The 136,761-nt window shown below is 41.3% G+C and overlaps 1 protein-coding gene, 3 long non-coding RNA genes and 1 other non-coding gene across 7 annotated transcripts; 2 read left to right on the top strand and 3 right to left on the bottom strand.

Annotated features, from left to right (window-relative positions):
- Positions 1–17,769: 17,769 nt before the first annotated feature.
- On the top strand, positions 17,770–72,787 carry Ap1s3 (adaptor related protein complex 1 subunit sigma 3). 2 transcript variants are annotated; one of them, XM_078018090.1, is made up of 5 exons: positions 17,770–18,066; positions 55,303–55,481; positions 56,804–56,912; positions 64,962–65,099; positions 71,990–72,787. In XM_078018090.1, the coding sequence occupies exons 1-5, from the start codon at positions 17,836–17,838 to the stop codon at positions 72,188–72,190; spliced, it is 858 nt and encodes a 285-aa protein (XP_077874216.1). In that variant the 5' UTR covers positions 17,770–17,835; the 3' UTR covers positions 72,191–72,787. The 2 variants fall into 2 exon arrangements, with proteins under 2 accessions (XP_077874216.1, XP_005330600.2); XM_005330543.5 differs by lacking the exon at positions 71,990–72,787 and adding an exon at positions 69,642–71,901.
- Trnaa-agc (transfer RNA alanine (anticodon AGC)) lies at positions 38,569–38,639 on the bottom strand. Its single transcript has one exon. It is a non-coding gene; the product is annotated as a tRNA-Ala (tRNA).
- Positions 72,788–83,385: 10,598 nt separating the features above from the next.
- LOC144365643 (uncharacterized) lies at positions 83,386–84,920 on the bottom strand. Of its 2 annotated transcripts, XR_013424336.1 has the most exons (4): positions 84,422–84,920; positions 84,185–84,293; positions 83,824–84,104; positions 83,386–83,635 (listed from the first exon to the last, which is right to left on the bottom strand). It is a non-coding gene; the product is annotated as an uncharacterized LOC144365643 (long non-coding RNA). The 2 variants fall into 2 exon arrangements; XR_013424335.1 differs by having other exon boundaries at positions 84,185–84,919.
- Positions 84,921–86,993: 2,073 nt separating this feature from the next.
- On the bottom strand, positions 86,994–92,142 carry LOC144365644 (uncharacterized). The gene is made up of 2 exons (XR_013424337.1): positions 91,938–92,142; positions 86,994–87,617 (listed from the first exon to the last, which is right to left on the bottom strand). It is a non-coding gene; the product is annotated as an uncharacterized LOC144365644 (long non-coding RNA).
- LOC120883699 (uncharacterized) lies at positions 91,786–111,401 on the top strand. Its single transcript, XR_005725884.2, has 2 exons — positions 91,786–92,395; positions 107,805–111,401. It is a non-coding gene; the product is annotated as an uncharacterized LOC120883699 (long non-coding RNA).
- The last annotated feature ends 25,360 nt before the right edge of the window (positions 111,402–136,761 follow it).

The raw sequence follows: 136,761 nt of genomic DNA, 5'->3' as shown, positions 1-136,761 counted from the left end.
ATATATCTCAACATATTCTTCATAGGCATCACTGGTGAAGGAAAATAGATTATTAAAAGCCAATTGGTAATTTCAACAAAGTCAAAGCAAAAGGGCATTGAAGACATAGAGCATCAAAGAGGGTAACTGCTGATTCAATTGTTCACTTAAATACATATTTTTTTTTGCATTCTTTGGTGTTGGCATTAGTTTAAATAAAATGCGAGCGATATGGCAGTGAAGAGATGAATCCTTGTTCCTCCTGAACTTTTGCATTATGCTGGGAAGGGATGAAACAGAAACGATTAGCTGAAGTTTTGGGTGTCTATCAGTTATCTGGACTTCAATAAAAATACTGGGGTCTTTTGAGCAATTCACAGGGTTCCATAGGAAGGAAAAGTCCATCTTCCTGGGAAGCTTCAGTTAGCCGGATATGACCACACGTCAGGTGGAGTGGGAGCCCTGAATACTGGATAGGATGTGAAGACAGTGGAAACCAGGTGGACTGGCAAGGAGGCCCTAGGGACTGTGTCCACAGTTCTAAGGGTTATTCAAGCCAAAAAATGGTGGAATGAGCTGCTGTTGAGGTAGGGTCCACGTGGTTTATGCAGGAGGTTAGATGTCTGGAGAGAAGGAGAGGGAACTTTCTCAAGTAGTCATGGTGGAGAAGGATAGTGAGACCAACTCACAGGGGTTGGGTTGTCTGTTTCCTGGGTACCCTCCATCCCTCCCTCCCTCCCTCTTTTTTTACACCTCCTTTCTTCCTTCCCTGTCAGAATAGCTGTCTGCCAAGAGGGCACCTTGGTCAGATTGAGTCACCCCAGTCCTCAGCTGCAACCAGGCTGGGAGGGGCCTCCCTTCAAGTGTCTTTTTCTTTCCTAATGTTTGAATGATTGGTTGAGTATATAATTTTAGAATGGATATTTCTTTTTCAAAATGCTGAAGGGATTTCTACATTGCTTCCTAGGTTCTCCTGTGACAGGAAATTTAATCCATTCCCATATACACATATTGACTTGTTTTATTCTCAGAGTTCAGAATCTCCTCTCTATCCTCAGTGTTCCGAAGCTTCCAAATGCACTGCCTCGAGTGGGTCCTGTACTCATTAGGCAGAACGCTCAGTGGCCCCTTTGATCTGACAGCATGTGTCTTTCTATTCTGGGAATTTTTCCTGCAGCATTTCCTTCATAACCACTTCCGGAACTCTTCTCTGTTCTTTCTGGCTCTTCTGACATTTGGATGTAGGACGTTTTTGGCAAAAACCTCTAGTTTTTCTACCCTTTCCTGTTTTCCATCTCTTCATCATCGCCCCTACTTTCTGGATAATTCGTTCAATTTTAACTTACATTTCCTTTCTTCTCTTAGATGCATGATTTCCGGGAGCACTGTGTTGTTCTCTGAATTTTTAAAATGCCTCCTGTTCCAGTTTTTTTTAATTATTAATTTTTTAAATTTATATATGACAGCGGAATGCATTACAATTCATATTAGACACATAGAGCACAAATTTTTCATATCTCTAGTTGTACACAAAGTATATTCACACCAATTCATGTCTTCATACCCACACTTAGGGTAATGATGTCCATTTCATTCCACCCTCATTTCTACCCCCATTCCCCCTCCATTCCCCTTCTACCCCTCTGCCCTATCTAAATGGATAGAGTTAGAGAAGATAATCCTAAGTCAAGTTAGCCAATCCCCCAAAACCAAATTCTGAATGTTTTTTCTGATATAAGGAGGCTGATTCATAGTGGGGTAGGGAGGAGGAGTATGGGAGGAATAGAGAACCTTATTCCAGTTTAATGAGTGCACAATCCTCTGTTGTCTTTCTGCTAGTTTTGCTGCTAGTTCCCCACTGTCTTGTCTTTCCTGAGCCTTAGTCCTGTTTATTCCAGTTTGCTTCCGTCTCTCCTTCCTGGCAGAAGCTTTCCTGGATTATCTGGGGATCCCTGGCAGGCTGCTCATATTCAAAAACAAAGCACCAAGAGATGATGTCACTGGCTGAGAGCACAGGTGGCCTCTCTGGAAATCCCAGTGGGCTGTCTCCCTGGGGAACACAGTGGTCATGATGGGTGGGTCATTACTCTTGGGTTTCCCTGTCCCTTTTGGAGGTATAAGACCCAGCTTTCTGGGTGCTGAGTTAGGGAGGATGACATCTCACCTTTTAAGATGTAGAATTACACTATTTCCAGCATCCTGAGGCAGGGGAGGGAGTTGGAAGGGGCCAACTGCTTTTTGTCTGTACTCCTGATCAATGCCATTGTAGTTTGTCTCACCCGTCCCCTACCTTCCCTTCAGGGTTACCCATGCCTTGAATTCCCGGATCCTTGAGGGGTTCTGTGGTGCTGATGGAGTGGGCTTTGTCTTCCCCCACTAACAGCTTAGGTTTCCGCCTTCCCTGGTCCACAGAGTCAGATATTCCAGGGCTAACAAATTTTTCTGAGGTAATTGACTATCCTTTTCATACTTTTAGATTGAAGCCTATTTATATATTTTTGGTACTGGGGATTAAACCCAGGGGCACTTAACCACTGAGCCACATCCCCAACACTTTTTATATTTTATTTTGAGACATTGTCTTGTGAAGTTGCTTAAGGCCTCGCTAAGTTGCTGAGGCTGGCTTTGAAATTGTGATCCTCCTGCTTCAGCCTCCTGAGCAGCTGGAATTATAGGGCTGTGCCACCGACCGATCCAGCAAATCTAATTTTTTTTTTAAGTCCCCCTTCTGTAATTTTAGAAGAATTTCCAAGGAGTAAGAGAAGCAAAATGAGTGATTATTACATTGTATTCAGCTGGGAGACTCCAGTTCTTTACATTTTCATACATACACATTCATCTGCATTTACACAGAAGCAGATGTGTGAACCACTTTATTAAAGATGTACAGATAGAACAGTGTGAGCAGGAAGCTAGGCACATGATATTTCATCTCTTTATCTTTGATTTGTAACTCCCCCACATTGGTTCCCTCTGTCATGTTACAAAACCTCAATAAGAATGTTCCTTTCCAATTTACCATATTTTTATAAAAGTAAACTTGAAAATGTCTACCTTCATAAAATAGACTACTGCATCCTGAGAAAAGGCACAGAAGAAGAAAAAGGCAGAGAATAAATATCTTACTGCATTTTGCCTTTTGATCTAATGCGGCATTTCGGCCTGAGAAGAGTCAGGCCCTTCACTTGGGCTCATGGCGTCTATAGTGCTCTATACTCTGGCTATTTACTGCTTCTCCTTTGCTGTGCAATTTCTCTGTTTGATTTTAGGCACTTCATTTAAAAATCTGAGAGCTGAACAAATCTCTGTTCAAAAAATATTTGCTATCAGCTTATACTTTTAGGTTGTATTCACTTGAGGTCAGCCTGTCTGGATGACACAGACACCTTTGACCTAGATTATTTAATCTGATACTTTTAAGAACGCTCTGTAGTAGAAATTGTTTTTATTCCCATTTTACAGATGAAGAAGTGGTCATCAGATTCCACTCTTTCTTCTTGCAAAATTCACCCTCTTGCTCTGCCCAGTTTCTGGGATCCCAGAGGAGGACAAGAGGAGGTGCTATGGAACCCGTCCTGGACTTGGGCCCCAGCCTTCCCTGGGGATAATTCTTTCAATTTTAATTTACAGTTTGAATTCCAGTGCTGCTTCTCACTGGCTGTGTTAACATCTGCATGTTATGCAAGTACTGGGTGCACTGGCTAGTTTCATCACCTGCAAACTGTGTAGAGCGATATGCATTGAAGATTAAGGCATATAAAGAAGCCAGTCTAGACCCCACAGCAGATAATAAATTATCTGTTCCTCCCCTCTCCCTTCCTTCACTTGGGGTGATGGGGGTGACATGGAGCTGGAGCCTGCTTTGGGGAGGGAGATGGAGAAGAGAGCACTGGGGGAACCCTCTGTGGGGGAGGGTTGAGATGTGAGACCTGGTCCCATCCCGAGTTCCTGGTTAATGGCCTAGAAAGAACACATCAGGGTACTTTTCCACAAGGCCCGTACTGGGCAGTGCTGCTCAAGAGCTCCTCTCCCAGCCCCTGGGGTGCTTGTGACCTAGCTTTTTGAAAGAGGGAACCTATTAGGAACTAAGTGGAGCTGGGGTGTTGGTGAGGCCTAGGGAGAAACCCTCTGAGGACAGGAAATAGAGGTGTAGGGTTGAGCACTGTCAGGGCCCAGAAAGGAAGGAGAGGTGCTGGGGGGGGGGGGCATGGAGCCCAGGAATTTTCCTCAGCGGGGCCTTGAGTGATTTCCAGTTTGGCTTATGCAACAGGTACTCGTCCACTGAGCGCACAGTCTGAGGCAGCCGTGGGCCTGGGAGGAAGGGGTGGAAGGTGCCCAGGTACTGGGCTGCGGGTTGACTCCCTCCAGTGGGATCCCCCTTAGGAGCAGCACAGTGAGCTCCTGGGCCAGTGTTTGACCTTGGGCCTCTGATCTCCTTGTCTGTCCGCGGGAGAAGAATCACCTTCAGAGTTAAGTGATTTAGAGTTGTGAGGTTCAGAGTTGAGGCCTGCAGGGGTTCTCACAGCCCGCCAGGCTCACAGTGCTCGGTGCAGGTTAGGGATTTTATGTGCCAGAGGGACCAGAAGATCAGACTTTACCATCTGATGAGTGTCACTGCAAGATGTCAGAGGCCCTGTCTCCATGGCTGGCGGGATCTTGTTGAGGGTGGATCCTCGAGTGGATCCCAGACCTGGTTCCCACTCCTGTCTTGCAGGGCTCTGTCTTCTCTGATTCCTTCTTGGCACTTGTTCTTAGGCCCCTCCTTTTGGGGACAGAGTCCACAGTGCCATGGGAGTGACCCAGGCCTGAGGGTCCAGCTTCGGCAGTGCCATGGACTTGGACACATCCCAGTGGTGACTCTCTCAAGCCTGTGAAGCTGGGGGGAAATTTTGAAGGTTACAAATTTTGAGTCACAGCAAAATTGTCCAAGAGAACACTCAAGCCCTACTTCTATCTGAGGACCCTGAGGCATGGTAAGGGCCTGTGACTTGACCATGTGGGTCCCAGTCAAGGCGAAGACAGGACTAGAGTGGAGCTCTCCTGGGATTCTAGAATCAAAACACCTCTGCATATTCCATGGTCCAAAATTTACTGATTTTACAAATGATAATACTGACTTTCTTGATTCCGAAGTTGTATATGGAGAAGTGTGGTGTGAGATTTTTGTGGCCGTGACAAAGTGCCTGAGAAAAATAAGAAGTAAATATTTATTTTGGCTTACCATTTCAGGGGTTTCAGTGCAAGGATGGCCAACTCTATTGTTTTGGGCCTAGGGTAAGGCAGAACTCATGACAGAGGGAATGCAGTGGAGAGACCCACTCACTTCATGGTGGTCCAGAAACAGAGCTCGAGAGGAGACAGATCCTCAGGGCCCAATCCTCCACCCTCTCCTCCAAGTGACCTCTTGTTCCAACTATGTTCCACTGTGTTATCACCTCCCCACAGTGCCACAGCTATGAAACCATCAATAGATTGATCCACTAATGAACCCAGAGCCCTGGGGACCAAGTGTTCAACACACGAGCTTTGGGGGAAGGTTTCAGGTCCCCACCACAGCAGCAATCAGCAAAATATACTCCCCGAGTTACTGAATGAGCAAAGCTCCTAAGAGTGGCCCTGGAGCAGGAAGGAATTTTCCCAGGTAATGACTCATTTTCTTTAGCAGAGAGGGGAACCTAAAAAGGTTCTCACTGGTAGTTGTTACTCACTACGAACACAGGAGGTCTCCACTGCCACGTCTTGGCAAGTGACCTTGGTCTTCCTTGAAAGCTGTCTGCACCTCACTCCCACAGACCGGCAGCGTCTTGTCCTTAGAGCCCAGGACAAAAATAGAATATGTTCCTTCACTGCCCTGGGAGCCTCATTTTACCACGTGTTCCACTCTGAGCTAATGTTCAGACTTCCACTTTGTCTGGAAATGCAAATTTGATACGAGAAGACCATCTAGGTTAATATTCAGTGGCTACTAAGTGGGAGATATAAAAAATATGGGAAACACCCAAGAGCAATCAACCCCCAGAGAACTGAGTTCCTGTGTTGCAACGAGAGGCTTAGGAAGCCAAGTCCCCGCTGCCCAGGGCTGTGAGGGCCCACGTCATCTAAAAAGAAATCCAAAGAGAAAGCGATAGGAGAGGGTAGAGCAAGGTTCCCTTCCTGAATTCGCTTATGGTGTGGACTAATGAGATCTGGATTCCATTTTGCACAAAAAACTTAAAGAGATTCTTTTTCTGTTTAAATCCCAGCTTTACCCAGGCCCGCCTCTCCTGGGAAACAGATCTCCTGCCACCTGCATCCTCCTGTGCTCCAGCCCCTCCTGCCTTCCTTCAGTCCTCTCCTGTCTCCCTCTTGTCCCCTTCACCTGGCAGATCCCTTCAGGCCTCAGGAAAAATGTCCCTTCCTTGGAGAGTCTCTTCCTGAGTTCCCCAACCTAGTACGTTCCCTCTCACTATCCCTGATTTATCCACCATAGAACTTAGCACAGTTTCATTAAACTGTTTTTGTTTGCATACTGCTTTACTGCCTGTCCCTGTACATAGGACAGCAGTGTCAACCATCTCCTGCACTGGTACTTCTTACATGGCACAGGGTCAGCACAGAGGACCGTCATATGGAAGTGCTGCCTTGGGCTTAATAGGGAATTAAAAAATGGTAGGAGAAGGAGAGCAGCTCCAGGAGGCTCTGATCGATCACTCACTGATTATTAACAATAGTTAACGCAAGTTTTCTAGTCATTTAGAAAAAGGGAGGCGCATCCTCTGCCTTCGACCTTGGGCTTTGTCCCTGCCGGTCTTCAGGGCTCCACTTCTTACAGAACTGAATGTGAAGCAAGTCATGGAGTAGTTGAGATGAACTGAAGAATCACTTGCTTTGGAGCCAGTGGAACATGGCTGTCACCGGCAGAGAGGGAGGGTCAGCAAGCTTCAGTGGTCCCAGGCAGACCTGGCCCAAGTGAGATCTTACATTCCCCCTGGTGGTTCACCAGATTTGGTAACAGTGAGAACAGTTAACTTTTCCTAAGTGCGTGCTAGATTCCAGACACCCTGCTAAAGGTGTTACTGTGGTTAATTCTGACAACAAAACTATGCGTTCCATGCTAACAGCATCTCCATTTACAGATGAGGAAGCTTGGCCCCAGTTCTCTGTTAGGCAACAGTTGCACAGCTAATAAGGGGTGAGGCAGAACTAAGGTAGCCTTGCAGTGGAGTCTGAGCTCACAAGCACCTCCCTGGAAGCCTCTGGGCAGACCTAAATCCTCTGGGCATTCCTCTGGGCAGGTAGGGATGGGCAGCAAAGCTGCAGCATGTCCCCTCAGTGATTCTGCACACAGCCAAGCTCGGGGTCCACCGGCTCTGGTGGGAGGGGACTGAGACCTCCTGGCTCCCCCAAAGCTTCAGCAGGACTTTCCCCAGGGGTGTTCAAGTCCTCTCTTCTGATCGGAGGGACCCTGGCCCATGTTCAAGGTGGCAACTCCCAACTTCATGATGAAGGAAGAGGACTGAACATTGTGTTCAAGATAGGCACCAAGGAACGTCCCCCACAAACTCCAAGGGTCTGTGCTGTAATTTGGGTGTTGACTTAAAAGTTCTTCCCCCTGGTGGCACTACTGGGAAGTGGTGAGACCTTTAGGTAGTGGGCCTGGGGGCGTGGCAGGTGCACCCTTGAAGGTCATTTGGGGACTCCTAGTCTCTTCCTCTTTCCTTTTTTTCCCCCTGGGACCCAAGGTGAGTTGCTCTGCCACCATAATGTGCTGCCTCAGCAGAGGCTGAAAGCAATGGGATCACTGGATCAAGGACTGGAATCTCCAAAGTAGAAAGCAAAAACAACTCTCTTATCTTTATAAGTTAATTGCCTCAGGCGTTTTGTTACAGTGAGATAACTGACTAGTACAGGTTGATCAGAATAAATGCAGCCAAATAAACAGGGAGTGAAGAGAGCAAGAATAAAGGAAAACTCAAGGTTCAAATAAAACAACCATGCTGGAGGCTGCAAGGTAACAACAGTGGAAAGATCACAGGCTTTGGAGGCAGGAGATCCCATGGGTAAATCCTAGCACTATCTGCCTTTTCTTAGTGAGACCATCTTGGCACTTTGTGTGACCATTCTGAGTCTGCCTCCTCCACTCTAGAAGAGGGTTAGTAACATACCCAGAATGTGTAAAGCAATCCCAGCACTTTCTAAAACGAGTAGCTGAGAGGGAAGGAGGGTGCAGGAAAATAGTGAGGTTTGAGGAAACAGATGAAGGGGAAGGGTCTGCAGAGAACACCCCACTGCCCCATGAATTCCTGGCAGCCTTTTACTTCACCCCAGTCTTAACAGGCTAGCTCCAAAGGACAGCATGTTTGTTTTAAAGGCAAGATGAACAGCCAGTCCTTCCTACCTGCTAACACTGCTTTTAGTTACCTGCTAGAAAAAGCCAACCTGTAACTAGATAGTTAGGATGACACCATATTGTAAGGACTGCGTCAGAAAGCAAAGTACCTGATCACTTTCTACGGGAGGGAATGTAATTATGTGAAGCCCTTCCTGACGCCTATTGAAGTCTTACCAATAGTCACTGGAATCTGCAAACAGACATGACTGACTTGGTATTATCCAATGAGGTCCATCAGGAAGGGAACAAGGCCTTTCCTTCACAATCTGGTTAAAGGCTAACTACACTGAGATAAGGGGCCTGGGATAAGGAGCAGTGCCTGAGTTAGTCTTGTTGGGTACAAGGTCCTTCAACAAACATGCTGATGGTTATCAGGGTTACACCAGCCAGGAAGAAGAAATGGCATGCAGAGACCTTAGACAGGGCTGGAAATCACAGCCACAGTGGAGAACGCAGTGCCTGTCCGGGCCTGGGCCAGGGCCAGGTGTACGGAGCATGACTTGAAGCCTGAGAAGCCTCGGAACACACCCCCTGCAAGCGCTGGCTGTCCTTTGGATGCTGTATATGGGGTCCTGGTTTGTGAGGATCAGCATCATTCCTGCTGCGGCACCCCATTCTGGTCTTTTGCTCCTGTTTCCTCCTCCCACATCCATCCTACTTTAGAATCCAAATGCTGAAACACATGCCACTCTCCAGAAAGTTCTCATGATGGCTGGGCAGATTGGTGGCATACATAATTTCACAGACAGAATGCCCTCTCTACCTTTGACCATGTAACCTTTCTCCTTTCTAAACACAATCTAGCATTTGTAATAGAATAAAATAACGTTTGCGTGGTATTAATTAGCCTATCTAGGGCAGTAGGATTAAGATAATATTAAGCCTCTGTGGCAGAGATGAAGGTAGCTGCAGGGACAGCCACCTCATTCTTTCATGATTTCACATTGTCACTGGTCTGTGGTCTGCCTGCATCCCTCAGGATGTCAAGAAGGGGTGGTAGAACACACCATTCTCAGTGGTTCGCAGGTGGCTGCATTTTTAAAAGCAAATTTGTGGTCTTAAGAGATAATGGAGAAAATTAACTTATGGAGGAACCAGCAGGGCTTAGCAGCACTTTCTCCGCAGAGGACAGTCCCACTAGGTGGAGCCACTGGAAGAACCTGCCAGGTGACCGCCAACTGGGCACGTAACTTTCTGGCTTTCTCACCTTCCTCAAGGGTCTGTCAAGGTCCTGCCACATGGCTCTGGGGCTTGCACCCTTCCATCTACACATCCAGACAGCATGAAAAGCACATTGTAAACACTCTGCTGTAGAAATGGAAACAGTTCAAGAGTTTGTATTCTGCCTTTGCTGATTTCAGTATGTGTGCAAGTCATAACCTAATTGAACTGAATCTTTACAGAGAGGGTGATCTGCGTGTGTGCGTGTGCGTGTGTGTGTGTGTGTGTGCGCACTCATGTGTACGTGTGTCTCTAGGAATTAAGCGCACACATACTATTCTGAATCTCATTGCCAGATGATTGATTTCAAATTTCAAAAATATCCGTAGAGATCTTTGAGTCATTCTCTAATAATTTCACATTTAAAGTTCCGCCCAATTGGTTACGCAGTTGTTCAAACAGTTCCTTCTAGCCTTATGTCCCTGTGCCCTGCAGCCAAATCTCTTTCAAATCAACTTCCTTCAAGTACAGCTTTGTTCCAGCTGCATACTAACCCCCCCTCCAGTCCCTCCCTCCCCCAACCCAAATCTGGACTTGAAACCTTTAACTAGATTGTCTCAATTACTGGAATGGCATAAGTGTCTTTAAAGATTGGTCCAAACTTGCACTAGCAACTCTGAAATCCCCACTATCCTAACTTAGTCCAAAGACTGAGCCTGAGTATGATATGCTTAGAGGTTTGGAAGATGGGGGTGGAGGGGGGAAGGAGTGGGAGTCATCAAACAAGAGGCAAGAACCAGGAAGTAGAGGAGAAGGGGAGAGTGGTGTTTCCTGGAGGGGGCTGGGAGCAGTCTGGTCAAATTCTGATGGACGGAGGGGAAACCCAGACAGCTGCCCCTGGAGTGGGCAGCGAGGGCTTCCTGGTGATCCTGTGAGCAGCTCAGTAGAGTGGTGGGGGCAGAGCCTCGTGGGAGTGGGTTCAAAAGGATGTGGGATGAGAGCCTGCAAAGAGGGAGGCCTGGGTGACCACCTGAGACACATGTTGATGGGAGCAGAGAAGGGGCGTGGCTGTTAGAAGGGAGTATGGAGCCAGGAAGGTTTTGCTTTGTTTCTAAAAGATGGAGAGCACCACTGCGTGTTTAGCATTGCAGGGACTGATCCCAGGGACAGAGATGCCACTGCCAAGTAAGAGCTTAGACCGTGTGGAAGAGGGTGGCCTTGTGCCCCTTGGAAGCAAGGGCCTGGACCGACCATTCATCGTAGGGACAGGAGGGAGGAGAAATGGGAGAGGTGAGAGATGGCCTGGTGCTTTAGGGAGGAGGAAGTTCTCTTTGGATGGCTTCTGTTTACTCAGTGAACAGTGGAGAGGGAGGAAAGAAGAGGAGGGGCAGGACAGTCCTTTAGCAAGGCAAGGAAGTCACTGGAGGAGTGCAGCCAGAGTGCCATTGAGGTGCAGGGGCAGGGATTTAGAGTCAGGCCAGCTGCACTGTGGAGAAGTTTCTCCAGTTAAATTCAAATGGAAACTTTTTTATGTTCAAATTTATTCTCACAGGGCACAGTGGCACATGTCTGTAATCCCAGTGACTAAGGAGGCTAAGGCAGTGTGAGGATGGCCTTAGGCCTGAGCCAAACCCATTCCATTTAAAAAACTCCAGTTTGAAACCTGCAGTCTCACCAGGCACACCTAACGGAGCCCTCCAGTATGGCCCTCAGACACAAACAAGACACTTCCCCCCACCCTGGGAAACTCAGGGTGAAGCCTCTGGCAGGCTGTCCTCATCTGGTAAGAGGGAAGGGCAAAAAGATCAGGGTGGGACCCTCAGATAGATGTTTTAACCCCAGGGTAAATGATGTCACTGAGAAATCCAGTGGTAGCCGATAAGAATTGAAAGGGGAGTTAAAAGCCCCCAAATTTAGTATAAATAATAGAGCAAATCAACAGATATTCAACCAGCCAACAATGATGCACCCAAGCTGGAGGGCCTGATGAAGATCTGACTGAGATTCCATCCTTTACCATCCTTTGTCTGATCATCTTGACCTTGGTGAGAACTGCACTTCTCCCTATGACCAGCCATCAGCTCCATCCCAGGAGAAGCCTGCCTCGGTTCCTGACCTGATCACTGTGCTCTAAGCATGCATCTGCTGGACTTCAAGCCTAAGGCTTGAGACTTCTGCTCTGACTCTTGAACTTAGCATGCAGAGGGAATGTCTGTCATTAGCCTGTCATGATTAGGTGTGTTTGCAGTGCTTAGAATTAATCTAGAATTGTTTGCTGTGGCTTGATAATGTCTATTGCAGTGCTTGGCATTAAGGATTGTCACTTTCTTGGTTAAGAACCTATAGAGTGAAATTGTATTTAGTGATGTGAGTGAGTAAAGTATTGAAAAAGACAGAAGCTTTATTCTTTATTTCTCCCCCTCCACTGCACCTTTTACCACTGCAACAGGCAGGAGGATTGTGAGTTCAAACTCAGCCTCAGCAACTTAGCAAGGCCCTAAGCAACTCAGCAAGATCCTTTCTCTAATAAAATATTTAAAAGGGCTAGGGATGTGGTGGCTTGGTGGTTAAGTGTTTCTGGGTTCAAAAAAAAATTCTTAACTCCAGTTTCACAGGTTGTTCCTTTCTGGAGGGAATTTTGGACAGATGGAGACTCTCTTATATGAGGGTAAACTGGTCAGTCCTTCTTATATTTATCTATTCAGATAGATAGATATTGAGGCCTTAAAATGGTTTAATTTTTAAACCAGTAATTTGAATTTCTTGAAGCCACCTGATGTAACCAGAAGATTGAATTCTATGCACATGAATTCTTGTTTTAGTATTTGTAAAACTGAAATGGCTTCTGTATTTATTATAAGAACTTAGACTCTGGGAATCATATTATTCCTTCAGCTATAGTATTTGCAAGACTGGCCACAATCTCTGTATTGAGTTATAAGGACAGAGACGCCAGGAATTATATTACTTATTCAGTTACAGGGAAACAGAGAACATGAATACTCCAAGAATGGAATATTTTATGTTCTTTAAATATGATTTTTTAAACTAGAATTTGATATTGAGAATTTTTCACAGTATAACATTAAGGGGAAAATCCATTACAACCATCCCAGCAGACGCCACCAGCTCATCTCCCACTTGAAATATCTTGAGCTTCTTACCAAGGCTCTCTGCATCCTGTCTCCTCTCCCCCTGAGCCATCCTGTTCTGTTCACATCTGTACCAATGGGATGTTTATGAAACATCTCTAAAATGTGACCTTGCTGCTTCTCAGCTGTGTAAGCCTCACGTGGTCTCCCATGTCTTGACCTCCTATTCTGCGTGACCTGCCCCTCCCCAACTCTTGACTTCCTTGATCCAACATTCCTGGTCTCCTGCCTGAGCCCATGCACACCCTGCTCCTCCTGCTCCTCTGGCTGTCCACTCCTCCCCTCTCACTCATCCTTCTGGCCTCAGCTCACTATCCCTGCCTTGGGGAAACCTTCCCTGACTTATGTCCAGAATCATGTTGGTCACAAAGGACAAGCCAAACTGCTTCAGGTAACCAAAAAAAATTCAGTGTCAGCTTCAGGCATGATGCAAGCCTCAAGACTTATTGTGAAGGACTTGTTTGTTTCTCTACCCAAGGCCCAATATCTTTGATGTTGGATCCAAGAGAAAAGTTCATCCTCCATGGTGCTAAAACACCTAAAGAAGCTCCAGTTTCTTTTTTCACATTCAAACCTACTAGGAAGAATGGAGGTACTTCTCTAAGACAGTTCTAAAATTATCCCCAGATTTGTTCTTCCTGGTTTGAGTTGACTCTGGGCATACACCTACTTCAGAACCCATCATTCTTGTTATTGGAAAGCAAAATATTGGTTGGCCAACACTGAGTCATGTGCCACCTGGAAATTTATAAGTTCATATGTGGATTAGGTCCTGAACTCCAAGCCAAGAGTTACAGGAAACTGGGGAAAGGGACATTGAAGAAGCAAATGACAAATGTCTGCTAGGAAGGATTTAGTATATGTTTGCACAGCATCTAATCTTTTCCTTTTTAGCATTTGCGATCATTACACATTTTTTGTATATTATTATTTGTTTAAAATTTGTCTTCCTCATAACACTGACACCCACTTTGAGAGGCACTATATCTCCTTTCTTTACTGTTCTATGGCAATGCCCAGAATGGATCTCAGCACAGAGTGGACACAATAAATGTTACTAAAAAAATAAATAAAACACTTGGATGCAAAACATTTCATATGGTAGCGGTCTCAGTCTATTTGTGTTGCTATAACGAACTACCTGAGATCAGGTACTTTACAAAGAATGGAAGTTTATTTATTATAGTTATGGAAGCTGGAAGTCCAGCATTGATCATGGCACCAGGAATTTTGGTGGCTGGGAAAAGCCCATCCTTTGTTCCAAGGTGGGGCTTTGACTGTCTCTGGAGGGAACAGACATTATGTCCTCAAATAGCAGACAGGACTAAACTGGTTCCCTCTAGCCCTTTTATTTTTTATTTATTTATTTTTAAAATATTTTTTTTAGTTGTAGATGGACATACAATATCTTTATTTATTTTATGTGGTGCTAAGGATTGAACCCAGTGCTTCACACACGCTAGGCATGCGCTTTATCACTGAGCTACAGCCCCAGCCCCCTCTAGCCTTTTTACAAGGCACTAATTCATCCAGAGAACAGAATACTCATGTATGAATTTATCCTCAAAGACCCCACCTCTGAAAACTCCCAAAGGGGAGTTAAGTTCCAACATAAATTTGGGAGGGGACACATTTAAATCTATTCAAATTCCAATTTTTCTTTTAAAAATGAAATCTTTCTCTCTTCTCTCTCTAGAGAACATGAATCCAAAGGAAATATACCAAATACAATAGTGGCTATATTTAGACCGTAAAGTTAAGAGTGAGGTTTAAACTGATGTTTTTCTGTATTTTCCAGGTCCACAATGGACCTATATTATTTTTCACTTGAAAAGTTCTTTGAAATAATCTCTAGAAATATATTGGGCAAGGTCCTTCCATCTGGAGTAAAAATGCCCCATTTTGAAAGGCAAAGGAGGCCTCCTGCTACAGGTTTCACGGGGCCCAGTGAATTCCTGGTCACATCAGAAGGCATTCCTGGAGATGTCAGGACTTGAGACATAACAGGAGGGTCCTGAAGAAGAGCAAAGCAGGTGTCAATCAAATATGTGTGTTGCCATGAAGCTGACTTTCAAAATGGTCTTTCTTTGTCTTTTATTGTTTTAAACTAATAGCTTGATCTCCCTCTGTTTCTAAAGAGTTAGTATTTTGGTTAGAATACTATTAGCCTTTTCCTTTATTACCATGTCTGTAATTTGCTATTCTCCTTTACTGTGGACTCAGGGGTGGTCTTTGCTACCTTGTCTCTGTACCTTCTGTTAACGTGTGTTTATGGAATGATCTGAGCAGGAAACTCCTAAATGAAGCTGACAAATGCCAGGGCACTGCACTGGGAGTACATCATACCCACCTAATTACAGGACCCTGCTCAGAAACAACAGCAGCTGAGACACACCATGATGTGTACTGGCTTCTGGTAGTCCAGTAGGTTCTGAATCTCAAAGCTCCTTAGGGATCTGACAGGGCACTCCTCTCTGCACTGGAACATTCTGAGCTACCGGGCCTCCTTTTCCTTTGGTCCATCCCTGAGGTTGGTCTGCATGTTAGTGGACCTGACACAGAGGCAGGAGCTCCAAAAGGAGAGAAGATGGAATGAGGAAGGCAAACTAAAATATGCAAGTAATTCTGCTGAGAATGCAGGCATCCAAATGCACACTACTTAACTCCCCCTGCTGTGTCCTGAGTGGGTCTAACCGGGCGGGCTCCTGGGGGAACCAGCTTGGGTAGAAGTGCTTTGATTTCAGGCCTATCTCTGCCTCTTATCAGCTGTCTGAGCTAGCTCTGGCCTCTCCACCTCTGAGCCTCAGGCTGTCATCTGTACCTGGAGTACAGTACATCTTTTCTTAGGGCTTTTCTTGATGGCAGATAAGATAACTTAAGTTATGTGAAGTGTCCAGCCCACTGTAGGTCTCTCTCTTAGAATGGCTTTGGGTGTGGTGTGAGAATGCGGAGGGAAGAATGCTAAACCAGGGGAGTGTCTTCTACCAATTTTAGCAAGGTCAAGAGGGAAGACAAAAGATGCTAATAGCTCCTTCTCTAATCTCACCTTCTCCAATATGGGCCAAATGGTAAAGAAATTTCTCCCGCTTTAAGTTTGGGTTTGTTTGTTTTTTTGGTACCAGGGATTGTTGAACCCAGGACTCTTAATCAATGAGCCACATGCCCAGCCCTCCCCCCGTTTTTTTCATTTTGACACAGGGTCTCACAAAGTTGCTGAGACTGACTTTGAACTTGCGATCCTCCTGCTTCAGCTTCCCAAATCGCTGGGATGCTGGGATTACAGTGTGTGCTACCATGCCTGGTTGGTTTAAGTTTTGGCTGAACAGTCATGGCAAGAACACTGAGCTTTAAAACTCATCTTTTATAATCTTTTATAATCCCATCTTTTCCCATGAGCAGTAGAACTCTCCAAAAAGAAGGCTCTGATGTTTTTCATAGGCTCTTCAAGGTGAGTGGCAGAGCTGGGCCCTGTGCTGAAGGTCAGGGAAAGCAGAGAGGCACAGAATTAGACTAGCTAGGTAAAGGCCTGGGGAGCACGAGGAATTGGAAAGTACCTCTGAGAAGAAGTTTCCTCCTCTTTTACCAGGTAAAACCATCCCATAGCCTGGGATTTAATTGTTGTTAAACAATCCTCTTCCAATGCCCTTACAAGTGCCACCACCCCAGGCTGGAAAGCTTGTCAGAGTGTACAGAAAGTGCCAATCAGGCATCTGGAGTAGGCTCTTTGGGGGGCCTGTTTCTCTCCTGGGTGTGTTTAACACAGTTGTTTCATCTTCTGTAGAGGAAATCCATTGCTCAAGGCTGCTGCCCACTAATCACATCTTCTGCCATTAACTCTGGCCACATAGGATTTCTTTGAGTACCCCCTACCACCCCCCCCATCCCCAGAAGGACAGCCTCATGGTTTTTTTTTTTTGTTTGTTTTTTTGTTTTTTTGTCGTTTTCTTCTTCCTCAGAGAACTGGCTTCTGTGTCCTGGTCTTGTATCACCTCCTCAAGTAGGCAGCCTTTGCCTTCCCCAACTGTCCAGCTAAATTACTGTGACTTCCTTGTGCCTAGCCCAGCAACAATATCTTAACACTCATTTTACTTTGTCATACTTTATTCACGTATTTATTATGTGTTGTCCCACAAGAGACCAAGCTCCAGGAGGAGTACTATCTGCTGTGCGCTCCCAGCTGAATCCCCGGGGTGCTCCTCCTAGGCCTGCCACCTGCACCTAGTACATGCGCACGAATACAGGGCTCCTCACTAATGCGTAAGCAGAAAGACCTCTCTCTTGCCTCCAGGCCACCTGAGCCGGTCCACAGCTGTGGAAAGTACTTGATAGATAACTGAGAAGGGCTTCCAGAGGTTTGGAGATCCAGAGATCACACACGGTTCTTAACCTTTTTAGGGTCGCATATTTCTTTAGGAATTTGAGTAAAACACACACACACACACACACACACACACACACACACACCCCTCTCTTTTCCCCAAAGAACATAAATAGGCACCCTTAGCTCTGCTTACAACCCGTGGGCGAGGAGATTCCCGAGGTCCCAGATAAAAATCCTAGAGTTAAGAAAAATAAAGAAGTGGAAAGAAATTAGAAAACCAAACTTCAACACCGCAACAGAGAACTTTTTAAAGAGGACCTGCTTGAAATGGTCTTGTTCCAAGGAACAAGTTCTTGGATTGCAATTTTTTGCTAAAAAATAACAGGGGAACGGGGGGGGGGGCGGGGGTAACAATCGCTACTGCTCCTGGATCTGCCAACCGTTCCCTTCCTACACGTTGTAGAACAAGACGATCTCGCACACCTTCCGCAGGTGTATCGGAAAACAGTTTTGCCGGGTCGGATAAACACCTGCCCAGTGAAGCGAGGGCACTTTTGCCCGGCCGTCAAGAAAGCAGATCCCCCAGCCTCGAGCTCCTGGCACAGGGAGGTACAGGTGGGGTTATGCGCGCTCGGGCCCCGGCGTCCCGGGGCTGAGGACTCTCTCGGCGGTAACTGGCGCGCGCGCAGGTGCATCTGCACCTGCGGCGGTCGGCGCGGCGCGGGGCGGGGAAAGTTGTGACGGGGGCGGGGCAAGAGAAGGGAAAGTGGAGAGGTGAGGGAGGCAGAAAGGAAGGAGAGAAAAAGGAGGAGCGCGAAGAGAAGGAAGGGGAAGAGGAAGAGGAGAGAGGGATGGGGGAGGAGACGACGAGGAAGAAGAATGGGAGGAGCGGGAGGGGAGGAGGGCGGCCGCGCGGGGAGGAGTCTGCAAACTTTCTGTTCAAGGGCATTGTGGGAAGCAGCCATGGTCTGAGGAGGGCGCCTCACCTGTCAGCCGCGCGGGCTCCTGCGCTCGGCTCCGGCCCTCGGGTCCTTCGCGCTCGGTGCTTTCGGGACAGGGGCGGTGGCGGCCGGGTCACCATGGTGAGTGCCAGTGCGCCGCGCCTCGGCGATGACCCGGGGCGTGCGCGCTCCCGGGAGGCACCTGCGGCTCCAGGGCCCAGCGAGCGTCTTCCGAAAGGGGGTGGGGGCCCAGCAGAGTCAAGGTCTCCTAGCAGCAGGAGCCTCGGCACTACTGTCCCGGGCAATGAGGACGCGCCTGGGACCCCTGCCCAAGATCCCCGCAGCAACCGCGCTCCGCAGCTTCATTCATTGGATTCACTTTTGCCGAGCGCTTAGTGTAAGCCGGCACCGTGCCAAGCGCTGGGGATGTCGCGGGGGACCAGGTGGATCTCCGGCTTTCAGGGAGCTTATTTTCTAGGAGGAGGATTCGAAGGGAAGGAGCCGTGTAATAAACAAGCAAAATAAAGATAACTTCCGACACTAAGGAGTGCCCAGAAGTCGCGAGCACTACCGGGTGGAGACACAACTTTTGATTCGGCAAAGTCGTCTTGGAGGAGATGGTGGTGACATTTGGGCCTCTGAGGTCCTGGAGGGGCGCTGCAGGTAGAATGATTCGCGACCTCAATCCTCGCTTGTTGCAGAAGTGGGCAGGGCCAGAAGAGGCGGGTCTTTATAAACCAAAGTTAAGTTTTGGCTTTTGTTCCAACTGAGTAGGGAAACTTTGGGAGCATTTTAGCAAGAAAAGTGATCTTATTCACTTTATGCTTGTATCTTTTAGGCCATTGGTGAAGAATGGACGTATGTTTGTGTGTGTGTATGTGTGTGTGTTGGGGAGAGGCAACTGGAAGCCAGGAAACGTGCTACAATGCTATGAGGGTTACGGTGTCCTGCACTTTATGGAGAAGTAACTAGAGCTTCTCTTGCTCCTGCCTTCTGTTAGGGACAGCATGTTGAGAGTGCAGGGGTCTGAACTGAGAAGTCCCACTTCCCCAAGTGAACTCACTTCCCAAATCTGTGGAAGAGAATTGACCTGCAGGCCCGCTGTGGTCTCAACTGGCCCATTATAGGTAGGAGTAGATGGCCATGGTGTTAAGCAAGTTGATTGATAGGGAGAGCCATGGAGTGCTGAGCATCCACGGAAAGATCAGATGCTTGTTCCTAGGGGAGGCTTGGTAGCACACACTGAAGGCACCAGTTTTGCATGTTGGGGGTTCCTTGAAGTACAACATGATATAAAAAGGAGACTGTAAATAATGAAACAGCTGTCTTGGCTTGCTCAAGTTTCCAAGGAACAAGGTGACTGTGAGCCCAGCTCATTTGCCTAATGGAGGGTGGAATCAGGCCCTGAGTTTCTGAGTTGTTAAAAATGGTTTCCATCCTGTAGGTTGGAACAGGTCTGTGAGGAAAGGACCCCAAATTCTAGACAACACTTGGTGTGAGTTTTACCTTTTCTATCTGGTGTCATATGATGAGTTGATCAAAAATATGGGAAGTTTCTCCATCTTTTCTACCACGCCTTCCCAATGGAAAACACTGTTAATGAGCCCCAAGCGGAATGTCCAGCCCCTTACATGTAGGGTCTCATTGCATCCTGGTAGTGACCAAATGAGGCTCTGCAGTTACCTGCTCTGAGCTGTTCTTGCAGTGTGACCTTACACAATTCTTTGATCTCTCTCTCTCTCTCTGTGTTTGTTCCTTTGTGCAATGAGGATAATAGTTGCTTCTAACTGATAAGGTAGGGGTACTAAAATGTGGCCTGGGAACCCCTAGAAGTGCCCAAGACTTTTTCTGGAGGTCTGCAAACTCAAAGCCATTTTATAATAATATTAAGATGTTAATTTGACTTTTTATTTTCATTCTTCCAAGACTGCAGTGAAGTTTCTAGCCTAAGTGACCTGAAATCGTTCAAAAAATTAAATACAGAGGCAGATGGGAGAGTTCTACTGTCTTTCTTAGGGCAGGCATTAGGGAGCCTTACAGAAATGAAACAAAAAATGTCATTCTTTTCACAAGTTTCTTTATTTTTATTTTTTTACTTTGGAATTTTAAAATAAATTTAAAAAAAATATTTTGTAGTTGTCAATAGACCTTTATTTTACTTATTTTTAGTGCTGAGAATTGAACCCAGTGCCTCACACGTGCTCAGCAAGTGCTCTGCCACTGCGCCACAACCCCAGCTCTGGAAAATATTTTTATTGGCTATAAAAATGTTATTTATTTAACATGTAGTATGTTTATTATTATTTTTTTAAATATTTTTTAGGTGTACTTGGACACAATACCTTTATTTTATTTTTATGTGGTGCTGAGGATCGAACCCAGGGCCTCACACGTGCAAGATGAGCGCTCTGATGCTGAGCCACAACCCCAGCCCCTATTATTATTTTTAAATGAATTAATAAGTACCTAATTTTTTTCTATCTTAATTCTAATATAGTAAATAGCAATGGATATAACCTACACACACAGAACCATCTTTGAGGTTCTCAGTTTTTTAAGAGTATCCAAGACATTTCATAATTATTGTCATGGATCTGGTACAGGAACTATGAGTAGATGCTGGTGAAAGGACTTGGAGCAGCTTTGCCCATTCTAAGTGCTTAGAGCCACTAACTCTCATGTCATTACTGTCATGGGTGGGAAAGAATCCTTCCCTAGTGCTCAGCCCTCTTTATTGACGGCCAGTTTCTGTCTCCCTGCCTGGCTCCTACTTCCTGGCTGTTTTGCTAGGAAGCTGGAAGATGGTTACAGCAGGCCACCTTGTACTTGTACATGAAGCAGTTCTTGATTCCATGTACCAGCAACCCTGGTTTCATATCTCCTGTAGTTGGGACACAGTACTGTTTGCATCTGGATCACAGAGTTTAAATCAACTGTGGACTTTATCTTGCTTTTGTTTTAGAAATCTCTACCTTGGAAAAGGATGTTAGGCCTCTTGGGCTTCAGGAATCCCTCGGGCTGTCAGCCCAGTGTGCTTAAATCTTACTGATAGGAATTTTACTATTGAATGGTCAACAATGTTGATGGATGAAGGAGGATTTTCCTTTAAGAAGATAGCTGTGGAGAATGATAGAGTGGTGATTGAAAGGCTTTGGAGACACCTTTAGTAAAAATGCAAGTGGACTTTGATTTATGCTGTGCACATACTTCTGAAAAGTTGAGGTGACTTTTTCAGCTTCCTGATGAGCATAGCAGGGGATTCACCCACTGAAAGAAACCCCAAAGGTGACCCCTTTGGAAATACACAAAATCATCTTTTTTGTGTGTGTTGCAAATCCATTTCTCAGAATGTGTGAGGTAGACTTTAATAAAATATTTGAGTATGTTTAGATTTTAAATTTGACTTGAAAGAAAGATAACTTTCCAACTGAACTGTGCAGCCATCTCTTTACCAGAATTTATATTTCTAGTACAGTAAATTACAATGGATATAACGCACACTTCTTCCAAATCAGATTAAAAAAAAACTTTGCCCTGCTAGTTGTAATCTCATTGTGTATCACAACTAGGAAAGGTTCAAGGGAGTTGCAGAGGGTGAGGGAGGAGACCCTGCCACCCCCCAACCGCCCCCCCCAGTAAATCAACTTCTTTGATGCTTAAATGAATTGTATTAAGTATGTAGTTATTTTGGCAGTTTAAATTCCAGTTTGAGGGTGAAGAAATCCACTAGAGTCATGCATGATGTCCTCCTGGGAGACTTGGACTGGGCTGCTGGCCAACAGTTAGGGTGGGGTAGAGGGCTTGGGAGTCGGGGAGAGAAATGACCTTTGTGGGTTTGGTTGTGCTGGGGGTTTCCCACACCAGGCCCTACCCACAGGTCTCCCAGCCCCATCAGACTTGAATGGACTCCTGGTCAGGACTGTTACTTCTGAGTTCCCATGGTGCTCATTCTTTGGTGTGTGTGTGTGTGTGGTTGGGGAAGAATATTGTCGACTGCTTCCATTTCTGTGCCGTGGCCTCCCCACAACAGCTGGCAGGAGACAGTTAGTGCTACTGCACTGAATCATCAAGGCCTGTTTTGGGGGGGTCCCATGAAGTTTTTCATTATGGTTTAAAACATAATTGGTAACCCCCCCGCCCCCACACAAAACTCCTTTAAGAATCCCCCAAGGTAAGCATTTCTTGACATGAATCATTTCTTCAATTTTATTTTCCTATTACTTCAACCATAATTCCTTCCAGAGTCCAGAGATTTCACTATATCTCCCCCGGGGCCAGTTCTTACGTCTCTCATAGAATCTTTCTTTCTGGAATATCTTGTTCTCTGATACCTTTTCCTGGTGGAGTTCTCAGTTTTTCCTTAAGTATACTAGCCACTGACCCAGAAAAATCTTCCTTTGAAGCCCCTGATCCCGTGATGTCAAAGAATGTACACAGATAATGTCTCTAAAATTCTCTCTAGCCAGCACCCCAACTCTCTAGAGAAATGTATGTCTTGGGAGGCTGCTAGAATTCAGTGTCAACAGTCACGGAGTACCACTGATTATTCAAGTTAGAAATTGAATGTCCTTGACCACTATGAGGAAGCTGGCCTTTGAAAAATCTCCGTCAAAGTTTGTGAACTTGCTGACAGGTGGAGCTGGGGTCTGACCCTGCTCTCTCCAAATAGTTTCTGAAAATAGCCTGGGGGAAAATAAAATGATCACTCATTATTCTTCCAGTGTGATAAGGCATGGACCTGAAGTACATTCAGTCAAGAATAAGGACATTAGTGTTCTATAGTTTACTGACCTTGTTGCGTCTTCTCCACCTGGATTTCTGCACTGGTAAGATGATTGTACACATGGAAGTTCAGTAGCCACTTACATGCTGAAAGAGGCTTCCTCCTACCCTGGGCATATCAAAGAGGAGGAACTAAGATCATGATGTGAAAACTGGACTGCCTGTTCCCTTTATGTGCTCATCCTCATAGAAGGGGGATGTCAAGGGATAAACCGGAGTTATCCTTGGAACTTTGGCTAGATTTGAAAGAAAATATCTTTATGTTAAAACACAAGTATATTTGGGTTCATGATGCAAAATTCACACACATGCTTTAAAGACCTAAGATGCAGCTTGCTTACAGGTGGCTTCTCAAGTCACCTTACAGGACTCTTGAGCCTACCTGCCTTTTCTGCTGTTATTTGGATAGAAACATTTATAAGACAGTTCTAAGGCAAGGGAAAGCAACCTTCCCAGGAAACGGCCAGTTGGTAATTTTTTAGGCTTTGAGGGTCTTACACACTGTCACCACTACTCAACTCTTCTACTGCAGAATGAAGCAGTCACGGACAAGATGCAATGGGGAAGGCCGGGTTTTAACAAAACTTTATGTACAACAGGTGGAGGGCCAGATTTGGCCTCTAGGTTGGTCCATATTCTAGGCAACTTTTACTAATTTATTTATTTGTATATTGCACAAATTGGGTTCCTGTCCCATGACAGGCAGGACTGGCTTCATTATTTGCAGTGCCCAGTATAAAATGAAAACATAAAGTTTATGAGGGGAAAAAAAAGTTTATGGGAATTTCAAGACAATGGCACTGGAGCATTAAACCAAGTGCCAGGTCCTTCTGAATGCAGGGTTCTGGGCAATGCTCCTGTGTCCACAGAACCCAACCAGAGTCGAGGCCTCAGAGATGGCACTGAAGAAGCCAAAGCACCCCACCCTCTTGGAGCTCACATTCTTGGTGGGAGGTCCTGTGAGCTCTGTGAAAATTTTAGATCACTCACACCGAAGAATTTACTCTCGAGCATTGTTTGGTCAGAGCGTTGTCTTGCTCTCACTCCATGGAAATTGCAGATGTTTCTGAGGCAGGTGGGGTGGAGAATGGGGTGGCTTTGGTGGTTACTTAAGGTCCCTGCCCCCCTTCTGGCCCAAAGAAGTGAGGCCATTCTTCCCGCTGGCTCACCTGGCCCTTGTCCACTTCCTGAGCGAGCTGTGACTGGGAAGTACTCAGAGGCTATACCTCTGTCCTGGTTTCAGATTGGCAGCTCTGCTGGAGGCCTTGCCACATCCGGACCCTGTGGGGTGCACCCTGGGTGAGGGTATCAAGGCCTCTCCAGCCCCTCATCCAGGTGTGATACCATTTGTCACTTAAGATTCTGTACATTATTTCTCTACTGGTATAAAATAAAGAGATGAAAACTTCCAGAATGATATTCAAGAAGGCAATTCTTTCTGGGAAGAGGTCTAGGTATCTAATGTGTAAAAAGATTCATTTTTAAATTGTGTATTCTTTTCAGTACTTCACTTTTTTCTGTGTACATATGATACACTAAAAAGTACATGAAAAATGATGTGTGTGTGTGTGTGTGTGTGTGTGTGTGTGTGTGTGTGTGTGTTAGAGAGAGACAGAGAGTTGGAACCCAGGGCTTTGTGCATGATAGGCAACCACCCTATCACTGAACCACACCTTAGCCTAAAAAAAAAAAATAACTTTTAAAGTAGTGTCATTTATTTTATTTCTCCAGCAAAACAGTTTCATTTTCTCCTGTGCCTTGTAACTTCTGAGGCCTTGGTGTGTCTGGAATTGAGATGGGAACAGAAGTGGCCCTTTGAAAACACAAACACACGATATACTATCTCATCTTAGTCCTAGAGCAATGGAGTTGGCCATCTATTGACTGAGATCTCTGGTACCATGAGCCAAAATAAACTGTTCCTCTTCTAAGTTATTCTTGTCAGGTATTTTGGCCACAGTGATGCAAAGGCTGACTAAAACAGAAATTTATACTGAGAAGTGGGGTTATTGCTGTGACTAACCGAAACATGTTATTCAGAAGCCTTTGGAAATGGTTTGGGGGAGGACTTTGGAAAAGTTTAGAGATGCAAGCTGGAAAAGTCTTTGAAAGGTTGCAAACAGAGCTTAACGGGCAATTATGGTGGGAGCTCAGAAGACCAGAATGTGGCAGAGAAGATGATACTAGTGAGGTTTCAGAGGGAAACAAGGATTCTATTGGGATTTGACCAATAGAGGCCACTCATGTTATATTCCAGAAAGAACTTGGCCACATTTTGCCCAGTTTTGAGACTTTGTGTGAGGCTGAATTTAAATGTGGTCAGCTAGTTTATCTGGCAGAGGAAATTCCAAGGCAGCACAGCATTTAGTCAGTGGCATGTATATTGCTGCAGCTTTTTATCATATTTACTATGAAAATTGGATGCAGAGAACAGCTAAAGGATAATAAAGACTTAGTTTGACCAGAAAAGTGCTTGTAGAACTGGGGCCAAGGAAGGTGTACTCTTGACAGAGATGCTAAGTACTTCCACCAAGTGACATGGGAAAGATGGCTGAGGGCATCTCAGGAATTTGCCAAATCAGACCCACTATAGGTTCCAGGGGTCTAAAAGAGAAAATTCCTCAGAGAAGAGATCACTGGAGCACTTTGCTTGCACAAGGGGATCTAGGAAGTTGAGCACCCCAGCTGCTCAGAGACCACGGAGCCAGGATTCCAGGGGCCCAACTAGTGCATGAACTGGCAGCAGACCCTGGCTTCCTCCATGTGCTGAGGACTCTGCAGGATGCTAGAGTTAGCGGGTCAGAGAGGTTTTCACTGAGATTTTAAAGGAAGGCCTCGGAGGCCAGGTATGGGATAGCAGGGTCAGAATGCCTGTGGGCGGTCCCTGGAGGGGCAGTTCATGAAGCTTTGGGGGGAAGCCAAAGCTGGAATGGAGACCCAAGGAATTAAGAGATGACATAAGGTGGACTGTCTGCTGAGAAAAGCTGCTGGCTGTGGAAGAGCCAGGCTAAAGGAGAGGTCATGAGGGCTGCCACCAGGAGGCAAAAGGGATTGGGCTGCTCAAACCCTTTGGAAAGCACATTGTGTGGCCACTCGTTCCAGATTCTGTATGAGGAGTAGTTGTGGGGGAGTTATGGGAGCTGTTTGCCAAACTGGATTTCAACTTGTTTGGTCTCATCTCTTCTTTCTGTGCCCCATTCCTCCCTTTTAGAATGGGAGTGTTTACTCTGTGCCACTGTATATTGGGTATATGTAACCTGCTTATGATTTTTACAGGGGCTAACACCCAAGAATTTGCCTTGAGCCTCCAAGGAGACTTTGGACTTGGACTTTTGGGCAGTGCTGAAACTGTTAAGACATGGGGCAATTGGAGATGAACTCAATGCATTTTTGCATTGCTTTTGGGCGGTTGGGGCAGAATATTATGGTTTGGATATGAAGTGTCCCCTAGAGCACCTGTGTCAACGCAGGACTGTTCAGAGGTGAAACGATTGGATTGTGAGAGCCATAACCTAATAAGCCATCCTACTTTGAATGGACTAACTGGGTGGTAACAGCAGGCAGGTGGAGTATAGCTGCAGGAGGTGGGTCACTGGAAGTACTTAGCACCCCAGTGCCCCCCAGGAGGGTGTACCTTCCCTGCAGCCCTACCCCCATCTGCTTCCTGACTGCCATAAGGTGAGCAGCTTCCCTGCACCACACCCTTCCACCATGATGTTCTGTCTTACCTTGGGCCCAGAGTCATGGAGTCAGCTGTCTGTGGGCTGAGATCTCTGAAACCATGAGCCCCAAATAAAACTTTTTATCCTCTAAATTGTTCTTGTTGTGCATTTTGATCATAGAAACACAAAATCTGACTAAAACACACACACACACACACACACACACAACTATACACACACGTACCATCTAGCTAGCTACCTGTGTACCTTGGGCTCTTGGCCAGACTTCTAGGACTCCTTTGCCATCTACATAAGAATGAAGAATATAAGGGGGAGAAAAAATATAAACATGACCCATCTTCCTACTTCGCTCTGAAAAGAGACTTTGGGTAATGAGATAAAATGATATTTCTTTTTGTTTCACAGGACTGATGCATTAAAATGCAGAGAGAGATACTTGTCAGATCACTGGGGTGCTTGGTAGACAATGACTGTGCCTGCAAAATTAAGAAGTCATGCCCTTAAAAAGTCAGGAAGGATCTGTCAGGCCTGGTAGTAGATTCAGATTATCACGGAGTTAATCTGCTTCCAATTTCAGTGTTTGCTGCTTACCCACTGCCCTTCTCTCTACCCCTCCCAGAAAATCAGTAGAGCCAATTTTTATTAGGGGACTTGAATGAAATTAGTATTTCTTCTAAGATAATGTCAGAATTTCACGTGATAGCAGAACATGCTGTCTGAAGAGGAATTTCCCTAGGTAGATGTTTTGTTAAGCATTTCCAGAAAAGTAACAGGTGCATAGCTTTTCATGACACCTGTAGCTGTTCACCTGTAAAGGAGGGTGTGGGTGCCATGTGGTGGAAAGGGAAAGGCAGTGAGGTAGGCAACCCTACCCCTGAGAGATAGGGTCTCATTAAGTTGCTTAGGGCCTTGCTAAGTTTCTGAGGCTGGCTGTGAACTTGAGAGCCTCCTGCTTTAGCCTCCTGAGTCACTAGGTTTACAGGAGTATGCCACCAAGCCTGGCTAGGAGCAATCTTCAAGAAGGTCCATAGGCACACCTTACCCTCTGAGAAATGTATTTGAGTAGATGAAAAACCTAGATATCAATTGCAAATATTAGAGTGGTGGGGAAATATAAAGGGTTACAAAAATATCACATTTTTGAAAAAAACAGTGTGATTCAAAACTCTGTGTGTAGACCTCCTCTTCTTTTTTTGTGTAACACAAATATTTACCTTCAGTTTCTTTACTAAGAAGTCACATCCTCAAGTCCAAGTTCACTGTGTTTGAGTCCTGTCTTTCAAAATCCATTCGGTCTCATTATTTCAATGCTTAAGAGTGCAGATAATCTAGTCTGCATCAACAATCTTTGCAAAAAGAGGGCGGGGTGGGGGGTCCTAGGAGGCTTGGAAACATAATGAGACCACCGTGCGTCTCTGATCCCTGAGCTTTGTTGGTGGTAAACTTGGAAAGGGCATGTGGATACACCATTGCCACCCCATAACACATCATGTTTACAACGGAAGGCTTCTTTGTCAAGGTGGAATATCCCAGGGGGAAAGTTTTTAATGAGTGCTGAGTAGGCTGAAGTAGGAAGAAAATGAAAGTTCTTAATAAACCCTGAAGTGGTCATTACCATGCAATGTTGAGCATAGTAAGCAGAGCATCTTGAATAGAGTTCAAAACATTTACATTAAGAAACATCAAATACGCATTGCTATGTAATAGGAGTAGGGTCCCAAGATCTTAATATTTTATTCAGTTTCAAAGTCATACTGAAAATTGCCCGGAACGTCTGCCTTCTATTTCCAGCATCTTTTTTCTCCATAAACGATTTGAAATCAAACAAGACTAGTCTGCCTCTCTGGGAGAAAATCCAAGCAGGGCACATTGACTATAGAGAAAAAATGAAACAACTAATAGGTATTATTGATATGTTCAAAGCTGATTATTTCTATCTAGAGGAAATGATAAATGGAGAAATACTACATCTGTCCATCTCTGTGTTCTTAACTGGGGTGGTTATTGGGAAAGAAATGCCCACAGTGTAAGATCTGTCTCTCGATTACAGAGATTCCTTGTAATATTGAGGAGAAATTTCTCACGTGCATTGCAAAGATAGACTAGTATGGGAGTGGAAATTAAGTTTGAGGTGTGTTGTTAAAAATATGTAATTGAAGGGATTCAGCGGACAAGGGAGGCACTCAAGGGAGAGATCTTGGGCTGAGCCTAAAGGGTAAGGTGGCCCTGCCTTTGGCTAAGTGTGTGTGCATGGATGTCAGATTTGTGTGTGAGTGGGGAGGGGCTAGTGGGGAGAATGTAGAGAAATGGAGTAGCTGTAAGAAAACGTAAGTCCTGGAGGAGAGCTGGGTGAAGGTCAGCCCCACTAAACTGTTTTCTAATGGATTTGCCCATCTCTGCTTCTTTCCTCTTCCTCTAACCCACCTTCCAGCCCGCCATGAAATTCTCTACCCAGTTTTATCAGGGAGTTATTAGTATTTAGTTATCTGGAAAATCTATTTGTAAAATGGATTTTCTAGATAACTAAAAAGAATATCTTTAAAATTTTCTAGAATTAAAAAAAAAATAAATATTCAGCATTTGGGAAAATGGGTTAAAAGTAGCTTGAAGCTTGCCCATGTTCATATGGGGGCTGACTTCGCTCCACTACAGGGGTTTGGGGCTGGAATTGCCTTCTGGGCAGACTGGATCTGATGCTGCGGACACAGCAGGTGTATTTAGGTGTTGGCGTGTCTGTGTGTACCCGTGCTCCTATGCATTGATTCCTAAGGCATCTCCCTCCAGCACCTGATGTGCTGTCCCTCTGTTCTCTTCCTTCACCACTTCACTATGGTCTCTGAGAAGGGGAAAATACATATTTTTAATTTACCTATTATTTACATTGACAAATAAAAATGGTTTTTATTTACAAAGTACCACATGTTGTTTTAATATAAGTACGCATTGTAGAATGGCTGAATTAAACTCAGTAACCTATGCATTACCTCACATATTTATCTTTGTGTGTGTGGTAAAAACATTTTAATCTACTCTTCTAGCAGTTTTCAAGCATATGTTGTTATTAATTGTAGTCACCCTTCTGTACAATAGACTTCTTTTTTTAAAAATAATTTATTTATTTTAATTAGGTATATATGACAGCAGAATACATTTTACATAACTGCAGCACAACTTTACATTTCTGGTTATACACGATGTAGCGCATCACACCATATGTGCAGTCATACATGTACCTAGGGTAATGATGTCCATCTAGTTACACTATTTTTCCTGCCCTCATGCCCCCTCCCTGCCCTCCCTCCCTCCCCTTTGCCCAATCAAAGTTTCTCCATTTTTCCCATGCCTCCCCGCCTCCCTGTTATGGATCAGCATCCACTTATCAGAGAGAACATTCAGCCTTTGGTGTTTGGCTTATTTCGTTTAGCATGATATTCTTCAACTCCATCCATTTACCCACAAATGCCATAAGTTTATTCTCTTTTAATGCTGACTAATATTTCATTGTGTATATATGTCACAATTTCTTTATCTATTCATCTATTGAAGGGCATCTAATTTGCTTCCACAGTTTAGCTATTGTGAATTGAGGTGCTATAAACATTGATGTGGTTGCGTTACTATAGTATGCTGATTTTTATAGACTGAGGAGTTGGAGAGCTGGGTCAAATGGTGGTTCCCTTCCAAATTTTCTAAGGAATCTCCATACTGCTTTCCAGATTGGTTGTACCAATTTGCAGTCCCAAGTGTGCCTTTTCCCCCACATCCTCACCAACATTTATTATTGTCTATATTCTTGATGACTGCCATTTTGACTGGCATGAGATGAAATCTTAAAGTAGTTTTGATTTTCTCTAATTACTAGAGATGTTGAACATTTTTTCATGTATTTGTTAATCAAATGTACATCTTCTTCGTAGAAGTGTCTGTTCGGCTCCTTAGCCCATTTGTTGATTAGGCATTTTTTTTTTTTGGTGTTAAGTTTTTTGAGTTCTTTATATATCCTGGAGATTGTGCTGTACCTGACGTGTGTGTAGCAAAAATTTGCTCCCCAAATGTAGGCTGTCTGTTCACCTCATTGATTGTTCGTTTTACTGAGAAGAAGCTTTTTAGTTTGAATCCATCCCATTTATTCATTCTTGATTTTATATCTTGCACTTTAGGAGTCTTGGTTAAGGAAGTTGGGGCCTAATCTGACATGATGAAGATTTGGGCCTACTTTTCCCTCTATTAGTTGCAGGGTCTCTGGACTAATTCCTAGGTCTTTGATCCACTTTGGGTTTTGTGGTTGGTGAGATAAAGGGATTTATTTTCATTTTGCTGCAGATGGATATCCAGTTCTCCCAGCACCATTTGTTGAAGAAGCTATCTTTTTTTCCACTGTATGTTTTTGGCACCTTTGTCTAGTATGAGATTTCTTAATCTTACTCCTTGTAACTAAAGTTTTTTTAATCAGTTGACCAATATTTCCTCAATTCTCTCCTCTTCCTCCTAGCCTCTGATAAACACTATTCCACCTTTCTTATTCTATGACTTCATCTTTTTTAGTTTCCACAGATAGATGAGGTCCCCTGGTGTTTGTCTTTCTGTGCTTGGTTTATTTCATTTAACACAACGTCTTCCAGGTACATGTTGCTGCAATGACAGAATCCCCCCCACCCCTTCTCCTTCTCTGGGGACTGAATCCAGGACACTGTACCACTAAGCCCAGCCCCAGCCCTTGTTAAATTTTATTTTGAGATGGCCTCACTAAGTTGCTTCTGAGGCTGGCCTTGAACTTGTGATCCTCCTACCTCAGCTTCCTAAGTAGCTGGGATTACAGGCCTCTGTCGCTGGGCCCAGCTCTCCTTTTCAAATGATTTTTTTTTGATGATTTTCCAATGTGCATGTATACCACGTTTTCTTTAGACATCCACTGATGGACACTTAGGTGATTTTGTATTTTGGGCATTGTGAAGAACATTGCAGTGGTCATGGGAGTGCAGCGATCTCTTCACCACATCAATTTCCTTTCCTTGGGAAAGGATATATACCCAGTGGTGGGATTGCTGGGTCATACAGTGGTTGTATTTTGAATATTTTTTTTCCATAATGGTTGCGATTATTTATATTCCTAGCAATAGTGTATAAGGGATCCTTTTCTTCAAATCTTTGCTAAAAACATTTCTTACTTTTTGTCTTTTTGATAGTAGATCTTTATAACAGATGTAAAATGATTTCTCCCTGTGATTTTAACTTGTGTTTCCATGGTGACAAATGATATTGAGCATTTTTTCCCCATATACTTGTTATCTATTTACATGTCTTCTTTTGATAAATGTCTGTCCAAGTACTTTGCCCATTTTTCAATTTGGATATTTGTTTTCCTGCTGTTGAGTTGCTTGGGTTTCTTATATATGTTAGATTTTAACCCCTTCTCATGTGTATGGTTTGAAAGTATTTTCTCCCATTTCATGGGTCATGTCTTTATTCTCTTGATTGTTTATTTTGCTGTGCAGAGGCTTTTTAGTTGGATGGAATAGGGGAGCTGATTTTGCCAGCAGCCTAAGAGACCATCAATAGCAGGAAGAAGAGCATTGGCTGGGCAAGATGGCTGGGCCAAAGAGAAGGACCCAGGTTCTGTACTCCTCACCAGGTCACTCAGCCAACCCCGGACCTGTCCTTGACTATCAAGTGAGGAGAACTTGTGCCTGAGATATAATCTTAAAAATCCTTTCTGGCTCTTACAGTCTGTTACAAGAAAAGAATAACATGCCTCTCCAAACCTAAAGTATGTGATTTTCCAAATGCTTCCGTATCAGAAGCAAGGCTGGCACCACATAAAAGTGATCATTTCTGTATCCTTGTGTTGCTGCTGCTCAGGGGCTTGGCTGGTCCAATGCAGCTTGCTGTGGGGTTTCCATGTCTGAAGCGGGCACGAAATTTCTGTGCCAACACAGAGTGCACCTAGCTGTGTATGGAGGCTGTGCCTCATTCACAAACATTTGCATGTGTCTAGGTGCCACAGTAAACACAATTTTGGCTTCAGGAGGTGAAGTGTCAAAGCATTAGCTCTACCATTTTGCTTTAGGTACACACTCATTAACTATCAGAACTGGAGATTATTAGAGCAAAGTTAACAAAGTTGATTATGCTTCTGGGCCTGTGGGAGGGAAAGCATCTGTGAATAGAGTAGCTCCTATGCAGTACTCAACAGTGGGCCTCTGGAATATCGAAAATGAAGATGTGGTCAAGGGTAAATTTTGAGGGGGTCCTGAAAAGATGTTACAGATTTGCAGATTTGGATTAGGAAGGATCATGTTTCAGATTGCAGGGATGGGGTGGGGCTGGGGACAGTGGGAGAAGCCAAAGCTGGGGCAGTGACATAGGTTCTTGCAAGATGTTTCTGAGAGCTGCAAACAGGGTGGCTTGGCCTGTGTGGGAATGAGTTTACAAGACACTCCCCAACCCCATCACCACCACCAGAGAGAGAGAGAGAGAGAGAGAGAGAGAGAGAGAGAGAGAGAGAGAGAGAGAGAAACAGACAGACAGACAGACAGACAGACAGACACACACACACACACACACACAAACACACCCTGGAAATCTAGACTCAGGATGAAGCAAAATCATTTTGTGGATGTGGATTGACAGAGGAAACTTTCTTGTCATTTGTCTGAAGGGAGGTCCAGATAGCTTGACATGGTTTTTTTTTGTGTGTGTTTGTTTTTGTTTTTTTCTATTTCAGAATCTCCATTTTATAGGTCTGGAACATAGGTACTGCTTGGGACAAATACCTGAAATAAATCTCTGCCCTTCTGTGGTTTTTCTGGATGGTAGGGATCATATATTCGTTCCAGGGCTGGGGATATGGCTCAAGCAGTAGCACTCTCGCCTGGCTTGCGAGCGGCCTGGGTTCGATCCTCAGCACCACATACAAACAAAGAAATTGTGTCTGCTGAAAACTAAAAAATAAATATTAAAAAAATTCTCTCTCTCTCTCTAAAAAAAAAACAAAAAGATTTTATGTTCCTTTTCTGTTACATTAGATAAGTTAAGCAATCCCACCCATACCCCAGAAGAACTGAAGCTATCTTTGCCTAGTTTCTGTGCCAACACAGAGTGCACCTAGCTGTGCATGGAGGCCATTTTAAAAGAAAATTAAGGCAGTAAATAACACATGGTACACAGCAGTGTGTTAGTCCATGCCTATTTAAGAATTAAATAATAATTATTATTATTGTTATCATTATTATTGTTATTATTATTATTTTGTGGGGCTGGGGATTGAACCTAGAGCCTTCTGCATGTAGAGCAAGCACTTTACCAAATGAGCTATCTCCCCAGCCCAAGAATTTATGTTTTAAAACATAACGGACTGAAAGTGAAGACTTCAACTCTGGTGCCTATATAAAGCATTTGAGAAAAGACCTTTATCCTCTGCAAGATAAATAACTTTTAAGTCTGAGAAAAAAATTGGGGGATGTACAGGGGATTGAACCCAGGGGCACCTTACCAGTGAATTATATCCTGAGCCTTTTTTATTTTTTATTTTAAGACAGGGACATGCTGAGCTGATGAGGGTCTTGCTAAGTTGCTTAGGCTGACTTTCAACTTGTGATCTTCCCCTGCCTCGGCCTCTGGAATCACTGGGATTACAGGAGTGTTCCACTGTGCCTGGCTTAAGAGAAAAACTTTTTAAACATTGCATACTGGGCTTGTCTAACTTATTAGTAAATTGATATCAAAAGTGTCTTTTAAATCGTGATGATAATTTTTGAAGAAACTAGCTCAGCAAACATGTCAATAGGATTTGCATTACAGTAATCTTATGCATATGTATCAGTTTAAGGGTCAAAACCTTGATATTTTAAAGGCCACACTAAATCTTTCCAACAAGAGTTACATTAAGTAGAATAAATAAGAAGATAAACAGGTACCTTGTTTACCTGGAGTGAAGAGAGATGCAACAGCCATGAGTTAGACCAACTAGTTGGTCCTCTAATTCTTTTTTTCCCCCCACTAAGTTTTGCTATTCTGATTTTGAGCTGTTCCAAGAAATCTGATTGTCATCTAGCTTCTCAAGAACATGGTCCTCCAGGGAGATTCAAACACATGTACCAACATGACAATTATGTTCAACAGTAAAAATGACCTGCTGCATGCAGCCCCGGTGCAGGGCACTTTAAGATGTATTAAGTTGTTTAATCTGCATACCTAGGCAATGTATCATATTGAAGCCCCCCGCAAAATAATGTTGTCAACACTTAAAAGAATTTCTTGAAATAATCAAAATACAGCTGGCTTAGTATTGAATACAGGTTGCACATTATAGCTTTATTAAAAATACCGAAGGCCCGAGGACCATCTGGAAGGAAAAATGGGTATCTGTAGATTTCCTGAAAGATGAAAAGGCCCAAAAATTTCAGCAGATTTTCAAAGTTGTTTTTCTCTTAGAAGTCTTTAAGAACCCCTGGCTACTTTGAAGATGACATTATTTAATGGTAATACAGTTAAGCCTTGTTCACGGCCAAATAGCTTGACACATTTTAAGTCGCACTGACGTGGCTAATTATTTGATGGCGAGCCAGGCCTCATGCTCAAATCCCCAAACAAGATTCCTTTCTGCCCTCTGACATGATGCCATGGAAGGTGGGCAGCGCTGTCTACCTGGAGCATTCCAGCTCCCTACACACACGTAGCAAAGCCAGCGTGAAACCACACCCAGTGCTGGCCCATTTGGGGGTCACAGCCCTGGGCCACGTGCAGATAGACTCTACCCCTTCGATTGTGAACACTTGTTTGTTTGGTTCTTTTTGGAAATTGCACCTGCTAAATAGTCAAATTGCATGAACTTTTTTTTTAAGGGACAATGTAACAGATGTTTTCAGGTCCCTTTTGCTAGAAATAATCATTTTTTTACGTCACTCAGTACAGAAAAGCACACTATTTTCTCACTTCTTTCCCTTGCCAAATAGTTTTAAATAGTTATTTTAAAATTCAGAAATCTAACCTAATTTTAGGAATGTGTAGCTACAGAATCAACCACAGTCATTGGCACCCATAAATAATTATAGCAGTTGGCAGAAAAACTGACATTTAATTATAAATCTTTCAAGGGTGCTACAAAAATAACATTTCAAGATGCCTTGTAAAGAAAAGGAAGTCCTACTCTGTGATTATCTATTATTTCACAGTTAAATAAATTTTAACTGTTAAAAGATAATTTTACAGTTAAAAGATAATTTTATGTCTTTTTTTTTTCCTTTGGTCACTTTCACTCAAGGTTCTAAATTTTTAGCTTCCATAGCCAAAATTCTAGTACAGAATATAATTCTAAATTAAAAATATATAGCATTAATGTTGTAGTCGAATGTAATGGCACATTCCTACTATCAGGTCTTTGGGAGGCCAAGGCAGGGGGATTGCAAGTTTGGGGCCAGCCTGGGCAATTAGCAAGATCCTGTCTCAAAGTGAAAAGCGCGAGGGGTGGGGAAGTGGAGCTCGTTGGTAGAGTCCTTGCATAGCATGCACAGGCCCTGGGTTCATGCTCCAGGAACACACACACACACACACACACACACACACACACACACCCGTGTTCACAAATCCTTCCAATTGTCTTCTTTTCCCAGCACTCTAAGTAGACCACTGCTGCCAACACACATTCCTTCAGTTATTCGTCTGTAACCACTTTCTGGGTGTCACTCCAGCTGCGTGGACTAAGACTATGCCACAGTGATGTTGAGTGCACCATTTCCTCTACAGACGGCTGATCTTACTCCCTGTGGAGTACTTGGTTTAATTGCCAGCTGTGGCGCTGAGCCTAGCCATTTGTAAATAAGCTGTAGCATGTCCATACTGATGTTAGGTTCCTACATAAGCAGACTCGGAGACATAAGTTGGTAACTAGCAGTTCCAGTCCCACTGCACATGCCTCTGGCTGCACCCGGTTGGTGGGAGGGATGGTGCATGGATGGTAGGTAGACCTCAGGCTTTAGTCAGGCAGGGCAGAGATGGAGCCCCTCTGCCACTTCTTTGCCTATGAGTTCAGTCATCGGCACAGGAACTGAGGGACACCCATCCAAAGACTCTGAACTCTTCATTTTTTTTCTCTTTTCTTTCTTCCCCTCCCTCCCTCCCTCCCTCCCTCCCTCCCTCCCTCCCTCCCTCCCTCCCTCCCTCTCTTCCTCTCTTTCTCTCTCTCTCTCTCTCTCTCTCTCTCTCTCTCTCTCCCCCCCCTCTCTCTTTTGTCCTAGGGATCAAACCCAGGGCTTTATGCATGTAAGGCAGGCACTCCAACAACTGAGCAATGTACCCAGGCCTTGATTCGTTTTTGACAAGTAATCAATTGAAGTAACTTTTTTTTTTCCCTGAATGCATAGAGTTGGAAGGAATAATCATCTCCTATCATAGAGTTTATCATCAAATACTCTACATTCCTCATTTTAACTAATTAATCCAACTGGTGATAAAGTTCTTTCTGATAATATTGTGTTTTGTGGAATGCAAAATAATGTTTGCCTAAGAATAGTCTATATGCTTGAATATTTGCTGTGGAATTAAAAAAATATTTAAAATTCTTAGGTGACAAGGACCCATCGACTTGATTTTTCATATTTGTTTGTATGCACAAACTCATTTTATCAGTTAGTACCACAGTCCTCAGGAACCAGAAGATGGTTTGTAAACTTAGGAGGGAAGGTGATTTCTACCTTGAGAGTTGGGTCAGACCCTAAAGAATCATTACTTGGGTCTGCCTGGAATTAATTAACTCGGTCTCTCAGATTTCCTTGGACTGGATCCATAATCAACCACGGTTGGCTTCTTCTGGAATTAGCTCCTCGGGACTCTTCCTCCCAAAGAAAATATGTCATGGGGCGGAGGACCAAGACTTTACAAGCAAGGGGAATTGATGGCCACATCCTTAGTGCCATAGTAAAAAATACTCAGAGGGTTTCCACTTGGTTTATGAAACACTAATATTTATTTTCAGAGTCAGTGGTATTATTTTACTAACTCTATCAACCCTATTGGTGAAATGAATTAAATAGAAGTCAAATACTAAATCACATTCATTTAAAATAAAAATTGGGTCTTTGTTCTTATTAGTAGCCCACAATGTCCTGTACCATCTTAGAGATCATGTGATATTTTGTAGTTTAATGTACAAGCCTCCTTTTGATTGAAGTATAACTAATAGTTTCTATATTTGAAACAGGAGAATGTTTTGCAAATAGTGCATGTTTACATGATCAGCAAGAGTTTGGTTTGTGAAGCTGGGTAGGGTCCTTGGAAAATGAGTCTCAGGGATATGCTTCAGATCATTTTGTCTGGGAGGGCCAGGCATGGTTTAAATAGTACTTTTCAAGTATATTTGGATTCAGAATTAAGTGGCATCTAGCGTGCAGAGAGACAAGGGCATCTGTGAACTAGATGTGGTGGGACAGAAAAGGAAAGGCAGTGATGACTACTTCCCACTGTTAACAGAAAATAAGGCTCAGAATGAGAGTCACCTAGTGATGCCCCTGTCACCACAGCTTCTCCCTAGTGGTTTTTCTCTAACTTGCTAGTACCATCTTCCTCTCAGTCACAGAAGGTCTGGGCTTCTCAGGCTTGGAAACCCCAGGCCAACTTCATTTCTTGAAGCCTTAGGCATGTGAAAAAATAAAGAGGAGTCCAAATAAATACGTGGCAAATTTAAAGTCTGTTGCTTAGCAAGTTGAGGCATGTATCATGCATAAAAAACCAGGTACTTCATTTTGCCTTTTGCAAAAAGTTTTAAGGATTTACAAAAATGTTGTAGGCCCACTGTGCTTGCTGGGAGCTTGGCTTAGTTATGGGACACATGTTTATAGACACGTGGAGAATGTCTCTGTCTTTGGGCTACCTTGGGCTTTCTCTAGGACAGCCTGTATAATGCCATAGTTCTAAATATGAGACCCTTTGTGGCTCTGAGGTCCATCTTTTGGAAAGTGTTTTAGGGAAGGGATGCAGGGCTGTGTCAAAGTGGATTTAGTTTTCTTGTATCCTCAAAGCAGGACTACAGTTGGTAAAAACATTTTGAGTTGGGGATATTTTGCTAGCCTGCCTGGTTTTTCTAACACATCTAAGCTGTTTTCCCATTTATATAGCTGTATAGTGAGTTACTTCACTTCTCAGAGCCTCTGATACCTCTTTCATTCATATATATATATTTTTTTGGTGGTGCTGGGAATTTAACCCAGGGCTTTGTGCATGCTAGGCAAGTGCTCTACCACTGAGCTACACCCCAGCCCCATTACCTTGTCTTAAAAGATGAAAAATAACAATTATATCATAATTATAATCATTGTTCATGTGTTTTTTGGATACAGCTATCAAAACCCTTAGCACATCACTGACATGTAATAAATAATGTTCCAGATAATGCACAATAGCAATATGTTATTTTTGTTTGCTGTACTATTCTTCCTTTCCCCATATCTACTTCCTTTCTTATTCTTTGGCTTATACAGAAAATGCAGACCCATGAGAAGACTGCATGTTTACATCTCTAGGCAAAAATTTTAATAGACAGACTTTGGAAGACATAGAAAAAATTGCTCATTGAGGTTTTATAATATGCAAGCTCCATGGAAACCCATGAAGCTCCCCAGACTCTAATGGAGCTGCTCAGATTTTACTTTTGTCTCTTTGTAATTAACTTTTATTTGTTTCTAAAATTTTTATGATTAAAAAAAAATACCCCAAACTTGAAAACCACTTCTCTAAGGGCAGTGGATAGGAAGGAGCCACATCCGCTGTTCCTTCCTTACAAAGACTCACACGCATGTATGCAGATGGGGAAGACTTTGGCCAATAAATGTGATATTTTGTAATCTGTGGCATTTGGTTTCTAAGAAATATGGAAAAAATGATTTATGACCAAGAACCCTTCTCCATATTCTGTTCTCAAGAATGCAGGGTTACCGCTGCCTGTGGGTAGATGTCTAGTGTCAGGTAGTTAGAGTTGAAAGGAACCTTGGACATTGTGTCAAGTTCATCCCCCCAAGATGCCAGTCACCTTGCGTAATCACACAGAAATGGGTCTTGGCAGAATCCAAGCTGTTGAGCATTTCTTGTGCCAGTGTGCCCTGTTGCTTTCTAAGGCGATTATTTTACTGGCTCAGTGGTAAATAGGCAGAAAACAAGCAGGCCTTAAACCACTTAGCCCCCCAAAATACCAAGTCACGTATTCTGATTTTCTACCCCTTATGTCCAAGAGGCCTCAAGGCATAAACCCATAACCATTGACCCAAAGCTCCCCCAAGTTTGTACATGGAAGTATTGGAGATAGGCCCCAAAGAGCCAATGCACAAGGGCAAAGGGCTGGAGCAGGTATGTTTCCAAAGAAGAAGTACAAAGGACTGAGTTGCTCATAAAAAGATGCTCAGAATCACAAATCACTAGGGAAATGCAAATCAAAAACACAATGAGATAGCATCTCATACTCATTAGGATGGCTACCAACACAAATGCAGAGAATCTAGATTTGACGAGGACAGGAAACTGGAGCCTGTGCTCTGCTGGTGAGATGCGAAGTGGGAAGCACTGTGAGAAACAGCAGGGCAGCCTCGAAAAATCAGACAGAGTACTGCCATAGCATCCAGCAGGACTTGACAGCAGGGGCTCTGAGAGGTACTTGAACATCCGTACCCATGGCAGCCAGCGTCATTCACAGTAGACAAGAGGAGGAGTCTAGGTGTCCACTGAAGGAGGAGTGGATGAGCACACTGAGGCACGTGTAATGTGTGCAATGGAGTACTACTGAGCCATAGAAAGGAGGAAATCCCGACCCCTATAAGAGTGGGGATGAACCTCAACCCTGGGCTCTATGAATGGGGTGGCTGCACCACTGTAGCTGCACCAGTGCCACTAACCTCTACAGGTAAAGATGGCTAGAAGGGCAAATTTTGTATTATGTCTATATTGTCACAATAAAAACATAAACATCTGAACAGTTTCAAAAATGGAGTCAAAATGAAAGCATAGTAAAAAGTGAATGTCTTCTTGAATGAGTATTGCCTTGCTGTGAGTGAGTCCACCAGGTGCAGTCTAATGCCAAAGTGGCCTATTCTAAGGTAGCTAATGAATGCTGAGTTAGTAGGAGTTTTCAGTGCATTGCAAATTATTTGTTGATTAGGTTTTTCTTTTCTTTCTAATGAGATAGTGCGTATTTTCATTTAGGTAGCCATTATTTTGTGTGTTGTTTCAAGAAAGGAAATAATACTGCTTTAGGGGTCCAGGAGCAATCTTAGGCACTGTGTGTTTAGGAAACTACAGGAGAGTGGGGTGGGGTCAGGTGCCACTCATTTGCCCTCTGTCATGTATTAAGCCACTTAGTCTATAGACTTTCACTGGTGCAGCTGCTTTTTGCTTTGGTTTGAGGTCAGGGTCTCTAGATTCTTGTTCTGCCTCAACAGTTTACTGAGAAATGGGACTTTGGCCAGTGGCTTCTCTCTAGAACTGAGAGACAAAAATCACAGCCCTGTAGACTTCACACGTCGAGTGTGAAAAAATGACAGTAACATAATAAATACATAAAATGACAGATCATAAGTACCATGAATACTGACAGTGTGGGGTTGGAGAATAAGAGTGGTGCACTCTGGTGGTGATGCATTTATGTAGGGTGTGGGGTAGGCTTTACCGAGAAGAAGAATTTGAACAGATTTGATGGTGGCCAAAGAGTGACCCATGAAATATTTGGGGAAACTACTTTGAGCAGAAGACATGTCCCTGAGGTAGGGCATGCCTGTGTGGCTGCAGTGGGGTCAGCCAGAGGAAGAATGGATTATGACATCGGAGGCCCTGAGAGGCATGCTGAGTAGGGCTTTTAGGCCATTGTAAGGGTCTGGCTCTCCCTGGAGAGAGTATTTTGAGCAGGAAAGGGTCCTTTCTATGACCAAAATATATCTAGCTCTTTCATTAATAGCAGATTGTAAGAAGCAGTGGTTGGAAATAGTTGTTACCATTTTACTAAATGTGATCCACTTAAAATTCCACTAGTCCGCCACAGTTTTTTAAAAAATAAATTGAGTATCTTGAAGGAAATTAAGTATTTCTAATGAAATTTAGCTGCCTGAATTGTTTTCTAGCGCATAGACTAGTGTGCCATAGAGTGTCAGAAATTAGGCATCATTGAGGTCTGCCGTAAGAAAAGATGAGATATTGAAAATTAGGAATTAGACATCCTACAAATTTCTAATGAAAAGGTTATTAAAAAGAGCTCTTCTGCAGTGTTTCAGGTGACCTATTGACTGACGAAAGTGACCTCTTCCCCCTCTGCAGATCAAATTTCTATTACTTAGGCTACGATTTAAAAATTTGTCCAGAGGGAGGGGACCGCACAGAGAGGACACAGGGCAGACAGGGGGAGGGGTCGTACAGGGAGGAGGGGTGGGTGGGGTCAGGTGTGAGGGGGCGGGGTCTCAACGGGGAGGACCGGGAGAGGGATTGCAAAGGGAGGAGGTGGGTTGGGGTCAGGGGTTGAGGGTGGGGGTCTGAACAGGGAGGACAGTGGTGGGGTCTACATTGAGAGGACAGGGGCGGGGTCTGCGCAGGGAGGACCTGGAGGACTCAGCGGGGCGGCCTGCGCAGGGAGAGGACCCAGCAGCGCTGCTCTGCCCAGCTGCCTTGGGCCCTCAGGGTCGTGTTGGCTGGCAGCTGCCAACAATCCCAATGGCAAGACTGGGCTGTCTGAACCCTGGGAGCCCATCTTAGCCATGCGGGTTTCCTGTGCTCTGGGTCTTACTTATGAACCACTGTGGGGAAGAATTTATGTAAACTATCCATTCACTCGGATTAAGGGGTGCTCGCTCCCAGGTTCTGGGCAAAGCCGCAGTTCCTGGGTGGAGCGGTAAGCGCAGTGTGCTGGTGAGGCCGCTGCCTCTGACTGCTGGCCTGCGGGGAAGCCCGGTTCTGCCATTCCTGGGTTGGAGTAGATACTGTATTCTTTGTTTATGCAGCAATCTTAGCTTACATTTTTAAAAAAATTATGTCAGCAAACCTAAATTACTATGGAAAATGTGGGAAAAACACACACATAAAAAGGGAGGTTAACAAAAAACAACCTAGCCAGACCCCTGTAATCCCAGCTGCTGGGGAGACTGAGGCAGGAGGATGGCGAGTTCAAAGCCAGCAAAAGCAAGGCACTATGCAACTCAGTGAGACCCTGTCTCTAAATAAAATACAAAATAGGGCTGCGGGTGTGGCTCAGTGGTCCTTGAGTTCAATTCCCGGTACCCCGCCGCAATCCTCCCCCCCCCCAAAAAAAAAACAGCAAAAAATATGAGAGAACCATGGCAATGTTCTATGCTATTGTTTTTTTTTCCTTGAAATGTAAAAGTAAACATGAATGATGTTTCAAGTTTTTGGAGCCCCCCCAAAAGAAAGTTAAGTCTTAATCACATCTCCCTACCTACACGTGTGTATATTCCTATTCATATATATACATGATAAATACATATTGTAAATACTGAAGGCATAAAGGCAACTCTGGCAGTAAGGAAAGGGGAGAATCTGGTTTATTTTATATATAGGTAAAATGATATAAAATATGTAAAAATTTTAAATAAAAATGATATAAAGAAAATCCTTTGTTTATATCAAAACCTGAACTGACCATCAGTCTCTGGTGGCATGAATTTGCATTTGCTGGCGGGCACTGGGAGGTGTTCTTTGGGCTTAGCACTGTCAATAATGAAGGCATGTGGTTACTTACTCAGTTGGAACCGGTCTAGTTTCTTTTTAACTTGGCAGCCATGCCTGCTACAGAGCTATGCGGTTTCTCTAGTGCTTGAATCAAGTCTAGCTTTCTTTTCTTTTTCCTAGAGGCCAGAGGTTTGACATTCTTTTTGGTTCTCTGTGTGATTTGGTATAATCTCTACTTAACAGAGAGTGAACTCTCTTGCACCATTTTGATTCTGTCCTTGTCCAATCAGCATTAGAAGTGGAAGTTTCTGGTATACTCAGGCTGGTAAAGGCACCAAACGTGTTGAGATTTAATCTCAGAATCATTATTTGCAAAAGTTCTGAAAAAAAAATAGCCAAATTACGTATAATACAATGGTTAAAAAATATAATAGGAAAAAGAAAACCCAACTCATTGAGATTTCAAAGCAAAACAGTTGAGAGTCCACCTTCGAGAACGGCATTGGTTTTCAAATTGCACTTTTTACAAAGCACAAGAAGTTAGATATGGTTTTGCACCACAAGGAGGCTTTAGGAAGCACAAAGGTGACAGCTGTACCTTCTTTCTCTCCTCCTTGCCATCTTCTCACTCTATTTCTGTTAGAGAAAAGATTTTTCTACCAATGTAAAGCCTGTTTAGTTATCTAATCATCTCACAGGAAATAGTGGCTCCTTGGTAGGGTAATTTTTTCCAAGTTCAGGTTCCTCGTTCTCATTTGTACAAGAAGAGATAAGGGCCCATGTTTGATCTAGTTAAACTATTCAGATGATGACTTCAGATATGTTTTTCTGCTAGCAAAAAGTTGCCTATTCAACCAACTTTGTTCAGAACTTTCCCCACCCATCTGATTGTCTCTTCTGTGATATATGTAATAGTCATGACTTGGAGTGATTCAGTGCTAAAGTCATTATTGTTTTGAGTTGAATTTAGTTCTTTTATCTTAATCTCTGTAAGCATAGGACATTTTGGTGTCTCCTAGTTGTTTTTATGATTGGCGCAGAAACCTTTTGTATTGGATGGGGCAAAGGAGCTTTAAGATCTGTCATTATTGTAAAGATGATTCAATATCATACTTTATTTAAAAGTGGTTGAGACCAGCCTAATTGGAGCCACTTTACTTATTTATTAATTTTAAAAAATTTCCCCCAAATGGCCACATTGCACAGCTATTGAGAGAGTGAGCTTTGGAGTTAAATGCCTAACTCTGGAAACTTCTAGCTGATCAACTTGAAGTAAAGTGCTTACATTTTTTGAGCTCCAGTTTCCTTATTAATCAAAGGTGATAATAATAATATTGACCACTTTCAGCTTGGGAGAAGATTAAATAAAGTATTACATGTGAAATGCTTGGCATGGTGGCTGGCATCCATATGCTCAGAACCTTTCAACTGTCAACTATTATAGTATCTCTCTGATATTAGCAAAGGATTGATCTAGTTATAATTGCTTGCATAAATGGGAAACATAAAGAGAAGTCAGACTTTTAGCTTTTTTTTTTGAGGGGGGGACAAGCAAAAGTGTTCTAAGGTACTGAATATTCTTGTTCCTGCTAGTTCCTCACCACTAACTATAATGTTAGCTCTAGATTTTGTACAGATTCTTTATCCCATTGAGGACATTTCCTCCTATTCCCAATGTGCTAAGAGGGTTAATGTGCATGGGTGTTGGATTTTGCCAAATGCTCTTTCCACATGTATTGATATGACCATGCAATTTTTATTCTTTAGCCCTTTGATATAATAGGATGCATTCATTGATTTTAAAATTTGAACTAGCCTTGCATACCTGGAATAAATCCCACTGGTCATGGTGTATAATTCTCTTGTATATTATTAAATATGATTTGCTAATATTTTGTTGAGTATTTTTACATCTGCATTCATAAGGAGATTTCTGTAGTTTTAAGCCGAGATGGCTTGCTTCATGCCAGCTCTGTTGTCCTAATAAATGACCTTTTATTTCGTGAGTCTAGGAATGAGTGATTATTTCATTTTGAAATACCTCACTGTGGTAGATACTGAATAAATATTTGCTAAGTTGAATGGAATCTACTGACTTTATCTATGGAATGTAGATGATTTGGTTTTGTGAAGTTGAATTGTAATGATGGAGAAAACAATGATGATGGTTTTTAGGAATGAAAAAAAGAAGACATAAAATTGTCTTGTCCTTTCAGTATATCCACTCTAACAGTATGTTTGTCCTTTTCTTCTTCTTTCCTGGTAAATGTTATCGTACAATAGAGGCTGATGGATAACAGACAATTTTATGAGGAATTTTCTTCATAGAGGTAATTAAGTTTTACATCTAGGTGGCCTCTAGCTAGTTCTCAGTAGTTACCGTTTGATGTGTGGATTACTCTGAGCTGGCACATAATCAGCATACTTCAATGTGTTGTTTTGCATCATTCCATTTGTTCCCCCCTGCAACCAACTTCCTCAACTTGCCTCCTTCACAGAGCACTTCACCTGTTACAAGCAGAGTTCTGCCACCAGATGGTGTGCAAGGACTGGGAAAAGAACTGAAATACACCCATCAATGTGGTCTCTTTCCTATATTTTGTTTTGTGACAAAGGTCTGCGGTTGTGCAGATTTTAATTATTCACATATATTTTCTTTTGCAACAGAATCCTAGGCTAGAAATCTTGAGGGGGGCAAAACTTGTAAAATTTGGTGAATAAACATTAACAGAAGAAACTTGTCCCAGAACAGATTTTATAATAATATTAGGAGGAGATGGGGGAGTAAGATTCTGGGGTCAGAGGATTGCCTCCTCATATGGGTCGCTTTCAAAACCACAAAAGAGAGAAATCTTTTGATTCCAGTAAAGCTGCCGAATGCTGGCGCAGTGAGTCCCCCTGGTCATCTGGTTCAGCGGCTGCAGTGAGGCCTGCAGCCCAAAGCAGCCTATGGACAAGCTCACTCACAGTGCTTTGTTGAGCTTGAATGATGCATTCTTGGTTATTATAATAATTAACTGCCGACATTAGAACAATCCCAATACTTCACATGAACATCCAGATTTCAGGTTTCCTAGACACTGGGCAACAGTGTCTTGTTGTTTTTTTTTTTTTTAGCAACACCTGTGGCTGAGTTGTGGCTGCCACTTTCTCTGGAACGTGTGCTTTGCAGTGGCTGTTGTCTCTCCCACCCTCTATTTTATTACTTGAATCTTTACTCACATTTAATATGTTACCTGCCTCTGCCCAACCCAGGAAAGGTATTTGAACATGTGACCTCTTCTCCTTTCATAGCTGATGACATGGGGCCAGGAGAGGGGGGCTGACCGTTTATTCAGGGCCTCACCTGTCTTCTAACTCCCCCTCCCCTGGGCTGCTTCTGTGCATGGGAACTGGAGGGACAGAGCAGTAATTCACCATGAAGGAGTGATGCAGTTCAAGTCGACAATCAGCAGGGAAGGTAAACACTAAAAATAAAATTTAAAAAATAGCTGCTGTTAATTATAGAAAAGACAGTAAAAAAAATGTACAAACATAAGTTAAAAAATGGGGAACCTGAAAGTAAGCACCTTGCACAGGGTGATTAAATACATGATCAGAAGGCCATTGTTCAACAAGCATAAGGAAGAAAAGAACCGTGAGTGCTTCATCTGCAAGCTTGGGCTGTTTCTGGGAGAGGTGATTAATGAGACGAGGTGACTGAATAAGGGAGCAGTCAGCCAGAAGTTGGGTGGTTTGCTGTCAGGGAATCTCAGAAGGCCTTCATGGAGACCTGTGAGATGCAGTCACAGACTCTTCCCATCAGGATATGGGAGCTGTGAGTGAAAACAGTGAGGGGATGATAACAGTATGATTCCAAAGGGGAAAGGAGAGTGGTTTTTGTTGACCTCAATGATAGTGAGTGGGAGGGGCCAACTCCTGGATGATACACTAGCGACTAGTGATTTACTAGAGTGCTTCACGCCAGATTCTGCACAAGAGCTTAGTGTGTATAATGTCATTTCATCCTCTGATTGTCAAAATCTTCCCATTTAACATCCCAACTACTCTACTGCTCACCTACCCCTGGCCGAGGATGTGGCTTTGTCTATTAATAAATGCTCGGCATGTCCTGAGCCATACCTAGATGACCTAGGGGTAACTACAGTGTAGCACACCTTGGACCAAACCAGAAACACCATGTTGGTTGGGCTGACATGTAATAAATCTGAAAGAACTAAAATACTAATTTGTAGCATAAGGCCAGTGGGTTTCAGAGGGTCACTCTGTTAGATTTTTATCACTATGACCAAAATAACTGTTGACAAGAACACCTTGAGGAGGAAAAATTTATTTTGGGCTCATGATTTTGGTAGTCTCATCTCATCATTGGCACACTCTATTGTTCTGGACCTGAAATAAGGCATGACATCTTGGCACAAGGGCATGGCTGGGGAAAGCTGCTCAGCTCATGGTAGCTGGGAAGCGGAAAAGAAGAAAGAGAGGAGCAGCCAGGGACAAGGTATAGTCCTCAAGGATGCCCTCCCCTGGTGACCCACTTCCTCTAGTCATGCCCTATCTACCTACAGTTACCACCCACACTGTAATAGTCCTTTCAAATTATGAATTCATCAAATGGATTAATCCACCAAAATGGATTATTCCACTGATTAGGTTATAGCTCTTATAATTTACTCATCCCGCTTCTGAACATTGCTGATTGTCTCAATCTTTTGGGGGAATATCTTAGATTCAAACCATAACAGATAGTAACCCCAGTGGTGAGTTTATGATGCCCAATAGAATCCTAAGCTTTATAAGGAAAGCTATTTTAAGAAAAGTGTAGTGTTCTATAACCCTTATCAAAAACTCAAGGTGATTTTTTTTTACCCTGAATATTTATCCAAGACTAGTTGACATTTCTCAAAATTCAATAGTTCCTCCAATATTTGAGTCCCTGTTATGAGCAAGGAATGAAGTTATTCAGGAAGAAACACAAAATGATAAGGGAATTAAGAAACCCAGGATAGGAAAAGAAGCTTAAGAGGTGAGACTTCTTTAATCCAAAGGCAAAGGATGAGGGGCACACAAAGTGACTTATTAAAACATGAAGGAGAGTCACAGAATCAGCAAAAACTTCTAACAGTCCTCTCTTTAAAAATTGTGTTAGGTGGGAAAGTGAAATGGGGCGCTTTGGCCAAAGGGTCCAAAGTTTCAGTGAGGATAAATGATTTCTGCCAATAACATAGACAGCATGGCCCTGTAGTTAGGAATAAGGTAGTATGTGCTTTTATTCTTAAGACAGTAGATGTGAAGTGTTCTCAATACACACACACACACACACACACACACACACACACACACACGATAACTAGGGGGTGATGTTAGTTAGCTGGTGGTAATCATTTCACAAAGTATACATATACCAAAACATCACATTTTATGCCACATGTATACAATTTTTATTCATCACTTATACCTCAACCATGCAGAGAAAAAAAAACTATATTAGGAATACAAGAATTCAGGCCAAATGTTATTTGCCTTGAAGTAAAATCAAGACATATTCTAAAATGTACTACTCCACTTGGAATCTCTTTATTCCACAAGCTGGTACAGGTTGAAAAATAAAACTACATCGGAAAAAATCAAATGTTAGTGTAGACCGAATAGTTTAGAACAATTAATGTATTTAAGTGTTTGCCTTCTCAACTTGTGCATTTTCTCTGGGGAAAGAGAGGGGATGACAACATCCAGAATAAGGTTTATCAATAGATATTCCATCCCCCTAATTTATTCTTTTTAAAATTACCTTTTATTTTGTAATCCAGTACATGTACATGCACATAGTTTCCAAAGTCAGTCAAATAATTTATGATAAAAATAGCACCCCCTGTTGGTTTCTAGGCTTTTCTCTCAGAGGCAACTAATTTAAATAATTACAACCTTTTCTTTTGCTGTTTATCTCTCTATTTCTAAGTAATGTGCTGTGCTGGTTGTTTACACTATCTCCTGACTTCTTCCCGTTAGGGTAACCGAGCATTCCTTCTCTTCCATTCACCCCTCCCTCACCCAACACACACACACACACACACACACACACACACACACACACACACACACACCCCACACTTTCTCTCTTCAACATAGTCTTAAGAACCATGATCATGATTTCTTTCTTGTATCATTTTTTCCTAGATTGATAATCTCGTTTTTTCCACTTGCCTAGTTTTCTGCTTATCTGTCACTATTTTTTCTCCAATGCACTGGCAGATCTTTCAGAAGCCTGTCAATACTTTTCAGCTATACAGAACATCCTCGTCCTTTTTTGCCTTCACTCTGGATGCTTCCTCCCCCACCCTCCCCTTCCCTCTACAGGGGTTGCTTTCTTGGCCAAGCACCACATCACATCATTCTCACCTTCCCTTGCACCACACTTTCACTTTGGATTTCACTTTGGATTTTGCCCAAGAGAATAGACACTCTTGCATTTACTCCTTCCTTTCCTGGGGGACATCCTCCAATTGTTTCTTAAGAAATATTGGAGGCAGCACCATATGACCTAGCTACACCACTCCCCCAAATTAAAGTCATCATGCTACAGAGATATGTACATACCCATGTTTATATCAGCACTATTCACAATGGCCAAACTATGGAACCAGGCTAGGTGTCCATCAAGGGATAAATAGATAAAGAAAATGTGGTTTGTATATACAATTAAATTTCATGCAGCCATAAAGAAAAATGAAATTAAGCAATTATAGGAAAATAGATGGAACTTGGGAACATTATGTTAAGTGAAATAAGTCAAGCTCAGAATATCAAGTGTCTTTGTTTTCTCTTATTCGTGGAAGCTAGAGAGGAAAAAGGAAAAGAAAAGAGAGGTTGTGCGGAGATGGTAGGGATCTCATGAAAACTGAAGGGAGACCAGTGGAGGAGAGGAGAGGGACCTTGCCTAGGGGAGGGAAAGGGGAAATATTAGGTAATGATATTGCCCAACTTATAATGTTATGTTGTTTGCATATTAACAAATCCCACCATTATGTACAGGAATCAGTTTCTTGAATGAAGAAATTTTATGTTAGAAAAAAAGCTGGAGGTGGAGGCTCAGAAACACTTTCTTTTCTTAAATGAAGATGCAGGGCGTTGCTGGCTCTGGATTTGGTGTAAGATCCAGGAGGGTTGCAGGCGTCTATAATGACTTAAGCACCTAGATGGTTTGTGCCAGTCCTCAGAGTGTTGATACAACTCTGAAGTGCATAGTCATGCACATAGTGAGATTTTTGTTAAGAATGGACAGCAATATATGGCAGTGGTCCCACAGGATTTTAATGGAGCTGAGAAATTCCTGTTGCCTAGTGTGATATCTTGACACGCAAGGTCATAGGACAACACGCTTTTCACATGTCTGTGCTGAAGCTGTGCCTAGCTTTTCCAATGCATGACCTTCCTTAAATTTCCATGTCCTTTAACAAAGCCATGGGAATGTATTGCTCTGTGTGTGTGTGTGTGTGTGTGTGTGTGTGTGTGTGTGTAGGCGTAATGTACATGCACTTGTGTTCTCACTTGGCTCTTATCCCTGAAAATTCTGCAAATAGCAAATACCAATTTTCTACAGGAAGATTTCTGGGTCAGCCTCCTGCTTCCAGGACTTTTCCTCAGCCCCCGTTTTCTAAGGATATGTGCCTCCAAGTGTTGCTCTCAGGCATTCGCTGACAAGAACTAGCTGCTTCTCTCTGGAGACCACCTTGTTCAGTCATAGCTGCCCCTGCTTTACTAAGTCATCCATCACACTCTGTCTCCTTTCCATCATCCAAAGGCTGCCCTCACCTCCCCTGCCATCTTAGTCTCAGGGGCTTGATACATTTATTTTCAGTTCCACTATTGCCCCTATCAGTGGTATTTGGGGTAGGAGAGGAGATAAAAGCCTGTGCTTAATTCCATATGTTTACCTTGAAATTTCTTTTGATTTCATATCACAATTATAAGCTTCCCAGGGGGGAAACCAATTCTCTTATACGTGTCTGTTTTGTAGTGCACCTCCTAGGCACACCACAAATAGTGGTCAAATGAATAAATTATTTATGCCAACAGATCTCTCTGAAATCCAATTATTTTAGCTGCTGATGTGATTATTTCTCCTGAGATTATCTTGGGTTAATCTTGAAACGAAGTGAGGGTGCTGATTGCCCCATGAAGGGCTTTCAAGCTGACACCTGTAACCGAAGGAGGTATTTTTCTCCATTTTACTTGATTATTTAGTGTGTCAGCATGACAAAAAAGAAGCTTCAATCCATTTGTGCTTCAAAGGTGGTATCTTTCTATTTTTCATAAGGACTTTAGTTATTTAATCTTTACTGCCCTTCTTGAAGGTTGGCTTTCTGACTGTTTAAAATGTAATGGTTTGGTACATACAGAGTCCTATCCAAATAATTGTTTCCCGTACTTGGAAAAAAAAATGTGTGTGTGTGTGTGTGTGTGTGTGTGTGTGTGTGTATGTACACTTTTTAAATATAAATGTGTGTATTTATATACATGTATACACACATATATACACTTTTTTTCTTCTTCCTGGTACCCAATATTCTTCTGGGTTGAAATATTAACACTAAAAAAAAGTTGCTTTTCTATATTAAACATTTCTTTTCCTTTTCACTTTGTTGTCAGTGACCTTGTTGCTGTGTTCATATGCTTGTCATCTTTCTCCTTGTCCTTTCCCCTCACTCCTCCTCTTTCTTCTCTTCCTTCTTTTAGCCACGAATGATAGCAGGAAATGGGTTTTGAACCTCTACTTAGTACAAGTATATGCCGTTGGAACAAAAGTTTCTGGTCACGATCCTTAACCCTTAACAGTGTGACTGCTCTGAGGCGTGTCTTCTGTCAGGCTCTGTTTCACTCAAAACACGCGATTGGGATCTGCTGTTTATTTCACAGCACAGGAGGTCACAGCCTGATGTGGCAAAACAGTGCTCCAGGTAGCGTGAAGAGACCCTAAACCAAAAGTTCATGTTTCCTCCCTCCCTCCCTCTCTTCATTTTGTTGCCAGAATTAAATAACATTGCTTTGAAATCAGAAATAAAGATTAGAGGGCCCTGACAAGGCAGTGACGCTCATTTTTATGTACTCCTTAACTGACATCTCTGTCCTTATGCACGGCTGGCATCTTAGTCCTGTGGCGGGAAGACATTTGGTCTAGTTAGTTTGTCCTTTTTATTTTTAGAGGTGTTTTCATAGCAAAATTAAGTAGAAGGCAGACAGATGTTCCATACACCCCTCCCCACACCTGTAGCCTCCCCCACAGTCACCCTGAACCTGGGGGCACCTCTGTGATGTCTGATGAACCTACACTGACTCATCATTATCACTCAAAGTCCACTCAGTAGTAAGTCCACCCAAAGCCCTTTAAGGTCCTCTTTTCGTCTTGGACATTCTAGCAACTGGAAACATTGGTAAAGCCACACCCCCGCCGTCACAGCTCACATGGGTACCTTCCCTGCGCCGACAGCCCTCTGCTCAGCCCCACCAAGCCCCTCTCCCCGTCTGATCCCTGGCAGCCACACAGACCCGATTGCTCTTGCCACCCTGCAGGTTCCCCTGAATTGCATGCCATCTCTTTGAGGTATCATTTTATTTGTTGAAAGAACTTTGACATTTACTTAGTATTAGGCCTTGCTGACTGATTTTTATTGAAATCGCTAAGATTCTTTTTATTAAGCATTTTTTTCTAGTCATAGAATCATACATATGAATTTTGGAAAATCCAGTCAAGTACAAAGAAGAAAATAACATTTATAATTCCACCGTTTTAATTAATGATTATTAATAATTTTAATATGAATAGTAGTAACCATTAATATATAATAACTATTAATAATATATTGCCTTCATATCCTTTGTTTGCAAGTACAATGCTTTTTTGCCATAATGCCTGTTACAGTTTGGATCCGAGGGGGTCCCCAAAAGCTCCTGTGCTGATGCAGGAACATTAGTGGTGACAGAATTCGATTTTGAGGGCTGTAACCTTATCAGGCCACCCTTCTTACTGAGTGGCAACTGTAGGCATTAAAAAGTATATAATAAGAAAACACCCAGAACAGTTCAACTCCTGGATCTTACTGAGAATTTGAGGTTCTGCCCTTTGAGGTGAGGAATTGCTCCAGTGGATACTCTGGGGGCAAGGAAGTCTTGATTCTTCTGATATCTTTGGATTTGTGGGATCATCTGTGAGCTAGACCCCTCAAAATGGTGACTGGCAGAAGTATCCCCTTTTGAGGTGAGGATGGGAGGTCTTTGTGGAGCGTTGATTTTATGGGAGAGTATCACCAGCCTATTATTCTGTTCTTCCCAGAAATATTGCTAAAAAGGGACATTGGGGTGTTCTTTTCTGAAACTGGTGAAGTTTGTTTTTGACATCGACTTGAAGTTGACTATCTCTGCAAATACTGGAAAAAAACCCTCCCGTTTGCCTTTTTTTTTTTTTCTTTTTTCCTACTCTCAAGCTAATGCTAATCAAAAACAGTATTTAGTTAACCTCTTGAAACAAGTTAGTCAAGTGTGCCCTGAAGGACTAAACTGATAAACAGGATAAAATTAATTGCTGGAGGCGAATCACTACAATTCATTCTTTCCCGTTGGCTTAAGCTGTGTTTTTGAGATTGGAGAGGTACCGGGTTCCACAGCACAAGCCTGGTTCTTCACTAGAACAGAACTTGAGGACTAGATCTTCCAACCATGTCTTAGGCCATGCAATTCATGGATAAACTTGAGTTGATCTGTTGCTTCTTTTGAACTTGGTGCACATTTTTATAACCTCAAGAACTTTAGGTTTCTGATCTCTCAGTCATTCAATTTTATACTTACAAAATAGCAGTCACTTTCATGATATCTCTGTGAACCAAAAATACCTTCTCCATATGATTCCTAGGAAATATCTACTGTGTTCCATTACTGAGTTATTTATACCTGTGCTGATGGTGAAATGGGTATTTAAGAAAGTGCTCTGTGCAAAGCAGGTATTTAAAATTTCAGTCTGGAGATGTTTTTTTTCTTAAAGCTGCGGAATAAGGAGGGCTTTTTAATTTGGTTTATTGTCACCAATGGATGTCTTAGTCCTCAGGATCTTGCTATCATGGATATTTTATTTCTAAGACAGAAAATCAGCTATTAAGCCCTCACATTCTGTAGGTTGGGATTTTGGGAAGTTTTGAAGGAAGAATTGTTTTAGTCTGGGCCCTAGCTATCCCATGGGAGATGTTAGGCCTAAGTTATAACATTTAGAGCCAAACCCTTCAGTAAAAGAAGAGTTGAATATTTGTTTAAAAATTTTAAATGTAATTACTTTTGGTTTCCAGCATATATTTTCTCCTCTATGACACATTTAACCAAAACAATGCATTTTATTTTTTTAAAACCAAAATAATGATTTTTAAGCCTGACCTTCTAATACTGTGGGTTGAGGAAATTTAATCTCTCCTAAGATAAGCATCAGCCATCTGACAATTTCTGAAAATAAAATCTACCATCCATCCAAGTACTAAAAGTATATTTCTAGATGTTACAATGTCTTCCCCTCATTGAAAGCTTTTAGAATTTATTTAAATATAAACTTTCATTGCAAATACACATTTTGAAACATTTGAAAATAAAATCAGGCTGCTTCCTAGTATAGCCATCATGCTATCTAAATTGTTAAAAAATCTACCGAGATGCCAAGGACAGTTGCAACTTGAGATGGCTGATCCAAAGCTCTCAGCCAAGGAGCCCACAAAGTAGAGTGCAGAGCTCAGATTTAAGACCTAAATATGGTCCCCTTCTCGGTTTCTCTTTCCCCTACCTCATCCTTATTTTCTCTCCTTCTCTCCTTTATTTCTATATCATCATTATGTTTCTATAATTGTGATCTGTAACTAGGATGTAACTTTTAAAGTAAATCCTTCCACTGAGTTTAACATTCTCCCTTCCCTGCTTATTTTCTTCAAGGACTACTACTACTACTCCCTTGATAAATTTGTCATTAAATGATTCTAGAAATCTTAAAAAGGAATTGAAGTTTAAAACAGAATCCATCCCCTATAATAGATGTAAGCTATGTTTGTGATGTGCACATCACTTTTTTTCTCTGATGGGTTGCATGTCATTTGTCAAATGAGATGATTTTCATGATAATGTTTCTCATCTGTTCTGATTTATATTCCCATGTGAACCCCACTGAATTTCTGTGTCTCTGCAGAATGACTCGGTTGACCAAGTTCTGGTTTCCCCTGTTTTTTATTTGTTCTAGATACATTTCATATTGCTCTTCAGTCGACAAGGGAAATTGCGGCTGCAGAAATGGTACACCACCCTCCCCGACAAAGAAAGGAAAAAGGTCACTCGGGAAATTGTTCAGATTATTCTCTCTCGTGGTCACAGGACAAGCAGTTTTATTGACTGGAAGGAGCTAAAACTTGTTTATAAAAGGTGTGAGTAATTTTATAAGAACTGGATTTCTCATTGTTGCTTTGGCTTGTTCTAATCGTGAACATATTAGGTTACAACACCAATGACGTCATTTCCTGAAGTCTTTGAAGGCTGAGGCTCAGATATTTGTACCTTTAAGCCAACTAGCCAAGAACTCTTATTATTAAAATGACTTCCATGGGCTAGGATGGATTCTAAAGACTAGTACTGTATGTTGATTGTGCATAGATGAATTTAGGAAATATTGGATGAGCCCCTGTCATATTCCCGGCATTTTGACTTATGGCCACAGATACAGACAAGTAACTCTCCTGCTGTCACAGAGTGTACTCCTTGGTTTAGGTAAGATATTTTAGTGAGTAACATGCTATGGAGACAATTCAGGTTCATGTGCTAGAGAGATGGGGACTGTGTTTACTGGAGCAGCTTTTTATATACATATTATTCATATTTGTACTTGGGTAAACGGAAGACACAGTTCAAGGAATTAATTTCCAGTCACAGTAACTGACTGGTAATTGGTAGAGCCAGAACTCAAATCCGGATTTTTCTGGCTTTAAAGCCTATATATTCTTTTTACTGCATCTGTTTGAAACGGTAAGACTATCCTAGAAAGGAATCTCTATAAATGAGAAAACTGAGCCCTGGGAGGGAGTGATTTTGCCCATGGAGACCAGAAGCTTGATGCCTGAGTAGGACCAGAACATGGCCCACCTGACTGAACCTGCATCCAGCATCACACCGCGGTTTCCAGGAGGAAAGCAAACATTAGAAGTGTCCTTGCAGAGGGTGCTTATGAAACCTAGAAGGAAAAGTGGAGGTGACCTCTGCAGACTGATATTTAATGGAGTAAGTTAGCATCAGGTGCTGATCCTTCTGCTGGGTCCACGCTCAGAGCTGACAAATTGAGGGATGTCTACCGAAAGACTGAAGTGCCTTATGAAGTACCAGGGCTCGAAGCAAGGGCCCCTGAGAGCATGGGTCAGGGCTTTGGATTTTACAAAGCACAGTTTATAAGTTGGAGAGAATTACCTTGAAGAGCTATTATTAGGGGGACAGAATTCTTTGGTCCCTGGCAATCTTCAAGGTAAAATTGTGTTGAGAGCCTTTCATGTAATTAACAGAAGTGATGTAATCACCACAATGTTTGTATATATTCTGTTTCATATTTAGGGAGCATATTGGATGTGATGAATAATAATTTCATTCTTGGGAGGGGAGACTCTCTGGAGAAGTGGAGGGTACTATGTATTCATTGGGAAAAACCATGTTTTGGTTGTTTAATGTCTCATCCTGTTTTGCTTTCTTTATTTTTTTTCAAGGTATGCTAGTTTGTATTTTTGCTGTGCAGTAGAAAATCAAGACAATGAGCTTTTGACACTAGAGATCGTTCACCGTTATGTGGAGTTGCTGGACAAATACTTTGGAAATGTAAGTGTTGCTCTGCTCTGTTAGACTCAGTCTCCATCTCAGCTCCTGCTTCAGTTCTCTCTCTTATTACACTCCTTCTCTCTCCCAAGTCTGAAATATGAATTGCATTTGTTCCCAGGATAGTACGAGTCCACCTTGGATCGGAACACAGCTTTTCTCCCTACCTGTTATTCTTAGTAAATGAAAGACAAACCTTTCTGGAGGGGGTGGGTCTTTACCCACTGAACCAGAACTTAGTCATGGAGGGTCCTTGATGCTCTCTTCCTCATACCTTACTGGCTTTGATATCTCTCTTCCTTTTGACTTTTTAGCCCTTTTCTGGCTTTTTATCCCATGCTACAAATATTCTTTAATGTTGTTAATATGTAAGGAAACATAAAACACCAAACTGAAAAAAGCCCAAATCCTTTCTGTCCACGTTGCTGTTCCAGAATCCTTTTGCATTTGCTGCCAATATTATCCTTATTTCATATCATACCCGATCTGCTTGAACCTTCAACCCATTCATTCAACATTAGCATACAGCAGGGGTTCTGTCTTTTCTGCTCCAGAGAGATCACAAAGTCACCATTGAGCTCTCCCTGCTGGTCAACACCAGTGACATTTCCTGAGTCCCCACCTTCCCTCTCCTCTCTGCAGCCCTGGATCCTTCCTCATTGCAATGTGTTCTTTAAGTTCCCTCCTCTTTATTTTGCCATGACAATGATTTCTGCTGGCTCTTGTCCTTTGTATCTTGCCCTCTAAATGCCCTGCTTTCCTTCCTACTCTCCTGGTGTATCTACTGACTGTCTCTCCTGAAATCCTTCACCAGCTGGCTCTTCTTTGCATCTCTGCTGATGGGCTTCACTGGGCATCTCACAGTCTAGAACCTACCTGTTCTATCTTGAGGTTGAAATTTATTATGTTCCAGAATTCTCCGGTGCCCAAGGACAGGGTTCTTTTGTTTATTTTCTACCCTTTTGTAGAATCTACCTGTGTCTATTCAAATTAGACTACCATCCATCTCTTCCCTTCCACTCTCACTAGCAGAGGTTCACTTGGGATTTCAGTTTTGCCTTCCTTTCTAAACTTCCCATTGGGTCCTTTCTGTTCCTGGGTTGTTCTGTTTCTTTCTTGGCCATCTTTCTTAGGCATGGCCTCCCTTTGCAGTCATTTTTCATTATCTGTCGTGAATAGAATTCAAACCTCCTAGGTTGGCATTTCAGCTTTCAGAACTCAGTCCCTGACGGTTCCTCCAACCTTGTGAGGTTCCTACTGCACATACCTGCCATCGCCAGTCCTTCAGGACATGGCACAGGTCAGAGCACTCCTAACACAAGAGCTGCCTCACCACCAAGTTGCAAGTCACTGAAGTCCTGACTTTGACTTGTTTGTTTTCTTCCATCCATTGTAACCAGCTCTGAGCCAGATTTTAGCCAATCATTTAATCTAGTTCACCATTTCAAGAAACATATCAGTGGATTTGGAAAATGTCTTTCTCTCGTAATATTCTCTGCCCTATCTTCTTGCTCACTAAAGACTTTTTTTTTTTTTTTTAATCAAGAAAAGTTAGGAGAATTTGTTCCCAGAAGAGTCTTCTGTGTTCCCTGTAATGGAAAAAGCAGTTTTTGCAGAGTTGATCAGGGCTTTATCAGATTTGTTGCAATAGTTTTCTTAAGAATGAGTCCTGGGAGAGGTTCTGAAAGAATTTTCTCTCCTTCCCTTCCCCCACCTTTTCCTCCCTTGTAAATGATGTTTTAGTCCTAAAATGCTGCTTCAAGGATTTTAATTGTGGGACGATATGGAAGTAATAAGACAGCTATGCCATTTTTTCTTTTTCCTTCTCCTGCTTCACCGAGTTTTCATTTTTTAAAGAGTGATTTGCAGATGTCAAGTAACGTTTCAAATGTGAGATAATTTAATTTAACACTTTCTTTTATTTCTATGAATTCTAGCGTTTTGCTATTTTCCTTTGAAATAAACTACAGACATGACCCTTTGCAAGGGTCTGGAAGAGTTTTCTGAAGTCCAAAATTTCCCATCACCTGTCTTCTCTCCCTTGTTTCTGAACTCTGATTTGACCTGTTCTGTTTTCTTAGATTAAACCAAGGGTGATAATGTGAACTGAGGCTGAGTTTTGATCTCGGTGTATCTAAACCGAAATTCAACCAAGTATTTCAGAGCATGTCACATCTCGAGAGAATTTGAATGACCTTCACCAATGTTTTGTCCAGTCAAAGTAGAAGGAAAGTCAGAGTGAATTCCCAGCTCTCTAACATTAATTTTCCAGCCTATTCTGGTATCCTTTAGAAGCTCGATCTTTGTCATGAGCCAAAATGTAATTCACTAAAAAATTCAATGAATCTTTGATTAAGCTAAGAGCAGCTAAGAGCCCTTCAAGGCTCTGTGCCCAATAGGTGTTCAATTCTTATTAATTAACAGTGATGAGCAAAGTGCCGATTTTCATTGACATCATCTCAGAAATAATATGTCTTTTCCTCTTGTGTTCCCTTTAACCATGCCCTTTTATTATCCAAGGCAAAGCATTGTCCTCAGCATCTCTTATAACTCAGGCAAATATTATCTTCCAAAGACAGAGAAATCAAAATCTCTGGTTACTAATTTAAGTTATGTATTTTTTAGCACTTTTCAATTCCAAGGAGATTTACAAGGATTAACTAGTTAATCTTTCGATCTTCAGTAAGTAGCATTAACCCCAATTTATAGAGGCTAAGAAGAAATGCCTTAGAGTCTCCCAGTAGATAAGCGTCTGTTTGAGGATTTAGATACCTACCAAACTTTCCATTACAGATTGTGGTATGAAGTTTTACTGATGCACTCAGAGTACCCAGATGTGGCCATCCCAGCAAGTTTTTGAACTTCATGTAGGGACCACTATGCATCCTGCCGAGTCCTGTTGTCAGCTTGTACTAACTCACCCATGATTTAAGACCCATCATTGGGGCTGGGGATGTGGCTCAAGCAGTAGCGCGCCCGTCTGGCATGCGTGCGGCCCGGGTTCGATCCTCAGCACCACATATCAACAAAGATGTTGTGTCTGCCGGAAACTAAGAAATAAAATATTAAAATTCTCTCTCTCCTCACTCTCTCTTAAAAAAAAAAAAGACCCATCATCTATCTCCATTTTACAGATGAGAAAAATGGCATTCAGAAAGGTTAATAGAAGTATTTGCTTTGCTAGCCTCATGGAGCTGCTCGCTATGAGGGTCAAAGAGAAAGCAAAGAGCAAAACTTTATAAACTCTAAATTGCCGTATAGTCATATGTTGTATTATAACTTTTTATTTTATACATAGCTTTATAGTATTTATGTAGTTTCTTATTGTCTGAAGCATTTCCTGCATGCAGTTTGAATTTTTTTGTATTGACGTTGGAACAAAATTCAGTTAAGGGCAGGTGCTTTTAGACTCTACTCAAAAGAATTTAGTTGGTGAAATGGCAGAAATAACTTCACTGCAGCAGGGCTTCTGCCAAAAGAAAAGACCCACAAGCCGTGTTATAGTAAAACACAAGAAGGAAGTCAAGATTCTGCTGTTGTCAACTTTATTCTTGATGCTATAGATAACATAAGGAAAAAATGAGCAAAGAGGTTCATGTTATATTAACATGGTGCAGGAAGCCACAGGTGTTCACATAATTAGGTAGAGTGGAGTCCTGTAAACATTGAGGCAGAATCTTGAGGAATTTAGAAGTATTTGAGTAACGAAGCAATAACTGAAGAAACTTGAATTTTGCATAAGGTTCTCCAGGGATGTTATCTCTTATTCTCAGTTGGAGTTAGTCTCAAAGATTAACCAGAGAATAGCATTTTGAAGTTGCTGTATATGAAATATTTGCTCATTATCAGAATTCTCCATAATGACAATGAACTTGTTTATTCATTTCTCTTAATGATCTAGAGGTAGTAACTGTATATCAAACTATGTATGTTTTTATGTAACTGGATCTGCATACCACCTTACCTTATTCTTATCCCTTGAAACTAGGTGCAGTAAATTTGTTGCCCCATGGCTACTGGAGGAGACCCCACGGGCCTGGGGATAGGTGCTGCTCTCAGAGTGGGGTGTCACAAATTCCTAGAGAACTTGCATTAGTATCTGTTGGGTCCACTTGCTAGATTCTGATTGCTGGTTTGTCCTGATGAGGCTCCTGTCTTATCTTGGATTCCTGATGTACATCCACCTTGCACCCTAAGGCTCCTCTGCTATCGCTCCTGTAACTCCCGACTTCTGCCTCTCCTGACCTCTGGTAACTGCTTACTTCTCATACCCTCTTTCCTGTGTGTGGATGTCTAATCTACTGTGATTTCTTTTTGTTTAGTTATATTGCTGAAATTACAAAGTAATGCACATTTTTCATATCCTTCAAGACATACATAATTTTTATTCTTAGATAAATGGGATTGCATTATGCATGTGACTCTGCAACTTTTTTTTTGTTGTTGTTCCTTACAAGTCTATCTTGAAGCTCTTTCCATATTTATCCCTATAAATCTCCTTCTTCCCAATACCTATATAGAATTCCCATGCCCCTGTGGGTGTATACATATTTTATTTTAACAACTTCCTATGGATAGAATTTAAGTTGTTTCAAATTATCATTAAAATTGAGTCAAATGTATGAAAGATGATATATCATGAGCTCTGTAATGTTTTGAACAATCAATTAAAAAAAAAGAAAAATAAAATAAATTAAAAAAAATGCTACTATAGGAAAGGCAGCAGAACACATCAGACACTAGTACGGCAATATGTAAAAAAGTGGATGTGTAACCAATGTGATTCTGCAATCTGTATACAGGGTAAAAATGGGAGTTCATAACCCACTTGAATCAAATGTGTGAAATATGATATGTCAAGAACTATGTAAAGTTTTGAACAACCAATAATAAAAAAAATGATACTACCATAATCTTTGTTGTTCATTATATTTGGTACACTGGTTTGAGTATAATATGAGAAATTCTTTGTGGAAGTTTTACAATGTTTACAATTGATAGATACTACAATTTGACCCTCTGAAATAGTCTATAAAATCCATAAATTCCACTCACAGTGGGTGCAAAAACCTATATATCCATACATTAGCAGCAGTGAATGTTGTTTTGATTTACATTTGCATTTCTCTGATTGCTAGCGAGCTACAGGCCGCATTAAATGTGTGCTGGCATTTTCCCTTTCTTGCTTTGTCTGAACTGTTTCTTAAACAGTCTTTACTTTTTAAATTTTTTTTCCAATTGCGATACTAATCTTAGATATTTGCAAGGATTCTTTCTGTATCATGGACACTATCTCCTTCCCCTTCCCCATCATCATTTATGTTGCAGATCTCCTCCCTGGTGTGTGCTGTAATTCCCCCTTGTTTATAGTGGTGCATGGTGCACACTGTTTTCTGATCTGTCCAGATTTTCACTTGGAAAACTTCATTCCACTCTCATTCAAATTCTTACAATGAGAAGTAAAACAAAGAGTTCATAAACTGTGGACATACCCTTTTATCATGCCATTTTCTCCCTGATGGGGGATCTCAAGAGGGAAACCTACTGGTCTGGGAAGTGATAGGGTGATGTTTTAGTGGACAGATTTTAATTTTGGAATTATTCACATATGTTTATGTGGGCACACACATACACACATAAAGAGAAGGGATAAATACAGATAATCTATTTTCCTCTCTATCTGCTTATTGTTGATGAATGCTGTTTTCTAATGAATGAGGAGATTGTAACCTTTGCTGATGAGTTAGATGAGTTTTTCTGAGCTGGCCATCCATTACAGTGGCATTCTATCCATTTGTTCATATGCTTCTAGATTCAATTCTATCTGTCAACATAAACCAGTTCTGTGTTGTAAGTTTATTGACCTGAATTCTAAATATATGGAGCAATTTGCTAAAATATTGACACCCATTTTATATAAAGTTATAGCATTTGGTGGAATCAGAGAATTGTTTATCTGGGGAGTCATTAATCCCTGTTGTGATAAAAACAAGGCTGTGTGATAGCCAACTCATTCACTTACTCCAGATTCATTGCATTCCAAAATTATTGTGCTCCACTGTGTGCCAGATTCTAGGGACATAAAGGTGACTGAAACAGGGTCTCTGCCTTACGGACAGTAGGTTAGAATACACCAGTGCCCAGATGTGAGAACGGAGGGGAAGCCATGTGGAATCTGAATGGGAAGAGGATTTGGGGAAATCATTGCATCTGAGACTTTTCAGTTTGGCTTTGAAATATGAGCTTGGTTTTGCCAGCAGCAAGATAAAAGAAAGGGCATTTGGTGGAACATTCTAGGAATTGCTGGAATGTGCCAGGGCGAAGGCATGAAAGAACATGGCAAGTTTGTGGTATGTGTGGCTGTAGCTCGGGAGAAGCATCGGCACAGGAGAGCAGAGAGCAGGGACAGGGCTGGGTAGTCAGATCCCTGTGTGCTGGTAAGGAACTGAACTTGGTCCTGAATATGACCTCATACCAGAGAGGTACAAGATCAGTGTTTTAGCAGTGTGAGTGATAGATGGTTCTGAGCAGGCACAGACACCACCTGGAAGCTCATCGCAATGGGCCCAGTGAGGGGTGTTGTAGGTCTGAGCAGCTGTGAAGTGGAGCAGGGTGTGGGGGGGATTGTGGGAGGAGAGAGGGAAGGATAGGGATTATTTAGATGGTAGAGTCAATAGGAATTGGTTACTAAAGGGAAGGGCAAGCCCAAGGGATGGAAAGGAATGAGGGGAGGGTAAAATGAACTGAACTCTAGAAGGGGTTAGATTGAGCAGTTAGGAAGAGTTCAGATCGATGTGTGGCATGGCGATCTGGATGGAGGATCAGGCTCGACATCAGAGTGTGTTGAGCCACCTGGGTGCTGGACAGAGCTCTGAGAGCCCATGAGATCGTTTGGGCGAATGTGAATATTGCAAAGAGAAGAGGCTGTGTTGAGGAACAGAATATTTAAGGAGAAGATAGATGGCCAGAATCTAGGCAGTGTGTGGCAGAGATGTCATCTGTTCTGATGATTGATAGGTCCCAAGTACTCATAAATATTTCTTAATTGGGGAGGAGGAGACAAATCATCTGAGGAGCCTGAGAAAGAATCCTCAGAGATAGAAGTGGACAGGCATTAATGAGCGTGCCAAGGTCAGGGGAGCAAGGGAGAGGAGGTTCAGGAGGCAGATTGGTGAAATATATCAGATGCTCCTGAGTGAGGTCAGTGTGGTGGAGGACTGGAGACTTTGCATGAGCCAACAAAAGAGGGCAGCTCCAGGTGGGTGGGTGTACTATGGGTACAAAGAGAAGGTCAGGTGTCAAAGTCTTTGGAATAAGGCGGAAGACCCACAAGGATAGTGCTTGAGCTGCTGTCTGGTGGAAGCCTAGGAAATGAGCCCTATTTGGATTATGACAGTAGCCTTGACACTTTCTATACTTACACACTGAGATCTATCAGACTCTGCATTAGTCTGTGACAGTGGTTCTTAATGTGAAGTCTGGCTGGCCAGAAGCATTCTCTAGGAATCTGTTAGGGTGGCACTCTGGCCCTGACCCAGAAACCCTGGGGATGGGGCTTCTGGGAGAGGTTGATACACTCTAAATTTTAAAAAACATTGTTTCGTGGGCTAATTTTGAGAAAAATTAGCATTTTTGAGCTAATTTGCAGAGTGAGCTTTTAAAGCTAGGAGAAAGTCCTAAAGCCAACATTTTCAGACCAAAGGGTAGGAGAAATGAAATTCTGCCCTTGTGCCTGAAACGCAGCCAGGGTTCAATTATTTGCTGCAGGTGGGTAGAGGAGCTGAGTAGCCTCCTTCTTCCACTGAGTCTCAAATTTCTTGTTGCAGCATAAAATATTATTTTCTAAGGACAAGGTCTGCTTTAATAGAATGTGGTTTTACTTTTATTAAGAGCCTGGGATTCCTTAGTTCTATTTTTCTGCTTAAAATACCATCTGATCCTTCAGTCTTTGGGGTGTGCATGGGTGCAGCTGTGGGAAAGCTGGGGATGCTGGGGAGGGTCTCCACTGCTGCTGCTGCCACTTTATCAAAACATTTGTTTTTGTCCCACCAGGTCTGCGAGCTGGATATTATCTTTAATTTTGAAAAGGCATATTTTATCCTTGATGAATTTATAATAGGTGGAGAAATTCAGGAAACATCCAAGAAAACTGCTGTAAAAGCTATTGAAGACTCTGATATGTTACAAGAGGTCAGTTCAATTTTCCGTGCCATAGGGAAAGATGATGACAATGGTGGTGGTGACAATACTGTTAATAAGATTACAGGGTAGCCCTGGAATCCCAGCTACTCAGGAGACTAAAACAAGAGAATTGCAAGTTCAAGGCCAGCCTGGGCAATTTAGTGACACCCCATCTCAAAAAATAAAATGGAAATGTGGTCAAACATGACCCCAGGTTCAAAAAAATATTATATTAACCACCATTCTGTTGGTACTTTGTGCTGAGTATAGTTTCTAAGCAATTCACATGTATTAGCTTATTTCTTTCAGTAACTCTAAGAAGTAGCTATTATTGTTACTCCATTTTACAGATGAGTAAATAGAGGCATCAGAAGATTAATGACCTGCTCAGGTTTACACAGTTAATAAATGGGCAATACAGATTTGAACCCAAGCAGATGGGTCCTGTTTGGATGAACATTTTAGTGTTAGGATATCTCACTATCAAAAAGGTATCAAATTCTTGGTGTTATCCTTTGAAAAAATAATGTTATGAGATGTATAAAAAGACTTTCACTGAAATATCTGTGCTGCCTGAGAAAGGAGAATAGCAGTACATAGTTATTTCATTTGCCAGGAATATTAGGGCTTTGTTATTGAACATGGCATTTATCATTTTAATTAAAATTTCTTACACCTCCTGGGAAGGCCAAACCTGTGCTCCTGTTTGCATAAATAAATTGGAAGCACTGTGGATGCTTGCTGAGATATAAATGGGCTCTGAAGAATCCATTTGGTACTGCTCCTGACTCTCTGTGATTCTTATATTGTGGGATTTTTCTTTTAGTAGCAGCCCAGATTTGCATCATATCTAATGGGGAACTTAGCCTATGCTACCTCCTTCAGTCCTCCCATGGACACTGCGATAAAGAGCAGTTAGATCCACAGACCTCTGCTCTCCAAAACCAGATGATTTGATCAGCCCTGGCTCAGGCATGTGCCTGCAGGGGGGCGGTTGGGTTCCATCCCAGCTTGGCCAAGGCTAGGTCCTTCTCCCAGAGTGTCAGTGGGGTCTTTGCATCTTTGTTTTCATAACAGCAGGTCAAGAGGATCCAGAGCATCCTTAAGTACCTTCTTAAAAATTGGCATTAAAGCCATTCTTTCTGCTCTTTGGAAATAAGAGGCTGATTAAGTTAACAACATTAGGGATGATTTCCAGCATGTTTGGTACTCCTTTGAGCTGATTTCTTGCTCCTGCTCATGGAGGGCATCAGTCTCTAGGGGAGTGGACCTGAAAAAGGACACCTATTTGAGTGAGCACCCATAAGCAGCTCCGTGTGCCTCCATGTGAGGCCATGCATTTATTACTAGAAGTATTCTCACCTTAAAAATGCATTTTAATTCTCTGAGGTTTACTTGGCTCTCTCCAAAATGCCACTGGAAGGGGATTTTTACAAGGTACTAGAGAAATCTGTGGTTTGGAAATCCCATGGAATCCCATATTTTGTAAAATATGCTGGAGGAGGAGTAGAGAGGGTGAGAGGGAGAGGTTATTTAAAATGCTGTCCTTAGGGTACCTAACGTGGAATCTCTATACAGGAGGAAAAGACTCCTCACAGGGTCTTTGGTGCTTCAGTAATTAAAGCTTCCTGAATTGGGGCCAAGACATACCTGGATTATTTTGAAATTTCCCCTTTCTGTAGGAAAGAGAGTATTAAAGAGATTGTAGTGAATGTGGTGTTTCTAGTTTCATCTAAATATGAAAAGCAGGTATTTTACGAGTAAATTCTTTCACATTAAGGGGCATGATAGTTCAAGTCCCTGGTGATTGAGTGGACAAACTTGATGGGTGGGTCTCAGGGACCTGCATTTAACCCTATGTTCCCCAGCAAGTAGCAGTGTCATGCTGTCCTTAAATAGCTCTGATTGAATGAATGTAGCACCCACCAATACAGAAAGTGTCACTAGTGTCTTTTTGGGCTCTGGTACTCCCTTCAGTGAAGTTCATGGGCATTTTGGTGAGCTTGCTGAAAATTAACTTTATCTATCTTGCCTGATTCACAAAGTTTAGAATGAGTAGGAGAAAATAATTGCATAAAGGCAAAAAAGAAAAAAAAAAAGTGCTTTCTTGATTCCCTGTCCTTTGGACCTAAGCAAATGTTTGTCGTTACTGTAGGCTAGGAAAGGTCTTCAAGACACTGATTTTACTTTAAGAACACAGTACCTTCTCCAAGTAGGTCCGGAGTCTTTTCCACAATCTACTTAATAAAAGTTTTTTAGGATAAAAATAAATAAATAAAAGCTGTCTTTACTCATTTAATAAGACCTCATGGTCTCAGAGTCTCAAAACTCTAGATGCTCCAGGCTTATTCTGAGTGTACCAGGGCTAGATGTTGACAATAAGGAAAGTCAAAATTTAATTGGTTGAGGATGACTTATTTGGGAGGGAGTAACAAGGTGGATAGGGGATGACATAAAGTTATTAGAAACAAAGGAAATTCCAACTAAGAGATAACTACCCACAGGGATTGCAATTCCTAGAATTACCAGTAGGGGCAGTCATCAGCAGATGTCTTACACAAAGAGATGACATAAAGAAGGGAAAGTCAAATGGTAGGTGAAAGCTCAAGCCACAGGATGCCTCATGTGCATGTGTGGATGTAGGAGCAACCTGCTCAGTGTGCCCCTACACTGTCACCATTCTTAGCACATTAACAGCTAAGCCAAACCAGAGTGCAGTAGGCATAGCATGTACAGTGCAGAATGCACAAGATGCACACCACAGTGCTAGACAGAGCCAGAAGGTGTCCCAAGGTAACACTCCAGCCCTCTTCTTGCAAAGGTAAGGGCACACCTCTTTAGGGATGTGTCTGTCTTAAAAGTCTGCTCCAAACCTTTCAAGTGACAGACTCAAGAAAATCCCACCTCTGAGGTTACTGGTTCATGTAGATTGAGTGACCGTTGGGCTCAGGCAAGGCAGTCAGCACAGCAGTCAGCAGCCTGTGTCATCTGGAAATGTGAGCAGTGCTGATAGCTAGAGGCCAGTGAGCCCCGCAGCCAGTGAGGTGTCTACTCCAGGGCCTTTGACTGACTCAGACTTCTTCAAGACTGCAGAAAGGAACTATGTACTCATATTGTCATGCATTTTAGTCAAATTTGCAAAAGGAAGGTATCTTATATAGCCCTACAGTGAATCTAAGATATGTTAGAAGAGTATTGGCCATTAATCAATGAGAATAGCATGCTATTCTGGATTTTGTTATATTTGCCATCTTTTATATATTAGTAAGCTCTCATCATTTCAAGTAAACTTTATACTTAATTTTATATTTGTAATTTTGTGTTCCTTTCAAAGGGTATGAATTCCATGTTTCATAAAACTGTCATGGTCTGTTAGCTGGCATTATACCTACCCCAGCTAAGTTAAAAGACATGGGTGACATCTTTAGGAGGAGATACAGGACAGAAGCCTTAAGGATATGGGCCTCTATTGGCCAATGCTTTTTAGGAGGCCTAAGAGCTTTTGAAGAAAGTGTGGGTGATTTAGTAGCAGTATTTTCAGCAGAAGAGCACTGAATTCTAGAAGGCAGATAGAAGCAGTTAGAAAAGCTGATTTCTAACTACGGTCTCCCCCTGGTGATCTTGGTTGGCTATGACCTTGGTCTATTTGGCTCATGCTGTCAGTGTCTCTCCTGGCAGATTCGAATGAGTCACAGATGCTGAGGTCTGAACTTAAGAACAAGTGAGGAAGGGGTTGCTAATAGAACTGCTGGCAACTCAGCACAGAAGAGGCAGGGTATTGCCCAGTAAAAACTTGCTGCCCTTCTGAGCTCTCTTATTGATTCAACCTGGGGCTATGGTGTTTCTCAAACAACATATGGTATTTGTGGTAGGAGGGAGGGCGATGGAAAGTCAACCCATCTTGTACAGTATAGTATTTGCAACATTACTGTACCTATGATGGTGAATCTCTTTAAACACTTTTTTTTTAAAAAAAAAAATTCTGGAAAAGAAATATGGAGCTGTCTCTTATTGGCAAACTTGGTAACTGATGAGTAGGATGAAAAACCATGATTTGTATACTTAGGAGGAAAGCCTTTCAAAACCCATGGCCACCGTTCTGCAGAATCATGATGTATGTATCATTTATGTCTTGGCAGTAAGTGTGCCAAGGATGTTCTGCACAGTGTAGGGAGCAGGACATGTGCTCTGCAAGTGCCCTTCAGGCCTCCCTAGACACATTCCTGGATGTGGTCCTCATGATTCTTTAGCAGACACATTCACCTTGAGTCAACAGTGCTTCTTGGCAGGTGTGGTTTCTGCTTTTCTCTTAGCAGACGCTCATCGGATGATCAAGCTTAGCTTTTCCAGCCATATGGTCATGTGTACAAGTGATGCTTAAACTTCAAACCACCTTTCTCTATCAGAATGCAAAGATTTATGTCCATAAATGCTTTTGAAAACTGTTTTCAATAATGGCAAAATATATCCAAAAGAATGAAAAAGATTTTACTGTTTGCTACAGAATTCGACTTAAAGGGAAAATTGTTCTAATTCATTGTTCTCTTTCAGACAATGGAAGAATACATGAACAAACCTACATTTTAACTGTACATCTACTTGAAGACTCCGAGTGCTATGAATTATAAATTTACAAACAAGCAATGCCTTACAGTCAGTCTTGACAAAGCCTCTGGCACCATGCCAAAAATAACTTAAAGGGATTCTTTGTTAACTAGCACAAATTGAAGTCATTTAACATGATATATTTATAATTGCTACACATCTGTATTATACTATATATGAGTACTTTTTGTGTGCCTGGTTTCTTGAAACGACTGTTGAATAACCCAATGGATGAATAGTTGTTTGCAATGTTTTAACTCCATGTGATATTTTAAAGCTAATTTTGAAAAAAATGATTGCAATATATTTGCATTGCATTTGACCTCCTACTGAAAGGTTGAAAACTGACAGGTTGAAAACTGTATTGTTGATAACCTGTGATTCTGAAAGTAAAGTATATATTATTAATGCCTTTCCTAAATATTTAATTTTTAAAAGTATATATATTAATTCAAACTTATGTTAATAGTTGAGTTCATACCTAATGCTGGATATTTTTCAAATACTTAATAATACTGTAATTTCAGACCAGATACAATGTATCTTATTTTAATGTTCTGAATTCATTTATTTTTTGAGCATTGGAATTAGAGACGATAACCAAAGAAAGTATAGAACTTAACAAGTGTTCTTGAGGCTTTAGGAGCTGCTACCTAGGCTGGGGTTTTAATTTTACCTTTTAATTGAATATAAGGGACATTCCAGTAAGGTTATGTTTTCTACAAACTCTATATATTTATTAAGATTTTTAGAGATCCAGAGATCTAGTGTCTATGACATTCTTTATTATAAAAATAGTATATTAGGGATTAATAACAATGCAATAATTATTATTGCTACTACTATCTTAAAAATCTCTTATGTTAAAAGCACTCTTAGTTGCTTGAGAGGTTTTATTTCAAATATTTTTAATGTAAATTTAATATATTTTAAGTCATTGCTTGTTAAGCTTACTAAGGGCATTTATTAGCTATCATTGCAGTCTAAATGGTGGATGATTTTCCTCCTCCCCACCCCAAATTTTCTGCTTGTCATTACTGTAAATATGTTACCTTAATGCTTCCTGGAATGAAAATTCTACATGACTAGGTACTAAATATGATCTGAGCTGGGCCTGGTGGCACATGCCTTAATCCCAATGGCTCAATTAAGTTGAGGCAGGAGGATTGTGAGTTCAAAGCCAGCCTCAGCAATTTAGAAAGGACCTAAGCAATGCATCGAGACCCTATCTCTAAATAAAACATAAAAAAGGGCTGGGGATGTGGCTCAGTGGTTAAGTGCCCCTGGGTTCAGTCCTCGTTTCCAACAAAACAAAACAAAACACAAAAATGTGATCCGACACATTATGGGGAAATAGCTTGCACTGTTCTGTCTTGGTGCCTTTCTCTGAAATCTTACCCGTACATTTTCAATGGGAGTCTCGAGGGCTGGTATCGCTCATAGTGGAGCCGTCAGTGTCTCCTAGTGCTTTTCTTAAGGCAAGCCAGCAGATTGCATATGGCAACCCCCCATAGAACACAATGGAAATACGTCCTCTGTGGGTCATCTCAAGAGAGTGCTTCAGGGAAAAAGGCAAGATGGGAGGACAAGAACAGAGGGCTGACTTGACCAATTCCCCAATATAACCATTATTTAAAGGAAATAATTCAGATGAATATATGGAATAATCACTGGGTTTTTAACTATTTCCTCAAATTAATAATATGATTGCAATTATGGCATCAGACTGAAGTTTATCATTTTTTTATCACCGTGTTTACTGTTTCTTTAGTTCTTTGACTTTTTTTTTTGGTAAATATGGTAAAGCTCTGTTTTTCAAGACAATTTTATAAAAGATTTTGTACTTTCATGTAAATATATCACAGTTTTTCTGGTTCCTTTCTATTATTTTTGGATGAAGGTATTTTTTGAACCTCATTAAATGTACTAAATATGTTCTGGATAATTCCATATTAGAGACTGTCTAGCTATGCATGGATATTCTCAGACTTCCTGTCACATACAGAAAATGATTATGTCTTTGTGGCACACTGGGGTAAGTTTGAGGAATTTGGGGGGCATCTTTTATGGGTTTGGTGAAAATAGTCATTACGTTTTCTTTATATTGTATAATTATAACAAGGGTACCAAGTGCAAGGAATGGCAATAAATATTCAGCTTGTATAATGCTTCCAAATAAAATATTTTAAAAAATTTTAATAAGAAACTTGAATGTGTTGTTATGAATATATTTCTTAACCAGATTTTTAAAAAATATTTATTTATTTATTTATTTATTTATTTATTGTTTTTAGTTATCGGCAGACACAACATCTTCGTTAGTATGTGGTGCTGAGGATCAAACCCGGGCAGCACGCGGGGCAGCACGCATGCGAGACGAGCACACTACCGCTTCAGCCACATCCCCAACCCCCTTAACCAGATTTTTAATGCTTGAAATTGCCACCCCTAATTTTTGGCCCAAGTCCCTATCATTTTCTTGCTACTTTCCATGAAGAAGAAACTTCCCAAGTAGGGACAGCAACTTGTTCCTACTGACTTCTTGGTCACTATTCCTGTGCATTTTGATAATCTGATTTTTTTTTAACCTACATTTAATGGTGCAGTCATTGTTTAAATTTAGAGCCTAACATCTTTGTTTGTATGTGGTGCTGAGGATCGAACCCGGGCCACATGCATGCCAGGCGAGCACACTACCGCTTGAGCCATATCCCCAGCCCTAGAGCCTAACTTTTCTTAATCTCTCTCTATATGCTTTTCTGCTGTTTCTCAAGGGAAACAAGTGGACCTTAGTGTACTTGCAGGGATGCTTTGAGCCATAATGCTAAGCATCCTATTTGTATTCAGCTAGAGCATCATAATGGGGATCACTAGGACCTGGGGATCTGCATGCTGGTCCTGGCTGCCCCTGATAAACCTCATGGGCTTACTCTTTAGAATGGGTGAAAGATCAGAGTCAGGAGGGATCGTGAGGTCAGCTAGTTCAAACCTCTCATTGTACAGAAGAGGAAAGGAAATCAGGATTTTAACATTTATTCTTTGATCAGGTCCCAGTGCTAAACATTTGTTTAATAAAACTTTGTTCAAAGGTATTACCCATGGAAGTATTTGATGAGTCTGTTTTCTTGGTATAAAGTACAAGCTAATGATATTCAAGGCATGTTTTTCGCCCTTTTAAATGATGCAGGTGAAGTGTGCTGGGAACACTTGAGATGATTGATTATATTATAGGGGTAAAGAAAAGAGTTGCTCCTGGAATACAGGCAAAAGGTGAATGACCAAGTTTGTGTTGCTGACTTGTGCAGGTGGGATTTGTGTCACCTTTTAGAGGGAGGAGAAATCAGAGAAAGAATACATATTCTGCTAGTGTTGAATGATAGTCTGGAAAAACTACTGAGCTCTGTGACTGCTTCCAACATTTAGCTAAAGCTTATCATGTCATCCTTGGTTGTATCTAACCATGAGAAAAGAGCTTCACATTTGGTTATGGGCTGAGGAAGAAACAGCAAGCACTGGATGAAAATAACACTGAAAAATAGGCAGAGACTGAAGGGTTATTTACCAAGTCACTTCCTGTTTCCCCCTGGGCATAGACCTATGCTTTATTTCCCAGCCTCTTTTGAAGTTGAGTTTATAAATGACAGAATTATGACCCGTGAAATGTGGGTCCAAGTAATATGAGCCCCATTGCAGGTCTGGCTCATGAATGTGGCCCTCCATTTTCTGACTTTCCCTGTTCACAGCTTAAGGAAAAGACTCCAGGATCCAGAAAGGCAGAGCCGTGAGACGGGGGAAACCTAAAACAAAGCTGTCAGGAAAGGCAGCCATCTAGGCCAGCCAGGTGGCATGACGTGTGTGGTAGAAACGGACTTGTGTTGTGTGAAGCCACTGAACTCCTGGGTGTTGGCCACAGTCTGGAGCCCACCCCCACCTAATGCATGAAGCAAGTGGATAATAAGCAGAGCTGGCTACTAAGAAGACACACCCAAACAGAGAAGCGGAAGTATGATGTTGTCATTCATATGTCACATAAGTTTTCATAAATAGAACGTGGGTCCCACAGGCCACCCTAATCTTGCATACAATTTTACTTTCTCATTGTGTAAAAATTTATGTGATCTTATAAAAATTAGATCTAGTTTCTTCTGAAACTTGTAAGAGCTGGCAGCGTTGGGCCTGCTTTTCTGCATGGAGTTGCAGAGTCTGCTCCTATTACTCTACCTACCTACCCATCACTCTAGCCTAACCCTGGAACATTTGCATTTGATACCCTGCTTCTGTAGTTGCTTTTGCAGCCCTTTACTCTGCCTTTTTTTTAAAAAAAATCTATCTGTCTGTCTGTCTGTCTATCTATCTATCTCACTGGGGATGAAACCCAGGGATGTCTTACCACTAAGCCACATCCCTATCCCTTAATTTTTTTGGGGGGTGGGGGTGGGGAGATTACAGAATCTTGCCAAGTTGCCCAGGCTGACTTGATTAGAGCGCCTCCTACCTCAGCCTCCCAGGTCGCTGAGTTTACAGGCCTGTGCTACCATGCTTGGCTGTGTCTGCTTTGGGGAATACTTTGATCTGACTACTTCTGAACTTGTAAGTCACCTAATCCACCCTCCTTCACACTTCTTCCAGTTTGATATGTTACTTTCTCCTTGGCTCTCTCTTGTTCAATTTATTCCTTTTACCTCAAATGCCATTAGCTCCATCTTGTAGAGCCAGTTTCTTAAATACTCAAGTGTCACTTTCTTCAGGAATCCCCTCTTGTCTCATCCTTTCTTTCTGCTCTCTTTGCATAATATTGGTGTCTCCCAGGGTAACTGTGGCTCCAGATATGAAATGATAGATATTTAAATATGTGTCTTACCTCTTGCTGACATAGAAAATTTGGGGTGTGTGTGAGACAGAGATAGAGACAGAGAGGGAGTCTTTTCAGATTTCCTAAGTGGCCTATTGATGTCCTAAACACGCACCATTCCTAATAGCTATCAGATTGAAAACCTCTCCTTTAAACTATGTGGTTTTCTTAATACTCCTGGGCTAGAACCACAAGAAGTTCACGAAGCCAGCAAGCAGTCTGTGCATTTCCAGGGAACATCACCAGGATAGTTTATTTTGGGCCAAGAAAGACTGTATTATCTCTTATATTGTCTTGAGTTCATAAAGAACATTAAAGCATTGCACTTCTGAAGCATGATAAAAATTTCAAAAGTTCAGGTGACAGATGACACTCTATGGTTCAAGATTTTTTTTCTATTTTATCTATAGCTGGGTCCCAACCATTCACACCAGTGCCTTTCCCACAGTAAGATACCAGTAAGAGTTACAATGAAAGCTGAATGCTGAGATGCAGATATGTAACAATGAATCCCACCATTATGTGTAATTATAATGCATCAATAAAAAAATGGGGGAAAATAAATCCAAAAGACTAAGTCCCACATAATGATTCCTTGGCTACTGTTGTCCTTGTGGTAAAGTGATCAAAATTAAAACTGAGGACTCATTGGTGATCTTAAGGATGAGTTTTGTGTCCTTGTGAAAGAAACAAGTGGGTGGGACCAAAAGCTAATCTACCACCTTTCCAGGGCCACCTTCATTCCGTACCATCTATGAGAAGCCATCCATCTGGGTGGCACAGCCCTCTCTTGCCAACATGATGGAAGAGAAGCCATGTTTTGTTGATGGGATCGTACAGAGAAGAACAGTGTTTGTTTTTTTTTTTTTTAATGTGACTACCCAATGATGAGCTCTTCCTGTATTTTTAATTATGTCACATAGATTATGACTGTAGCACTTGGTTATTTCAAAGGACAGCTTTTTAAGAATACAAGCGTCCTTTTCAATTCTTATTTTTTTCCTCATGCACAGGGTAGGAGCAGTCTTCCTTTTTTCCTCTGCTACAAAAACACGTTGACTTTCTCTCATAGACACCCTATGAAATCGGTGCAAATGCAAGTGATACGAAAACAAAGCCTCGGAAGGCACACTTGTAAACAGAAAGGAAAAATACCTTTAAAGGAAGCTGGACTGCAGCCGAAAGTGGTAGTTGCCATGGGAATGATCGACTGCCAATTACCTGGTACACCAGACCTTGCTAAGATATTACTCATAAGGGACAGGAAAGCAGTTTCTTTCTTTAAAAAAATTTTTTTAAACAGATGAGTAGATAAGGAAAGGCAGGCAATAGTGAAAGAAAGAATGTGGCATTTCATGTTGGATAAATGTAAAGATTCCCATTTATTTGATGGTCTCTTTTTTTGTTATTTATATAGTGGGAAATATAATGGAAACAAGAATTTAGAGTGAACAGCAATTGCGAAGGAGGCCTGAGAGCCAAAGTCAAACCTTGATTCTGACTTCTTCCCATCCTTCTAGAGAGTTGCATTTGAGTGAGAAAGGCAAATTAATTATAGGCAGTAGAAAATCAGACGTCATGATAAAGTGTTCATGGGACAACGGAGAATTTCTTTTTAAAACATATCCAATGGGACTGACTTCTTTACTCTCAATGGCTTCATTAGAAATCATAATGCAAATATTAATATTTAGAGAAATAAAACCAAATGGGAAATAAATTGATGGGGAAAGCACATTAGGCTCTTTCTTGCTGAATTGTCCGTAGGGAAAGCAGATCATTCATACCAGGACTCCTTCGCCATCGCCTCCCCATAGACAGCCTGCCTTCCACCTGGGCTTCCCAGCCAGTGTGTTGTGGCAGGTGGAGGTGATGTACATTGACTACAGGTGTCCTCCGGGGTCCTTTGTCCCCAGGGGAGGCTCCTTCCAAGGAAATGTGCCACAAATAGGATTGTTTCCTCTGCTGATATAAAAAGGTTGGAGGAGGGATCTGCCTTACAACAGCGACCTCGTGGGGCAGTAGAGAGGACACGGGAAAGCAGCCTCCTTTGTCTGGCAGTCTCCAAGGCAGTGCACCGAGCTCTCGTGGCCCTACCAAGCGCTGACAGCCTTGGGATTGCCCCCTTCACTGCTGGCCTGGGAACGGGATCACTACTCAGGGCTCAGCTCAACCTGGTCTCCTGCAAAACCACTTTCTTCCCCAGCACAGGTGGATGTTATGGGGTGCCACAGGAGTAAAGAGCACCAGGGGTCAAAAATCATGACCAGGCAGTGGCAATGGGTACCTCCTCAGAGCCATGAACCTCTCCAAGGCCGAGGCGGTGAGCTTCCTACTGCTCTGCAGAGGCGTTACTTGTCCATGACTTACGTAAATAAAAATGCTTCAAGGAAGTGTGTTTAGACAGTGGTTGTGAGTTCCCACCCACCACATCACCCTGGACGCATTCACTATGGATCACGGTCTCACTGTCTCATTTTAGTCCTTGAATGGAGCCACTTGAGGCAACATAATTTTTCTCTGAAGATACCCGTTCATGAAAGAGTTAACTTGGGTGTGTGTTGCTCAAATCCTGCACATTCCAAATGAAAACCTGCTTTCAGAATTGGCTGGCTTTGGGGAGGTAACCTCTGGGCCCTTGGATGTTCTGATAAGAGTATTATTATTATTTTTTTTTTACATGCTGCAGGCCTTGGACCATGACTTGCACTACCAGTGTGACCAGTTATGTTTGTCCTAATGGTGAGATTTATTGTGAACCCCACGTTTGCTCTGAGTTATGGCCTGGAATCTGTTGCAAGGAACTCTCCGTAAAACCCCTGGACACCAGGCTCAGTGGTTGGCCACACATTGTCAAACACTGTTGTTGGTAGATTAAATACATTTCATGGGACATTACTAAGAGGGGACATCTATAACATTGCACCTGGCTTCTTGCTCCCTGTTCCTTTTCCTTTTGGAGATTCTAATCTCTACTTTTTCTGTAATTGCATCTAGAGTAACGTTGGGTTTCTGTGAATCCTGCTAGTGAATTATTGAGCCTGAATTTAGAGTGAATAGAAACACCCATACCCCACCCGATTCAAATGCTGGTTTTGGTAGCATGGTATGTTTCTACAGAGATCTAGGGAGACCAGGCAGAGACAACTGGAGGGAGCATTTGAGAAGGTGTTTGAGGGTTCTGGGAGAAGGGCAGACCTTCCTCATGCTCTACTGGGATTATGCAGGGAGAATCAGAGTTGCCATGGCTGAGGCAAAGACAGACTCTCCTCCAACATTGGAATCAGTGTAAGTAAGGCTTTGTTTTCTTCTGATTTAAAAGGTATCTTCATGTTCCCAAGGGAAGGGGACAGACACACGGAGACACACACACACACACACACACACACACAAACACACACACACACACACACACATATATATATATATATATATATATATATATATATATATATGACTGTTTATGCCACTATATATCACTGGGAATTGAGTAGATTTGGGGGTTTCTAACTCTGCCAAGGCAGCAAGTCTGAGAGTCTTGCTAGATCCATCCGTCCCCTCTGGGGGGAAGGTGAGGAAGTTATCTGAGTCCTCCAAGGCCTGGGGAATTGTTTCACCATTTCACTCCATCAAGGCCAGGAATTAGCATGCAGAGTTTCTTAACTGATTGAAGACTTGGGATTTGGACCTGGAATATCAAGGTCTATAACTAGACTCTGCCACTTGCCAGCTTCGGACAATTGCTTTTCCCTGCCTCGTTTTCCTCTTCTGAATGAGGGAGGAACCGGAGCCTGGTGAATTCTGCACAAATGCTGGCTGAGGCTCTGGGTTTCTCTTCTGGATCCATCTCATGAGCATCAGGAGTGCTGGCCTGGCTTTTAGTAGGGAAGAGGACTCATGACTCAAAATAGCTTCATGGAGCTAAAACAAAGAAAATAGCCTGCAACTGGGTGACATTTTGTGAGCAGATGACAGAAGTTGTACTTTAATACCATTTCTTACAGATTATATTGAAAGAAGAGAATTTCCTTATGGATTTCCATGGGTTCCTGGGGTGGACATCTTTGTCCCTGTATTCACATGGCTCCTCCCTTGACACCTCTCTCAAAGCCTTCCCTGGGAGCCACAGGCATGCAGTTGGCCAGGACAACTTTCTTGCTTTGCCAGACAGAGTAAGCATGGAGCTAATAATACCCTGGGCACCAAAAGGACAAACCTAACAAAACAGAAACTTAGACAAATTTTAGGTTCAAAATAGTTTCTTCCCTTGACATAATAAGGATAACCCTAAAATGATAAGATTACCCAGATTCAACAGGCCACAGGCCATTTGTGATCCCTGAAACCTAATAGCCCCAGCAGGCTAAGATCTCATGTGACCTGGAGGCCAGCAAGCCCATCTCTCCACATTACTGCCAACACCGTTAACAAACAATTTTCCACAGGCCAAATCCAATCTGTGGACTGTTGACTAGCCACAAAGATAAGAATGGTCTTTATATTTTTAAAGGGTTGTTAGAAGAATAAAAAAGGAGAAGGAATTGGAAAGGAGGAGGAGTAGACAGACTTTGAGGTCCACAAAACCTAAAGTTTCTACTCTCTGGCTCCTTCTACGACAAACTTGCTTACTCTTGGTCTTACCTTAGAGAAAAACCCATAAGGCAGAAAATCTGGATGAGCTTTGCACTAGTTATATGGCAGATTAAAAGACTGAAAGCCATCTAAATGCCCAGAATAAACAAATCGCTATGTGCTATTAATTCATGTGAGAAGATATTTCTCCCCCAATAAAGTGGGGCTGAAGTGGAGAAAGGCTCCGGGCCTGCTCTTCTGTGTTTTGCTTGTGCTCAGAAGCCATTATGGGCCTCCAAGATGCCAACATTTTAAAACTCCTGTGCCTGATGCAGCTGCTGATGAAGCCACACATTTAAAACATGATGATATCCTGCTTTGAAGAAGATGAACTTTACTTAAAAGGATGGATCCAGACACCTCCTGGTACCTGTGCTCTCTGAATTTTAAGACAGTTGTAGTAGGGAGGTGACACTCAGGGCTACCTTCTCATCTTCAGGACCTAAGGGTCACCCTCTTGGACCTCCCCAGGTAGATAAGGCACCCCTCCTTTTGTTAATTGCCTATTGCTCTTGGTAGGTGTATTGCATACCAGTCTACTTGGGGGCTTGTTCTATCCCAGGACACTCTGTTTCCTGTCTAAGGAAGCATCTCCATTCCTGGCCTCCCATAGGAGCCCTACTACCACATTCTGCAGAGAAGGTTGTGGATGTGTGGAATTCATTACTGTATTTGCATCGTGGGTCTCTCTGAATCTGGACACCACAAGGTCTTCTCCACAGAGTCCCTGCATCTATGGAGATTCATGGCATCATTGGTTGTTTCTGTAAGTTTGGCCTCAGAGCCGTGGCCAGAAATATAATCAGGGACATAATATGTTTTGTTGAAAAGCATCAGATATAATTTACGTTATTAACTCAATAATGTTTCAGTCTTTCTGATGAGGGAGAATTTGAGACGGATTTCTGAACCCAGGCCCAGTGCCAGTGATTTCCCAGGAGAGTTACAATCCAGATCAGATCTAGCTCTCTGGGGCTCTGAACCCTGCCGTGGTTCCCTGTTCCTATAAGATGGAAAATGTCTCTGCTCCTTGGTGTGGAGTCAGGTCTTTTCATGACCTCTCCAGCCTCACTCTTCTTGGTTCCTCACCTTCCCCTGTGCCCCAATATGTGATATGCTTTCTTTTGCATTTTGGGGGAACCTCAAGCTTACATGTCACCTCCTCAGAGAGCCCTTACTGGATCCCAGAAGTTGAGTAGCAGCGGGATCTCCCCACAGTTACTTTCTTTTCCACAACCTTGTTTCTTTTTCTCTATAACACATTATCTGCAATTACCCTACTGGTTTGTTTGTTTACCTATTTATCTACCTACGTGTGTGTATTAATGCACTCGTTTTCTATCCTGTCTGCCTCTTCTCCTTCACCAGAATACATTCTTTGAGGACAGGTCCTAGAACACTGCTTAGCAGAGAGCCTGGCCTTCAGGAGCTTCCTGAGTTGTCCTTTTCGCATTATCTGTAGGAGGATCCTTCTCATCTTCAGGACCTAAGAGTCACCCTCTTGGACCTCGCCAGGTAGATAAGGCACCCCTCCTTTTGTTAATTGCCTTTTGCTCTTGGTAGGTGTATTGCATACCACACGGCACTGTGAGGGGACTCAGAAGGCAAGGAGTGGGCTCTTGGTATCCATAACTCGTAACTGGCATGTTGTGAATGCTGACTTTTTTCTTTCTACTTTTTTTTTTATTGGTGCATTATAGTTGTACATAAAGGAGGGATTTGGGGTTACATATTCATACATGCACACAGTATGATACAGTTTAGCCAATATAACTCCCCAGTACTTCTCCCCTCCTTCCCCTCTTCCTAATCCCTGGCCCTTTTCCTCTCTGAAAGCAGATTTTTATTTCTTTGTGTAGATTTTTTTTTTGAGGTTCTGGGGATTGAATCTGGGGCCTTGCACAAGGCAAGCTTCATACCACTAAGCCACATCTCCATCCCCATAAGCAGATTTTTAATGTGCAAATGAGTAAATGAATGAATCTGTAGTGGTTCCCAATTAATATTTGTCAATATGTTGAACTGATTTGAGTCTACATTTCTTTGGAAATAAAGATGTCTCCACAAAGTGTATTATTTTTCCTCAAGTTACAATACACGCGTGTATGGAGCAGGCGAGCTTTGTTTATGTGGTTTAGTCTCCCCGTCTTCCTCCTCCTCCTTCTTCTCTCTTGAGAGAAAAACAAAAGCTCTAGGAATCACATGGAGCAGGGCTGTGGCTGTGACAGTGCTGTGTCCATGTCTTTCCTACCATGGGGAGTAACACAGTGCCACAGAAAATGAGTTCTGAACAGCTTCAGAGAGTGCACTTCTAAGATCAGATGCCTCTCACCAGAGGTGATTAGAATCGTAGCTGGATGGTGGTTGACACAAGCCAAGAGTCAGGTGGCAGATTTGTTCAGATGGTCAGAGGATAAGATCCAGGGAAAAGGGAGATTTGTTCGCTCATTCCTTCTTCACCCATGCGTCTGTTCAGACACCCATTCTTTAGGAATACCCCACTTAAGTAAAAAGAGGACTTGGGGTGAATTATACTAGGACAAGAATCAATGAATAAGAAAAGAGGACTTGGGGTGAATTACACTAGGACAAGAATCAATGAATGAGCTTGGAATAGAACAATCAGATGGAGAGACCCACTGGGGCACAGTGTCAGGCCAAACCTGGGCCTCCAGGAACATCCACAAGTGCTTTGTGTATCTCCTTCCTTGTTCACTGGTTGGTGGTTCAGGGGTAAGAGAAGGACAACACCAGTCTAGGGTGAAGCCAAACAGAGATGGACTCAGTAGCCATTTTATGCAGCTTTTGTTTATTTATGACTGATTCTAAAGCCAAAGTGCCAGAGCAAATATGCAGCTGAATGCTGGTTTCACTTTGGAAGGATCTCTGCTGAGTCTGGTCCTGTTGCTGGTCTTGCTCACACACAAGTCAGAATTCCTCTTTTGGAACTCACCTCAGGGATGATGCCTGTTAGCCATGACTTATGGGACAGCTACTGTGTGAAGGGACCTCACGACTCTAAAAAGTGTCATTTTACAGATAAGGGAATGGAGGCATAGGAAGTGTTGATTCAACCAAGTTCATGTAGATGTTAATAGACAACCCACCATTCTCCCCAAATCGTTTGTTGGCACCTCCATACTTGGAAATTTTTTGAAGTCAAGCTTGGTGAATGTGGTAGATGACTGACTTAGGTAAAAATCTTTTAGGTAAGAATGATGATGATTTAATAAGACCAGCCTTCTTGTGGGATTTGCAGACAACATTTGAAGGTGATTTTAAAGATTGGTTTTAGATGAACAAATGGAAAAAATATCTCAGACACTAGGAATACTTGGCATATAAGCATGGACTTCTTGATTGCAAGCAATGGCTTTAATATAAGAAAGAAGGAGCAAGAGAAGACAAGAGGGGAGGGGAGGGGACAGAAGAAGAGGGGAGGAGAGAAGAGTTGAAAAGAAAGGGAAGGAAGGAGGAAAAGAAAAAAAAATCATTGCAAGGATGTCAGAAATCATATCACTTTGAATGCAGTCAAGAAGCCAAAGTCAAGAAAGCTAGGCTGGGGAAAGGGCAAGACCCAGGGTAGCTCCAGAGAGCTCAGCAGCAGGGCCACAGTGGACACTGCTCTGCAAAAACAGCTGAGGAGCTGCTGCCTGCACAGACACCATGCTATGCAGCTACTGGTGCCCCAGAACTCTTGCCGCCATGTTGCCCAAAGCACCACCAGATTTGATCTGAGATCATTCTGGTGTCTTGTGTCCTGCAGGCCCCCGAGTTTCAGTATAAATGGTTCCAGTGTGATCACATAACCACCCCTGGCTATGCCAGGGAGAGGGTAGACAAAAGCACCCTTCAGTGTCTACAGAGATAGTTAAGTTGTCAGAATCATACCATTGCCAAGATTATGCCTGTATCCAACGTGGCAGTGTGGAAATTGCCCACATGGAAATTAGAGTGTTTGGAGAAGAAGGGAGATGGATCCTGGGCATAAAAAAAGAGCAAAAAGAATCCAGAGAAATGCCCAACACTGCTACCTCAAAGGTCTGAATGGGGTGAGGGGACCCCAAACTTTGCTTACAAGTGTTTCTGGGTGAAAAAAGAAAAAGGAATGCATGCCCCGTCCTATGTATATTGAGTTTTGAAAAATAAGCACAAAAAATACTGATAGTTTTAGATGAAAGGGCTTAAAATAAGATCAAGTTATGATTCAATGTATTTATTTTAAAGGGTAAAAAGAGACTAGGGTGTGAGTTTACCGTTGAACATAAAATTATACACATGGACCTGTGACACACATCCAGACTCCCAGTTCGGTGCTAGAAATACAGTAGGATTATTTGCATAATGTCATATGTAAAGTTGTGGAGTTGGCTCTGTGTTGGAATCCTAGCTCTGCGGTTATTTTCTGTGGGACTTTGGGTTTTGTCCAATTTCTTGTTTTTACTCATCAGTAAAACTGAAAAAAAAGGAAATTCCCTTTTAAGTTTGTCATAGGAATTCAATGAAGAAAAGTATGTGAAAAAGAGGTTCATGTCTGACATTTAGGAAGTAGTCAATCAATGTCAGCTAAACCCAGTTATGGATATGTAAGTGAATGGAATGGAGTTGCCTCATTGACAACCAATATTCTTCTGAAATACACACCTGATCAGAAAAAAATAGTCCAAGACATTGATGAGTGGATGGATGATGCACGTGTTGAGAAATTTTGCCAATGAAATAGCTCAACAAGAGGCCACGTTTTTAAAGATGGACTTTTGCATGTTCCCATACTGGTCAAGAATGGGTTCAAAATGGAGGCATGGGAGTTGGAACCCGAGGAGGAGGGCACTAGAGGAATGTGGCTGTGTCTTTCAGAAACTTCAAAGTCCTGATGTTCTTGTTGATTCAGAGGGTTCTGCACTGGGCCACTCTGAATTTGTGACCTAGAAGAGAAATTGTGGTGGGTTAGAGCTTCCAGACCAGCAGAGCTAATCCGTGCAACACTGAGAAACAAGCCACTTACCTTTAGGGTCGTTCAGTGGCCCCTCTCTGAAGGCTCCTATGGAGCCCCACCCCAGGCTCTCCTGGTGACCTCTGGGGGTTCTCCTGCCTTGGTGCAAAGCAGCTCACTTCTAGGTAGCAAGTCACATAAACAGCCCAAATCTTTCAATCAGTTCTGACCTCTCAGGCCCTTCCCCTAGCACTGTCAGAGCACACCAGCGACAGGGGAGGACACAAACCCACAACAGTTGTGAGTTACCTTGAGCCATGATGAAACATGTCTTCCTCACCAGCAGCCAGGAGAGCCTGGGTTCAAGCCAGAGACAGCTGTCCCCAATCCTGTTCTCATCCCTTTGGTTATGCCCTTAGATCTCACTCACAGCCGAACTTCATGACTGGGCCATTTTATATTAAATCTGCTGGTGGCACCTGTCAGAGTGGCAAGACAGGGGCAATGTCATTTCTCTAAGCAAGTGTCTGGGATAGCCAAGAGAATGCATGTGTGTTGCTGTGGGGCTGTGTTATGGTTTAGAACCATAGTGTCCCCTGCAAAGCTGGGGAGTTAAGCATTGCAGGAATGTTCAGAGGTGAAATGATTACAATATGGAAAGCTATAACCTCATTAGTGGATTAATCCACTTGGTGGATTAATAATTTGAATGGCCTACTGGATGGTAGGTGGGAATTGATGAGAAAGTAGGTCACTGGGGGTGTGGCCTGGACTGAATCTCCTGGCCCCTTCCTCTCTCTCTCTCTCTCTCTCTCTCTCTCTCTCTCTCTCTCTCTCTCTCTCTCTCTCTCCTCTCTCTCTCCTCTCTCTCTCTCCTTCCCTACTGCCATGAGCAGAGCAGCCTTCCTCCACCATGCTCCTCTGCCATATTTCTGCCTTGGAGCAGGCCAACCATGCACTGAGCCTCTGTAACAGAACAAAGCTTCCTCCTCTGTGTTGCTCTTCTCAGGTGTTTTGATCACATGGTGCTGTGGGACTGTGATGAGAAGCTGACTAACACAGGCTTCCTGGAGGGTCCACTTTTAGGACTTAATTACTTCTGTCCCTCACTGACCCACCTCCACCTCCACCTCCACTGACTCACCTCTAAGGCTTGCCAGATGCATCTTTAAGATATTTTTGAAACTCTGACTCTTTTCATCTCCTTTGCCTTTTCTACTTTACTTCAAACTACCCCAACTTGTGGCCAGGATATCATAATGGCCCCTCAGCTGGTCACTGCCCTGCTTGACTCACTATGGTCTATTCTGGGATCTTTTTCAAACAATCATCTCAATCATGGCGCTTCCTTTCTCAAAAGCCTCCAAAAGCTTCCCATTACACCTTAATTCAAATTCCCATTTTTTTTTTAAATTGTCACCTACAGGAATGTAGCTCCTGCCACCTCCTCTAGACTCAAGTTGCTTGCCCTTTTTCTCTTCTCATGTTGGTTTCACCCCTGATTTGTGAGTCACCCTATGATCAGCAGAGCCACTGGCTAAACCCCCTGGCTGTGCCGGAGGACAAGCTCAGGGTTGTATGCCAGAGAGGTTTCCCTGTGGTTTGTTACAGCTGCCATTTGTCAGTAAAGACTGGTGGCTGGCTTCCCTCCCATATTGGAGTGTGTGCTTCAATGCTGCTACTCAGAGTGGCAGTTCCAGAGTCTTCCATTGTTTTCTATTGATTTCTTATTGAAGCTATATCATTGTTTAATTGCTTTATTGCTATTTCTTTACTTGCTTTGCTTTCATTTCCTTGAGCCATCCTCACTACCTAATGCTGTAGTATACATTTGTCATTCCTTTTTCATCTCTCTGTATAAGCTACCTGAGGGCAGGGTTCTTTTCTTATTAGGTCCTGTCCCACAGGGTCTATAATGTGCAGAGTTGATGCTCAGTAAACATCTGTTGGAGAAAGGGCTGATGTTAAATTCTTTTTATCTCGGCCGGCCCACGTGTCCCCCAGGGGGCCTTTCCTGATCATGGCCTCCACACTTCCTGAGTGTACCGTCAGACTGGGTGCTTCCCACCATCTGGTGCTTCCTGTCTCAGCATCCTCTGTGGCCAGAGTGGGAATCTGTCTGTTCCCCTCCAGACCATGCATTCCCTGAAACCAGAGGCTCTGTGTGGATCACCATTTTATCTCCAGAGCTTGATGACAAGGCTTGGTGCACAGCAGTGGTGACGGGTCCTTTGGGAAGGTACAAGTATATGTTCACGATAGTCAGCCCATCCTGAAGTGAAGGACTTGCTATGGTGCTGATGGGCAAGGCAACAAGAAAGAAAAACACCTAAAAAAGAGAATACAATTTCCCTAGGCTCAGTTGCTTTGTTTTTACGGGATCAATTTTTAAGACAATTAAAATTTTTAGTTAGCTAAACTGTCTATTCACAGATGACTTGAAATGGTCCCTGGAGAGGGAATGACTCAAAGAAAGGAACAAGACTGATGTTGATGTGTGACTTATGCCTTCAAAGACACTCAGCAGCCCGCCCATTAGCTATGCCCAGCTCCTGGGTGACTGTGATTGTGTGTGGGCTTCAATTCAGAAGGCTAAACACAGGGTTGAGAGCTCCAGGCAATTTGTATAAACTGTGACCAAAAGTTTATCTCCTGCTTTCTATCAAGCTCCCATTTCAGCCTGTCCTTCTTGTATTGGCTTTTTATTTTTTGATCTAGTTTTATCTGGATGAACCAGAAGCAAGGAATATTTTATTAGAAACATCTATACTTACAGTTAAAAGCACCCCTACCTGTTACTTCCAGAGAGGAGCATATTCAAAGTAGGTATTTTTGCACCTTTTTCCTTTCTTCTTCCCTAGCCCGCCCACTTCCCCTTCCCTTTTCTTTCTTCTCCTTCTTTTTAATTATAGAACAAAGCCTCATTGAAAGTTAGTCACAGAGCTGTGGCAGTACTTAGATCATGTGACAGCGAGTTGCCATTGAGTCCAAACTGGAGTCAGCTTCTACTCCAATGGGTGAAATAGTGGAAGCGAGACTGGGTTGTCTTGGAGGAGTTCAAAGCTTCTGCCTCATGCTGAGGAAGGGCCCAAGCTTGCGGTGTAAAGATATAATCTGTGCCATTGTTTTCTAGGTGGAAGGATCCAAAGGAACTGTAGAATGAGCAGCTGATGAAGGTGTGAACTACTCAAACCTCTACACTTGCCATTTTTCTGAGGCATGACTGTGTGTAGCTGAAGTTGTTGAAATTAAAATCACATCCTCGTAACATGCGTCCGGTTGTTGGAGGGTAGACGAACAAAAACCACTGTAATGCTTAGCGTAGCGCCTGGCACAGTGAGGCCTCAATAAATACCAGTTGAGCTTGATTTTTATTTGTTAGTTTTTATTATTGCTACTATTTGTTGAATTCTAACAGTCTAGAGGCTTTGAATCTCTTCACGCAATTTCATTTCAGCCTCACCCAGGAAATATTCTTATCATTTTCACTTTCCTTTTGAAGAAGCTAATGCAGAGAGAGAGAGAGAGCTCAGATCACATAGCTGGTCAGTGCTAGAGCTAGGTCACCATCCATCACCATCACCATCACCACCATCCTCACTTGTATCAGACTTTGGGAAATAGAGGAGAAGGAGGATTATTGAGTGGCTAGCAAATGGAATGGGATTTTATTTTAAAGGATTTTAAAATAAGATTTGTTCAAATCATACGTGTAAGCATATTACAGAGAGTCCGGAAAATGCAAGAAAGTATAGAGAAGAGAAAGAATCCACCCGCCATCCCACTGTAACAAGATTTGGATTGTAATGCTAATGTGGGCTTCGAGCCAATCTGAAGGAAGGCTGTTAGTGTCTTACCAGGGGCCTTTTCTAAAAATGACAGATTTCTTCCTGAACGAGTACTCCTGTGTCATCTAATGTCTCCATTATGCTACTTACTGATCACATTACAATTTATCTGTGTATATTTACTTCTACTTGTTGTCCTCTTTCAGAAAAAAAAAAAAATCACTCCTTGAGGGCAGACCCTTTGTGTCATCATCTTTGCATCTTTCACTCAATGCCCAATAGATGATAAGCTCCCAGAAGATATAATTACTGGTTGATTTCAGCATTCACACACTCCTAAACCCACGCATACCAGGAAGTCACAAGTATATCTTCCTCTAAGCCATCTCCCCAAAGGACCTCGGAGACGTAGACTTAAGACGTAGGGGTGGTTAAACTGGTCACATTCGCAATTATATCATTGCCTTTTCCACTTGTGCACAAGGAAAGCAGATGCCAGGAAAACCTGTGGATTATCAGAAACTGAATCGGCTGAGGACTCTGATGGTAGCATCTGTCCAGAGGTTATCTTTTTACTGATGCAAATCTTGCAGCCCTTGACACTTGTTTTTCAGTGATTGACCTAGTTTTCTCCATACCGGTTTGTAATTTGTGTTGACCTGACAGGGCCAAGAGTGTGGATCTTCTTAGTATAGGGTCAGGGCTTTGTCATCTTTCTTATTATACCCCACAATGTATCTGCAGAGATACTTGATGATTTTGACATTCCAAACAATGACACACTGGTCCACAACTGTAATGCCATTGTGTCGGTTGGACTTCCATGAGCAGGGACTACCAAGTACTTCAGTTGTCTTAACACAATATGTGTGAGGTTGGAGAGAGTTCCAATTCCTGGTAAAGGCTACTGAATCCATCAAGATATGGTCACGAACACACAGGTATCAGTTATTTTAGCAGAGAATTTAATGTTAAAAAATGGTTTATTAGGGTGCAAAGGAATCCAGAAGCATCTTATTACAGAGGTGGAAACTATAGGAATTAGGGAACTAAGGAAAACATTTGGGATTGTTGGAACCTAGAAGCTTGGAGTAGGGATAGTTCAGAGCTGGGCCTGGGGCTCTGAGGAGATTCAGATCTCTGAGAAGAAGAGAGAAAGCCTAGGAGAAAGTAGAGGGTGGGGCTAGAAAATGAAGGTTCATTGAGGGCTGTAGGAGCATTCAGTTATGTCTGGCATGTTGGGGAATTCATTTGACTTATTTTGGGAATCATAAAAGGAAATAAATGTACAAGAGAATGTGATATTAAGGAACGGGTAGGTTGTCCTTCATGCAACTAATTCTCACTCTTCTTGACAAAGATGCAAACCTATGGTTTACATAAACTTTAGAAAAGGAAGTCAGAGCAAGTCAGTAGCAATATAGTTGCTGATTCCTAGAGCCAAGAGGCAGCAGCATTTGAACCCTGACACACAGTAGGGAGTGCAGAGAACTTTCTGAAACAGAATTTGGTTCAGATCTCAGCTTTATCAGGAGCGGTGACAGTACCGCAGGCATTTAACCTCTTTGTACTTCAATTCTTTGTAATTGGGGTTATTGTTACTATTAATACAGAGTGAAAATCAAAATATGCCCAACACTTAACCTTCGCTTCATTTGGAGACTCCACCTCCAAAACTGTAAATCTATATTTTGATAATGAGGAAGTGCCTGCCTATTTCCGATCTGGAAAATTGACTGATGAGCCCTTTCTACTTTGTATGTGTTTGTGCATGTCCAACAGATGCTAGGAGCTTGGATTGACTTAGTGTGAGCCCCAGAAACAGTCTTACTTTCTTGATGTACATCCAACTTTGGGAGATTCCAGACTAAATATTAGAATAGCTTGGAGAACTATCGGGCAGATGTTTGATTAAAATTCTCTCCAGGATTAAAGCAGGCAGAATCTCAGGCAGACTGATAAAACATCCAGTATAGGGATGCCCCCTAAGGAAAAGGGGGCAGAGCAAGAAATTTTGGAGTCAAATAAAGATAAGGAATTCAGAAGACGTAACTTTACATCAACTTCACAGAAGAAAGTCAGAGAATTACAGTTTATCTATGATAACTAGGTATTTCCCAAAGAACTGGGATTCTCATTCTCAATGACCAAAGTTTTATCTGTTTAGAGAATAAAAAGGCCACTCACTAGCTTCTCAGAGTTCATTGAAAATATCAGCTCAACTCTTATTTAGTATCAGGAATCTTCTCATCAATTTGCTCTCCTTGGCAGACCTGTGTGCTAGGAAAGTGCCCTCTGCTAGCGTGATAGTTCACAGGGCAGGTCTCTCGCTCATTATAATTTGGAAAATTGTAATTTATTTCCTGTTACTCATCAGTCCTGTGTGTTTGGCTGACAGTGTTACACTGAGGCCTGATCTGGGTCAGGATCAGCATCAAACTAATTAGAAGGAGCTTTTCACATCAATAGTATATATGTGCATACCTTACATTGTTCCGAAAGTCCTTCAAACCTATTGTCTTTCTCTCCCATCGCAGTGCCTGAAGTTCTGCCATTCGATTTACGCACATAGACTGTGCAGGCAGTCCTTGACTTTGAGGTTTAATTTGTTGGGTTTTTTTTTTGGCTTTATGATGATGCAAAAGCAACATACATTCTGTGGAAACCATACTTCAGATTTGGATCTCTTCCCAGGCTAGTGACATGTGATGTATGATACTCACTTGTGATGCTGGGCAGAGGAAGCAAGCAGCAGCTCCCAGTGGACCAAGTGGCCAAGAGGGTAAATAACCAATTGTGCCACTAGGCTATGATGTTACAAAACAAGGTGTACCAAAGGTGATTTTGACTTATGATGGGTGTATTGGGATATAACCTCCTCTTAAGCCAAGGAGGATTGGTAGTTCCAGAAGTTACCATAATGAAAATGCAACTCAACCCAACAGACCCTTGTTGAGGGTCCTTTAGTGCAAGGCACTGGGATGGTCCCCTGAGTAACAGAATGAAAGCAAAAACTAATGATGGTAAAGTTTACTGCTGTCAAGAACCACAAAACAAATTGTGAATTGCAATGAAAAATAATATGTCAAAATATGCCAAAGGACGGGTAAAGATCCTTATCCAATAAAAATTCAAAGAGCTAAGTGATAGGTGGGTGCTAAGACCACCAGACACATAACTTAAACATCAGAGAGAGGTAGACCAGGTAACGGATCCATTATAGCCGTCAGCAAGCTAGATTTGATCTCTTGATTAGATAACCAGTCTCCTTGGAAAGAAGGGAAAGTTTTAGGATGGATCTGATGGCACTGCTCAGGGAACTAAACGGGGTGTTACCTAGACAAGAGGCTCTGGGACAAATAACTAAGGTGCTGAACTGTGATACAGCCAAACATTTTCCACAGACAAATTTGTTAAACATTTTGCACAGGATGTCAGAGCTGGGTTGAACTGTCTGGCGGGTTCCTTAAAAACCCTTGAACCTCTAATGAATCCTTAGAGTGCAAAGTCTGGTAAAGTCCTAGGCAATCCTGATATGACAGACATATTGGAAAAGGTCATGATTGAAAGGTTGTAAGCAAATAGTTATGAAATACATGTTGTGTCCCCGCAAAATGCATGTACTGAAACCCTAACCCCCAACATGTTGATATTTGGAAATTGGGCCTCTGGGAGGGATGAAGTGTAGATGGGGTCATGAGGTTGGAGTCTCAATGATGGAATCTTTGTCCTTATGAGAAGAGAAAGAGATCGAGAGACTACTATCCTTTCTCTCTCTTTCTCTCTCTCTCTCTCTCTGCCCCAAGTGAGGACATGGCATGAAGACAAACATCTGCCAACCAGAAACAGGCTCATCATCAGTCATTGAATCTGCCAGCACCACCCTCCAGAACTGTGAGAAATAAGTGTGTGTGGCTCCAGTCACCCTGTCTGTGGTATTTGTTACAGCAGCTTGAATGGACTAAGACACACCCACGTCAGTACCACACTCCTATGCAAAGGACTGAATATCCTCAGCGTTTTCCAGAAGAACTCACCACAAGGATGTGGTATGACTTGTCAGGAAGAAAGACTTCTGTTCTTAGTTTTCTGGTTCATTTGACAGCGAAATTGGAGTTTTCACAGTTGAAACTTTCTTGGTCTTTAATCATCACTGCCAGGCGGGGGAAGAGGAAGCAGTTAGGACCCGCACGGGGCTCCGGAGGGCATCTGGGTCACTCTTCCCAGGCCGCTGCCATTCTCTTCCTCCAGCTCTGAGAGAGCGGAGGCTTTGACGTCAGCCGAGGGTGAGTCATCCTTCCTCCCAGGGCTGGCCGGGATCTGCAGGCTCTTTGCGGCAGCTATTCTGTTAGTCATTCACAAAAAACATATTGGAAAAGCTGAAGGGAAATGCTTGGATGAACAAGTGATTAAATTTCTATTTTCACGCCTGAGGATCCGCTGGCTGGCTCACAGACGCACCTCATCCAGCACCAGGCCCCCTCAGGGCACCCAGGTAAATACTGGGGACTGATTGACGAAAGGATCTGCTGGGTCCTTGACAATCTCAGGGTCGAAACTGAGTTTTCAGATGTGATGACGTGGCTGGTGTGTATGGCTTTGTGCCTATTTAGCCCTCTGCACTGTGGAATGTCAAGTTGGATTGATCCGATTTACATGAAGAGGTTAGTGACTTTGCTGTCCCCACTCTCAGGAACATTCTGAAAGGAAATGAAGGAAGCTTTTTTGGAGTTTCCTCTGCAGGGAGGGGAAGTTAAGCTGTGATCGATTCCCTGTTTTGCTCAAGGAAGTCCTCAGCAATCGTTCAATTTCTTTTGAAAACCTTTTGGGGCAAAGAATAAACATATCTCCTCACCTGTCAGAAATGTAGGGGACCAATCAAGAGCAAAGGGGAAGAAAGAGCATTAGTTCTAGAAGCTCAAACCTGAGATAGGAGATGTCATTGTTTCTTTGCCCTCAATTGATGGATAGATAAGTGATCTGAGCCCCAGAGAGACCCGTGAATTAATTAAGACCATGGAGTCTGGGGACTGTGGTCCAAGCTTTCTTCTCGTTGTTCCCCTTAGCAGATCTCTACGTATTTACATCCCATCTATAAGGGGATAACTCTCGTATTTCTTCGTCCTTAACTTCAACCACATACATATATTGTCTGTACCTTAAACCCTTGCTTGAAAGCCAAGTAGGGTGGAGCTGATGCACCCCTATAATCCCAGACACTTGGGAGGCTGAGGCAGGAGGATTACAAGTTCAAAGACAGCCTCAGCCACTTAATGAGACCCTAAGAAACTTAGTGAGACCCTGTTTCAAAATAAAAAAATAAAAAGAGCTGGAGGTGGGGCCCAGTGGTTAAGCACTCTTGAGTTCAATCCCTAGTACTCCCCTCCCCCAAAAAGGAAGCCAGGGAGGTGTTTCACATTTCATATGCAAACTGAAAGTCCTGACTTTGCCTACACGCTCCTCTGGTCTCCCTCAAAAGGAGCCCCTATTTGTAGTTACCTAAGCCAAAGAGTCTAGGAGCCATCCTTCCATCTTTGATTCCTCTGTTCTTCTCACTCCTTCAAATTCATTATGAAGATTTAAAATTCTCTATCATTTCCCCTCTCTGCACATCCACTTCCAACACCCCAGTAGAAACCGTGGTTATTTCTCTTGGGTCTCCCAGAAGCAGCGCTTGACCTCTCTCTGCTTCACTCTTAACTGCTGTGATGCTCATCACCACGCACAAGTTCGGGTGAAATTCTAAAAAAATTCAATCAGACATGTTAACTTTGTTTCTTGCTTTAAAATGTCCCCTGGATTCCCACTGTCCTTGGGATGGCATTTGGAATGGCCATCTTGACAGCAGGAGCTTACGTGGTGTGGCCATCCAATTCCTTTTTCCCCTTCTTTCTCAGGCCTCTCAGTCCCTCCAAAATGCCCATCTCCCCCCCCCCCCTCCTGGAAGTCCTTCCGCTACCTCTTCACAGAGTGTTTCTTTCTCTCCTCAGCCCCAGCTGGAAGGTCACTCCTGGACTCCCTCCCGCACCCCACTGCGGCCATACCTGTGTATCACATCACGGATTCCTTTGTAAAATCAACCACACACTGAAATTATCCGGCTCATTTATTTACTCGTGTGTACTATTTCCATCTCCCGGCCCCTTTCCTAGGAAGTTGTGAGCCTTACGTGACCAAGGGCCTTGTCTGTCTTAAAGTATGGCAGAGTGCTTAAGCTCTTCACTCTAGAGAGAGATTTCCTGTACACAAAGCCCAGCTCTGCCACCTTCTAGGTGTGTGATCCTGGGGGAAATGCTTTAACCTCTCCATTGTCTATATTCTCTTTGGTAAACTGATGGCAGTAAGAGTTCCTGCCTCTTTATGCTTTGTGTAACCATCACTCCCTGTGGGACATCTCTGGCCCTAAGGTGGACCTCCTTAACCCCTAGCTCCCTCTGTCCTAACCACTTAGCCAACGGACCAACACATTAATCCTATTTACTTAAGGGAAGTGTCTTCTGAGGAGTGCTTTTTGAGCACACATGGAAAGGGCTCCTGCCTAGTCATCACTCTCCCCGTGTGGAGGCTGGCTGGAGAGACAGGAAAGGCCCATTGACACAGAAAGCAATACGAGTAGAAGCCAGGGTTTATTTTGTGCTTACTTGGTGCTAAGTACTACAACCCAGTTTTCCTCTCAAAATGATTGAGACATTTCATGTGAAGTTACATCTAGGAACGTGTTCCCTGGTCACTCCTTCCGCCACCTTCTTCAGCCGTGGGAGGTCATCCTGCATACTCCTTACCTTCTGTTCCCAGGTCTCCTTGGCATCCACCCATCTTCAGCTCCCAAGAGAGATGCCATTTCCTTACAGGAGCCTCATCTGGCCCTGACAGAATGTTCCAGACCTCCCTGGCTGATGTGCCTGCTGTGCCACTGATCCTTCTTTCTGGCAGGCATCACACATTGATTTATAGGATGGTTCCATTAATCTGTCTTCCTAATTAGAGGGATAGTGGGTGGAGCCAGGACTTTGATTTTCTCATCCTATTGTGGCACACCCCTGGCCAGTGATGGGCAAGCAGGAAATACTTGTTGAGTAGGTGGGCGTCAGTACTCAGCAGAATACAACTCCTGCAAGCCTAACTGTAGCTCTTTGGAAATGGAAAAATGAAAAGGTAAGTTTTATTTGAATTGAAAGTCTGTGCTTATCACCACCCAGGCTCTCCACTTCCTTCCCAGCTGAATTTAACCCCAGGTAATGAGGCTACACAAAGTCTCCATAAGCTCTAAACAGAAGGAGACGTTGACACACAAGAGGAAATGGAAGAAGGCAGCCCTGGTAAGCCAGAGATAAAACCAAGACACTCTAGAAGGTTTGAACTTTATTGTATCAAGAACATGTAACCAAAAAGAAAAAAAAAAAACCACATAAATAATCTTTTCTTCTATGACACTAAGCAGACTTATTCTCATGAGCTCCTGTGCAGTTACCTGTAGGCTCATGAGCCCTGCTAGAGGAAAAACTGGAACTGTTTTTCAAAAATGTACAGAGAAATTCAGTGGATGCTACCAAACCTACAGATGAACAAAATAGGGCCTGTCTGATAGGAGCATTATTTCTGAAGAGTCTGGCTCAACAACATCAACAACATCAACAACTAAAACAGGGAAATTTAAAATAGAAGACACATTAAGTGTGAGTATTTTAACGATCACTTGATGAGAAAGTTCATGCCACACTTTATTTTTCTCATTATCATAAGACTTTAATTCATTGTGAGCCTCACTAATGATTGACAACTTTTGATTATTTATGCCCATGTTTTCCACTGGGGCTCATTAGGAAACCAGCTGGAAGCCGGACGGAATTCAGAGCAAAAATAAATAAAAACCAGTCCATGCTGATGATAACATCTGCAGAGATGGCAGAAGTTGAGAAATGATCAAAAGAAGCTCTAGTTTGGTCCACTCCATTGATGGCTTGTGAAATGCAGACGTGCATCAAGGGTAGTGATAAGAGCCCTGTAATTGTAGCTCCAGAAGTTCAGAAAAGAAAACATGACAGATTTGAATTTGAACACAAATCAGAAGACATTTGTCAAGCCTGATGGTAAAGACACCTAGTTCAAGCATACTATAATGCTAAATCTCTTGTCTGGAATTTGACCTTTTTTGTAGTCTTTGAAAAGTTAATACTTCAATCAGGCATAAGGTTTTTCAGAAGGGCATTTGAAATGTATGCTTACCATTTAGGATTAGATGTCAGCACAATAAACTGAAATTACATTATTAATGACGTTACTAGAAGATCTCTTAATATGAATTGAAGTCCAAAAGAAAGTTTACATAAGAAATCACTTCTGAACCAGTGTCCAGTCCCAAAAATGGCTTATATGAAAAGCAGGGATAGAAGAAGAAAACAATGAGAATAAAAATGAATATAATAACGGAAAACTTTTGAATAGGAGTCTGACATTCACCACCTGCTTCTTTTTTTATTGTTATAAAGTTTCTTCTTCTTTTTATTTATTTTTTTAAATTTTTTACTTATACAAATAGTTCAGAAATTTCATTTCTACCACAGAAATTTGAACTCCATGTCTATTGAGGTCAGTTTTATCAAAATATATTTTTCTAGAAAAATTTTCACTTCATCTAGTTTTTAATATGTATTTTTTTATAAAAACCTGCAAAGTGATCTCACTTTAAAAATCTTCTATTTGAATGATTATTTATCCCAGATTATTATTTTTATATTGGTACTTCCTCACCCACTGCAATTAAGTTAGCTAGTGTTTTGTTAATTTTGTTGATGTTAAAAAAATATTTTGTTTTACTTGTTAGATCTACTGTTTTTCTCTTGTATTCCTCATTGTTTTCTGCTTTCATGTTTCCTATTTCTTACCTTGGGTTATATTTTGGTTTATTTGGTTGTTATTTAGCTTTTATGATTTGGAAATTTAGCTTATTTTCTTCATTTTTTTTTTCCTTTGTGTTGATAAAGAACTTAAGGCTATGAATTCTCCTCTAATAGGAACTTTAAGTATATTCCATATGTTCTGAAATGTAGTTTTCATTATCATTAATGTATAGAAGTTCTACTATTTCAAGGTGCATATTTCTTTCGTAATAGTTGTTTTTGATAGGAGAGTTTTTCGGATTAAAATTATTTTAATATTTATGATTTTGTAGAGTTATAATTTTAAAATAAAAATTATATATAGTTAAGGTTTACAACATGTGTTTTGATGAGTACACTTTATGTATAATGGTTTACACAATCAGGTTATTGACACCACCACCTGATGTAGTTAACATTTTTTATGTGTGTTTGATAAGAACACTTAACATCTCTCTTAGTAAATTTCTAGTATAAAGTACTTTATTATGAAGTTACCTTGCTGTACAGTAGGTCTCTATAACTTTATCTTATAACCAAAAATTTGTACCTTTTGGCCAACATGTCCCCATTTACTTTGGAATAATTTCATATTTATAGAAAAGTTGCAAGATAGTACAGATAATTCCAACAGACCTTTCAACCAGTTTCCTGTGTTGTTAATATGTTATTGTAGTGTGTCTGTCAAGAAGCAAAAAGAACCAATGTGAGCATGTTACTGTGAACTACACTTCAGGTTGTATTTAGATCTCTTCAATCTTCCCATATTGTCCTCTTTCTGTTCTAGACTCCTACCTAGGGCACGTTGCATTTAACTGTCAGGTCTCCTTAGTCTCCTCTGGTCTGTGACAGACAACTAAATAAATGTATTTTAATTTCCAGAGGAAGAGCCTTTTAGTTTTTATCAACATTTTTATTGATAATTATTGGTTTTATTGTCCTCAGAGGGTGTTATTTTATGCAACATATTGATTTTGAAAAACTTCTTTGTGACCCAATACAGGATCACTTTTGTAAATAGTCTATGTGTGCTTGAGAAGAAAATGTGTTGTCTATTATCAGGGAGTGAAGTTCAGTACAAATTCACAAGATCTCTCCTATTGGTCCTGTTATTTGGGTCTTCTGTGTCTTCATCCTCCACTTGATCTATCTTGCGTGAGAGTAGTGTGGAGAGTAGTGTGGAGTAGTGTGTGAGTATTCTTCTCTATAGTTCTCTGTGCATCTCCCTGGCTTCTGTTATATAAAGATAGTTTCTACTTGCTTTGGCTCATTGATATTCAAGACCATATGATCTTCACTTTGAATTGTTAGCACTTAACATTTAAAAATGTTTTTTGCCACATTTAATGACTTTGAATTCTTTCTTAGTCTGACAATGGAATCTCAGATCTTGGCTTTTTATACTTGCCATTTTTCTGCTACCCATTTGCCCATTATTTTAAACCTCTTTGCATCACTTCAATTTTGGTGTGTTTGTATATAGCATAAAGTTAAGCCTTACTTTTTGAGATTAATTGAAATGCTTTTCTTTTAATAAGTGAGCTAAGCCCATTCACATTCACTGATAAAACTTCAGTGTTTGATCTTAACATTTTCAATTTATTGCATAAGAACTATGTATATTATGTCATATTTTCTGTGTTTCTTTGTATGTTTGCTTTGCTCTTAATTCTTTTTCTTTTGATATTTAGGAACATTTATAATTTTTTCTAGTAGTTACTCTGTACTGTTCCCTTTAAAAAATATTTCCAGTCCTGTCATTTGTTAATTAATCTCTTACTCTCTGGCTTGTGAGTTTTAAATCATATTGTTTAATACCCATAGAGTAATACCTACTGCTTATTCAATAATCAGTGAACTGATTTGTCTTTCCTTCATACCACTTCCTTGTCCTTTCATGTTTTGAGTGCATTATTTCTATTTTGTCAGAACATGAAACATCTAAATATCATTCTTCCATCTTGTTTTAACCTTTGTTTTTATCTTAAATCTGCAAATATATATATTAAATACTTATTATCCATTCTTCTTCCATTGTTTCATGAATTGTCCTTTGGTCAGATGAAGTTCATCCTTCAACAGATTCTTAGGAAGAGCACATGCATGTAGTAGACCCTGAGTTCTTCCACACTGGAACTGTTTTTCAGAGTCTTGATACATAAAAGTCAGCATGGCTGAATGTAAAATCTCTCATGCATACTTTCTCTGAAAGTAGTACACATGTTTGGGTGCCTAAGTGGCTATCAACTAGAGATAAAGGGTGCTGGTAAGAACCATTTTTATTCCATATACATGTCCTCCAAGAAGGCAAGAAAGTCTAGATGAATATTTGACTTCAGTTAAACTGGCCCTAGATATTTGTTAAATAGTAGATCTCTTCCTTTTATTGGACAGGTGCTTTATTTTCATAGTCATTCACATAACTCTCTTCCTGTGTGTTATTCAATGTATTTTATGATGAATAAATTAAAGCTCAGGAATGTTATGTGTCAAATTCACACAGCTGAAAGGTGACCATGCTGGGAAATAAATTCTAGATCAGAAAGGACCCAAACCTACATGCATTCTGCAGTGAGGGCTGTTTAGTGTCATAGCAGAGATCACAGACTCTGGTGCCAGACTGCCTGGGTTCAAATCCTGGCTCCCTCATTTATTAGCTGCTTTACATTTGGCAAACCACCTAATTTCAATTTCCCCATTTGTCAAATAGGGTTAATTACAACCTCTGAGTAGCTGGCATGAAGTGAGCATCATGGAAGTATTGCTACTGATCCACCATCTGGGACATCAGGAGATACGTGGGACTAGTCTACCTTTATGAAGGAACCTGAACCTTCTTTTGACATGACATTCACATCTTTCCAAGAAATCTGGTCACAGATTGTTTTCTAGCCTAATTTTTCACTACATTCCACCACAAGTTTATAGGTAAAATGGCTTTATAGTTAAGAAAGAGAACTTGATACCAGATTGCAGAGACCAAAATCCTGCTTCTGCTATTTCTAATTGTGTGACTGTGAGGAATTAATTACCTAACTCTGCACCTCTTTCCTCAGAAAAGAGTTGATGACTCGGATGTCATCAACCTTTTCATAAAACCAAGTGCCATGATGACATAATGTAATCCACTTAGCAAATTGTCCTACACTTAGTAGGCACTGTCCACATAGTAGGCATCATTGTCAATGTTTTCATTTCTGGGACCAAAGCACTGACAAGAACAATTTTAGAGGAGAAAAAGCTTATTTGGCTCAAGGTCTCAGAGGTTTTAGTGCATAGATGACTGATTCCATTGCTCTGGGCCCAAGGTGAAGTAGAACATCATGGCAGAAAAGGGTGGTGGAGGAAAGCAGCTCAGGACATGGTCCCCAGGAGACAGCTCTTATTCACCAGGGACAAAATACAAACCCCCCAAACATGCCCCCATGATGTACCTCCTTTAGTCACACCCTACCTGTCTACACTAACCACCCAGTTAATCCATTCAAGTGGATTAATGGACTGATTAGGCTAAGGATCTCATAGACTAATCAATTCACCTCTAAACTTTCTTGCATTGTCTCACACATGGGCTTTTGGTGGACACCTCATACCTAAACCATATCACTGTCTCATACAGGACTCTGCTTTTTCCCACCTAAACTGTAATTGATGTTGGAAGCCTCCAAACTGAAGTTTAATAACTTATTACCATGTTAAACTTTAACCTAAAGATCAGTACATGGGAATTCAAGGTATGAATAGTGATGTGGAGGAAGACAATGGAGGACACCTGTGAAAAACTGCCAAGAATGGGTTGAGCTTATAAAGAAAGTGAAGAATAAGAATAAAACTTAAAATAATGGTGGAGAGACCATAAGTCTAGTCAGGAATAGTATAGACTAGAACTTCATGTAAAAAAAATCTCTTTCAAGCTATCCTTAGAAGAACCATTGAATTAGAATATATTGAAATTTATTTTAAGAAACCAAAAAATCAAGTTTTATTGATGATTTTATTTTACTTTCTAAGCCAAATTACAGACATTGCATAATGTATGCATTTTATGTTTCAACTAAGGGGGGGGGGGCGGAAACCTTAGGTCACCCACAGATGCCAATGAGTTTTGTTTCTTTCTTATGCCAAGCATTTGTAAAATAAGGCATTGGATCGAATAATCTCCAAAGTCAACTGTAATCTTCAAGATTACCTCTACCTTTGATATTCTATGACATTTAAAAAATTTCTCTTTTCCTAAGGAGATTTCTGTGTTAGAGTAGGAACAGTAATACTGCAATATCCTTTTTAATGAGCTTTCCTCAGTGGAAGGTCACATAGAGTTTAATGGGATTAATTTGGCTGACACGTTCAGTTTTAAAAGGAATTTCTGTGCTTGTGCCAACTGGCATGAATTTTGACAGGCAGAAAAGCTCAGGCCCTGCCAATTTCACACAGGAAAGCTGTGGCTTTGAAAAGTTGCTCACGGACACTGGTTGCTGAGATGAAAAGTAGATGGTTCAATCAGATATTCTCGGGTTCCCAGATGGCGCAGGTCCTCTTGCGTCCCGGACTGCTACAGACCTGACTCTGGGACCCTTTTCCCAATCTGTAGTAAAAGGCAATCAGATGTGGGGCAAGGGCTACCCCAGAACTTACAGATGATAAGTTTTAGATTAAGGTTAATTCAAAGAGACAAAGCAAAGCTTTCTAGCGTGGCTGTGGCTGCAGCTGCAGCTTGGCAGCCCTGTGATGTCCCCTGTCCCTTTCTGACCCTTCTCTTTCTGCAACTTTAGGCTCAAGGGCAAAATCTCTCTGTGGAATACTCCAGCTTTCTCAACAGAAAGTGCTCCTTCATCTTTCTCCAGTGCCTACAGGGCCATTTCTTTTCAAATTCCAGCAACTTTACCAGGGTTGTGTTTTATACTTCTTCCTCTGGAAAGGGATGGCTTTGGGGACTGTGGACAGGGAGGCTACAAATAATTAGGGCTAACCCAGAAGTGAAACCCACTGGAACTCCAAATAGATTTTTCCCTTTCTATCACAAAGTATTGTTAGCTAGTTAGCGAGGTAGATTCCATTTTTATCTTTTCTCTGAAGTTGCAGGTGAAGGAGAACACCCCAGAACAGACCAGGTATTGATCCATGGAACACATTTCTGTGGCTGCCATGTTTTTGAACACTGAATTGAATTGATTTGAAACTGTCTTGCCCTGGAGGTGAGGCCTAATGTTATGAAGTCACCAGAACTGGCCTCAGTGCCTGGCCCGGGGAGGCAGTACTCCAACTGGTTCAGATGCAAGCTTTAGACTCAATCACACTTGGCTTCCACTTAGGCCCCACTTCTGTGTGTTATCTGGGAGAGGTGCATAACTGCTCCATGCCTTCTCTTCTCTAAAACTAGGGTAATAGTAGTACCTATCTCATAGAGCTGTAGTGAGGGATAGCTGAAGTAATTTACATATTCGATACATACCAGCCATGAAGTTACGGACAATATCCTCTGAATACCTCTGCGCTCCTTATCCTGGAATCTGGGCTTCTTGGCTCCAAGTTAAATGTTTTATCGCCTGAATTAGATTGGAAGGAGGGAAAGAAGAGAAAGAAAAGGCTTAGCTTACAGAAACAGAGAAGAAAAGTCAGGACGAGGTAACTCCCTTTAAGACAGGTGAGAATGAAATCAGATAATTTTTATTTAGGTTTGGAAGCTCAGAGACAAAGAAGATGGCAATGCTAGGCAACTTGTAGTCAGGAGAAGAAAGCATTTTGAGAAAAAAAGACAGAAGCATAATTGCTCACGTGAACACAATGGGGCATCCATGGGATGGCTTGTTAGATTCCAGTAGGCAAAAGCAGGTATTGGGAAAATAATTCCTTGTTTACTTCTAGAAATTAGAAAAGCAATCCATATATAATTTAACTTTGATGTTTTTAGATTGGATGTTTCTTTTGATTGTTGATAGTATACAGTATCATTATTTTTGTCCAGCAACACTTGAAGGCTTTTAAAACTTTTAAATTTATGTATTTCTTCTTGGAAGATATTTACATTAAAACTTTGGGAGGGTCGTCAATGCTGTTGTTTTCCCCTAAGAATTTTACCATTATCTGAACATGTGCTGGTCTTTATTTTAACTTAAATTTTGGCAAAGTTAATAAACAAACTACATTTCCTGAAACTATGCAGTGTATGCTTATTATTTACTACTTCATTGATTAGCAATTCAGAAATCTCTCAAAATGGAATGCCCATTAGGAAAATCTCTCTCTGAAAAGATACACTGAGAATAATCCTATTAGGCTAGAAGCCTGCTAAACAGGCTTATCAACTCTAGACACATTTTTCTACAAAGGGGAAAAAATAAAGATAGAATGAATGACAAGTAAACTCTGATAGAAAAATTTATATTTAACTTTGGAGAGTAATAATCACATTACATTCAACTATTAGTTTCATGCCAGGAAAAATTTGATGACCTTTTAAGATCCAAGCCTGATAACATTTAGATGACAAATGAAAATTCCAGTCTACCCTCAAATATTGGAATCAATGTGATTCTTTTTTTTATAACTTTATTTTATTTTATTTAAGTATTTATTATATGTTAGGTGTAGATGGACACAACACAATGCCTTTATTTTTATGTGGTGCTGAGGATCGAACCTGGGTCCTACGAGGCGAGCATTCTACCGCTGAGCCACAATCCCAGCCCCTCAATGTGATTCTTTAAATAGTCATCATATATGTTATTTAAAATTAAGAGGAAAAAATAATCTTATACTCTTATATATTCTTTACCTATTCTGAAGATTTAGTTTTCGTTTTTCTTCAACCCAAAGGATTTCTTTTAACATTTTTGTAGCATAGGTCAGCAGAAGATAAAATCTTTCAGTTTTATCTGAAAATATCTTTATTTAACCTTGAGTTTTGAAGGTTATTTTTGCTGGAGGTAAAAATTTTGCATTGACTTTAAAAAATTATTTCAACACTTTAAACACACACTATCCTCTGGCCTTTCTGGTTACTGAAAAGTCAGTGATCTTTTGATTCTTGTGCCTTTGTGTGCAATTGTTCCTTTTCTTTGCTCTTAAGATTTTACCTTTCTCTTTGGTTTCCACCCCATTGACTATGATGTACCTAGCTATAGCTCTTACTGTATTCATTCTACTTGCTGTTCACTACAAATTTATGTCATTCACCAAATTTAGAAGCATTTCAGCCATTATTCCTTCAATTTTTTTTCTACCCCACACTTTTTCCTCTCATTCTTGGACTCCAGGTATAATTTGGTAGACGTTTTATATTGTCCCACAGGTCTCCGGGGCTGTATATTTTTTTCCAATCTTCTTTTCTACCTTTCTTCAGATTGAATAATTTCCATTGATCTATTTTCAAGTTGGTTGATCTTTTGTATCATCTCCACTCTGATGCTAAGCTTACTTAGAAACATTTTTACTTCAGATACAGAAGGCTGGCAATTTAGCTCAGTGGTACAGCATGCCTTAGCATGCAGAGGGACTGGCTTCAATTCTCAGCATTGAAAAAGTGTATATTTCAGATACAGCATTTTCTGGTTGTAGAGTTTACATTTACTTTATTTTTTATAGTTCCTATTTTTCTCTGGTAAGATTTCACATAATATAAGAAGATATTTCCTCACATATTTGAGTATAATTATCATACCTTCTTTAAATCCTACTCTGACAACTTCAACAACTGGGTTGTTGTCAGGATTGGTCTACATTGTTTTTTTCTCTTAAGAATGGGTCATCTTTTCCTGTCTATCTTAATGTTCAGTAATTTTGTATTATATCCCAGGCATTGTGAATGATATGTTGTAGAATCTCCTGATTCTATTTTGGTCTTTCAGAGACTATCGATTTTTATTTTTAAAAGAAAACAGGTTGTCATGGTCTGGGGTGGTGGCTCCGTGGCAGAGCACTTGCTGAGCATGTGTGAGGCACTGGGTTCGATTCTCAGTACTGCATATAAATAAATAAAAATAAAATAAAGGTCCATTAACAACTGAAAAATGTTTTTAAAAGAAAACAGGTTATCAATGTGGCTGAATTCAAATAGAAAATTTTTGTCTCACATGCAGGGAGACAGGGCAGTTCAGATTTTGGTCCACATTTTAGTCTTTTATCCAGAGACTACCTTTTACCTGAAAGTTACATTATCTGGAATTTTACTCAGTGAAAATTTCACTCTGTTCTCTAACAATTGCCAACTCCACTTCATGTCTGGCTGCTTCTGTTTGCTGTCCAGTGTCAGTGGGTTCCTGTTTAAACCTTGTCCAGGGGTTATAGTGTGAATGACGGGAAGGTTAGTTTGATAGGAGGTCCTCAGCCCTGCGGGCAGTTGAATGACCTCTCCTCTCCCCACCACCCAGAACCTAGAATGACCCTGTGCTAAACCGACCTTCTTGAGTGCTCTCAATCTTCTCTCACCTGCGGTTCCTTTTTCCTTTCTTCATGGCCTTCTGGGCCATAGAGTGGTTTTGTGTAAGTTTAGGATGAAAATGTTTCCACAGATGACAAGAAGGTCTCCACTCTCTTCGCCCTTGTTCTGTCCACATGATTGAACTGTAGAGAGTGTTCCTGTGTCCCTGGACAGGTGACATATCGAAGGAATCACGCTGAGGTTATCAGGCAGGTAAAAGGGAGATGCAAAGGTTGTTTGAAACCTGCTGCTTCCGTTCATGCCAGGAAGATGGACAGTAACTCTTTTATTGGACAACCAAAGCCAATGAGTCTAAGAAAAGTCATTATTGCTGGGGTTGTGGCTCCGTGGTAGCACCCTCGTCTGGCATGTGTGAGGCACTGGGTTCAATCCTCAGCACCATATAAAAAGAAAGAAAGAAAGAAAGAAAGAAAGAAAGAAAGAAAGAAAGAAAGAAAGGTATTGTGTCCATCTACAACTAAAAATATTTTTAAAAAGAAAATTGATTATAAAAAATTAAATTTAATATACAAATCATTATTTTTACAGCATTTCCCAGATTGTGTTTAGGTAAACATACCCGAGGTATTTACTGTAAGGCTCAATAAAATAAAAAAAAAAAAACTTATTTGAGAAGAGGAATATAGGTTATTACCTGTGATGGTTAAGAGTGGTGGTCAACCTGACTGGAAGATTGTTAAAGCTCACTTGTAGGTGTCTCTGGGAGGGTGCTCCCAGAGATGATTGGCATGTGAGCAGTGGACAGCAGTCTGAGGGGCGAAAGCGCCCTGAATGTGAAGGTGGGGGCAGGTGAACACAAGTCAAGGAAGGACGAAACTTAATGTCACATACAAAATCAAAAGCTTTTTGTTGTTGTTGTTGCTGGGAAACAAACTCAGGGCCTCGCGTGCTAGGCAAGAGCTCTACCACTAAGCTCCACCCCAGGTCCTGATTCTTTCTGAGTTAGTGAGAATATTAGACTTCAGCTTCTTCAGCCTTTGAACTGGACTCGGCCCAGCAGCTTTCCATAGGGCTTCCAGGCCATTAGGCTCAAACTGGGGCTGCAAAATGGGTCTCTTGGGTTCCAGGACTCCAGCTTCTTGGACTGAGCCGCTACTGGTCTCCATGGCTCTCCAGCTTGCAGATGGCCATGTGGGACTGACTGTCCGGCCTGTGATCACATCATCTAGTCCAGCAAATGTCCACTGCTGATTATCTATACGTTCTGTCTGCCCTGTTTCCCTGGAGACCCTGCCTTGTGCACTCCTTCACACAAATCACAGCTTTACCAACGTCAAGCGCACCATGACGTTTTCTTGGCACTCTGCACGTGCTTTCCGTCTTAAATGGTTCAGAAAGGGCATCGAGGTCCTTATTTGTCCTGCTTTCTCTTTCTCTGTGCTCTGGTTAACGTCATCCATTTCCACGACTTTAAATAGTATCTTTGAGCTGTTGCCTCCCTCTTGGATCATTTCAGCCTTAACCTCATCTCTAAGCCTACCTGAAGTTCTCATTTTGCATTTTAGAGACTTTAAAAAGCAGTGTTTCAGTACAGAACTGTTCATTCTACCCATCACCTCTAAATGAATTCCCATCTTGTCTTCTCATCTCAATAAAGGGCATCCCACTTGCTCGTGCTGGAGAGTGGGGTCATCCCTGACTCCCCATACCTTCCATCTATTAGTGAGCCTAGCTATATGTCAGGCCCATCTAATCATCTAATTTAGCAATATAAGCTATAAATATAAAAAAAACCCATGTTTGTCATGTTATTCTCTAAGAAATTGACATCTGTGGCTTCCTCTTATACCTTCAGACTTCTTGTTTTATTTTTTTATTTTTTTGCTTCCTCATTATTACCTGCATTCATGAAGAGGACAGAGGACAGTGATGTAGATCAAGGTCAGAAAACATGAGCATAGCAAATAAAGTTTTAATCCTTTTTTTGTGTGTATGTATTTGTGTGTGTGTGTGAGAAGAGAGAGAGAGAGAGAGAGAGAGAGAGAGAGAGAGAGAGAGAGAGAGAGAGAGAGAGCGTTTGCGAAAGAGGCACAAAGTATCAAACCCAGGCCTTATTCAGGGCAAGCAGCCACTGAGCTACACCCCAGCTGTAAATAATGTTTTCCTAGAACACTACAGACAAGCCTATTCTTTTACCGACAGTCTGTGGTGGCTTTTGTGTTACCAGGGCATTGTTGATTCATGGTGACAGAGGCCCACCAAGCCTAAATTATTTACCATCCGGCCTTCCACATAAAATGCCAATTTGTCACTTCGTGATTTACCTACATGCTGTAAAGCTTTAAAGATGTGAGCCTTCAGTGTGAAAACAAGTAGTGAATCCTTGGGGTCATTATCACCCTTTGTATTTTCCATACCCAGTGGGATTACATTTCTCAAGGGGTGTCAGGGAATGCTGATCAGGAAGGGGAGGTTCTGAGCCCTGATGTGTTTTCAGTCTTCAAAAGGAGGAGTCTTGTACATCTTGCTAACAACTCCAGATGATGGTTGATCAAATATTGAGGTACACATGAGTATATTCAGTACTGGATCATTTGTATTGTACTGATTCTTCTCTCCTTTTCTGGTCCGACTTTGGACCTCAGGCAACAATGGCTGCTGGCAGAAAGTGTTCAAGAGAAGAGTGAAGAGAGCAACACGACAAGTTCAAATGACCAAGGTGCTTAAACTCCTGGGTCCTCAATTTCTTCATCACTTAAACTGAGACAAAAACTATCCAATCACAGGACTAACGAAGAGGCTCTATGTCAGATGATGCGCTTGTAGAATGTTACACAGATTTGGGTTACTGATATTATTTCTGGAATCACAATAAAACATAACATATGTTAACATTAGGAAGAAGTCTAACATTTAACCATATTGTATAGGTACAAGTGGATAGCCACAAAATGAATCTTATAATCTTAGTGGCTTGAGAGGCTGAGGCAAAAGGATTAGGAGTTCAAAACCAGCCTTGGCAACTTGGTGAGGCCCTAAACAACTTAGTGAGACCCTGTTTCTAAAAATAAAAGGTGGGGGGGCTGGGGATATGGCTTGGTGGTTAAACCCATAGCTTAGTCTTATACCATGCATACATATAAGCTACAGAGGTATTAAAATAACTCTCTGCAAAAATCATAAAATAGGGAAGTGCTTTGATAAATATTGAAATGGGGAAATCCTTCCTTGGCAAAGTCTCCAAATCCAGGACCGATAAAGGGAAAGGCAGACAGATATGACCACTTAAAATTTTAAAACGTTAGAGCCATAACAAGTTCCGTAATCAAAATTAAAAGACTGTGAGAAAATATTTGCAACTGGAGGAAAAATTAATATAGGAAATATAAAGGGATATTATGAACCAATGAGGAAAGAAAAAATAACCCAATAAAAAAAAGAGGAGAGGATATGAACAGAGGATTTGTTGAATTGAGTGTCCAATAATTCTCATAAATATGCTTAGCATAAAAATGCTTAGCTCACAAATAAAAAATGCAAAATAAACTGAATTATCCCGCTTCATCCAGACTCGTGAAAATTGAAGGGTTGAAAGTATCTGGGAGTGGGGAAAAATTTCTTTTAATGTGTAGGAATATAAATAATTTTGAAGTTTTTTTGGAGGAAATTTGGTAGTTACTGGTAAAATTTAAAATATGCATACTCTTTAAGGAGTAATTTTACTTCTAAAAAGCTTCCCTTTAAAAATACACAAAATGAGCGGGGCGTAATGGGGCACTCCTATAATCTTAATGGTTTGGGAGTTTGAGGCAAAAGGATTAGGAGTTCAAAACCAGCCTTAGCAACTTGGTGAGGCCCTAAACAACTTAGTGAGACCCTGTTTCTAAAAAAAAAAAAAAAAAAAAGGTCGGGGGGGTGGTTGCTGGGGATATGGCTTGGTGGTTAAACCCAACTGGGTTCAATCCTTGGTACAAAAAAAAAAAAAAAAAGAAAACCCACACATAAAATGAAAATAGTGGGCTGGGGCTGGGGCTCAGTGGTAGCACACTTGCCTGGCATGTGTGAGGCACTGGGTTCGATTCTCAGCACCACATATAAATAAATAAAGGTCTATAAACAAGTTAAAAAAAACATTTAAAAAAATTTTAAAAAGAAAATAGTAATTATTATTTTAATAGTAGCTTCTGTTTATTAAACACTTTATACTAGGGTCTCTCCCACATACTTTGCATTATCAAGTCATCTACTAATCCCATGACAACCCAGAGAGGTACTGAAAGGGAGAAAGGACAACTTACATAAATCAAAGTACAAGCAAGGTGATTAAATGACAGGTAATTTTTCTGGTATGTGTTCTTTATTTCTTAAATTGCTATTATGAACATATAGTGTTTTGTGATTGTGTGCTTTAATTTTCACATAAAACATATTATGGAAAATTCAATTCAAATACAACAAACGTGTTCTGCTTTGATTCCAATGATGGATATAGTGAGACATACTCAAGGAAAAAAACAGATTCAAGCTTTAGATAAGTTACCATCTCATGAGGGAGAGATGAGGAAATATTTGGAACAGATGTAAGACATTTTATACTGATTGCTAAATTATCTGGTGTAGATAACTGTTGCTATAGCAATCCAGAGAAGAAACCTTAGTACGTCTTCCAGTCTGTGACGGGCAGTCTCCAATCTTGCTGCCCTGAATTTCTCCAGCTGATATGGCTAATATTGCCCATTGGGTTGCATTCTGCGGCTGTAGCTGTAGATTCATCTACTCAAATAGTTGATTTTTCTGTTTCTTCTGGCTTGAATTTCAGTCTGTATTGTTCCTTTTCAATTAAGATCACCACCTGGAGTAAATTCCCACAATGGAGAGATTATACAATAATGCAGTACTATTAACCACAAAGCTTTCTGGCCCTGTTTCTAGAAATACACTACATCAATAAGCAAAACTTTCTGCTGGGCAAAGTAGTGTATACTTATAAACGCAGTGACTCAGGAGGCTGAGGCAGGAGGATCACAAGTTCAAAGGCAGCCTCAGCAATTTAGCATGGCCCCAAGCAACTTAGTGAGACTGAATCTTAAAATAAAAAAAACAAAAGTGTAGCTCACTAGTAAAGCATCCCTGGATTAAATTTCAGTGGCCAAAATAAATAAATAAGACTTTCTTTTGTAATGTATAAATGGCAGTATTCCACATGGCTAAGAGCACAGACTCTGAGCTGGACTTTAATATTGGCCGTGCCACTTACTAGTTGTGTGATATTGGCAATCTACTTAATCTATGTCTTAATGTCATCCTCCCTGATGAGAGGATAATAACAATACTTTCATTATGAGGTTGTAATGAAGATTAAATGAGTCAATATATGCAGAGCACTCAGAGTAATGTCTGGCACATAACAAATGCTCTGTAAGCACCAGCTACTAAAAGTGGCCACATTTATTCAATACTTCTTCTTCCTGGGGGTTGCTTCCATGTCATGGAGTTGAGCACTTCCACATGGACTCTTAGTCACTCCACTCTGGAAAATCTCAACAGGAAATTTTGCAGACTAAGGTCTACACTAGCCTTGGGGGGGACATTCCTATGGGCCTGATTCTGGCTGGCAGCTGAGATTCTCAGCAGGTGTGCCTGGCTCCAGGAACCAGTTTGTCAGTCTTATCCAGGCAACCCAGCTATGGCCTTGTGCACACGGCTGGACAAACGTGGGATGAAAACCAAGTTAAACCCAGTAGAAAAGAAGAGACTGAACACACTCTGATGGTGACAAGAAGGAAATGAACAGAGATGGCTAAACAAGTTGTCCCACAAACTGCTGAAGCCAGATTTAAAGTTAGGTAGTCAGTGTAGTTAGGTAAATCGGGTCTAATATCGAGTAAGATCCAAAATGGAGGTCATGTTGATAATGAATTCCGGGAAAAGCTGAACAACTCCTGGAATGTTAATGAAGTCTGGGAAAAGCCCAAGGCCCAGAGCCCATCCCAAAGAAGTGTTAATGAACAGCTCCCAGCAAACTTGAAGATGCTGACTCAGAAGTCCTTCCTCACCAGATGACTTCTTTGGCCCACCTGTGTCCCACCCTTCGGGCCTTCCCACCTACATTCCATCACAGAAGGAACTATAAAAAGGGGAACACATTCGCCCTTCAATGGATTCCACCTCTTGGGTCCCCTTCTTCCTCCAGGAGAAGTCTTTTCTGCTCTCCTTTAATAAACCTCTACTTTCCACTCTGACCTTGCCTCGGCGTGCTTCTCTCTGGTGTCATTCTTCAACATTGGGGAAGCAAGGACTCGTCACCGGTCAACAGCGGTAACACTGCTTGACCAGCTACCAAGATTAGTAGGTAATATCTCACTTTAAATGGATCCCAGAGGAACTCAGAAATTTGACTGGCTTTTGTTTTACTTGCTTGTCATGTGGACAAACAGATGAAGAGAACCAAACAAAACAAAAGAATGTAATAGTAGAATGAGAAAATGTGTTCTCATTGTCTTCATGGTTATTAGGGGTTTAGTGCTCTTATCAAAACTCATATTGCAGCTAAATTCCCATTGTGTCTGAGACCAAGGTCCTCCTGGGTTATTTTGAGGTGGGTCTTTCTTAAAGGCCAATTTGAGTCTTCTCTCATTTGTGTCTCTCACCGCCTGATGCCCTTGCTGTCTAGGGATTCTGCAGAGAATCTCCACTAGCAAGAAGTCCCTTACAGGTGCAGCTCATCAGCCTGGCACTTCCCAGACTCCAGAACTGAAAGAAATAAATTCCTCTCCTTTATAACCGCCAGTCTCTGGTATTCTATTACAGCCACAGAAAATGGACTAAAAGAATAGTCACACCCTGCTTTCAAAAGAGATGTTTACTTATCACACATATGAATCTCACTGTTTAAATGAATGCAAGAGGACCATCTCCCCTCTAAGATGAAAATTTTATACTTTCTATTTTATTGGATAAAATTATTAAGAATTTTCTAGACCCTGAGGTTGTATCTTATGATGTTGGCTGCTGCACAGTTGCCATGATTGCTTTTTAAAATTGTTAACTTAGTTTCTTTTTAATACGTATGTATTTATATGCCCCTCAGGGAGAGAGAGAGCATAGATTATCTCATTGTATTTATGTGTTTCCTGAAATTTTAATAAGTTTTTTAGTCAATACAGATTTTTTTTTGAAAATAAAGAACATCTTTTTTTTTTTTTTAAAGAGAAAGTGAGAGAGGAGAGAGAGAGAGAATTTTAATATTTATTTTTTAATTCTCGGCGGACACAACATCTTTGTTGGTATGTGGTGCTGAGGATCGAACCTGGGCTGCACGCATGCCAGACGAGCGCGTTACCGCTTGAGCCACATCCCCAGCCCAAGAAGAACATCTAAACCTTATGAATTTTGAGAGTATATCTCACTCTGAGATGGGATTCACGGTTGTGGCATTGAGAAATATATTTTATGTTGGATAATAAAGATCTTCATAATAGAAATGAGTTCACTAACTTCATCTTTCAACTTCAAAGTGTGTCAGATTGGTTAGATGTGATGCTGAATCTTGGATAGCTAAATGCACCATCTTGTGATTCATTTCCTTCAGTCTGAGTCATAACCCATCCTTGTTCATTCAGATCTACGCAAAAGGTCTTAAGATAAACACTGCAGTAACTTATGTCTTGTTAACTAGGTGGGGATGTGTCTGGTCACATTCCTACTGTCTTTCAAATGTACATTGAGTTCCGTGGGCAGCAATGTGAGACCTTGGAATACTCATCAGGTGGTTGGGGTGATACAACTTCTCTGTCTCCTCATTTCCTTTCTTATACACATTTTTCCTTCAGTTTCTCTCTAGGTCTTCACATCAGCCTTTTTGTCTCCAACACGACTTAAGTAAACTCACTTTGTGGCTTGGAACCAATTGAAGTTCTCCCATGCCTGAGACCAAGTTTCAAAACTCAGTCAAAAATCCACTCCCTTCCAAAGGCTCCCTTCCTCTTGTTAACTTCCAGTTACCTCAGTCACTTCCTGGATTCAGTTTCTGAGCCGGAAAAAAATAATTTTCTCCCTTGTCATACCCTAACACCCCTCTTCCAGCCAGGAGGGAAAGCTGTTGAGATGGACTCAGGATCCCTCCCAAGAGGACATGGTGTCTGGATTAGCAGAAAACATAGAGGCAGAAGTCTGCCAGGTGGACAACTTTAACTCACTCCTATAACCAGGTGACACAGAGGTCGTTACCGTCTGGGGTGCTGGGTCTGTTGTCTCCATTCAGTAAGGAGTTGAAGGATAGGACCCCGAGACAGCAAGCAAGAAGTAAGGCTTACTGTAAAAGCCACAGAGATGTAGTGGTAGACATCTTCAAAGAGAAGGGGCCCCAGAGCTGGGAATCCGATGGGGGAATTTTGACCTGAAGTTTTTATGTTCTCTGGAATTTCCTCCTTTCCTTATCTCCTCCCCTGTCCACTCGCACCTCACTATTATTGATTAGTGGCCCCTGTGTCCACATGTCTGATTTAGTTTTTCTAATGGATCCCCCCATTAAGAGCACAATATAGAAGTGTCTGTCTGATTGGGTCCCCGGCTTGTGTCTATGAGCATTTTTGTCAACCAGGAAGCTGACCTCATCAGAAGACCCTCCCCATGCTCCTTCATTCTGGCCTGGCCCCGACCTCACTCGCCATCCTGCCTGGGCTGCCTAAGCCCCTCTGTACTTCCTTCAAGGCCTCATCTTGATGAGTAGACATATTTTATCACTCTGAGTCAATGCCCACTTCCTCTGAGGGAGAGAAAGTCATCGTGGAGGAAATTTGGTTGAATGCTCAGGAAAGAGGAGAAGCAATGTGTGCTGAATTTCATGGAATGGGGGGAGCTTAAGAGAAACTGAAGAGAATAAATTGGGATAGATCTTCTAAAACAGTGTTTGCCTTGTTTGTAAGGGAATAGAAAACTGTCTCTTTAATCAGAACAAATGTCTCCTGGAGGTAAGAAATAACCTCTGGGAAAAGGTTAAGACTGGGTTCAAGATTGTTTCCACCCTCGCTTGTTCCAAGAGTCTCTACAAGATAATTTTGAAGAGCACATCCTATAGTTTCTCCTTCTTTAGAACAGTGACGACATCATTTAGAGAACCTTTAAAATCCTTGAATGACAATCAGAAGCATCTCCAGGGGAGCTGGATAAAGAGCTGTCCTTGAGCATGTTCTGCTAATGTGGCTCCTTTGCAACATTTTTATACAGAGTCATTGTTAGGAGGCAAGACCATGCTGTGAGCATGCTAGAAAAAGCAGGACCCTAAAATAGAAGGTGGTCACGAGTTGAAGGAAATGTCCCAAACAAGGACACAGTTCCCTATTCCCTTCCCCAGCCCAGTCCCAAGTATCTCTTTGCCTGAAGTGTGAATCCGATTGTGCTTTAAAGACAATGTCGGTACCAAAGTCATAGGGCATCTGTGGTCAGTATCAGAACAGTGGAACTCTGTGCTGCAAGTGCAGGCAGTTAAACATTCTTCAACTTCCCTTTCCCAATTGCTTCTAGAAGCTTCTATGTCAAGGAGTTTTGTTTTTTTCTTGGTCTTCAGTCCCAGGTGCATGGTGTGCCACACATCTTGGCAGACAAATCTAGGAGCTTGCTGTGGATATTTTCTCTGCCTTTGTAAGATTGAGGTTTTTTTTTCCTGTCCTAAAATGAGTAAAACCAATCTCCCAGCTCCTCGTAAGTGATCCTGATATTGATGAGAAAATAGTTTGTTTATTTCTAAACCCCAGAGGTCAGATCACGGTGTTCTCTAGACTGGATCATAAAATAAAAGTTAAATGCATTACCTGTTCCTTAATGAAAAGATGGGTATAAGATCTCCCTGTAGCTCATGGGATTCATGAGAAATAAATGAAAAGGACAGCCTGCGGAATAGTATCAATTCAATTGATCTTTCCTTCCGGTAATGACTAGGCCTCAATCTCATTTGGGCTAGCACATTCAATGAAAGGAGATCAGTTTCTATGGAGAATAATTTCACTTAAATAGATGAGATAATAACTGGTCTAATGACAAGCATCTTGCAGCTGTGGGGATTAGACTTTTCATTTAGTAATTTTTTTTTTTTTGAAACATGCTACATTCTCAAAAGTATTTAGTGTCTCAAAGTACTGGTGCGGTTGGCAGCCAGACTGATGGTGATCATCCTTATTTGAGAGTCTGGGAGAAAGAGAGAAAGAAATGCTATAAAATGTCATCAAGGGGTGAGATATCTGAGATGAATGGCAGCATAATGTCACTCCTGTGAATTTTTAATTAAAATTCACTGAACCTCTCAGAGCCTTTAATGATTTTTTTTTTTTTTTTTTTTTGGCAGTGCTGGGGATTGAACTCACGGCCTTACACAAGCTAGGCAAGTGCTTTTTACCACTGAGCCACATCCCCAGCCTTCCTCTCAGAGTCTTTAAAAAAAATACTTTCCTGCTATTAGACATCTTGCCATTGCTCCATGTTTGTCTTCACCAATAATTTCATTTTGCATTTGGAGATTCTAAGGATAGTTCCAAAAGGCAAAGGAATTCCATTTATAAGACTAAGATATCTGTTTCTCTTTTTAAAGGAAGAACAGATAAACTTAGCAATGTCAAGTAAATTGGGTCCAAAATATTCACCTCTGCATAATTATGATGTCTGTATGTTGAGTGGCTCTGAAAACATTTGAATGTGTTGAAAAAATTTCCTTTAGAAAGTATTTGTTCATGGTAGAAATTCATTTCGTCTGACTGTCAGCCAGAGTCACCTATCAGAAACCATTTGTGAATCAACTCGAAAGTCTTGATATAGAAACAGGGGAGGTTGAGGCTCTTCTTGCCTTGTGCTACAGTGTGAACTTTAGATAGAAACCATTGATGCTAGATAGAAAGATTCTGGGGAAATTCAGGAAGGAACCTACACTTGTTTTGTAAAGTTTCAAAAATCTTTCTTATTGATTAGGTGAAGTTAAATCTCAGTGAACAGAGGACTGGGTACTACTTGTTTGAATGACTGAAATCTAGAGGGATTGAAATTTCCTTGATTCACTGGAGGGTTGTTTTGAGGTTCCTAGTGGAGGGTTGTTTTGAGGTTATTTGTATTTATCAGCCTTGGCTGTTCATTGGACATCTGTGAAGCTTTTAGACACAGGTGTCTGAGCCCCACCCAGATCTTCCGAATCTGAATTCAGGGAAGAGCCTGGCCTCTGTAATCTGTGAGCTCCTGTGGTTGCTCAGAAGGCTGCTGGGAAGAGAAAGGCAGGCAGAGGTATGTGGCTCCCATTTGCTTTCTGTTCCAGGACACCTAAGTGTGTGTTTTCACGTATTGGATTTCCTTGTGCAATGGTTAAAACTTGAAGGGGTACACAGCTTTCCTACTCCCCTGTTGATGGCTTAGCTTCTTGTTTCTCACTGTGGATTCTGTCTGGAGAGAAGAGAGGACCCTGTAGGCAGGAAAGAAGGACTCAGGGGACCTCACGGGTAAGGCAGGATGATTCTTTTGGGGGTTGTGAGACTGGAGAGAAGAGCAAGAAAGACTTCCAACTGGAAAGTGTAGAAGTGGAGGAGGAGGTAGAGATAAATTCAAACATGCATGTGTTAGGCTTTGTAGAATAATTCTTGGACAATATTAAATATCTGAAAAGGGGGTAAAACGAGACTTCTAATGGACCTGTATTTCTTTCAATGTGATTCTTCCCAGGAGTGAATGATGGGAGGTGGGCCACTTTGTCAGTCAGGAATGCTGACAGTGTTTGTGGGCTTCTTATGACATGCAAGACCCAGGGTCTTTCCGTGTTTCTACTCCCTCAGCCTTTGCATGTTGGCCCTTACCTTCAGGTTTGCCTCTCATGGTCACAAGATGGTGGCACAGCCAGTCTCAAGGCAGGAGGGGGTCTAAGGCCTTGCATCAGTCTTTTCTATCAGAAGCAAGAACTTCTAGGTCCCACTAGCAGGCTTTCCCTTGTGAGTCACGGGTGCAACGGGATCAGATGGCCATCACTAGCCTGGAGGAGCCTGCAGCAGCGAGTGCTGGGCTTCTCTGTCTTCTACAGTGGAAGGTAGGAAAGGAAGAAGGGGCTAGAACTGGCCACTGGGTGAACAAAACACGAGCGTGTGCTACCAGGGGATAGGTGGTAGGTGGCAGCTTCATGGGCCTTGCTCTTGAGTGGCAAGAAGTGAGCCTTGGGACAGGAAATTGGCAAACTCCTGTTTTAGAGCAGAAATTCCCAACTTTCCAGGATCATTGAGAACCTATTGAAAGCAGTTGTCTGGCCTCAGGTTCACGGAGGCGATGTGGTCTCCACTCTCCCTAGGCCTGGGCTAGACCTGGAGATTGACCCTTTTACTACTCTACTCAGCTGACTCTGATGCAGGAGGTCTGTTCTAGTTTGGATCTGTAATGTCCCTAAAGGCTTATGGTCAAAGGCTTAGTCTCTGGATGGTCGTACTATTTAGGGGGTAGTAGAAAATTTAGGAGATGCGACCCAGTTGGTGGTAGTAGGTACTGGAGTATGCCATTGAAGGAGATATTTGAACCCTGGTCCTTTAGTTTCTCTCTCCCTGTCTGTTTCCTAGGAGTTAAGAGACAAGTAGCTTTATCCCACGACACCTTCTCCACCATGATACTCTGTCCCATCACAGGTCCATAGCAATAGAGACAGCAGACCATGAACTGAAACTTCTGACACCATGAACCAAAACAAGTCTTTCCTCCTTTCAGTTGATTTTCTCTGGTATTTTGTCACAGCAACAGAAAGCTGACTAAAACAAGTTTTATGGCTCACATATTAAGAAATACTGGTTTTGTGAAAAAAAGTGAAAGTTATTTCAGTGGTTTTCAAACTGGATGAATGCTAGAATCACCAGGGAGCTTTCAGAAATATCAAAAATTAAGCATGGACCATTTTCCCAAGAATTAACTCAGAAAACCTAGGATGGAGAGATCAGCATCCTTTGAAATTTCTAAAGGGAATTCTAAAGTGCAGTCAGGGATGAGAATCATTGACTAAAAGATTCTTCAGAGTATATCAAGGGACAGCTGGGGTGGCAAAAAATAAGGTGCCAAACTTTCGATGATGGGTCTTAGAACTCCTTGAGAGGAATGGATAGAGAAGAGAGAGCAAAGAGAGGAAAGTGAAATAAAGTAAATAGCAAATGGTGTGTAAGGAACAACAAGTGAAAAGGGAAACCATCTCAGAGTAGCTCAGCCTTTCATGCCTTTAAATACTGGTTAAATACTAATTTTAGATGCCACTGAAGCACTGATCTCAAGGTATTCTATCATAGAGCACACATTTGTTAATATTTGTGAATATGTTGTAATTAATTGCTTATTTTTCCCAGGAGTATTGAAATGTCAATAAAACTCTCAGTCTTTGGAATCCTCCACAGTCCATATCTGCAGAGATAAACTTCCTAAAAGATGGCACTGTCACTTAGTTTAGACTGGATTTTTCTGCACAAAACAAATATTGTTTTGGCCACTGGCTCTTGGGGATCTGAAGAGCTCCTTGTCTTCGTAGCAGGCTTAGCAGATTAAATATGACCATTTCAAATGTTTTTTTTTGTATGGTATTAGAGATTAAACCCAGGGGTCCTGTATCATCAAGCTGCATCCTCAGCCCTTTCTATTTTTCAGTTTGAGACAGGGTCTCACTAAATTGTCCAGGCTGGTCTCGAACTTACAATCCTCTTGTCTTAGCCTCTTAAGTTGCTGGGGTGAAAGGGTGCACCACCATGTCTAGCTCTAGCTCAAATTCTTAACAGTAACTCTGGTGGCATTCTGCTGGGTGATAGAGAATTTTAAGAATATGTTTAATACACCAGGCTGATACCCTGGAACAGATGTCTTTATGACAAGTCGTGTCCACGCTCATACACTGAAGCTTCCAAAGTGTCTGCCAAAGTGTGAAAGGCGTGTTGCTCATGCAAAGTGTTTTCTCCTGCATGCTACAGGGTCAGCTCTGGGGTGATGCTCATTGCCAGGACATGAACACTCACTGGGTGTTGTCAGTTACAGTTTCCTCACAGGAAAGCAAAGAATGAAACAGTGATGACACAAGGAGAAACTAAAAGAAGAGATTAAACATGAACAAAACACCCACTAGGTGCAAGGCAATGCTCATGAACAGAACATGAAGATGAAAAAGAAATCAATTCTACCTTTAGGAGACAAACACACAGGGCAGACAACTAGAAAACATGAAGGTGGTTTATAAATCATAGAACATTTGGAAGTTGTTCAGTGCAAAGGGCTCTTGGAAATTCAGAGGAGAGGAATTGGCCATTTTGCCTTGGAATTTGGGGCTGGCTTTAACTAAAGTAGCAGATTTGGATGCGAGAGCAGAAGCATGGGGTTATGGGTTGAATTGTGCCCCACCCCACCCCAGGCCCAACTCATGTTGAAGGCCAAACCCTCAGTACCTTAGAGTGTGGACCTCTTTGGAAATGGGGTGGTGGCGATGTAATTGGTTAAGAGGAAGTCTTACTGGAATAGAGAGGACCCCGAATCCAATTTTACCAGTGTTCTATGCAGGGGGGAGGTTGGGGACCAGACACAGGAAGAACTTCACGTGAACACCAAGACAGGGATTGGAGATGCATCTATGAGCAAGGAATGAATGCCAGCCCTTGCCAGCAAACCACCAGAAGCTACTCAAGAGAAATGGAACAGGCAGAGTCCCACTGTGCCACAGCAGCCTTAGGAAACAGCAGACGTGGGTACTGTTTTGGCCAAGAACAATTAGGGGAAAAGGAGTACCTTTCTGGCAACTGGTATGAGATTGCTATGCTTAGGGTCCATGTTTGTGTGTGAGGGGAGGGTAGAGTGGCTAAGAAGGTATGTTTGGGGAAGATCGTGAGGAGCATTTGATTCTTTGTGAAGGGTTATGGTCCTTTTTTGGATGGACAGGTATTGAGAAGCCATTGAAGATTTCCATGGAGAGTGAGACATTTAGACCTATAATAATTATTTCTAAGTGTAAAAAATATTCTTGGAGGAAAATACCTGAGGAAATGTTCCTGTAGCCCAGGGTGAAGAACTGATGAGCTCACTTTTGCCTGTAACTGAGGGTGCCTTACCTCTGTGCCTTCCTTGTGGGACACTGTTGTCCTCAATCCCACCTTTTTTTAAGACACCGTGCTGCTCCACAGGGATTCTCAAACAGACCTGCTGCTCCTTGATTGTACCAGAAACCAATCACGCAGCTCGTCAGATGCCCTACTTCCTGAATACAGTTGGTAATTGTACATAATTGGCCATTGTAGGAGTTTAAAAGGAATTAATCATTTGGAAGATCAAAAAGAACATTTAGCATATCTCATCAGTAGTCAGTTCCCCCGATTTATAAAACCAGGGTAATGATATAGTAGGATGTGGATGTGTTAGTCAGTGTCCTCCAGAGAATCAGAGCCAAGAGATTTATTCTGAGGAATTGGCTCCCAGGATGATGGAGGCTGAGAAGTCCTCTGATCTGCCATCTGTGAGCTGGAGACCCAGGAGACCCAGAGGTAGTTCCAGGCCAAATCCCAAAGCCTGAGGGCCAAGAAGACAAGTGCAGAGGAAGACCAATGTCCAGCTCAAGTGGTCAGGGCTAGGAGCAAATTCCTCCTTCCTGTTCAGACCCTCAACAGATTGCATAATGCCAACCCCCATCCCAGAGGTTAATGGATCTACTGGTCCACTGATTCAAATGTTCATCTCACCAGGAAGCAACCTCATGGACAAACCCAGCATTGTGTAGTTTGGCAGAACTTGGCCTGGTCAAGTTTATGCATGGAGTTAACCATCACACTTTTTCATGTTGGTTGTGAAGATTAAATGAGATGACGCAGGTCACATGCGTAGAGAGTGCTCAGGAAATATTAGATATTATTAGTACTGGCAATGCTGATGGGGCTGAGATTCAAGTCAAATCCCTCTTTCCTTTCATCCAAATTCCATGTTCTTTTTTTCTTCTTCTTCTTCTTCTTTTGGTGCAAGGAATTGAATTCAGGGTCACTTAACCACTGAGCCACATCCCCAGCCTGTTTTATTTACTTTTTATTTTGAGTCAGGGTCTCACTAATTTGGTTAGGCCCTCCCTAAATCGTAGAGGCTGGCTTTGAACTTTTGATCCTCCTGCCTCAGCCTCCGGAGCCCCTGGGATTACAGGAGTGCACCAGCACACCTGGTTCTATGTTCTTTCTACCCCTCCATTCCGTCTCCATAAGTGGTGCTGATCTGAAACAATCACAGACTTTGTGCTTCACTCCTAGACGTTTCTTATCATTGCTCTTCTCTCCTGACACATCTTACAGTAATGTCTTCCCATGCAAACTTCTCATCCATGACAGACAGTGACAAGACTCAAGGGGATCCTCCAGAGGACCAGTTGAGAGCTGCTGTTGTGGTCAACAGGTGGGGCTGGCCTGGGCGAGCTGCGGTGCCTCACACAATCGCAGCATTGATGGATCTGAGCTGAACAGACAGTCTGTCCCCTAGAGAGGCTGGGATCCCAAACTCACTGTAGTGTCTTTCAAAGTTGCCACCAGAGGCTTTCCTCGTGGCTCTTCAAGATTCTCCTTATGAGCAGTAGTCACAAATTATGGTTAGAAAATAAAAACAACGGAGCATCTGGCTCAATGTGAAGCCTGACATCTGGCAAGGGGTGCATTCCTGCCAGGGGCTCTTCATGTTTGCCTCTGCGAGTGATATTTATGGTGGGAGAATCTGTGCTTGGCATCCTTGCAGAGACTTGATTGTTTGAAGAGTGTGATGTCCTTTGTGACCAAAGTTCACAGAGAAAGCTGTGCCTAGTAGTCCCTTTATTTGAAAACAAAGCCCTCTGTCATCAGTTGAAATTTCTATCAGCTCAAAAAGCCAGCTTATACAGTAGCAACAAACATTCCCCTACATTAGTAGCTCTTACAATGTGGTTTCATTTCTTATCTCATTTGGCACACAAATAGAGTAAATTGGTAGCTCCTCTCCTCTTCAGTGATATCTATTTTTTATTAAGCATACGTAGTTGGGCGATCATAAAACTAGTAACTCTGTGTGTAATAACACCTTTGTCTTACTCTATGAGGTAGATATTATTATCTCTTCTGCAGGTATGAGAACAGAGACTCACTTCTGTGAGTAAGTGGTAGACTGACTGGGTTTTGGATCCAGGTCTTTCCAATGCTAAACCAGTTAATTTAATATTATGCTGCTCTCTTAAGCTCTCAGATTTTCATTTTTAAGTATATGTTCATTAATGATGTATTCCCAGGGGAGAGGAAGATATACGTTTCATTACTCCACCACAGAGACTGACAAACCAAGGCATCAAGGCATGAAAGAGGACCAGCTCTATCTATCCTGCCAGCACATTTGGTGACCATGTTGAAAACAGGATCTTGAGATGGTTCTCAGAGGCACTTTGTGGAAATGCAGACTGTAAAGCTCCTCCCAAGGGGCTGGGTCTCTCTCCTTCTGCTGTAATATAAGGGCCCTTTGGGAATCACTGAGCTAGGTTTTGAACTCCTTTCTGGGACTGTTGTCACAGGACATGCTGTCAGTTGAAAACGGCTTGGGAAGGGCAGGGTTGAATCTGCAACTCCACTAATGCTCTTGCCCAGAGAGAGTGCCTGAACTTGAAGGCTGAATTTGAGAGCACCATGAAACTGCTGATTAAACTCCAACTGTAGCATCAGCTATGTGGGAGAGAACTGTCACCATCTATAGCACATTCAAATCTACGTTTCTGGAAAGACAGTTAGCTTAATTACCGTAGGAATGAATAAATGTTAACCTTTAAAACATCATTACAGGATCCACAATGCCAGTTTCCTTCTGTCCCCCAATTTAATTTGTCATCGGGATTGAGACTGAAGTAGTGTCTTTATAACTCAAAACCACTGCTCAATTAGGTAGAGTAGAGATTGAAAAAAAATCTGTTAAAATAGTGGTTGGAAGGCAAAACTCTCTGATGGATTATTTAAATCTGTCTTATTTCAGGATAGCTGTTTCAGCACTATGGTGAGGTTGTTTAAAATTAAAGATCATATACTTTGATTTTTGGCAGAAATGTCACGAGATGGTTGTGGATTAGTTAAATAAAGATGAATTCAATTTCATTTTTATTTCCTGAATCAGCATTTTCAAATTGTATTTTCATTGGTTTTTAAGACCTGGGGCACTTATGCATATATTTTTAATATTTATCCTTTTGACAGTGCTGGAGATCAAACTCATGAGACACTTTTAAAGCATGAAGATTCTCTGGTCCATCATGGGAAACTTCACTTTAATCTACCCCCTGGGTCTCTTTTTATGCCACCAAGTTAGCCTTCATGTCCAGCTTACACTTCCTCCTAACATAATGATTTCCAAATAGTTGCAGATAATAACCTTCTAGGGTCTTGGGATGTTTTCCTATAAGTTTTGGGCTAAGTTCTGCATCTTCCTAACTAGACTCTCTTTAATCAAAGCAAAAGTTATGGTTTGTCTGCTTGTTTGTGTGTTTGATTATTTATTGATATTCCCCCAATCCCTAATTTTGCTTTTCCAGCAGCCATAACCTATGGTGACCTAACAGCTGTTCTTTGAATTTGAAAAAGATAATAACATTTCTGTGCACAGCAGACCAAATAGATTAATGAAGGGAAACTTGGGGAGATGAGATTTTCATTCCAAAGTCACAAACCTCACTTGGTGGCTATGATGAACAGAGGAAGACTTCAGACAAGCGGAACCAGCCTGCCCAGCAATGTAGCTTTGCCCTTTTATCTGAGACTCCTTAGCAACACCACTGGTTTCTGGCTTTTTCATATTTTTCCATGTTAGAGAGATGAGATATGCATAATCCCCCCTGGGTAAAGCAGCAGCACTTCACACCCATACAGCCCTCACCCCTTGGAGGAAATCAGGGGAGATTCCTTAAAAACTGGAATAGTCCATAAGGACAGTAAGTCACTTTTCTGAAGACATGGCTTAACGTGCATGTTTTAAAATTCTTTGAAAGTCTACATCATCAAAATTATTCAGTGATTGTAAAACCTCCAAATTTTATATATAATAGGGCAAATATGGTATATAATGAAATACAAAATATTAGTATGTAATAAACACATAAAATAACATGATTTGCTATATGATATTATCCTGTCCTCAAATTGAAACTATTTTATTTTACAGGCTTATTTGGAAGCCAGTTACTTGAAACTTGGAAAAATGCCTTTTTAATGATAATATTATATTAATTTATTTTATAAAAATGATACTTTATAAGGAAAATATTATATATTTTATTATGTGTATATATATCTCAACATAGTAAAGGCTATCTATGATAAGCCTCAGGCTAACATCATTCTAAATGAAAAAAAATTGAAAGCATTCCCTCTAAAAACTGGGATAAGACACAAATGCCCTCTTTCACCACTTCTATTTAACATAGTTCTTGAGACACTGGACAGAGCAATTAGACAGTCAAAAGAAATTAAAGGGATATGGATAGGAAAAGAAGAACTTGAATTAGCACTATTTGCCGATAATATGATCCGATAATATTACCTAGAATACTAAAAAAATTGCACCAGAAAACTTCTAGAACTAGTAAATGAATTCAGCAAAGTATCAGGATACAAAATCAACACCCATGAATCAAAGGCATTTCTGTATATCAATGACAAATCCTCTGAAAGTGAAACAAGGAAAACTACCCTGTTTACAATAGGCTCAAAAAAAATACTTGGAAATAAATCCAATGAAAGAAGTGAAAGACCTCACAATAAAAACTAAATAACTCTGAAGAAAGAAATTAAAGAAGCCCTTAGAAGAAGAAAAAAATCTCCTTTGTTTTTGTATAGGCAGAATTAATATTGTCAAAATGACCTCACTATCAAAAGCATTATATATATTTAATGCAATTCCAATCCAATCCCGGTGACATTCCTCATAGAAATAGAAAAAGCAGTCATGCAATTCATCTGGAAAAATAAGAGACCCAGAATAGCTAAAGCAATCCTTAGCAATAAGAGTGAAGCAGGTGGTATCACTATACCAGACCTTAAACTATACTACAGAGCAACAGTAACATAAACAGCATGACTGGCACCAAAATAGACTGGTAGACCAATGGTACAGAAGGGAGGACACAGAGACAAACCCATGTAATTACAGTTATCATATATTGGACAAAGGCACCAAAAACATACATTGGAGAAAAGATAGCCTCTTCAACAAATGGTGCTGGGAAAACTGGAAATTCATATGCAACAAAATGAAATTAAACCCCTATCTCTCACCATACACAAAACTCAATCAAAGTGTATCAAAGACCTAGGAATTAAATCAGAGACACTGTGCCCATTGGAAGAAAAAGTAGGCCCGAATCTCCATCATGCTGGATTAGGCCCCAACTTTCTTAATAAGACTCCTTTAGCTCAAGAATTAAAATCAAGTATCAATAAATGGGATGGATTCAAACTAAAAAGATTCTTCTCAGCAAAAGAAATAATCAGTGAGGTGAATAGAGAGCCTACATCTTGGGAGCAAATTTTTACCACTTGCACATCAGATAGAGCACCAATCTCTAGGATATATAAAGAACTCAAAAAGCTAAACACCAAAAAAAACCAAAACAAAACAAACAAAAACAAACAAAAAACAAGTAGCCCAATCAATAAATGAGTCAAGGAACTGAACAGACACCTCTCAGAAGGTGATATACAATCAATCAACAAATATATGCAAAAATGTCCCACATTTCCAGCAATTAGAGAAATGCAGATCAAAACTACTCTAAGATTTCATCTCACTCCAGTCAGAATGGCAGCTATTAAGAACACAAACGACAAAAAGTGTCCGCAAGGATGTGGAGAAAAAGGCACACTCATACATTGCTGATGGGATTTCATATTGATGCAGCCAATATGGAAAGCAGTATGGAGAATCCTTGGAAAACTGGAAATGGAAACACTATATGACCCAACTATTCCACTCCTCGATCTATACCCAAAGGACTTAAAAACAGCATGCTACAGGGAGACAACCACATCAATGTTTATAGCAGCACAATTCACAAAAGCTAAACTGTGGAACCAACCTAGATGCCCTTCAATAGATGAAGAGATAAAGAAAATGGTATACATACACAATAGAATATAATTCAGCAATAAAAAAGAATAAAATCATGGCATTTGCAGGTAAATGGATGGAGTTGTAGAATATAATGCTAAGTGAAATTAGCCAATTCCAAAAAATGAAATGCTGAATGTTTCCTCTGATATAAGGAGGCTGATTCATAGTGGGGTTGGAAGTGGGAGCATGGGAGGATTAAAAAATACCACTATAGACATTTTTTAAAAAATACTTCATAAGGACAATTTTATAATTGTATTATAGCATACTTGTATATAATATGTAAATTAACTTATATTACAATATATGTGACATTATCTATCACATACATAATGATATAATTATAGCACATAATAATACTATTGTTTCCTGGTATTATGAATGGTAGTAAACTCCTTGGTTAGCTCACATAGCTATGGGTTTTGGTTTTTCTTTTATGTTTTTGAAATAGTTTATACTTGGCAACCTTTTTCTGTTATCTTTCATTTCTACCACATGGTACACAGTTTTAAGCTGCAAGTTACATATGCTTTGATAGTTTCACTAAGATAACAACTAACAGTCATTTGAGGTTATAATGAAAAAAAATCCTATAATGACAAGTCAATGTTAGGTGTGGGTACACCTCCCTCTAGAAGAGAATGGGCAGATGTCTGACTTTTTGGATTGTGGGAGACCCCCTCATCTGGCCTAGTACATGTGTATGTGCGGGTATTTAAAATTCTTATATTTATAAACAAGGGAGAATCTGTCTTAATAGTTATCAAAATAATTATTTAAAAAAACTAGCTACCAAGTTCTTATTATACATAGGCACTATGTTAGTCAGATTTTCATGGCTGTGACAAAATACCTGAGAAAATTCACTGAAAGGAGGAAAAATGTATTTTGGTTCATGGTTTCAGACGTTTCAGTCCATGGTCAGCTGGCTCCATTGCTGTGGCCTGAGGTGAGGCAGAGCATCATGGAGGAAGCACATTGTGGAGCAGAAATATTCATTTCATGGCAGCTGGGAAGCAAATAAAGGGAGAGAGAGAGAGAAAGTGGCCAGAGATAAGATACAGCCTTCCAGGGCATGCCCCAGTGACCTACTTTCTCCAACTAGACTCCACCTGTTACTGTTCCTACCACCTCCCAACAAAATGCCATCAAGTCATGAATGCATCAAGGACTTAATCCGCTGATGAAGTTAGAACCTTCCCAAAGTCCCCTCTGTAAGCATTGGCTGCTCTGGGGACCAAGCCTTTGGGGGACATTCCAGCTCCAAAACGTACCAGCACTGTGTTAAGACCTTAACAGACTTTGGGTCACAACTCCAGGAAGTGGGGTTGTGGAAACTGAGGCAGCTGAGCCTTGGGGAGGGCAAGGACTTGCTCAAGGTCGCTAACAAAGCCAGGACTTGGTCTGACTCTGTCAAAAGCCTAAGTGTTCCTCCAGCACACTCCAGTATCCACTTACACTTCCATAAAAATATCATGTAACTTATTTTGTATAAAAATGCTAAGTGAAATCAGAATATTAAATAACACTCAAAATTTTACCATTTAAAGAGAACTGCTGTCAATATTTTCATTTATATCTTTTCAGAGCTTTCTCCACATATACAAACATAAAAATGAACAATATAAATAATAATATGAGAGCATAAATAATATAAAATATGACAAAGCTATAAGAATAAAAATAATTTACAAAGATATTTATAAATATGTGATTATGCTATAATTATATTTCTAATTTATGTAAAACGATATATTACTTTAAAAAAAACCATCTACCAAGTTCTTATTATACATAGGCACTGTGTTAGTCAAGTTTTCATGGCTGTGGCAAAACACCTAAGAAAATACCTGAGAAAATTACAAGGTTGGTGTCCGATTCTCTATGTAATTCTGTTCCCACTTTTCTTGGTGATAACGTCTCCATATCAGTAAGTACAGTAAGGTATACCTGTATGCTAAGTGAATGCTAAGAAATGCAATGTAGATGTAAAACAGCTTACTTATCCTTCTTCCAATTATTTGACATTTAAGTTCTTTTGGTATATCTTTCTATCATAAAATTACTTCAACATACACCTACATATTTACCTTTACTACTAAACCCAATTATATTCTTTTTAAAATATGATACAATTGGAAATAGAATTGGAATTCTAAGGTTAAATATGGTATAAGGCAGAACCCAGGGGTACTCTACTACTGATACCACTGAACCTGCCTCCCCACCCCTACACTTTACTTTTTTTTTTTTTTTTTTAATTTGTGATAAAAGTCTCAGTGAGTTGTTCAGGCTGGCCTTGAACTTGATTCTCCAGCATCAGCATCCCGACTAACTGGAATTAAAGGTGTGTACCCCAACACTCAGCCTTTATGAGTATTTTAAATGATTTTCATACATATTGTTAAATTAGCTTGCAGACAACTATAGTGATGTAATCTCCCAATGGCATTGGATAAAAAGACCCGTATTCCCACATGCCATGTGTATAGGGGCACTACTTTGTAGTCTTGGACTATCGGGTAAGCAAAAAATACACCACTTTAATTTGCACTTTCATCACAAGATGAGCACTTAAAAGTGCTTATCATTTATGTTTTTTCTTTTATGAACTTTATATTCGTTTTCCTTTTAGAAAAAGAAAAAATAAGTTTTATTGCTTTGCTAGCAAAGGAGAAACACAGGAGACTCCTGTCCTAGGGGCAGTGATTCTGCTCATCAGCAGGACCAGGGGGCTTTTTTTTAAAAAACTTGTTCTTATTAGTTTTCCATGACAGTAGAATGTATTTTGACATATCATACATATATGGAATATAACTGCTCATTCTTCTAGTTGTACATGAGGCATAGCAGGGGGGCTTTTAAAGAGTTGATTAAAAGGCTATATTTTCATATGTTTTTCCCATTTCCTCTTCAGATTTTCTTATTGGCTTATTCATGTATTTTATATATTAAAGATATTAAAACTATTTCATTTAATTGCCCGACTTGTTTTTTTTTTTGCCATTCAAATTATATTTTACTTTTTAAATGTTGACTTTTATCATTCTGAAGTTGTTTTTCCATTGGAAAACTTCAGCGCATTCTTGTGACAACTCTACAGAGATGTCATTTGCATACCATGTCAGTGGTTTTTAATATATTCACAGAGTTGTGCAACCATTGCCACCATCTAATTTTAGCATACTTTCATCACTCCAAAATGAAATTCTCCTGCTTAGCAGTCACTGCCCATTTTTCCTTCCACCAAGCCCTGGAATCTTTAGTCTACTTTCTGTCTTTATTAATTTGTCATTTCTGAGCTTTTCATCTTAAGGGAGGCATATAATCTGTGACCCTCGTGTCTGGCTGCATTCACTTAGCATAATCTCTTCGGGGTTCGTTTTTGTTATAGCACGGATGGGAACTTCGTTCCTTTTTATTGTCAAATAATATTTAATTGCCTGGATGTACCATATGTATGCATTCATCTGATGATGGATGTGTGGGTTGCTTTCACTTCATGTCTATTGTGAGGGATACTGCTGGGAATATTTTTTTTATGGGTTTTTGTTTGAGCATGTTTTCCCTTCTCTTAGATGTATGTCTAGGGGTGGATCTGCTGGGTCCTGTGGTGACTGTTTAACATTCTGAGAATCGTCATACTGTTTTTCAAAGTGACTGCACTGGTTTACAATTCCACCAGCATCGGTGGAAGTTCCATTTTTTTTTTTTTTGGTCTGTTTTCTTGGAAACCCATTATTATCTGTCTGTTTTAATTTTTGCTATCCTGGGTGTAAGCAGCATTTCGTCATGGTTTTGATTTGCATTTTCCCTAATGGCAAATGATGTTCAACATTTTTAATGTGCGTATTGACCATGTGTATATCTTATCTGGAAAAATGTGTATTCAAGTCCTTTGCCCTTTTTTAAGTAAGCTGTTGGTTTTCACATGGCTGAGTTCTTAAGATTTCTTTTTATTCTTTGAATACTAGACTCTTCTCAGATACATAGTTTATAAATATTTTCTTAGAATATTTTGGTTGTCATTTCACTTTCCTCATAGTGATTTTTGAAGCACAAAGCTTTTAATTTGTGTTAAAATCAAAATTAAGCTTTTCTATGGTTTTCTTTTTCACGTGTGCGTTAGGTGTCATATCTCAGAAACCATTTTTAACTCAAGTTCACAAAGATTGTGCTCTTTCCTTCCAAGAGTTTTACAGCTCAAACATTTAATCTCTGATCCATCTAAAATTAGGTTTTTATATAGTATGAGGTACGGGTCCAAATTCATTCTTTTTAAAATGTAGATCCAATTATCCCCCTGTCATTTGTTGAAAAGGCATTTATTTTCCTACTGAGTTGTGTTGGCATTCTTGCCAAAACCAAATGAAAATAAATGCAAGTATTTATTTCTGGGCCCTTAATTCTATCCACTGGTGTCTATTCTCAGGCCAGGTCCCCAGTCTCTTGATAACCGTAATTTAGAATAGGTTTGGAAATCTAACTTTGAATCCTTGTTCTTTTTCCTATGTTTTTGCTCTTCTGTTTCCTTCCATAAATTAGCTATATTTTCCCCAAAGAGTTGCTTTTTTTTTTTTTCATTTTTGCAGTGACCTGCTTAACTGATGACTGCAGGAGTCTCAATATCTTATTATACATTTTATCTGTGATGGTATCTCCTAACATGTAACATCTGGAAACCTCCCAATGTAGCACTTGTGAAAGAATGAGAGGGAGGATAAATAAGATCTTAATACTGTGTTTAAAGTACTTTTGACCTTCCAGAACTTCAAAAAGGCTCCTGTATTTCTCTAATGAATTACTGCAGTGGGTGAGAGGGCGGATAGCAAGCTGGGTATTTGGGTTCTGGCTGCATCATTTACCTGCTGTGTGTGACCTTGGGAAAATTATTTTGCATTTTTGCCAATTTATCTGTAAAGTGGAGTTTATAATAATAAAGATGAAATCTATTAAAATATTCAAAAACATAAAACAGAGTCTATAAAAATGTAAATACTTTATCAGCAATACCTAGCAGCATCATCTTTATCATCACCACCATCACCATCACTATTACCACCATTATCACCACCATTACCATCACCACCATCATCATCACCACCATCACCATCATCACCACCATCACCATATCACCATCATCATCACCACCATAATCATCATCACCAGTGACAACATTATCACCATCATTGTCACCGTTTCTTTTCTACATTGGAAAATCCAGGCTTAGTGAGTTCTTTGGCTAAGATTTGTATTCCATTCCATGTTTTTTAACTGTGAAGCATTGGATAAGTTTCTGAACTTTGGGGAGCCTTTGAATCTCAAACATGAGATATCAAATGTAATTACCAGAAGAGATGTAGATAAGTGTCGAATGAGGCCATACCTATAAAATACTTAGCACAGTGGCAGCCATCTAAGAAACACAATGTGTTTGTGGTTATTGTTGATATAATTATCACTATCATAAAAATATGACATTTTATATATGTGAATGCATGTACTTGTCCAGAGATCTCAGTGCTATGAGTCTTATCAGTAGATGAGTGGAGAAAGAAAATGTGGTATATATACACAATGGAATATTATTCAGCACTAACAGAGAATAAAATCATGGCTTTGCAGGTAAATGAATGAAGCTGGAGAATATAATGCTAAGTGAAATTAGCCAATCCCCCCAAAGCAACTCTAATTTAAGGATGCTGATCCATACTATGCTGGCGGTGGGGGGGGGATGGGAAGATTAGATTCAGTCGAATGCTTATGTCCCTCCAAAATTCAGAGTTGAAATCGATTCCTTATGGGATGGAAGTTGGAGGTGGATCCTTTGGAGGTGATTAGGTCATGAGGATGGTGCCTTCATACAGAGAAATCCTGCTTTTATAAAGGGACCCCAGGAGAGCTCTCTTGTCCTCTTTCCACCAGGTGAAGACAGAATGAGTTGGCAGTCTGACAGGAAAAGGATCCTCACTAGAAGCTGCCTATCCTGGCATCTGGATCTAGGACCCCATCCTTCATAGGTGTGAGAAATAAATTTCTATGGCTTATAAACTACCCATCCTGTGGTGCTTTGTTACAGCAGTGCAGACCAGAAAAGACACTCAGAATATTATACACTGGCCTGCGGGGACAAGACAATAAACTGTGGCATAGCCCAAAGAGTCAGGTCTGTCAGCTTAATTAGATACTTGGCCAGCAGGTTGTCAGTACCTGGGGTGCTTGGAAGTCAACCTTCTACTAATATCCAGAGGCAGGAAGCTATGGAAGTTAATCAAACAGCAATCTCCTAACAGCCATGATTTTTTAAATTCTAGGCATTCTCCATAGAATGTCCTTCTTATTTCACTTTGTATTAGCTCTGAATTACTGCCTATTGACAATTAAATCTGAAAAATCCCACTCTGACATGGCTAAATGGTTGGTTGGTCTTTTGAAGTGACAATTTTTGGATTAATTAGAAATTAAAGCAGCATGTCATCTCACAAGTAAAGCTGGGAATGCTCCATCCAGACTTGGTCCTCTGATAATTCAAATGTGACGTGTAATAATCTCAGTTGATTGAACTTGATTTGTTTATTTTGTCATAGATAAGACTTCAGGAAAATTCTCTTTAATGCAAATTATTATTGCTTACAAATTTTAACTTTCATAAAATAGATTTTAATAGAAAAGGAGAATAAACCACAGCACTTTTGTAAATAGAACAAATTCTCCTTAAACTATTAAGAATGGTAACAGGTGGCTCTTGATTTAAGCAAATCACTAGATTAATAGAGAAACACTTCTGCAAACGTCTCAAGTTTTTAGATAAACAAGAAAAAGACACTTTTTCTTAACCATTTTTGCTATGTCAAAGTTGCTCATAAAAGTAGAACCAACAGAATGTGTTTTATATATAAAATGTCTTGTGTGAGTTTATATAACAAAGAAGTTTACCCAGAAGATTATGGAGCCTGAAAAGTACAAAGTGGACCAGGCATGTCGGAGAACCAGGGAAGAGTTGATGTGAACCAGAAGACATCTACTGGTGGAGTGCCCTTTGCCATATGGAGGTCAACGGGTTTCCAATAAACCTTCAACTGATCAGATGAGGCCCAACCACAAATGGAGGCTAATCTGCTTTATTCAGTGTCTACTGATTGAAATTCTAATCTCATCTAAAAAAATATATTCACAGCAACAGCTACATTGGCATTTGTCCAACTATCTGGGACAAGTTGACACAAAACTAACCACTGCTATGGCTAATTTCACAAGGAAAATAATAATAATAAAAAAAAGCCTATGAACTAGAATCGTAGAAAATGCTGATAGTCACAGAATCAAAGCCACCTGATGGGCATTACTGGACCTGGTCATGGCCCGGGCTGTGAGAGTTGGGTGTTGAAACTGCAGACCCTGAATAATGCTGCCACAATTACAAGGAAAAAGTAACTCTGAAAAAGAAAAGGAAACAAGGAAACTTATCTCAGGCCTAGATGAGCATGGAGGAAAACGGTTCCCTCAAGCAGTAAGACCTGGTTCTTATAGGCTCTGAGTCTGAATTTTAAATACATTAGTGTTGAGAAAAATCTCAGGATAAAACATTAACATAAAAATTAGACTCAGAACAGATATTCTACTGTGACCAGTGGTGGAAATAAAATTAAAACTTCTCCAGAGGTACATTTCCACAAACCTGACACTGTGGAGAAAAACTAGTGTCACTTAAAATGAGGTCACAATAAAAAATTAGAATTCATGTAAAAACAGTCCATTACTTTTTAACAGATCACGAAAAGGAAGACTAGATCCTTCTAATAATTGGAAAGAGTGTGAAATAAGAAGGGTAGCAAAGCATATTCAAAATGACGTAGAGAGCCAGGTGTGTTGGTGCAAACCTGTAATCCCAGTGGCTTGGGAGGCTGAGGCAGGAGGATTACAAGTTCAGAACCAGCCTCAGCAATTTAGTGAGGCCCTGAGCAATGTAGGAAGACCCGGTCTCAATATAAAAAATAAAAAGGGCTTGGAGATTAAGCACCCTCAGGTTTAATTTCCAGTACAAAAGAAAAAAAAGATGAAAAATGGTGTAAAATGTCATAATAGAGAGCACTATACTGTAGAAAGAGGTTTTCAAAAGAAACAAAGGTAAATTATGGGAAAGAAGCATGGATGTCAAAATTAAAAATCAGATGGGCGGACGGAAAGCAGGCCCAACTTAAGGGAATATTAATGAATTGGAAGCAGAGCTGAGAAAATTATCATTAAAAATAACAGAAGCAATAACACGACAAACATTGACCATTCACTCTGACAGACTCTGTGTATTAAGAGGAACTTGCAGGTCACTTCTGGGACAGTTCATTTCACTTATGTGGTACCTCAGTCAATTTTGTATTTTCCCCTTTCCACTCTCTGGTCCCTTTCCTCTACTGATCTTTTGATTTTCATGAGATTCACCCCGCAGCACGTACTTTCTTTTTCCTTTTTCCTCTCTAGATTCCACATAGGAGAGAAAACATATGACTCTGGACTTCTGAGTTTGACTTATTTTGCTTAATGTAATCATCTAGTTCCATCCATTTTCCTGCAAATAACCTAATATCATTTTTTATGGCTGAATAAAACTCTGTTTTGTGTATATACCACATTCTTTTTTTATCCATTTATCAGCTGATGGAGTCCTAGGTTGGTTCCAATAGTTTGGCTATTGTGAATTCTATTGCTAGAAACACGGGTATGATGTATCACTGTAGGATGATGACTTAATTCTTCAGGATAAATATGGAGGAATGGTATAGCTGGGTCATATGGTGGTTTGGAGGAAACTCCATACTGATTTCCATAATGGTTGTACTAATTTACATCCCACCAACAGTGTGAAAGTGTTCCTTTCTCTTCACATCCTCTCTAGCATCTATTATGATTTGTATTCTTGACGACTGCCATTCTGACTGGTGTGGAATGAAATAGCAATATAGTTTTGATTTGCATTTCCTTAATTGCTAATGGTGTTGAACATCAGTCAATTTTAAAAAATAACCTTTTTATCTTGGAACAATTTTAGATTCATAGAAAAGTTGGAAAGAAAATACAGTGTGCTCCTGTGTATCTATCTCATATAATCATGGTACATTATTGCAACCAAGAAATTAAAATTGGTACAATACTATCAACTACTTCTGAAGTTTATTTGAATTTCACAAGTTCTTCCATAAATGCCTTCCTCTGTTTCAGAATCCAGTCCAGGTTACATATTGCTGGTAATCATCATGCCTCCTTCAACCTGTAGCGATTGTTTCTCCATTTTTTCTCTTGTTTTTAGTGACATTGACAGTTTTTTTAGGACACTGGCCACTGGTTTGTACTTAGTGTTTTATTCATTTAGATTTGTCTGATGTTTCTCTCATGATTTGCCTGAGGCTGTGGGTTTAAGGACAGAATATCACAAAAGTCACAGAGGAGACTTCTCATCACATCGCATCTGGAACACGTAATCTCACAGGATTTGTTACTGGTGGTGTTAACCTCCCAGGTTGGCCTCTGCCAGGCTCTGCACTGTGTGCCATCTGCTCTTGGGAAGGGAGTCCCCAAGTCCTGTCGGTTCTCAAGAGAAGGGAAACTGAGCTCTACTTTCTGGCAGGGTCGGACAGGGAGTATGTTCCTGTATTATTTGGAATTCTCTGTCAGGGAGATATTTTTTTTTCCTGCTTACCCTTTTATTTATTATTTATTAACTTACTTATATTACTGTGGACTATGCCTTTCACTGATTTTATGGTAATTTTAAAAATAGTATAATGTTCTGGAGCCCAAGACCTGGATTTCTGGTCTTGCTTATTTAAGAATTATCTCATTGTATTGGTTAAAAATCCCAGACCTTTAGTGGCTCCAATGACATCTTATGAATTTTACCTCTTAATATGGATGTGTTCAGCTCCAATAGTACAGTTTAAAAGGAAATTAATATTTAAGGAAAGTAGGTGTGTCTAAATTCCCTGAACTTTTGCTAACTTGACTTTGAGGTGTTGACTTTTGAAATGGATTTTGGAATTGCCCCCATACATATATGCGCTGTGTGTGTGTGTGTGTGTGTGTGTGTGTGTATGTGTGTGTGTGTGCATGTGCACGCGTGCACTCATGCACATGTATGTACATATTATGCATTTTAAGATGTATATGTAGTCATGGGTCACTTAGTGAGGATAGTTTCTGACAAATGTGTTTTTAGGTGATTCTCACATCATGTGAACCTCACAAAACTGAATGGCATCGTCTACTTAGGCTGGATGGCATAGCTTATTGCTCCTCAGCTATAGATCTGTACAGTGAGTTATTGTACTAAATATTTTGGACAATTATAATGCAATGGTAAGTATTTGTATATCTAAACAAACCAAAACAGAAAAAAAGTAGAACAAACATATTAGGTGATATGGTTTAATTATGAGATGTCCCTCAAAGCTCATGTTCCCCCAGAACAACGCAAGAATGTCCAGAGGTGAAATTATTAGATTA

This window comes from Ictidomys tridecemlineatus, chromosome 7 (assembly GCF_052094955.1).
Source record: "Ictidomys tridecemlineatus isolate mIctTri1 chromosome 7, mIctTri1.hap1, whole genome shotgun sequence".
NCBI classification, from domain to species: domain Eukaryota; kingdom Metazoa; phylum Chordata; class Mammalia; order Rodentia; family Sciuridae; genus Ictidomys; species Ictidomys tridecemlineatus.
This window is presented reverse-complemented; position numbering and strand designations above follow the sequence as displayed.

Coding starts and splice junctions, on each gene's coding strand:
- Ap1s3 (XM_078018090.1), top strand. CDS start 17,836: ATGGGGGAGGAGACGACGAGGAAGAAGAATGGGAGGAGCGGGAGGGGA. Junction 18,067..55,302: donor GTGGCGGCCGGGTCACCATG/GTGAGTGCCAGT, acceptor TATTTGTTCTAG/ATACATTTCATATTGCTCTT. Junction 55,482..56,803: donor CTAAAACTTGTTTATAAAAG/GTGTGAGTAATT, acceptor TTTTTTTTCAAG/GTATGCTAGTTTGTATTTTT.